Source organism: Nycticebus coucang, chromosome 2 (assembly GCF_027406575.1).
Source record: "Nycticebus coucang isolate mNycCou1 chromosome 2, mNycCou1.pri, whole genome shotgun sequence".
NCBI lineage: Eukaryota > Metazoa > Chordata > Mammalia > Primates > Lorisidae > Nycticebus > Nycticebus coucang.
In genome coordinates this window covers 164,951,481-165,070,710 of record NC_069781.1, presented here as the reverse complement: position 1 = coordinate 165,070,710, position 119,230 = coordinate 164,951,481, and the positions used below count along the sequence as shown (strand labels likewise).

The window sequence follows — 119,230 nt, the reverse complement described above, 5'->3', positions numbered from 1 at the left end:
TTGGGGCACCAGCCACATACACCCAGGCAGGTGGGTTCAAACCTGCTGGACAAAGACAACTGCAACAAAAAAATAGCTGGGCGTTGTGGTGAGCGCCTGTAGTCTCAGCTACTTGAGAGGCTGAGGCAAGAGAATCGCTTAAGCCCAGGAGTTGGATGTTGCTGTGAGCTGTGACACCATGGCACGCTACCCAGGGTGACATAGTAAGACTGTCTCGAAAAAAAAAAAAAAGTCTGGGTGGCACCTGTGGCTCAGTGGGTAGGGCGACCGCATATATTGAGGGTGACAGGTTTGAACCCAGCCCCGGCCAGCTAAAACAGCAGTGGCAACTTGCAACAAAAAAATAGCTGGGCGTTGTGATGGGCGCCTGTAGTTCCCTACTCAGGAGGCTGAGGCAAGAGAATCACTTAAGCCCAAGAGTTGGAGGTTGCTGTGAGCTGTGATGCCGCGGCACTCTACCACAGGCAACAGAGTGAGACTCTGTCTCAAAAAAAAAAAAAAAAAGTCGTCCTTTTCCCAACCTTGGACAGTATTTCAGAAATATCTCTCATGTTTCTAACCTTTTAAGAAATTCCTATGTGGGGAGATCATTCTCATCAAGCAACTCATGACAAATGACAGCAGTGTGGAGATACTTTCACATGTAAAGTTTGTAACATTTAATTGAACCTATTTCTTACATGGAACTTAGTTAACTAGTTCCCAACTGATCATCAGTTTCCTCCACCTTCCCTGCCCTGCCTCCCCTTAGACCCATTCTCCTAGTGGGCATCTTTGAAGAACTAAACACAAGATGACATGTTTAAATATTTGTTTTGGGAAGAATTCGACAATTTAAAACTATGTTCCTTTTTAAGGCACTAATTTAAAGAGTAGGGGTGCCTGGGTGCATCTGTCAGCAGCCTGGGGCATCTGCCCTTGATATGTAAAATACTTTGGTACTATTTTACTGTGAATCAATTTTTGAACTATTATTTGGAACCGTGTCACAAATGCTATCCTGGAACTAAACTTTGGAGTATGTAGAAAACTAAACCCTGTCATCGTGTAAGCATTGTGCACAGAAAATCTATGCATGTTGAGAAGGTATTTCAGAGGTTGCAATTCAGGTTAGGTGCTTTTGTACCCCAAGAGGATGTATTTTCTCTTACATCAGGCCCATAGGTGGTGAGTGAACAGCAAAGCTTTGTGTAAGGACAGCGCTGGAACCCCCAGGGTTCTGGTACAGGACCCACCCCTAACTGGCTGCCTTGCTCTTAACAGTCCTCTATCCAGGTGTAAAAGTCTAAATCCAAGTTGATCAAAATGTGTTGTGGAGTATATTGTCTAAGCAGGTAGTCCAACAGGTTTGGAAGACTCAAAATTAAGCTACATTGAACAGACTCTTTTTCAATTGACACATTATAATTGTACGCATTTATGGGGTATGATTTGATGGTTTGATAATGGTATAACCTTCAAATCGGGATGGTTAACGTATCCATCACCTTATTTATGCATTTATTGTTCTTTTGTGGTCAGAACATTATCAAAACCTCTTGCCTCGTAGCTGTTATATTTTGTAATGTATTTACAATACTTTACTGTCACCAGAGTCAGCCTACTGTGCACTGGACAGCAGAAATTACTCCTCCTGTAACTTTGTACCCACTGAGTACCCTCTCCCCATCCTGTCCAAACCCCATGCCTCCCCAGTCTCTGATAACCACTGCATTAAACAAATGTTTGTCTTGTTTTGTGTTATGGGTGACTGATTAAAGTGTGACTCTTCAGTAGAGCTAAAGTGTGGGGTTTCCTATCCAGCTTTGGACAGATTCCACAGAATACCGTTTGAGAACATTCACACAGAGCTGCAGCATTTCTGAGGCTTGGGGCAAGGTCCATACTTCTATGACCCCTGGAATATGGACTGTGGAGATAGTACCTTATGACCTCACAGATCCTCTCTCTTGCCCCGTCTTCTCTTCTCCCTTACTGTCACTGCTCCAGAGGAGGTCGGCATCTGTAAATTGCTGGGTTTGTCCTAACTGGAGTTTCTGCCCTGCTAGGAGCAGGTTTCTCCTATGATGCCATGGGTAGCACAGTCTTAAGCCCAAAGGGGAGCTCAGCAAACACCTGCTGCTGGAACTGCTAGGACAAAAGGGGAACTTTAGCCCATAGCCCCAGGCCTGACACCTGGCTGTCAGCTAGGAACCACGTGTCAGGGAGATCTGGGTTTGAGTCCTGGCCCCAGCAGGAGTCACTTAACCTCTCTGAATCTCAACATCTTCCCCTGTAAAGTGGTGAGGAGAATCTTGTCTACTTCCTAGGGTGGCCGGGAGCATTGGTTGAGAAGTGTGATTTGCACAGCATCTAGCTTGCAGACAGTGTCCTGAGACATAACCAGTATGGAACTAACTTTGTCATAAGACCTTCGTTCTTCAAAAAGCGTCAGATATTGCCACTTTATAAATGGGGAAGTAGGGTCAGGGAGGGAAATTACTTACCAAGGTCACACAGAAAGTAGAGAGCAGAGTTGAGAATGGGAAGCCAAGTGTCATTGCTGCTGTCCTCTACATAATCTGCATATTTAGCTAGTTTCCAACCAGCAGCCTGGGCAGTGCTAAACACCAGGTCTCAAAGCTGAAGAAATAATTGCTAGTTGAGACTTAGCAAGAAATCTATTTTAGGGCAGACAAGCTTTCAGCACACCATAAATTCCATCACCTGGGCAACTGCCTGATTTCTTGGGCAAGGCAGCTCTCTGCCATCTGCATGTGTGGGCATCTGAATATGTGGGTGAGGTATGTGGCCTCCTGGGCCTCCTCCCTGCCTCTCAGCAACCACAGCCATCTTCCAAGGGGCTGTGGAAATGGTCCGTGACACTCGAGATGCAGATGATAGGTGATAAGGTGGGCCCTGACCCTCCAGGGTTGTGGTATTTTTTTTTAGGAACAACAGATGAGCCAACTGAGGTCTCTAATGGTTTCTCCTTGCTCAAAATAAAAACCGAAAATCTTTGTAGGGCTCATCTCCCCCAGTAATTTGGCCCAAAGCCTTTAGGTGGGCAGAGCGTGGTAGGTGTGTGTGCCTGAGGATGGAGATTGGAGCAGGTCTTTGGAACCTGAGCAGGGTGAAGTGATGTTGCTATGAGTGGGGAGGGGGCACAGCCTGGCATAAACTGTTAGCCCAAGCAGGGTAAAGAGGGTGGGAAGGATACAGGGTGTCTGCACAAATGGGGTGAGAGCAGCAGACCTCTGGGTATCTCTCCTGGTGGAGAGGGTGTCGGCCTAGGGTGGGTGAGCAGCCAAGTATGGGGTGTCAGAATCAGAATGGAATGGCCCAGGGTGGGGCCGTGTGCGGAGGAGGGCATCCATGCAGGGGTGGGGGAGAGTGTAGGGATGGGAGAGTGGTTGCATACAGGCATTGGTCAAATATGTCTGAAGAATAATGGGAACCACGTTTCTCACTGCCAGAGAAGGGAGGTACAAATGATAGAAAACTAGAATGAGCAAGAGGGACTTTACCTAACAATTGCAATCAGTGTAACCTGGCTTATTGTACCCTCAATGAATCCCCAGCAATAAAAAAAAAAAAGAAAGAAAACTAGAATGAACCTTGTGGTGCTGGACTGGAATTGGAGTTATTAGTCTAAACCGATGGTTTTCAATAAATGCACACATAAAAATTTTTAAAAATTAGTTGCAAACGTGTACCCATATGTATGTTAATGTGCATCCATACATGTTAGCTTTCTGTTCTGAGAGGGCCCAAGAGCGGCAATAGCCCAGTAGCAATGAGCACACCTTGTGCCAAGATCTCAGCTTCTAAATCTTCTCCAATTGCGCCGGGCACGGTGGCTCACGCCTGTAATCCTAGCCCTCTGGGAGGCCAAGGCAGGTGCATGAGCTCAGGAGTTCGAGACCAGCTTAAGCAAGAGGAGACTCTGTCTCTACTAAAAACAGAAAAAAAACTAGCCAGGCATTGTGTTGGGCACCTATAGTCCCAGCTGCTCAGGAGGCTGAGGCAAGAGGACTGTTTAAGCCCAGGAGTTTGAGGTTGCTGTGAGCTATGATGATGCCATGGCACTTTACCCAGGGTGACAGAGTGAGACTCTGTCTCAAAAAAAAAATTAAAATAAATATTCTCCAATCGGACCTCTTGGAGAAGAGACTGATTTTAGTGCTGGGAAAAGAAAATCATGAGCGTGGAAGTAAGATTGGACTCAAAGAACAGAAACTCATCAAAAAGACACCAGAGACAAGCAAGGTGGTGTGTGCTGAGAGGTTGGTGGATCACTTGAGCCCAGGAGTTGGGGTTTGGAAGCCACAGTGTATCTGTATCATGATCTATGAATACTCACTGTACTTCAGTTAGGTAACATACAGACAATGCCTCTAAAAAAATTTTAAAAACACACAAGTTGACTGACCAGTTGAGGACAATTTGAGCATCAAAATAAACAAGGATTGTAATGGATTATAATGCATTGAATAAACTAGAAAGTCATGAGTCTATATTGATAAAAACTAAACTAATAAATCGAAAGTTCAGTGAAACAGCATTCCATTCCTCATCAAAATTTCAAATTTACATGATTTATACAATGGGTTATAATCCATTACTATAAGTATTTTATTTTGATGCTCAAATTGTCTCAGGTTTATTCATTACTAAGAGGAAAAGTGTATTACAGTGGAGAAACCTGGTAGACATAAACCTAATCAACTGGTTGAAGTGAACATCATTGATAATGGGAGAAACAGCAATCGTGTGCCTCCTGATAAAGTGCCCTGAGGATGATACAACATTGCTTCTGGGGTAATGCTGCCAAAATGTATAACTAGGATCTAATCACAAAGAAACATCAGACAGGGCAGTGCCTGTGGCTCAAAGGAGTAGGGCACCGGCCCGATATGCTGGAGGTAGTGGGTTCAAACCCAGCCCCGGCCAAAAACTGCAAAAAAAAAGTCTTTCACAATTGTTCAGTGGTGGCTGTGGCTCAAGGAGTGGGGCGCTGGCCCCATGTACCGGAGGTGGTGGGTTCAAACCTGACCCTGGCCAAAAACTGCAAAAAAAAAAAAAAAAGAAAAGAAACATCAGACAAACCTAAATTGAGGAGCATTCATACGAAACCGTGTGACTGGCCAGGCGCAGTGAGCACTCACCCCTGTAATTCTAGCACTTGGGGAGGCCATACTTGAGGTCAAGGAGTTTGAGACCATCAAGAATGAGACCCCTTTCTACTAAAAATAGAAATACTACAAGTGTGGGACACAACTACAACAGGGACCTTACCTAACAAACGTAAACACTGTAACCTAATTGTGGACTCATATTAATCTGAAATTTAAGAAAAAAACAGAAAAACTATCTGGGCATAGTGACACATGCTTGTACTCCCAGCTATTCTGGAGGCTGAGGCAAGAGGATTGCTTGATGCCAAGAGTTTGACATTACAGTGAGCTATGATGACACCATGGCACCATACCCAGGGCAAAGGAGTGAAACTCTGTCTCAAAACAAAACAAAACAAAAAAGGCTAGAGGTGGTGGCTCACACCTGTAATCCTAGCACTCTGAGAGACTAAGGTAGGTGGATTTCCTGAGCTCTGGAGTTTGAGACCAGCCTGAGCAAGAGTAAGACCCCATCTCTACTAAAAATAGAAAAACTAGCCAGATGTGGTGGTACACACCTGTAGTCCCGGCCATTTGGGAGGCTGAGGCAAGAAGATTGCTCAAGCCCAAGAATATGAGGTTGCTGTGAGCTATGATGCTATGGCACTCTACCCAGGTGACAGAGAGTCTGTCGCAAGAGAACAAAACAAAACAAAAAAACTATACAGCTGTAATCTTCCAAAGCATTAAGGTCATGAAAATCAAGGAGACTGAGGAGCTGTTCCAGTCTAAAGGACACTAGAGACAAGACATGACAACAGAGGGGAAACCCATGATTCTTTTCTTTCTTTTTTTTTTTTTTTTTAAGACATAGTCTCACTATGTTGCCCTCTGTAGAGTGTTGTGGCATCACAGCTCACAGCAACCTCAAACTCTTTTGGGCTTAAGCAATTCTGCCTAAGCCTCCCAAGTAGCTGGGACTACAGGTGCCCACCACAACACCTGGCTATTTTTTGGCTGTAGTTGTCATTGCTGTTTGGCAGGCCTGGGCTGGGCTTGAACCCACCACCTCTGGTATATGTGGCTGGTGCTTTAGCTGCTTGAGCTACAGGTGCCAAGCCAGAAACCCATGATTCTTAATGGCATCATTTTGCTGCAAAGACATTGTAGGAACATTTGGCAAAACTTGATTGGGTAGGCACACCTATAACTGGGACTCAAGCATTACAAAAGCAATCAGTGTAACCTAAAACATTTTAACCCCCTTAATTTTTTGAAATAAAAAAGACGTACAAGGGGCAGCACCTGTGGCTCAAAGGGGTAGGGTGTCGGCCCCATATGCCAGAGGTGGTGGGTTCAAACCCAGCCCCAGCCAAAAACTGCAAAAAAAAAAAAAAAAAAGAAAAAAAAAGACATACAGGCTCAGGCATTGTGGCTCACACCTGTAATACTAGCACTATGGGAGGCCAAGGAGGGTGGAATGCGTGAACTCATGAGTTCAAGACCAGCCTGAGCAAGAGTGAGACACCCCCATCTCTCAAAAATAGCGGGGTTTTGTGGCAGGTGCCTGCAGTCCCAGCTACTTGGAAGGTTGAGGCAAGAGGATCACTTGAGCCTAGGAGTTTGAGGTTGCTGTGAGCTATGATGCCATGGCACTCTACCCAGGGTGACAAAGTGAGACTGTCTCCAAAACAAACAAACAAACAAAAAAAAGACATACAAAAAATTTTAACAAAATAAGTTAAAAAAACTTGATGGATATTTGAAGATTAGGTGGTAGTAATGTTTAATAATTTCTTGATTTTGATGTATATTCTGGTGAAGGAGAATTTCCTTTTTTATAGAAAGTACACGTTAAACTAATATATTTGAGAGTGATGAGGTTTTAGATTGGCTCCTTACTCTCAAACAGTTCAAGGGAAAATTCTTTGTATTTCTTTTCTTTTTTTTGAGACAGAGTCTCACTATGTTGCCCTCAGTAGAGTGCCGTGGTGTCACAGCTCACAGCAAACTCAAACTCTTGGGCTTAAGCGGTTCTCTTGCCTCAGCCTCCCAAGTACCTAGGACTACAAGCGCCTGCCACAACACCCGCCTATTCTCTTGTTGCAGTTGTTTAGCTGTTGTTTAGCTGGCCTGGGTCAGGTTCGAGCCCACCACCTTTGATGTATGTGCCTGGCAGCGTAACCACTGTGTTATCGGCGCCGAACCTACTTTTTATTTTCTTTTGGTAACTTTGAGATTGTTTCCAAATAAATACATTTAGTGAAACAATCTTGAAGTCTGCCTGTGGATTCAGGCAAAAGAATCAAAGTGGTGTGACATTCAGGCCTTCATGATGGCTCTAATACCTCTCCAACCCACTGCTTCCCCATCCTCCCTCAATTGTCTGGCCTCCTGGCCTCCACTCTTGCTATGTCTTACCATCATGCTTCCCTTCCCACTCCGATCCCTTATGTAAGGTCTGTTCTTCCTTTGAGGATTAGCTCAGGTACTCAGGGATTGAGCTCCTTGAGCTCCGCAGGCATTTCTGGCTGCTGCAGGGTCCCCCCACTGGGCCAAGGGACCTCTAAGCTTCCATAGGCATATTCTTAGGGTCTCTGAGACCTTTTTCCATTTACAAGGGCTCCATTCATTATTCAAGGTAATGGTGTCACTACTACCCATTTGAAAGAAAGGAGATAAGACTTTGAATTATTCATTTGTACTTTTTGTTTTTGCCCAAATCAGTCCGTATCAGTCCCCTGCTTAATAAGCAAAGTATAGCTCCCATAGCTACTGTCTGCAACCTACTGAAGCTGCTTCCAGCCTACTGTTTCCAGCCCCCTGTCCCCCCTCTCCCCACAATGTCCGAACAAGAACCCAGACTGCTCATCTCTTTCTGAACCCCTCAGGCCTTTCTGTCAGGGCCTTTGCTAGGCTAGAATGCCTTGCCCTGCCTTGCTTACTCAGAACCATGATAATGAGTAAACATTTGCTGAGTGTTTACTTTATCTCAGACACAATTCTAAACCCTTTACAATTTACAGATGAGAAAAATGAGGCTCACAGGGGTTATCATTTTGTCCGAGGTTACCCAGCCAGTGAGTACTGCCTGTGTTCCACAAATGGTCCCTTTTGTGCCTACTACACATCTGGCCCTGAGCCAATCCCAGAGATAAATGAGGCCCTTGGCCTTTGGGAGCTCATGGCCCAGAAGGGCAGTATATGGATGGGTAAACAGTGAGTTATAAAATAGTATAATAGATACTTTGAAGCAAGGGGCTGTGGAAGCCAGGGCAGGAGGACCAGAGCCAATCTGTGGACTGAGGAAAGTGTGTGTTCCTGCATGAGGTGACATCTAGTCTGAACTGTACGGGATATCCAGGAGTTAGCCCTCCTCACTGGGCTGTATTGAGAATTAAATGAGCTATGTATTAAACCTGAGTAGCATGTGACACACAGAATGCACCACATAAGTGCCAGGCATCCCCTCCCCACAGTGTCCTCACAAAGGAACAGTGTTTTATTGATCACGGAGGGAAGGGAAAGAGCAAGTAAAATGATGACTTATGTTTTGATCTTTTGTAATTCAGGACACCCAAGGGTGATGTCTAGTCAGCAGGTGGATTTAAGTGGCTAGAGCTAAGGGGAAAGGTCTGGAGTTACAGAAAAGGGATGAAGGGAGTGCACCCCGGAGGGACACTGACCTTTAGGGACTGGGCCTATATGGGTGACTGAAAAGAGTGACCAGAGAGGTTAGAGGAAAATCACGAGAGCCTGAAGCCATGTATTCCAAGCAAGGAGACTGTTTCCAGAGGGCAGGAGCAGTTGGCAGGATCACATGCTACTGAGCAAACTCTTACTTAGCCTTCAGTACCCAGTTTGGCTCCATGAAGCTTTCCTTGCTCTCTCTAGCCGCAGGCAGCTGTACTGGCCTTGAAGTCCTGTGGATAACTTGTGGCTGCAGATTCCTATGCCCCACCTTATACCTAAGCATTAGATTCTCCAGGGGAGGTCCTGAGAATTTACCCCCAAGTAATTCCTATGCACATTACAATCTGAGAATCCCTACATTCTAGAGAGAAAAACTTCAGGGTAGGATTCTCATTGGCTCAACCTAAATCCCATGCCTGCCCTGAGCCAACTGTTAGGGTAAAAGGTGCTATGATTGGTCTTTCTTGGGTCAGTTGCTCACTCTTCCTGGGTGGGCACCACCTGTCCAGGGAGGGAGTGTTGGAGTAGAAGGAGAGAAGCCCGTAGAACAAGGTGGAGGGCACTATTATTAGGAAGAGTGGGTGGAGGCTGGCAGGCCCCTGTGGTTCCATAATCACTCTCTCCCATCCCTGTTCTTTTGTGAGAGCCTTGCAGCCCCCAGAATATTGTCCAGTGCCTGGCACATGCTTGAGTGATGTATGTTGCCTCCTGGCTAGCTAAGATTCCCTGAGGTTCACATGGCACAGACACCAGTACTGGAATGTAAAGGCACTTCCCACCTTCCCTTGTGGCCATGCTTTCAGCCCTTTTGCCCAGAAAACCTTTGACCTTCCTCTGCCATGGGACCAGAAGGCGAAGGGCAGCCAGGGAGAAGCGAGGCAGTGCTGAGCAGGTGAATCTTCCCCTAAAAGGAGTCAAGGGCCAGCAGGGTTTGGAGGCAGCAAGAACCACAAACTGGGGTTCCACAGATGGCCGGATTCCACTGGACGCTCTGGCTAGAGGCACAGGGTGGACTGGCTTGGGTTGTCCTAGGTCATGGTGACCAAAGGAATGTCAAATTGGAAAATCCCAGCAAGTACTATTTTAGAAACTTGGAGAGCATTTTTCTGGCTGACAGGATAAGATCTTTCAGAAGCAGCAGTTAACTAAAACCCTGAACCACTTCTGTCTGGAATTTGTCCAGTCTCCGGCTACCAGGCCTGTGGGAATGGTGCTGGAGGGGGTCTGGTCAAGGTCTTGCCATGGAGAAGAGTGACATGGACCTGGACTCCTTTCAGATAAAACATGGGTTTTTGTTGTTTATATCTTTGAATCTAATCCTTCAGAGGTAAAGACTATATACTGGTAATTTTCTTTCAAAAGGTTTTTTAGAAGTAGGGAGAATGATTTTAAACTAAGTTATTAGTCATTTTTTTTTTAATTTTTGAGAGAGTCTCACTTTGTTGCCGTTGGTGGTTGGTGGCATGCTGTGGTGTCATATCTCACAACAACCTCAAGGGATCGTCTTGCCTCAGCCTCCTGAGTAGCTGGGACAACAGGCACCCACCACAATGCCTGGCCAGTTTTCAAGATGGGGTCTCAATGTTGCTCAGGCTGGTCTCGAACTCCTGAGCTCAGGCAATCCACCTGCCTTGGCCTCCTTGGAATGCTAGGCTTACAGGTGTGAGCCACTGTGCCCAGCTAAGTTGTTAGTCTTGAAATGTTAAATGTAAAATTTTCTTTTTGTGTTTGGTTCATGCTTGATTTTAATATTGATAATTGCTAATGACACACTTAATCTTCTACTCACCACTCCTATGTATTTCTGTTTGAGGTAGAAGTCTCTTTGGACTCCTGCTAATTGCTGGGTTAATTAAAAGTAGATTAGATTTATTGCTTAATCGAAGTTACAGGAAAAGCCACCCCCTCCCCCACCCCTGCCAGCACTCGCAGGGTTGCAAGGAGAGACGCCTCAGTAAGGACAAAATGAAGTGCGAACCCCTTCTCATCCATCAGGCGCTGTCTCCAGACACAGACCATGCTGGGACCACAGTTTGGGAGGTGTTTCTCTCCTAGTCCTTGACGGAATTTAGGACCTAAACTCCTTGTAGGACCAGTGCCTCCGAAGCGAGGGCTCTCTCTCAGTTCTGATGCTAATGAAGTCACTATGTGGGTGGGAGGGATACAGTGAGGGGTCCTCAGTGTTGGAAGTGGTTTCCCTGGGAGGCCACACCCAAGGGTAACTGAGAGGCTGAAGGACTTGGAAAGAGGCCTCATCTGATCCACATGAACCAAAGTATCCTGAGGAACAGTCCATACCTAAGGATACTAAACTTGAACATGGTCTGAAGAACAGACAGGTACTGATCTGCTGGGAGTGTAGAGAAAAGGGTCAATGCTAAGGAACTTGCCAGTGCCCAAGCACCGCCTTGGGTGAAAAAGACTGCGTTGTTAAGAGACCCTGGGCAAGAGCCCAAGCATCTGTCCTGACTCCCAAGAATGTCCGCATGCAGGAGGTGCCCCTCCTCATCATCTGGCTGTCCTCAGCAGTTCTTCCAGGATAAGATCAGGGTCTGAGATAACTCTGGCAGAGTATATCCTCTGGGCAGCAATTGTGAAAGTAGCATCTGGCATATTCATCAGTTCCTTATGAGTCTGGTTGCCCTGAGTCAGCCCTGGATATGTGACCCTGGGACGGGGGGACTGTCCCAGGGCTGCCTGCTTCTCTATCATTTGTGGCCTTCATTTTGTCTGCAGCATTCACAGATGCCTAGAGGCACAGCTATAGCCAGAGATTCACAATGCATTACGGCTTAACACCAAGGAAGGCACCACAATACCAGGTTTTGTCTACTATATGAGGATTCCCAACAGCACCCTTTGGAAGTCTGGGAACTTCTGTTAAAAACCAGAAGAGAAAAATCTGAGTCTTTCTCTGGAACTAAAAATAAACTTAGGCTAGTGTCCAGGAACAGGAAATAGATTAATGAGTCCTGGATGGGAGCCTCAACTCTTGCTTCTGCTTAGTCCATCCTTGCACTGAAGCTAGAGAGAGCATCCTCCTAGGCTGGCCTCCCTGGGCCAGCTGGTGCCTACACTCTTACATTTGGAACCCATCCTTTTCTGTGGCCCAGGAGGCCCTACAGGGACTGTCCCAAGGCTACCTTTCAGCCTCAAGTCTCCTCTGCCAGTCTCCCTCCCACTGAGTTCTGCACTCGAATCTCTGCAGTGCGCCTTGTTTTTGCTCATCTCTGGGCCTTTGCATACGTTTCCTCTGCCCGAAACACTCTTCCACCAACCTGCATCATCCTTTTGTTTGGCTAACTGGTGTTCATATTTTAGAGCTCAGCTGAAATTCTGACCCACAGATTCAGAACTTAAATCCTTTGGCTGGAAATTCCATACCATCATGGACACCCTCCCTGCACCCAACAATGCTCAGCACATACTATTGAATTTACTGGTTACAATACTTGCTCTCCATGTCCTGCAGGCAGGGACTATGCCTACCTTGTTTACCACTGACTCCTCAGTTTCTTTTCTAAAAATAATTTTTGCTTTTATTTATTTATTTGAGACAGAGTCTCACTCTGTCACCTCTTAGAGTGCTACGGTGTCACAGCTCACAGCAACCTCAAACAATCCTCTTGCCTTAGCCACCTGAGTAGGTGTGACTACACACTACACTTGGCTAGTTTTTCTATTTTTAGTAGAGATGGTCTTACTTGGGGTGGTCTTGAACTCCTGAGCTCAGGCAATCCACCCACCTAGGCCTCCCAGAGTGCTAGGATTACAGGTGTGAGCCACCGCACCAGGCCAGTTTGGAGACTTTTTGCTGTCATTTATAATATTTCAAAGTAGAATCCTGAAAAGCTCATTGAAGGATCCCTTGAGGCCAGGAGTTTGAGACTAGCCTGAGCAACATAGCCAGACCCCATTTCTACAAAAAATTAAAAAATTAGCTTGGCATGGTGGCATGTGTCTGTAGTCCTGACTTTCAGTTAATCTACCCCTATTTTCAGTATGGGACTCATGTGCTGCACTGTGCCTAGGAATCCCTAGCTAAGGGGACCCTCTGTTATTGTCTCCAGAGAACAACACTCCAGTCTAGGCAATGGGCACAGGAAGGGATCCAAGGATCCAGCTGCATCTTTAAAAGACTTTCATTCAGTCTTCTTGGTTTTTTATTCCTGCATTCATCCCCCACTTCTTTATGTTCTTGGTGTTGCCCATTGCTGAGCCTTTTGCTCTGTGACATAACTGAGCTTGCATTTCAGCCTTTCCCACTATCAGGTTGGGGTTTAGCTTTCTTGGAACTGCTAAGCCAGTTACCACTTGCTCATTTGCTTCTCAGTTTCCAACATTTTGTTGCCCTTGTCTCCTTTCCCATTCTTTGTCCCAGTGGTTTAGTGCCCTGAAAAGAAAATAAATCCCAGCCAGGTGCCATGGCTCACATATGTAATCTCAGCACTTTGGGAGGCCAAGGTGGGAGGATTGCTGGAGCCCAGCAGTTTGAGACCAGCCTGGGCAATATAGTGAGAGCTTGTCTCTACAAAAATAGAAAAATTAGCCTTGGGTCATGTCACCCACTTGTAGCCCTAGCTTCTTGGGAGGCTGAGGTGGGAGGATCACTTGAGCTCAGGAGTTCAAGGCTGCAGCGAGCCATGATCATGCCACTGCACTCCATCCTGGGCGATAGAGTGAGACTTTGTTAAACATAAAAGAATTCCTTTAATTGTTATTTCACTGGGCTCTGGGGGAGAGAACAGAGGCCAGAGCCTACATCCAACCATTTAAGCTGTCATCTTTAACTGGTCATCTATCCCCAGTTCCTAGCATATTGCTTATCACATAGTAAGGGCTCAATAAATATCTGTTAAATAGGGCTCAATAAAAATCTGTAGATAAATACCTGTTATCTCTGCAGGTTCTACATCCCTGGTGCTAATAAAAATATTTAGGAAAAATCCCCAAAGAAAAAAATTATAAAAATAATGCATATAAGAAACAATATAGTATAACTATTTACATAGCACTTACATAGTTATTACAAGTAATTTATAATGAGGATGTGCATAGGTTATATGTGAACACCATGACACTTCATATAAGGGACTACTTGGGCACCCTTAGATTTTGGTATCCATGGGGGTCCTGGAATCAATTCTTGAGGATACCAAGGGTTGACTGTATTAATTAGAATCACTGTCCTTCTCGTCTTTAAAAAAAGTTGGAACCTGGGCTCTACTTACCAATTAATTGTGTGACCTTGGACAAAGCACTTCCACTCTGAAGGCTTAGTCTCGTCCATTGTAAAGTAGCAATAATAATACCTTCTTCAACTGTGACTTGCTCAGTGGACTCGGTATTTGTGGTGTGGAAGGGCTCACTATCAAGGCAACAGTTCTTAGAAAGTCAGTGTTTTGCCTAGCTTAAATTAGCCTTCACACTTGAATTGCAAATTGGTCCCTAATTAATGCTCTTCAGGGCAAAATCTGTGTTTAACCTGACTTGATGCCTTGACAGAGTAAACCTTTTCAGCTAAGAGAGGAAACGAACGTTAGTCTCCTAGGGCCTACTGTGTGCTAGCGCCCTTCCTCGACCTGTGGGTCCAGGACGTACGGTGGGGCTGGGTCGCTGCGGCGGGATCTGTACCAACCCTGCCTCCTCACCCCTGCCCCGCTCCGTCCCAGGCTTCACAACTGGTTTGTTGCAGGGCTCCCCCTCTGGGAGCTCAGACACTTACCCAGCTCTAGTCAGTCATACACCGTGCGACCCACTGTTCTCAGCATCGGGTTGGCGCAATCCTTTCTGGTCCTCTCTGAGAAGTATCCCAGCCTACCTGTGGAGGACCTCACTTTATCTCCAAAGGAGAAACGGATGCAGCGCCTTGGGAAAACAAGTCCATGCCTCCTAGGTCCACCTCTATCCTTCCCTCAGCCCCCATTCTTCTCGGTCCCCACCACCCTCTTTCCCAGACGCCGCCCGGCGATTGCCAGTGTCGCAGCGCCCACTTAGCAGCCCCCCACCAGCAGCCCCGGCCGGGCGCCGGGCGCAGGTGAGGGCGGGGTCTGGGCGGGGCCGAGGAGCCAACGCCCCGCCCCACCCCCGCCCCGAGGCCCCCGGCGCGGCCCCGCCACCTCCACCTCTGCCCGCCGCGGAGCGCCGCCGAGCGGCCGGCTGGCGGGTCCTCGCTCCGCCCCCTCCCGGCGCGGCGCGCCGGCTCCCGCCTCCTTCCATCTCCGCCCGCTCCCTCCTCCCTCCCTTTCCGCTGCCGAGGCGGCGGGAGCCGAGCCCGAGCGGACCGAGCCGGGGCTGCAGCCGGGCGGCAGGCGCAGAGGCGCAGCGGCGGCGGCGGGGCGGGCCGCGGGCGGTCAGTCGGGCGGCGGCGGTGGCGATGCAGCGGCCCCGCTGAGCCCGCCCGCCCCTGGCGCCAGGAGCCGGCCGCGCTGGGCGGCCCTGGCTGGGCGGCAGCATGCGGAGCGGCGAAGAGCTGGACGGCTTCGAGGGCGAGGCCTCGAGCACCTCCATGATCTCGGGCGCCAGCAGCCCGTACCAGCCCACCACCGAGCCGGTGAGCCAGCGCCGCGGGCTGGCTGGCCTTCGCTGCGACCCAGACTACCTGCGCGGCGCGCTCGGCCGCCTCAAGGTCGCCCAAGTGGTAGGTGCCAGGCGGGGCCCCAGGTGCGGGAGGGCGGCCTAGCCGCGCGCCTTCCCTCCCCGTCCCCGCCTCGGGGGCGCAGGCCTGGCCGGCCTCTGAGGTGAACCCGCTTCCCGGAGCTAGACCCCCGTTCTTCGCACTCCCTTGCTCTCACGGGGTCCCCAGGCTGTCCTCTAGCCTCCTTTGGGGACCTTCACCCTGGGCTGGGATCTGCCCTCTCCAGCCCGGCAGTCTCAGGTGTGCACCTCCCACTTGAACACCTGCCCTGGGGCCTACCTGTGCAATCCTGGCTTGGCTCTCCAGATTCTGTCTGGTTGCTGAGCTTGGTGGTGCGCAGAGCCAGGCTCTGGCCGTCATGCTGTCCTCTGGGTACTACTGGTCTTAGCACTTGAGGCAGATTTTTGGGGGTCCGCCCAACCTCCACACCATCCTTGTCTATTTCTGCCTCCGGAGAGAGAGAACTGTAGCTTGATTTCTCCCTGGCACCTACCAGTGTGCTGGGCTTATGGTAGCCGCTCAATAAATATTTGTCGAATGGAGGCATGTAGCCCAGGTGCAGTTGGGGGGCCCAGATCTGCCCACAGAGTCTCCCGTTTACACTGCAGAGGTTTGAGTCCTTTTAATTAACCTAGAAGACAGACTCCTCCTGGAATCCACTGCCCCAGCACGGTGGCTGGCAATGCCCAATTGGTACCCAGAGTGAATCACTCTGGGAGGGCAGCCAGTTTTGAATGTAACAGAAACAGAGAAGTTTCTGTTGGACTTGTTCATAGTGGAGTTCATTTCTCAGGGTCCTTAGTTTTAGCTTTCAGGGTGTTCAGGGCAGGGACCTGTCAGCTCTGTCCCTGTTTTGTGGCCTCTCTGGGCAGTTGCTTAACTCTGTTGTGGATAGGGCATACTTCAGTTCAGAAAAACCTGTTTGTTCCCCCCGAATTCCCTGTCACAGGTTGACCTTCCTCTGTGGGCCCAGCGTCAAAACTTTAGACTTCTCAGCTAGAGAAGCCATTTGCACCTAGCTGGAGGGTATCTGCATTTTGTTTCTTGTAGTGCTGGTCCCTCTGTTCTTACTTGATCGAGTAAACATTCCTTGGGAATAATATAATGTGAAACCCTTAAATAAAGGTCTTGGTGTTTGTGAATTGCAGAATCATGGACTGTTTTATCTTGCTCCCTAGTGAAAGACTTGTTCTGCTTATACCAGAGGGTATCTTTGAAGGGGTTTAAGGAAAGACAAATTGATCAGGTTATCTGTCTTTAGAATTTTAAACTGATTTTATCCACTAAACTGGAATATTCTCAGAGATACACTAGTTCTGTAGTTAGGCATTGCTGTTAGCTAAGAGAATGTAGGTGGTGTGGGGAAGTGTGTCATTGCCTTTTAAAAGAGAGAGCTGGCCGGTGTTTGCGTATAGTACAAGATGATCAGAAATGACTGAGAAAAGAGCAGGGCCTGGTCAAACACCTTGGTTTTATTTACCCTGTGGGCTTTTGAAGGAAATAGAACTTGCCACTCTAAGGATCTATTATAGTAAAAGAATTGAAATTCAGTAGTTTGTACAAAGTGTTAGTTTTACCCTGTTGCTGGGATTTTGCCACCTAAGGTCAGGGATGGAAGTCAGCGGTATTTATCATTACCTTTTGGTAAGGTACTATTTTGGGCCCATCCCTTAAAATCTCTCTTAACTGCTGTTTGTTTAATCTCTAGAATTTAAACAATGAGAAATTACATGTGGGTGAGTGAGGGAAAAGGAGCTGCTCGAAGGGTATGGCAACTTGAGATAGTCCTCTGTCTCCGTGGCTTGCTAAAAATTCAGGGTTTTGAGGAGAACCCTTTCTCCCCACCAATTTTCAAGAAATTGGATTATAAATTTAAACTGGGGGAAAAAATCCCAAGCAGTCATTATGAAGATGGTTCTAAGATATGACAAAACTCAGAATCCCATCAAGAAATAAGAGTAAGTTCTAATTATGTCGTTTTGAGAAAAATTAGACCTTTAAAAATTTTAATTTTTTACCAAAAATAGCCGGGCGTTGTGGCGGGCGCCTGTAGTCCCAGCTACTCGGGAGGCTGAGGCAAGAGAATCGCTGAAGCCCAGGAGTTGGAGGTTGCTGTGAGCCGTGTGATAGACTTTTTTGGTGGTATGTGGCCTATTGCAATCTGTAGATCCTTGCTACTCCAGGTTTAGTCCCTTGTCAGCATTGTCATCCATCGCCTGAGAGCTTGTTAAACATGTACCTCACCCCAGACATGAATCATTTGCATTTTAGCAAGGTTCCCTAGCTGATCCAAATGTGCATTAAAGTTTGAGACTTTTAAAATCATTTTGGTGTTAAAAACCTTGCACAGGTGCTAGCAATCAGTTCTCAATAGTCAAGGCTGAGATTTTTCTGTAAAATGAGCATATTATCTCCCTCCAAGGAGTAAGAGAATGAGGTAATGTGTAAAAATTAGCACCTAGTTTATTAGGCATTTAATTAATGTGTTGTAAGTGATAGCTATCATTGTTGCTAATTAGTATTTCCTGTCTCTAAAGAAACTTTGTAAAAATATCACCCAACAATCACGATTATATATTTGAATAAAGATGCTTTACTTCCTTATGACTTATAATAAGTTGAATTGATACTTTAAATGGAATGTTATCTAATAGTAAAACTAATTTGGGCTAGCATGAAAATCACAGTTGTGTAGATTGTATCTTTTCAAATGAAACCCGTACCTATCTCTTATTGGAGAGAATGCCTATAGTGGTTACATCAAACAAATGTGCACTTTTTATAGAAAAAAGAGTTGGTTTAAACAGCTGATTTAAATTACCTTCCTCAGGAGTGTGAATTCTGTGCTAGCTTACTGGTTTTTAGTTCTCAGACATTTAACGAAATAGTTAATATAGGCCTTTTGCTTTTGCTTCTTGTTTTTGTTTTTTTTTTAAGAGAGAGGAGTCTCGCTGTGTTGCCCAGGCTGGAGTATAGTACCCCGATGGTAGCTCTCTGCAGCCTCAAACTCCAGATCCTCCTGATTCAACCTCCCAAAGTGCTGGGATTACAGGTCTGAGCTATGAGGCCCAACCTGATATTCTTTTAGTCAAATTGGTTGAAAGAAGAGCTGTGCTTTGGGGATGAGAGTGGTGGTGAGCATACTATTATATCTATACCATGATATGGGAACAGATCCTGGATTGGACAAGACTTTTCTGTCACCTGGGTAGAGTGCCATGGCATTATCACAGTTCACAGCAACCTCAAACTTGTGGGCTCGAGCAATCCTCTTGCCTCAGTCTCCCAAGTAGCTGGGATTACAGGGGTACACCACTCCACCTGGCTAGTTTTTCTGTTTGTAGCAGAGACAGGGTCTCATTCTTGCTCAGGCTGGTCTTGGACTCCTGAGCTCATTCAGTCCACCCACCTTGGCCTCCCAGAGTGCTAGGATTATAGGTATGAGCCACTGGCCAACATTTTTCTTTTTTAAACAGTCCTAAACTAGAGACAGAAGGACAGAACTTTTCGAAGAATAACAGGCACTATTTAGCGAGTGCTTACTCTAGTGCTGTCATCCCTATTTCATGGATGAAGAAATTGAGGCACAGAGGGTGTGAGTTGTGGTAGAGCTGGGATTTGAACCCAGGCAGTCTAGTTTCAGAGTTGCTTTTTACTGTCTCCTGAACACACACCCATTTGAGTTCCACTTAGTGCGGGAGGAGCCCTTCAGACCGAGGATGTTTCTGTGATCTTTGGGCAGCCTAGTGTCCTTCTGTGTGAGTTTTTGCAGTGCTAAGTCAGTGAACTTACAAGATTTTGATTTCTCACTGAGTCGTGTCCTGTTCTAAGATGTGCAGCTTTGTCCTTTTTGCGAAGGAGCAGATGGGTCTTCTCAAAGGCATTTCAGTTCTAAAAGGACCATTTAGGGGCTCTTCTTGCTTCAGACATCTTTCTTGAGACTTTCCTAATCCCAATTGATCTTTTGACAGTACATTTGTTTAGACTTTTTATAATGAAAGTGGATAATAGGATATGTTTAAATTAAAATTTTAGCTCTGCTGATCTTGACGTCTGAACTTTACCACATCTTCTAGAATATGAGTGGTAATGACTAACTGAGCATTTGGGAATTGTAAGAATTAAGGGGTTAATGTTTGGTAGATGCTTTCTCAAGTAACTCAAAGCATTTCAAGGTTTGGTAATGGCATATCTTTTATTTGATGGGAACCTAGTCAGTTTTCTGTCTTGAGCCTGTCAACACAGTCCTGGAGGATCACTGCTCTCTGGAGGATGTGCCAGGGCAGGGCAGTAAAAAACTGAGTTTTTACTTAAATCTAGTGGGAAAATAAGTGATAGAAACTATACCTAGCATAAAAATAGCCACATTTACAAAGTTGCAATCTTGGTAAAGGACCGGTTGTAGACACAGAGCAAACTTATCAGTCCTAAATCCCCTCAACTGTGTTGGAGGAACTGGTTCAACTGATGTTCAGTTGGGTCTGACTTGGTTTCCTGATTCTTTTTTTTTTTTTCTTCTTCGAGACAGAGCCTCAAGCTGAGGCCCTGGGTTGAGTACTGTGGCATCATAGCTCACAGCAACCTCTAACTCCTGGGCTTAAGTGATTTTCTTGCCTCAGCCTCCCGAGTAGCCGGGACTACAGGTGTCCACCACAATGGCTATTTTTTGGTTGTAGTTGTCATAGTTTGGCAGGCCCAAGCTGGATTCGAACCTGCCAGCTCTGATGTATGTGGCTAGTGCCTTAGTTGCTTGAGCTACAGGCGCCGAGCCAGTTTCCTGATTCTTAAGAGCTGGTCAGATAACTAGGGAAACACAAAATGACCCATGTTGAATCTTGAAGGAGTGTATGTTTTATTTACTACTGAAGACTCCTTTGTCCTCTTGATTCCCACCCATCCCTGATGGCTCCCTGCAGGAGCATCCTGGTGGGTGTAGTGGATTTCACTACTTTGGTTTCTCAGATCCACCATTATGTGGCTGCTTGTAAAACAGTCCCATTATCCCTGAGGAAGATTATTATCTGTAGGAGTTGTCTTCTTGATTAAGGACTTGGAATCAAATAAACTCTAGCAGAAAAGCAAAGTTGTATCTACTCTTAAGTTTTTATGATGCTTAAAAATAGTAAAATTACCATCTAAGACCTCAGAAAAGGATGTTAAGTGTAGAGTACACATCTGTTTTTACAAAACCAGGCAGGCAGTTTAAGACAAGAACACTATAGAGCAATATTCATCATGAACATAGACACAAAAATCTTCAACAAAAAACTCTCAGGAAATAGAATCTTGCAATATGTAAAGGAATAATGCACCAGACCAACGGTGATTTATCCCAGGAACGAAAGGCTGGTGCCCTTTTTGAAAATAGATAGATGTATACCATATTAAAATTTCAAAGGCTGGTGAGGTGGCTCACACCAGTAATTATAGCACTCTGGGAGGCTGAGTTAGGTGGATTGCTTGAGCTCAGGAGTTAGAGATCAGCCTGAGCAAGAGCAAGACTGTATCTCTACTAAAAATAGAAAAACTAGCCATGTGTTGTGGCAGGTTTCTGTAGTCCCAGCTATTGGGACTGAGGGAGCTATTGAGGAGACTGAGGCAAGATGATCACTTGAGCCCAAGAGTTTGAGGTTGCTGTGAGCTATGATGCCACAGCCCTCTCTACTTAGGGTGACAGAGTGAGACTCTGTCTCAAAAAAAGGTGTTTTTTTTTTTTTTCAAAGGAAAACATTTATATCATGATTATATCAGTTGATGGAGGAAAAAAATTGACATTATTCAACACTCTTTTATGATAAATGCTGTCAGCAGAAGTGGAAGAGAACGGAACTTCCTCAACCTGAAAAGGCGTTTAAAAATATCTGTATCTAACATCACACTTGGTGGGAAAAGAATGAACACTTTCCCCTCTAAGATGGAGAACAGCAATGGCATTACTTTCACCATTCATATTCAGCCTTATACTGAAAGTCCAGTGCAAGAGAAATAAATAGAAGGCATAGGGATTAGCGAGGAAGAAAATTCCCTATTTGCACATGGCATGATTTGTCTATGTAGCTAATCCCATGGGAATCTATAGAAAAGCTCCTAGGATTCCAGTGAGTTGGCAAGGTTACAGGTTATGAGGTTTCCACACAAAAAGGCATGTATCTGTGTTGTAGCAATAAAGCACTGGAAATTGAAATAATCAACATCCATTTCAATTAGCTCTGAAAAGAATGAAATACCTAGATACATATTTGTAACAGAATGTATACAGGATGTGCACACTGAAAACTATAAAGCATTGAAGAAAGAAATCCAATATAACCTAGGTAGACAAGCATGCTCTGTTTATGGATTAGAAAACTTAGTTAAAATGCCAGTTCTCCACAAATGATCTCTAGGTTTAACACAACCCCAAAATACCTAGCAAGATTTTTTGTAAATGGAGTAAAAGTGCTTCTATGATTTGTATGGAGGCCAGGCGTGGTGGCTCATGCCTGTAATCCCAGCACTCTGGGAGGCTGATGGGGGTGGGCTGCTTGAGCTCAGGAGTTTGGCACCAGCCTGAGCAAGAGAGAGTGAGACCTCGTCTCTAAAAAAACTAGCCAGTCGTTGTGGTGGGAACCTGTAGTCCCAGCTACTTGGGAGGCTGAGGCAAGAGGATCACTTGAGCCCAAGAGTTGGAGGTTGCTGTGAACTATGATGCCATGGCACTCTACAGAGGGCAACAAAGTAAGACTCTGTCTCAAAAAAATAAAAATAAAACAAAATTTGTATGGAAAGTCAAAGTTAGCCAGGCAAGGGGATGGGGGTGGGTGATGAAAGTGTGCTCTGGGTAGAGAGGACAACATAACATGAAATCACCCTTGTTTGGGAGTGGGGAGAGAGTGTGTGTGTGTTGTGAGGGAGGAAGTGTTTCTGAGAGTATGGAGTTTGATCTTATCAGTCAGGACAATTTTGGCAAGTTGCTTATTCGCTTATGGTCATCAGCAGATCTATTAACTTGTAAGTTGTGGGTAATTTACTCCCTGTGCCAGCCTACCACTCTAGTCAGGGCAATAGAGGGAGACCCTGTCTCTTAAAACTGTGTGTGTGTGGGGCTTTGAGGAAGTGGGTAACTCATAAAGGCAAAACCCTCATGAATGGGATTAATACCCTTATAAAAGAGGTTGAAGGGAGTGTCTTTGCCCCTTCTGCCATATGAGGACATATAGAAAGTGCCATTGATGAGGACTAGGCTCTCCCCAGACACTAAATCTGCTGGCCCCTTAATCTTGTACTTTACAGCCTCTGAACTTTGAGTAATATGTTTCTTAGTTATCCAGTTTAAGGTATTTTGTTGTAGCAGTCCAGACAGATAAATAGTGATAGAAAATATCTCTGGAATGATACAAGTTGAGGAACTGGATGACAGGGAGACATTTTCCACTGTGTAACTCTTAATGCCTTTTGAATTTTATACCACATATAAGTACTTCCTATTCAAAATTACTAAAATGTTAGCTGTTACTAGTTGTACCTTAGTATAGATTAGCCTTAAAAGCTAATATACAGTGGCTCACACCTGGAATCCTAGCACTCTGGGAGGCCAAGGTGGGTGGATTGCCTGAGCTCACAGGTTCAAGACCAGCCTGAGTTAGAGCGAGACCTTGTCTCTAAAAATACCCCTGTGTTGTGGCGGGCACCTGTAAACCCAGCTACGCGGGAGGCTGAGGCAAGAGAATTGCTTGAGCTGGGGAGTTTGAGGTTGCTGTGAGCTATGACTCCATGGTTCCAAGGGGAACAAAGTGAGACTCTGTATGAGAAAAAAAAAAAGAAAAGAAAAGCAAGAACAACCCCCACCCCCAACCAGAGGTTATATAAGACATCCTGTGGTAGCCCAGTGTTTTGCTATTAGAAAAACTGTATCAGTAAACATCCTCATGAGTATAGCTTGGATTCTTCTTTTGAATTATTGTATTTTGTTAAATTTCAAGGAGCACTTTCACTACATCAAAGGGTAGTACCATCACATTTCTGAACATTAAAAAAATAATACATGGGCAGCGCCTGTGGCTCAAGGAGTAGGGCGCGGGTCCCATATGCTGGAGGTGGCGGGTTCAAACCCAGCCCCGGCCAAAAAAAAAAACCCACAAAAAAATAATAATAATACAGACTTGGTCACCATTCTTCCTTACAGCATACTGGAAGGGCTCAGTTTATCACAGATCTCCAGTGTGCTTACCCACAGTATAGACGCCTGGGAGACAGCCAGCTCTGTGAGTCCTTAATAGTTCCTTCTGGGCCACAGGGCTAAATTAATTCTTTCTTGACAGCTCTGGAGGAACTTTATTTTATTTTTTGAGACAGAGTCTTACTCTGTTGCCCAGGCTAGAGTGCCGTGCATGGCCGCAGCCTCGCTCACAGTAACCTCTGACTACTTGGCTCATGTGATCCTCCTAACTCAGCCTCCCAAGTAACTGGCACCAGACACAACACTTGGCTAGGTTTTCTATTTTAGTAGGCTGGTCTTGGAATTCCTGACCTCAAGCAATCCAAGCACCTCAGTCTCCCCGAGTGCTAGGGTAATAAGAATGAGCTTCGTGCCTGGCCTTTGCTTTACTCTTCATAGTATTTAACTGCTGTGCAGAATGTGAGCTCTGTGAGAGCAGAGACTTTGAGTTCAGGTTCCCTGCTATGTCCCCAGTGCCTAAACCAGTACCTGGCACGTAGTAAGGAGCTGGATGAACAGTTGATTATAATACATATGTAATAAATAAAACTTGTGGATTATTACTTAACAGAATTTGTAAGGTCAAGTTTTTAAAAACATGGTATCTGTAAGGGAAAAATAATTATATGTTTATAAATAAATTAATGGATTCTGTTCTAAGTGGAAAATACTGGGGAGAAAGTATGGAATTAAAATGCCATTGTAATTACTTTTTCTTTTTTTAACTTTAAGTTTTAAAAGAGTATCTACTGCTACTAGGAAACAGAAGCTTTTGCTTAGGAGACAGATTTTTGTAAAAGTTGGGGAAACCATAAGAGGCTTTGCCAAGCTTTTTGCTTAGAAAAGTATAAAAGGAAAACCAGGGATTCTGTAATTATTGAAGTTGTCTGCTTTCTGATTAACATGTTCAGATGGAGTCACTCATATCTGTAGGCCAGAATCTTCTGAGAACCTCCGAAAGAGACACTTTACATGATCAGGGAGGAAAAAAAAAAGTCCCAACTGGAATGGAGCTGAAGGCCATAGTGGTTGTTTTTATAAAGCTTTCTGATGAAAATAAAAGAGCAGCAGTTCCATGGGGCCTGAAGAGGGAGGGCAGGGATCTTCAGTGAAGGGTTAGAGAGGGCTCGAAGAAATCCTGGAGTCCAGAAGTTTGTTACTGAAAATTTCAAATAATTAGTTAAATTTGAGAGTTAGATGAATCAATAACCACTTAAAATGTAGTGATTAATCAGATGTAGATTGTTCTGGATGGTCTTTTCATTGCCACTGTGATTTGATGACTGGCCCAGTGGAAGCCTTCATTTTTGTGGTTTCCCGTTTATTCCAGCCCAGCTATGAAAAATAGTTGAAGGCTAAAAGACCTTTGTGCTAATGGGGGAAAAAAACTCCAGGAACAGTGGCTCTTCCAGCAGTAGTTGCTTTTTAGCTTGTCTACTTTCTTTCACTCATTTTCAGGCCAAAACCTATAAATGTGTACATTTGAGATTAAGAGTTGGCTAAACGACTTGAGAGTTCAATCAAACTCAGTAACTAGATGTCAGTAAAAGTTGTAGCATATCCACCCCTTAAAAAAAAATCACTGTGGCTCAGTGAGTAGGGCGCTGGCCCCATATACTGAGGGTGGTGGGTTTGAACCCAGCCCCCACCAAACTGCAACCAAAAAAAAAAAAAAATCCACACTTTATATGTAAATAGAAAGTGCCTAGGCTGAGTACTTAAATATAAATTGGACTCAAGTGGGGCTAAATTTATGTATTTATACATATATAAATGGAACAAAAATCCCTAGCTCCAAGGAGCTCACAGACCTATTGAGGTTGAGGATTTGGGGCAGACAAAACTGGTGGACCACCATAGCTAAGTTCTCTCATACAGGCCTGGGGACAGTGGGCTTGGCAGGGAAGTACTTGTGGCCTTTTGGGAAAGGGGCACATTTGCATGAGATGTTGAGGTGGCCAGTGCCTGGAATAAGATATGTGTCCTATGGTGGAGGAATATCCGAAGGGGCTGGGAGTCAAGCCCAGAAAGGGGTGATAAGAGACGAATTCAGGTGTCATTTACTAAGCAAAGATAGGGAAGGGAAGGGCAGGTGGTTAGATGTTGGAGAGGGCCTGGTTTGTTAGGTTAATGAATTTGGATTTTCAGATGGGGAGCACTTATAATAATCATAAGTATAAAATGCATGCTGGATTTTGAAGCTTTAATAAGAAAATTAAAGATATTGGGAAATATCTCAATTTTTTAATATTGATTACATATTGAAATGATAATATTTTGGATATACTGGGTTAAATAAAATATACTATTCAAATTAATTCCGCCTATTTCTTTTTACTTTGTAGAATATGGCTATTAGAGGCTCAGTGCCTGTGACCCAAGCGGCTAGGTGCCAGCCACATACATCTGAGCTGGCGGGTTCGAATCCAGCCCGGGCCTGCCAAACAACAATGATGGCTGCAACCAAAAAATAGCTGGGCATTGTGCAGGCGCCTGTAGTCCCAGCTACTTGGGAGGTGGAGGCAGGAGAATCACTTGAGCCTAGGAATTGGAGGTTGCTGTGAGCTGTGATGCCACAGCACTCTACCCAAGGTGACAGCTTGAGGTTCTGTCTCAAAAAAAAAAAATATGGCTATTAGAAAGCTTTTAGCTTTGTATGCGGCTCACTTACAAGTATTTCTGTTGGATGTTGCTGGGTTAGAGGGTGTGAGGAATGGCTTTGAGAAAGGTGGGATTATGGCAAGGTCTAGTAAGAGACTGAGCAGATCAGGTGAGAAAAGACGGCCCAATTGGTCTTTTGACAGTTTGGATGGAAAGAAAATGACAAATGGGCAAGAGTTAATAGGTGGCAGTTATATTTTATTGTATTTCTTGTTTTTATTTTGCAATATATTAAACTCATTTCTCAATCAAAATAAATGATATGAAAGCTAACACTTATTATGCATTACTGCGTGCCGGGTTGCTAAATGTTTTATGCTATTAATGTTTCCATTTTACAGGTAAAAAAACAGAGCCTTATTGGGGTCAACAACTCACAGGTAAGTGGGGAGCTGTGCAGTCTCCCTGCAGAGACCACACTTGGAACCCTTGTGTGAGCTGTTGTGTCTGCAGCCATTAGGCAGATTGTGAACATTGTTCCACATCACTCATCTATCCCATCCTATGGTGACTTCATGCACTTCTGTTTTCCTCTCTGCTCGCCCTGCTCTTAGTGGGTCTGCCATCCTCAAAGAGGCCTCTGGCTCCCAGTTCTTTTTTTTGCAGTTTTGGCAAGGGCTGGGTTTGAACTCGCCACCTCCAGCATATGGGGCCAGCGCCCTACTCCTTTGAGCCACAGGCACCTGCCCATTGGCTCCCAGTTCTTACACAATTCATGGGTCACAACTTTTAGAGCCGGGGAAATGGGAGACCCCTCAGCTCTTCTCTGTCCTTGGATTTCAAAAATTGCTGAGCTCAGAGCCAGTAAAAGTCATGAGGACGGTGGAGACCATGTTCCTGGTGTAGGAGGGGAAGAGAGGTGAGAATTGAGACTCGCTTATCTTCCTGTTTGCCAGTGTACTTCCCAGTGTTAGGGATCGGAAGAATCACTGACCTGAGGCTGGCACCCTTTTGGATATTCTTCGTGAGTACTAAATGGTAACTTTTTAAAGATAAAATTATAACTCATATAAAAAAAGAATATTTTATTAATCAGTGAGGGAACTGGTAAGATATACAACCTGTTCAAAGGAAAATCATACATGCATTCCATGAAATGAATTCCAAGTAGATGCAACTCTGGCTTGGAAGGGAATCAGTTGTCTCTCCACCAGACAGAATTCATTTGCATTGCTGTCAGTTATGTATAACTTAAGAGAACTATAAAATAGCTCATGGACAATGAAAGACACAAAATCTGTGGGATCAGATAACTTGGAAAGTTATGTTCTAACAGGCCTGGTTTCCCATTGACAGTACTACATAATTTTTGTCCCTTTCAGAATCTTTCCCACTTTATTATTGGAAGAGGAGGCTGGGTGAGCTGGATTTTTATGCGGCCCACGCATGTTTGACCCTTCTGATTTCATTTGTCCCCTTCTATCTCTTTCCTCTCTTCCTCCAGTCTGCAGGGGGATCCCTGCTTTTCTGGATTGTGGGAGGAGCATCCTTTATGGCCCTCTGCTCTCCTCTAGATTTCCTATTGTTTTTCTCTGGTCATTGTCTTTAGAAAAATAGACCTCAAGAATCTGGCTGTAGAGCTTAGAAACAGACCAGGGTGACTCACCTCCCTGGACGCTACCCTCATGTTGAGTCAAAAGGAAAAATACTGATAGAGATGGAAAAGAAATTCAGATACTTGAGACAATCCAAGATGGCAGCCGAGTAACAGCCTCCCTGCAACAGGGCACGGTGACTCTGGGGAGATAAGACTCCAGGCATCTCTGCCTGGTGGGATCTGCATATAATCATCCATTTGAGGATACAGGGACTTCTGGACCCCAAGAGGAGGACAAAAACAGTGGAAAACTGGCAAGTGGTTTGCGTGTGTCTGATTGACATAATCCCGCCGGCAGCCATAAGTACAAGCAACAGTGAGACTGCAAACCAGAAAGGCCTTACCTGTGAACTGTTTCGGTGTTTTTGGACTTGTCACTTAGTTGAACTGCCTTTGGGGAGAGCTTGAGCAGGAGTGTGGAGAACTTTGGGCATTGTCTAGGGCCCCAGACTGCGACGCTGAGCTGGACATAGCTAATAGTGTTCAGCTGTCGGCCACAGGGAGCCACTGTGAGAGAACTGCCCTGGCAAGCTCTACCCTCAGGGTTGCAGAGCAAGGATCAGGCGGGAGCTAGTAACCTAGTGACGGAGCAGCCTAAAGGCAGGGGCTGAGCTGCCTTACAGGCTTAACCCTGAGGGGCAGAGTGAGACCCGTACTGGCACACTGGAGCCTTGGGCTGTTGCCCTGGGTAGAGTGCCAAGGCATCATAGCTCATAGCAACCTCAAACTCCTGGGTTTGGCGCCGCCTGGACCTCCATAAGAGCTGTGCTGCGACCCGCAACCCGCGCCCGCTAGGCTTCCACGTGCCCTGACCAGGAACTGTGGGAGCCGTGCAACCCTGCGTCCTCCCTCCTATACCCGCCCTGCCTCCACACTGGCCTGCTCATCTGGCCAGGGACTCTGGTAGCCGTGTGCCCTCTGGAGCCCTCCCTGCCTCTGCACAGAGCCCTTCTCCTAGCCAGAGACTGCTGGAGCCTTGGGCTCTCTGTGCCAAAGTCACTGGGTGCCAGGCACTCCCAGAACCGTGTGCACCACCTCCCGCCCTGTTGCTGGATCCAGGTGTGTCACACTCTGGAGCTGCTTCCACAACCAGAACTCTCTGGCTGGGGCAGCTCCAGAGGAACTACACAGGGCCACTCCCTACAAAGATCCAGCAACAATAGAGTGATCCCACTGGGGTCTAATCTTGGAGAAACACCTCCCCAATTCTTAGGATGGCCAGAGGCAACGGTGAAAAACAATCATGAGGCAAAATCAACAGAAAATCTCTGGCAATATGAATAATAAGAGTAGATCAACTCCCCCGAGGATCAATGGGGCAGACACATCACAAGATCCCATGCACAAACAAATAGCTGAGATGTCAGAAATCGAATTCAGAATCTGGATAGCAAATAAGATTGAATTCGAATTCCAAGCAGTAACCCAAAAGATATCTTAAGAATTCAACGAATTCAAAGACCAAATGACCAAAGATTTTGACACATTGAGACAAGAAGTTGCAGCCCTCAAATGTCTGAGAAACATAGTCGAATCCCTCAATAACAGAATGGAGCAAGCAGAAGAAAGGATTTCTGACATTGAAGACGAAGCTTTTGAATGCTCCCGAACTCTCAAAGAGGAAGAGAAATGGAGGGCAAAAACAGATCACTCTCTCAGAGAGCTCTGGGATAATTTGAAGAAAACCATTATTTGTCTTATAGGGATCCCCGAAAGCAATGAAGTGGCTTCACAAGGCACAGAGTCTCTTTTCCATGAGATTATGAAGGAGAACTTTCCAGACATGCCAAGAGATTCTGAAATTCAGATAGCAGACAGTTTCAGAACTTCAGCATGACTCAACCCAAATAAGACATCCCCCAGACACATCATAATCAACTTCACTAAAGTTAATATAATGGAGAAAATTCTGAAAGCAGCCAGATGAAAGAAAACCATCACCTACGAGGGCAAAAATATTAGAATAACTGCAGATCTCTCTGCTGAAACCTTTCAAGCTAGAAGAGGATGGTCATTGACTTTCAATCTCCTAAAACAAAATAACTTTCAACCCAAGATCCTGTACCCAGCTAAACTGAGTTTCATTTATGATGGAGAAATTAAACTTCAATGACATTCACATGTTGAAGAAATTTGCCATAACTAAACCAGCTCTCCAGGATATTCTCAGACCTATCCTCCATAAAGACCAGCATAACCCTCCACCACAAAAGTAAACCCACCCAGAAAATTTTGATCAAATTCCAACTTCCACAATCGCAAAAGGATTAAAAATGTCCGCTGGACTCTCGAAAGGCTTATTAATATTCTCAATTAATGTGAATGGTTTAAATTCTTCTCTAAAGAGGCACAGGTTGGCTGACTGAATACAAAAACTCAAGCCAGATATCTGCTGCATACAAGAATCGCATCTTACATTAAAAGACAAATTTAGACTCGAGGTGAAGGGATGGTCATCTATACTCCAGGCAAATGGAAAGCAGAAAAAAGCAGGCATTGCAATCCTATTCTAGACGCAACAGGCTTTAAACCAACTGAAATAAGGAAGGATAAGGATGGACACTTCATATCTGTTAAAGGTAATACTCAATATGATGAGATTTCAATTATTAATATTTATGCACCCAACCAGAACGCATCTCAATTTATAAGAGAAACTCTAACAGACATGAGCAACTTGATAGCCTCCAGTTCCATAGTAGTTGGAGATTTTAAAACCCCTTTAGCAGTGCTGGATAGATCCTGCAAAAAGAAGCTAAGCAAAGAAATCTTAGATTTAAACTTAACCATTCAACAGCTGGACTTAACAGACATCTACAGAACATTTCATCCCAACAAAACTGAATACACATTCTTCTCATCAGCCCACGGAACATACTCCAAAATCGACCACATCCTAGGCCACAAATCTAACCTCAGGAAATTAAAAAAAAAAAAACAGAAATTATTCCTTGTATCTTCTCAGACCATCATGGAATAAAAGTTGAACTCAGTAACAACAGGAATCTGCATTCCCATACAAAAACATGGAAGCTAAACAACCTTATGCTGAAGGATAGATGGGTTATTGACGAGGTTAAGAAGGAAATCACCAAATTATTGGAACAAAACTACAATCAAGACATGAATTGCCAGAACCTCTGTGATACTGCAAAGCCAGTCCTAAGAGGGAAATTATAGCACTGTAAGCCTTCCTCAAGAAAATGGAAAGAGAAGAAGTTAATAACTTAATGGGACATCTCAAGCAACTGGAGAAGGAAGAACACTCCAACCCCAAACCCAGCAGAAGAAAAGAAATAACCAAAATCATTATTAATTGAATGAAATTGAAATTAAATGAATTAAATTAAATTAAATTGAATGAAATTGAAATTAAATTGAATTAAATTGAAAACAAAAGAATTATACAACAGATCAATAAATCCAAAAGTTGGTTTTTTGAAAAGATCAATAAAATAGATAAACCTTTGGCCAACCTAACCAGAAAAAAAAGGGTAAAATCTCTAATTTCATCAATCAGAAATGGTAATGATGAAATAACAACAGCCCCCTAAGAAATTCAAAAAAATCCTTAATGAATACTACAAGAAACTCTACTCTCAGAAATATGAAAATCTGAAAGAAACAGTCCAATACCTGGAAGTATGCCACCTACCAAGACTTAGCCAGAATGAAGTAGAAATGTTGAACGGGCCTATATCAAGTTGTGAAATAGCATCAACTATACAAAATCTCCCTAAAAAGAAAAGCCCAGGACCAGATGGCTTTACATCAGAATTCTACCAAACATTTAAAGAAGAACTAGTACCTATATTACTAAACCTCTTCCAAAATACAGAAAAAGAAGGAATATTACCCAACTCATTCTACGAAGCAAACATCACCTTGATCCCCAAAGCAGGGAAAGACCCAGCAAGAAAAGAAAATTATAGACCAATATCACTAATGAATATTGATGCTAAAATACTCAATAAGATCCTAACAAACAGAATCCAACAACACATCCAAAAAATTATACACCACGACCAAGTGGGATTTATCCCAGGGTCTCAAGGCTGTTTCAATATACATAAATCTGTAAATGTAATTCAGCACATAAACAAACTAAAAAATAAGGACCATATGATTCTTTCAATTGATGCAGAAAAAGCTTTTGATAATATCCAGCATCCCTTCATGATCAGAACACTTAAGAAAATTGGTATAGAAGGGATATTTCTTTCTTTTTTTTTTTTTCTTTTTGGCCGGGGCTGGGTTTGAACCCGCCACCTCCGGCATATGGGACCGGCGCCCTACTCCTTGAGCCACAGGCGCCACCCAGAAGGGATATTTCTTAAACTAATAGAGGCCATCTACAGCAAACCGACAGCCAATATCATATTGAGTGGAGTCAAATTGAAATCATTTCCACTTAGATCAGGAACCAGGCAAGGTTGCCCATTGTCTCCATTGCTCTTTAACATTGTAATGGAAGTTTTAGCCATTGCAATTAGGGAAGAAAAGGCAATCAAGGGTATCCACATAGGGTCAGAAGAGATCAAACTTTCACTCTTCGCAGATGATATGATCGTATATATGGAAAACTCTAGGGATTCTACTACAAAACCTTTAGAAGTGATCAAGGAATACAGCAATCTCTCAGGCTACAAAATCAACACCCATAAATCTGTAGCCTTTATATATACCAACAATAACCAAGCTGAAAAAACAGTCAAGGATGCCATTCCTTTCACATTAGTGCCAAAGAAGATGAAATACTTAGGAGTATACCTAACAAAGGATGTGAAAGATCTCTACAAAGAGAACTATGAAACTTTAAGAAAAGAAATAGCTGAAGATGTTAACAGATGGAAAAAAAATACCATCTCATGGCTGGGAAGAATCAACATTGTTAAAATGTCCTTACTACCCAAAGCAATATATAATTTTAATACAATTCCTATTAAAGCTCCATTGTCATATTTTAAAGATCTTGAAAAAATAATACTTCGTTTTATATGGAATCAGAAAAAACCTCTAATAGCCAAAACATTACTCAGCAATAAAAACAAAGCAGGAGGAATCACGCTAGCAGACCTGAGACTGTACTATAAATTGATAGTGATCAAAACAGCATGGTACAGGCACAAAAGCAGAGAAGTAGATGTCTGGAACAGCATAGAGAACCAAGAGATGAATCCAGCTACTTACTGTTACGTGATCTTTGACAAGCCAATTAAAAACATTCAGTGGGGAAAAGATTCCCTATTTAACAAATGGTGCTGGGTAAACTGGCTGGCAACCTGTAGAAGATTGAAACTGGACCCACACCTTTCACCATTAACTAAGATAGACTCTCACTGGATAAAAGATTTAAAGTTAAGACATGAAACTGTAAAAATACTTGAAGACAGTATATGGAAAACTCTTGAAGGAATCTGCCTGGGTGAATATTTTATGAGGAGGACTCCCCAGGCAATTGAGGCAGTATCAAAAATACACTACTGGGACCTGATCAAACTAAAAAGCTTCTGTACAGCCAAGAACACTGTCAGTAAAGCAAGCAGACAGCCCTCAGAATGGGAGAAAATATTTGCAGGTTATACCTCCGATAAAGGTCTATAACCAGAATCCGCAGACAACTCAAACGTATTAGCAAGAAAAGAACACGTGACCCCATCTCAGGGTGGGCAAGGGACTTGAAGAGAAACTTCTCTAAAGAAGACAGGCTCATGGCCTACAGACATGAATAAATGCTCATCATCCTTAATTATCATAGAAATGCAAATCAAAACTACTTTGAGATATCACCTAACCCCAGTAAGAGTAGCCCACATAACAAAATCCCAAAACCAGAGATGTTGGCGTGGATGTGGAGAAAAGGGCATCTTACACTGCTGGTGGGAATGCACACTAATACGTTCCTTCTGGAAGGATGTTTGGAGAATACTTAGAGACCTAAAAATAGACCTGCCATTCGATCCTGTAATTCCTTTACTAGGTTTATACACAGAAGATCAAAAATCACAATATAACCAAGACATCTGTACCAGAATGTTTATTGGAGCCCAATTCACAATTGCTAAGTCAAGGAAGAAGCCCAAGTGCCCATCGACCCACGGACTAGCAAATTGTGGTACATGTATACCATGGAATACTATGCAGCCTTAAAGAAAGATGGAGACTTTACCTCTTTCATGTTTACATGGATGGAGCTGGAACATATTCTTCTTAGCAAAGTATCTCAGGAATGGAAGAAAAAGTATCCAATGTACTCAGCCCTACTATGAAGCTAAATTATAGCTTTCACATGAAGGCTATAACCCAACTATAGCACAAGAATATGGGGAAAGGGCCAAGGAAGGGGAAGAAGGGAGATTAGAGTGGACGGAGGGTAATGGGTGGGGCCACACCCATGGTGTATCTTAGAATGAGTACAGGCGAAACTTACTAAAGGCAGAATACAAATGTCTACAAACAATAACTAAGAAAATGCCATGAAGACTACGTTGAACAGTTTGATGAGAATATTTCAGATTGTATATGAAACCAGCACATTCTACCCCTTGATTGCACTAATGTACACAGCTATGATTTAACAATAAAAAAAAAAGAAAAAAAGAAAAATAGACCTCGATCACTTACACATAAAGTCATGTGTATGTGATCACATGACCTTTAGGCCTCAGCCCGTCCTTTATGAGCCTGAGTCAGACCAGAATCATCAGGGGTATCTGCCAACATAGGGCTGGTGTGAGACTGGAAAGTGCTTCGCATGGAGCCTGCCATGGGAAGCACTTGGTGAATGTTAGTTGCTATTAAGGCACTGATGGCCCCTGCCTCATCTGACTAGGTTCTGTTTCACTCACTTTCCTACTCAGGTTCTTTCCTTGAAAATCTGTGAGCCTCAGCCCAGGCAAGTGAATGTACTGGGGCAGGCAGCTGACTTGGGAGCCCTGAGGTTTGGGTTATAATAAAACGCTGGTGTTAGATACAATTTTGCCTTTTAGTTCCTTAATTCCGAGATAGTAAAGTGAGATTGGTATAATTTGCCAGCAAATTAGTCTGTATTTCTTTTAGAGTGTAGCTTTAGAGCTGCAACTGGGACAGCAGGTGGATAGTTCTGCCTGGCTATGTGCATGGTCCTGCAGTGTGTGATGTAGGTGGAAGTGGTGGTGAGTACATCACTCTGGTATGTTGATCAGTAGTGATTAGGTAAGGTAGTCGAGGAGTAGCTGCTCATGCTCCCGCCTGACCTTCACCAGATGCTTTGGAGAAGTTTCAGCTATTGGTCTGGGCTTTGGGGGCCCAGGACCTGCCAAGAAGAGAGAGAGAGAAAGGCAGAGGTCCAGCTTGCATGCGCTCTGGCCAAGCCCTGTGCCTTAGCACTGGACAGTGTCCACTGGGAGGAAGGGTTGCCTATTCCCAGTTCGTCAGCCCAGAGGAGGTGCCATTTTTTTTGGAGACAGAGTCTCACTTTATTGCCCTCGGTAGAGGGCTGTGGCATCACAGCTCACAGCAACCTCCAATTCCTGGGCTTAGGCAATTCTCTTGCCTCAGCCTCCCAAGTAGCTGGGACTACAGGCACCTGCCACAATGCCTGACTGTTCTTTGTTGCAGTTTGGCCGGGGCCTGAACCCGCCACCCTCAGTATATGGGGCTGGTGCCCTACCCACTGAGCCACAGGTGATGCCTGAGGAGGTGCCATTTTAATTCGCTACCTTGCCAAGCTAAGCTCTCATCAAGACCCAGATCTTTTTCTTACTGGCATAAAGATGCTGTATGGAACAGCTTTGTCTTAATTATTTAATTGGGAAGCTTTTTTTTGTTTTGTTAATAGATTGGTTCTCACTGTGTTGTCCACGCTGGAGTGCAGTGGCTATTCACATGCATAATCACAGTGAACTATATCCTCTAATTCCTGGCCTCAAGCGCTCCTCCCACCTCAACCTCCCAAGTTGCTGGGACTTTCAGCTCGTGCCACCATGCCTAGAGGGAAACTTATTTTAGAGACACGGCTTAGGTGTGATATTAAGCTAGATGGGATGTAGATAGTACTACTTATTTTAAAATAAGACTAAATCAAGCAAAAATATAAACTTTAAATATTTTCCAGGTATACTATTTTAAAGAGATTATTTTACGTTAAAAATATGCAGCATGTTTCAGCACTTTGTGTGGCTCTCTGTGAAATGTGTAGGTGATGTATTCAATACCGGATATCTGACTGAGTAAGATAAACAGGGAACCTGCAGACTCATTTCGACAAATGAGGTTGTGGTTCCAGATGAGGCAGCTATAGTAAGAGGCCCAATGAAACAAACCACATCTCACTGTTCAGTAGTTGTATGAAAGCGTAATACAGCATTCAGAATCTGCAATGTGTACCTTTAGGTATTTTCTGTAAATGATGGCATAACCCAAAACAACTCTTAAGGATTGAGGAACAATAAAAGAATGCTTAGCAAAGTTGCAGGCGTTAAATTTTGTGAAATATATATATATAAAATATTTATATATCTGATAGATTATACATGTGAAATGTTCATCACTGATCTGTCAAACCTTTCTGAAACCAACTTGCTGATTGTGGTTGAATTCCAGAGAGCACTTGACTGTCTATTTGGGTGGAGCTTTCTCAGTCTAAGTTAAGGTATCTGGCCAGCCTGTGGATTGGTGCCCTTGGGTCAGGTGTCCACCCCCTTGTGCACTCAAGATCCTGAGCACAGCACCCTATGCAAGGAAAAGCCTGGAGTCACTTCCCTTGGGGATGGGAGGGAGGGAAGCAGCAAGGGGAGAGAAACAGAACAATTAGATGTGGAAGGCATTGGTGAGACACTGACCTTTCCCTGTGAAACCGCCCTTATTCTCTCCATCACAAGTTTTTGCTTCAGCTCTGCCCTTTTCCTTCACACCTCTTCCAACCCCCAGGTCCGCGGCCTTTGTCCCCCACTCAGGAGCCCTCTGCCTTTTCACCTGCATTCACAGGCCTCCTTCCATCCAGCCGCCTTTGCCCCTTGCCTGATTCCTTCCCTCTCTTTATTCGGAGACTCCTGAGGTTACCCCTTCTCTGTGAGAAGCCTTCTCTATTTCTATTCGTCTTTCCCCAGCCACACACCTGGCAGTGTCTTTTGGGAATCTGCTACTGTATGGGGCTTACAAAGCTCCCTTATGTCAAGAAGTTTACATTCAGTTTGTACATAAATTTGTCTGTGATATAATATTAGATTTCTAACTTCAGTACTGTTTTTCAAATAAAAAAAGCATTTTTCTGATTATTTGTGTTCATTTTTTACAAAAAATGAGACTAATGTAGAAAGATGAAGTAAAAGGTAAAAAGTAAAAGGTGTTTTCATCAGCTAGAGAGGTTTTCCATGAACAATTAGGCCAATTTTGTTCTAGACTTTGTTCCTGTGCACATTCTTATAAAAATGGGATATTACACGTGCTGTTTTGTAACTTGCTTTTGCATAAGACATAGAATGGGTTTGGGGGTTATAGACTGACATTTTTGCTTTTAAGGACTTTTTATGGAAGTATTTATACAGTGCACATACAGAAAAGCGCACAAAGCATAAGTTTACAGCTAATGCCTGAACCTTGTGCTTCATCCTCTCTGGTTGTACTCGTCGGCTAGATTCTCTCTTTTTTGGTTGCCATTTTGAAATTCTTTCTTCACTTTATCTTTGTTTTGTTTCATGAGTGGCAAAACTGATGACTTTATTCTCTATTTTGAATCTGGAAGAAATAACTAAAGCTAACATAGAAGTCCTCGTAGGTTTTTCTTTTTTTTTTTGGCTGGGGCTGGGTTTGAACCTGCCACCTCCGGCATATGGGACCGGCGCCCTACTCCTTGAGCCACAGGCGCCGCCCTCCTCGTATGTTTTTCAATAAACATATAAAATCTAATAAGGGAAAGCACACCATTTTCTGTCCGAGAGCATAAAATTGGCAAATGTTTGTGCTCTAGAGGTTTGGGTACCTGCCAAGGATGCTGGTGGTCTCCACATGCTCCATTTTTAAAAATTGACTTTTTTTTTTTGGTTTTTGGCCGGGGCTGGGTTTGAACCTACCACTTCCGGCATATGCGACCGGCGCCCTACCTACCCCTTGAGCCACAGGCGCCGCCCAAAAATTGACCTTTTTTGTGTATAGTTCTCTGAGCTTTAACATATATGTGCGTTCGTATAGCCGCTACTATAATGAGGATACACAACAGTTTCATCAACCCCCAGAACTTCCTCTTCTCGTCCCCTTTCGAGCCACATCCAATTCTTGGCAACCCCTCATCTGTTTCTCATCACTATGGTTTTGTCTTTTCCACAGTGTCATAGGAATGGAATCATGTAGTGCATATGTACTTTTAAGACTATCTTTTACTCAATGCAATGTGTCAGAGATTCAGTCTTGTATTTCATTAGTAGCTCCTTCCTTTTTATTGCTGAATGGTTTTCCATTGTAGGTAGGTACCCCGGTTTCTTTACTACTTCACTTACTGTAGGATGTTTGGATTGTTTGCAGTTTTTGGTGAGTATGAATGGAGCTCCTATGAATACTCATATCCAGTTTTTGTGTGAACATAGGTTGTTATTTCACTGGGGTTAATCCCTGGGAATGAAATTGTTGGGTCACAGAGTTAAGTGTATGTTTAACTGCACAAGTGTCCAGAGGGCTGTAAGGATTTGCCTTCTCACCAACAGTACATCATTAGAGTTCCACTGGCTCTGCCTCCTGGAACTTGCTTTTCTTTCTTTCTTTTTTTAAAGCCATTTTAACATTGTAATAGATGTGTAGCAGCATCTCATAATGGCTTTAATTTGCATTTCCCTAGTGGTGCCAAGCATCTTGTGCTTTTTTTTTTTTTATTGTTGGGGATTCATTGAGGGTACAATAAACCAGGTTGCACTGATTGCAATTGTTAGGTAAAGTCCCTCTTGCAATCATGTCTTGCCCTCATAAAGTGTAACACACACCAAGGCCCAACCCACCTCCCTCCTTCCCTCTTTCTGTCCCCCCCCCCATAACTATAATTGTCATTAATTGTCCTCATATCAAAATTGAGTACATAGGATTCATGCTTCTCCATTCTTGTGATGCTTTACTAAGAATAATGTCTTCCACATCCATCCAGGTTAATACGAAGGATGTAAAGTCTCCATTTTTTTTTAATGGCTGAATAGTATTCCATGGTATACATATACCACAGCTTGTTAATCCATTCCTGGGTTGGTGGGCATTTAGGCTGTTTCCACATTTTGGCGACTGTAAATTGAGCTGCAATAAACAGTCTAGTACAAGTGTCCTTATGATAAAAGGATTTCTTTCCTTCTGGGTAGATGCCCAGTAATGGGATTGCAGGATCAAATGGGAGGTCTAGCTTGAGGGCTTTGAGGTTTCTCCATACTTCCTTCCAGAAAGGTTGTACTAGTTTGCAGTCCCACCAGCAGTGTAAAAGTGTTCCCTTCTCTCCACATCCGTGCCAGCATCTGCAGTTTTGAGATTTTGTGATGTGGGCCATTCTCACTGGGGTTAGATGATATCTCAGGGTTGTTTTGATTTGCATTTCTCTAATATATAGAGATGATGAACATTTTTTCATGTGTTTGTTAGCCATTCGTCTGTCGTCTTTAGAGAAAGTTCTATTCATGTCTCTTGCCCATTGATGTAAGGGATTGTTGGCTTTTTTCATGTGGATTAATTTGAGTTCTCTATAGATCCTAGTTATTAAGCTTTTGTCTGATTGAAAATATGCAAATATCCTTTCCCATTGTGTGGGTTGTCTCTTTGCTTTGGTTATTGTCTCCTTAGCTGTACAGAAGCTTTTCAGTTTAATGAAGTCCCATTTGTTTATTTTTGTTGTTGTTGCAATTGCTATGGCAGTCTTCTTCATGAAGTCTTTCCCCAGGCCAATATCTTCCAGTGTTTTTCCTAGGCTTTCTTTGAGGATTTTTATTGTTTCATGCCTTAAATTTAAGTCCTTTATCCATCTTGAATCAATTTTTGTGAGTGGGGAAAGGTGTGGGTCCAGTTTCAGTCTTTTACATGTAGACATCCAGTTCTCCCAACACCATTTATTGAATAGGGAGTCTTTCCCCCAAGGTATGTTCTTGTTTGGTTTATCAAAGATTAGGTGGTTGTAAAATGTTAGTTTCATTTCTTGGTTTTCAATTTGATTCCAAATGTCTATGTCTCTGTTTTTGTGCCAGTACTATGCTGTCTTTTTTTTTTTTTTTTGTGGTTTTTGGCCAGGGCTAGGTTTGAACCTGCCACCTTCGGCATATAGGACTGGCGCCCTACTCCTTGAGCCACAGGCACCACCTAGTACCATGCTGTCTTGAGCACTATGGCTTTGTGGTACAGACTAAAATCTGGTATGCTGATGCCCCCAGCTTTATTTTTGTTACAGAGAACTGCCTTAGCTATACGGGGTTTTTTCCGGTTCCATACAAAACGCAGAATCATTTTTTCCAAATCTTGAAAGTACGATGTTGGTATTTTGATACGAATGGCATTGAATAGGTAGATTGCTTTGGGAAGTATAGACATTTTAACAATGTTGATTCTTCCCATCCATGAGCATGGTATGTTCTTCCATTTGTTAATATCCTCTGCTATTTCCTTTCTGAGGATTTCATAGTTTTCTTTATAGAGGTCCTTCACCTCCTTCATTAGGCATATTCCTAGGTATTTCATTTTCTTTGAGATTATGGTGAAGGGAGTTGTGTCCTTAATTAGCTTCTCATCTTGACTATTATTGGTGTACACAAAGGCTACTGACTTGTGGACATTGATTTTATATCCTGAAACATTACTGTATTTTTTGATGACTTCTAGGAGTCTTGTGGTTGAGTCTTTGGGGTTCTCTAAGTGTAAGATCATGTCATCAGCAAAGAGGGAGAGTTTGACCTCCTCTGCTCCCATTTGGATTCCCTTTATTTCCTTGTCTTGCCTAATTGTATTGGCTAGAACTTCCAGCACTATGTTGAATAGTAAAGGTGACAGAGGACAACCTTGTCTGGTTCCAGTTCTAAGAGGAAAAGCTTTCAGTTTTACTCCATTCAGTAAAATATTGGCTGTGGGTTTGTCATAGATAGCTTCAATCAGTTTTAGAAATGTGCCACCTATGCCTATACTCTTCAGTGTTCTAATTAGAAAAGGATGCTGGATTTTATCAAATGCTTTTTCTGCATCTATTGAGAGGATCATGTGATCTTTATTTTTGCCTCTGTTAATATGGTGGATAACGTTTATAGACTTCCATATGTTGAACCAGCCTTGCATCCCTGGGATGAAGCCTACTTGATCATGATGAATGACTTTTTTGATGATAAGCTGTAATCTATTGGCTAGGATTTTGTTGAGAATTTTTGCGTCTATATTCATGAATGAGATTGGTCTGAAATTCTCCTTTTTGTTTGGGTCTTTTCCTGGTTTTGGTATCAGGGTGATGTTTGCTTCATAGAATGTGTTGGGGAAGATTCCTTCTTCCTCAATTTTTTGGAATAATTTCTGCAGTACAGGAATAAGCTCTTCCTTGAAGGTTTGATAGAATTCTGGAGTGAAGCCATCTGGACCAGGGCATTTTTTGGTTGGAAGATTTTTTATTGTTTCTTTGATCTCAGTGCTTGAAATTGGTCTTTTCAGGAGCTCTATTTCTTCCTGGCTGAGTCTAGGGAGAGGGTGTGATTCCAAATATTGATCCATTTCTTTCACATTGTCAAATTTCTGGGCGTAGAGTTTCTGGTAGTATTCAGAGATTATCTCTTGTATCTCTGTGGGATCAGTTGTTATTTCCCCTTTATCATTTCTGATTGAGGTTACTAGAGATTTTACTTTTCTATTCCTCGTTAGTCTGGCCAATGGTTTATCTATTTTATTTATTTTTTCAAAAAACCAACTCCTTGTTTCATTAATTTTCTGAATGATTCTTTTGTTTTCAATTTCATTGATCTCTGATTTGATTTTGGATATTTCTTTTCTTCTACTGAGTTTAGGCTTAGATTGTTCTTCTTTTTCCAATTCCATAAGATCTCTTGTGAGATTGTTGATGTGCTCTCTTTCTGTTTTTCGAATGTAGGCATCTAAAGCGATGAATTTTCCTCTCAAAACTGCTTTTGCAGTATCCCACAGGTTTTGGTAGCTTGTGTCTTCATTGTTGTTATGCTCAAGGAAGTTAATGATTTCCTGTTTTATTTCTTCCCGCACCCATCTGTTATTCAACAGAAGATTGTTTAATTTCCATGCCTTTGGGTGGGGTCGAGCATTTTTGTTAGAGTTGAGTTCCACCTTTAGTGCCTTATGGTCTGAGAAGATACAAGGTAAAATTTCAATTCTTTTGATTCTGTTGATATTTGTTTTGTGTCCCAGGATATGATCAATTTTGGAGAATGTTCCATGGGGTGATGAGAAGAATGTATATTCTTTATCTTTGGGATGGAGTGTTCTATATGCGTCTATCAAGCACAGTTGTTCTAGGGTTTCCTTTAAATCTCTTATATCCTTGTTTAATTTCTGTTTAGAGGATCTGTCCAGCTCTGTAAGAGGAGTGTTAAGGTCCCCTGTTATTATGGTATTATCAGATATCATATTGCTCAGACTGAGTAAGGTCTGTTTCAAGAATCTGGGAGCATTTAAATTGGGTGCATAGATATTTAGAATTGAAACATCTTCTTGTTGTATTTTTCCCTTGACCAATATAAAGTGACCATCTTTGTCTTTTTTGACTTTAGTTGCTTTAAATCCACATGTATCTGAAAATAAGATTGCAACTCCTCTTTTCTTCTGAATTCCATTTGCCTGAAAAATTGTCTTCCAACCCTTGACTCGGAGCTTTAATTTGTCTTTTGAAGCCAGGTGTGTTTCTTGCAGACAGCAAAATCCATTTGCTTGTGTTTTTTAATCCAGTCAACCAATGTATGTCTCTTCAGTGGGGAATTCAAGCCATTAACATTTATTGAGATAATTGATAAGTGTGGTAGTATTCTATTCGTCTTATTTTGTGAGAGTCCATTGCTTACTTTTATCTTTTGCATCAGTGTGGAGGTTAGGTTCTGTCCTTTAATTTATGAGTTCTTACTTTGCTGCTGATCCATTGTGGTGGTCAGTGTGCAGAACAGGTTGAAGTATTTCCTGTAGAGCTGGTCTTGTTGTGGCGAATTTCCTCAATGTTTGTATATCCGTAAATGATTTGATTTCTCCGTCAATTTTGAAGCTTAGCTTAGCAGGGTACAGAATTCTGGGCTGGAAATTGTTCTGTTTAAGTCGATTAAAGGTAGATGACCATTGTCTTCTTGCTTGGAAAGTTTCATTAGAGAAGTCTGCGGTCACTCTGATGGATTTGCCCCTATAGGTCAACTTGTGCTTACTCCTGGCAGCTTGCAGAATCTTTTCTTTTGTCTTGACTTTGGACAGGTTCATCACAATGTGTCTTGGAGAAGCTCGGTTAGAGTTGAGGCGACCTGGGGTCCGATATCCCTCTGAGAGCAGTGTGTCAGAATCTTTGGTGATATTTGGGAAATTTTCTTTTATAATATTCTCTAGTATGGCTTCCATTCCTCTGGGGCATTCTTCTTCCCCTTCTGGAATTCCTCTAACTCGTATGTTGGAACGTTTCATAAAGTCCCATAATTCTGACAGTGAACGTTCTGCTTTCTCTCTCTTCTTTTCTGCCTCTTTTACTATCTGTTTTATCTCAAAAACTTTGTCTTCCACCTCTGAAATTCTTTCTTCTGCATGGTCTAACCTGTTTCTGATACTTTCCATTGCATCTTTAAGTTCCCTGATTGACTGTTTCATTTCCTTCAGCTCTGCTATATCCTTTTTATATTCTTCGTATCGTTCATCTCTTATTTGATTCTGTTTTTGAATTTCCTTTTGGTTATTTTCCACTTTATTAGCAGTTTTCTTCATTGTTTCCATCATTTCTTTCATTGTTTTCAACATGTGTATTCTAAATTCCCTTTCTGTCATTCCTGACATTTCTGTATAGGTGGAATCCTCTGCAGTAGCTACCTCATGGTCCCTTGGCGGGGTTGTTCTGGACTGGTTCTTCATGTTGCCTGGAGTTTTCTGCTGATTCTTCCTCATGAGTGATTTCCTTTATCTGTTTCCTTGCCCTAATTTTCCTTTCACTTCCTCTTGTCTTTAAGTTCTCGTGCCTGTGGACTAAGGGTTACAGGACCAGAAGGGTGAGAAGGTTGAAGAGCAAAAAAGGGATGAAAGAAAGGAGGACCGAGTGATAAGAAAAAAAAAAAGAAAAATAGAGAAAGGAGAGGGGGTGGGTAAAAGGAATATTGACAAAAAGAAGAGAGGCACAGAAAGAGGGAGACAGAGCAATATAGGTGTACAGTAGGGTACTTTGGTACAACCTTAAAAAAAAAAAAAACCACCTTCTGGGGGTGCCCAGTTGGGTGGTTCCCTTGAGGTCAGCAGCTCTTTGCTAACCTGATCAGACACAGTACCCCACCTCCACCAAGTAGAGAGGAAAGACAAAAATGCTATAAATCAAACCAAAACAAGCAAACAGAAAACTTTACGGGATAAAATTGGCTGGAAAAACCAAATAATAGCGGTAGAAACACTAACAAAAATGAAGTTCTAATTATTGAAATAGGCAGCAATGGGAAATTATAATTAAACTAGAAAAATTGAGAAAGAAAAAGGATCTGTATGGAAAAGGTTGAACTTAAAAAACAAAACAACAATGAACAACATCAAAATAAACAAAAAAAACAACCAAACCAAAAAAAAAAAAAAACACAACCAAAAACAAAGCAGTATGTATATGTTATTGAATATTGTCTGGGCAACATGTGGTCTTCTGGGGTATGAGATGTTAATCACAGTTCTGATACGACTAGAGGCTGCTAGTTTCTCAAACCCCAGCAGGTAGACACCCTAAATCTCTCTTCAGCCCACTTAAAAGGCACTTTGCGCTTGTTCACTTGCTGAGCAGAAGCTTTCCCAGGGAAGTGCTTGTTGCTGGAATCACTGCTGAAGTGGATATCCACTTACCCTGTGTGCCAAAACTGGTCTCCCTCTGCCCCCAGGGTTAGGGCTGCAAGGCGGCTCAGACTCCGCCCTTAGGCTACTTGGTCCTGGGTTACCAGCTCCCACCCAATTCCAGCTCTGCAACCCTGAGGGCGGAGCTTGCCGGGGCAGATCGCTCACAATGGCTGCGGGTGACCCAGAGCCAAACACCATGAGCTCCGTCTGGCTCAGCGGCTCAGACTGGGGCCCTAGACAAAGGCCAAAGTTCTCCACACTCCCCCTCAGGCTCTCCCCAAGGCAGTTCAGCTGAGTGCCAAGTCCAAAGACACCAAAACAGTTCACAGGTAAGGCCTTTCTGGTTTGCAGTCTCGCTGCTACTGAACTTACAGTTGTGGGCGGGTTTAGACAGATTGAACACACGCGACCACTTGCCGGTTTTCCACTGTTTTAGTCCTCCTCTTGGGGTCCAGAAGTCTCTCGCTGACTCCCTGTATCCTCTCAGGGGTGATGATAGGCAGATCCCACCAGGCAGAGATGCCTGGAGTCCTATCTCCCCAGACTCACGGTGCCCAGATGCAAGGAAGCTGTTACTCAGCCGCCATCTTGCTCCGCCTCCTGCATCTTGTGCTTTTTTGCCGCCTGTGTGTTCTCTTGGGCGAAGTATCTTCAAATCATCTTAGGGGGTAGTTTGTTTCCTTACTGTTGAATTTTGAGAGTTCTGTATATATTTTAGATAAAGACCTTTGCCAGATATGTGACTCACAAATATTTGTAACTCAGTCTGGTCATTTGTTTTGCAAACAAAAGTTTTTAATTTTGGTGAAATTCGGTTCATCAATTTTTTTCTTATAGATTCTGCTTCTAGTGTCACACCTAAGAACTATTCTCAGGTTGTAAAGATTTTCTCCCATGTGTTCTTCTAAGATTTTGTTATTTTTTATTTCACATTTATATCTATGATCCCTCTTGAGTTAATTTTTATTTTTTTTTAAGACAGAGTCTTGCTATGTTGCCCCAGCTGACCTCGAACTCCTGGGTCCAGGTGGTCCTTCTGCCTTAGCTTCCCGAGTAACTGGACTACAGGTGTGTGCCACCATGCCCAGTTTTGGAGTTAATTTTTATACCTAGTGAAAAATTTATTTTTCAAGGACCCAATAAGGAAGGAATAGTAGGTAAAAAATTGAGATCAAATTCATCTGAGTATATTCACCTATTGATGTGCAGTTGTTCCAGCGCTGTTAGTGGGAAAGATTTGCCTTTCTCCATTGAGTTGTCCTTTTCCCCTTTGTCAAAAATCAATTGGCCATTTCCTGCTGTTCAGAAGGTAAAAAAAAAAAAAAAAAAGTCAATTGGCTGTAGTTTCTTATGTCTGTTTCTGGGCTGTTAATCTATTTCATTAATCTGCGTGTCTATCTTTTCATTAATAGCACACTACCATTTTAGTTCCTTTAACTTTGCTTGATTCCTTTAGAATCAGCTCATCTGTATCTACTAAAATTGTCCCTGGGATTCATCTAGATTTATAGAATTTGTGGAAATTTGATATTTTAACTATATTAAGTTTTCTAATCCATGAACAGAGTATGTCTGTCTGTTTATTTAGGTTATTTTGATACCTTTTTTCAGTGTTCTATAGTTTTCAGTGTGCAGGTCTTTTACATTCTTTGTAAGATTTATATCTTAAGTATTTCATTATTTTCAGAGCTATTATAACTTATATATATATCTAGACAACTATTTTAAATTGCACACAAACTTTATGGATACCCTGTATAGGTATATTTTACTTTATTTAATAAATTTTATTTAATAAATTTTTTGGTTTCTGATGATTTATTGCTTATTGATTTTTTTTTTACGTGTTGACCTTGTATCCGGCAGCCTTGCTAACTCACTTATTAGTTCTGGGAGCTTTTTTATAAATTCTCATGGGATTATCTACCTAGACAATCATGCTGTCTACTATATATATATATATATTTTTTTTTTTTTTGTCTTTCCAGTGTATATACCTTCTTTTTTTTTGTACTAAGATTTTCAGTACCATGTTGAATATGAGTGGTAAGAGGCGATGTCATCACCTTATTCCTCCAGTTGGGGGAAAGCATTCCTTTCCCTACTCAATATGATGTTAGATATAGATTTTTTTTTTATAAATGTCCTTTTTCTGGTTAAGAAAATTCTCTTCCAGGTTTACTGACAGCGTTTATTATTAAAGAGTGCTGAGTTTTGTCAGATGTTTTTTCTGCATCAATTGATAAATGTTGTGTTTCTTTTCCTTAACGTGTACATCTATTGATTTTTTGAAAACCATACCAGCCTTTTTGGTAGGATATATCACAATTTGGTGTGGTGCATGATTCCTTTTACATACTGCTGAATTCAAATTCCTGGTATTTTGTTGAGAACTTTTGTGTCCGTGTTCATGAGTGTTATTGGTTTGTAGTATTCTTTTCTTGATCTGTCCTTGGTTTTGTTATTGAGGTAGTGCTGCCTTCATCCTATGAGCTGGAAAGTGTTTCCTCTTCTGTTTTCTGGAAGACATTTTATAAGATTAGCATCTTTTTTTTCACTTTATCACTCTCGGTAGAGTGCTGTGGCATCACAGCTCACAGCAACTTCCAACTCCTGGGCTTAGGTGATTCTCTTGCCTCAGCCTCCCGAGCAGCCGGGACTACAGGTGCCTGCCACAATGCCCGGCTATTTTTTTGTTGCAGTTTGGCCTGCGCCGGGTTTGAACCCGCCACCCTCTGTCTATGGGGCTGGCACCCTACTCACTGAGCCACAGGCACTGCCCTCAGCTCTTTCTTATTTCTTGTTTGGGGACTACTTTGATCTTTTTCTAGTTTCGTAATGTAGAAGTTTAGATTGTTGATTTGAGAGCCTTGTTCCTTTCTAATATAAGCATTCAGTGTTCTAAATTTCCCTCTAAACACTGATCTAGTTGCATCTCATACATTTTAATAAGTTGCATTTTCATTTTCATTCACTGCAAAGCGTTTTTTTCTAGTTTCTGTTGAAACTTTCTCTCTGACCCATTGATTATCACATGTATGTTGTTTCATTGCCAAGCGTTGGGAGAATTTCTAATCATCTGTTGTTCTACATTAGTTTCATTATGGTTAGAGGACATACTTTGTGTGCTTTCAATTCTTTTAAGTTATTGACGTTTGCTTTATGATCCAAGATACGGTCTATGTGGGTGATGTTCCTTGTATTCTTAGGAAGCCTGGACAGTATAAGCTCCTATTGATAGGCAAAGTGTTCCGGAAATGTCAGGGTCATTTGATCGAAGGTGTCGTTTTAGCACTTCTCTATCGTTTATAACATTGTGGTAACGTATACGTAACATAAAAGTTACCATCTTTTTAAGTGTATAGTTAGTAGGGTTAGGTATATTCATATCATTGTGCTACCAATCTGTACAAAATTTTCATCTCCTAAAACTAAAGCACTATATACCCATTAAACAATTCCCCATTTACCCTTCCACTTATGCAGCTCCCTGGCAGCCACCATTTTACTTTGTGAGTTTTAGAACACTAAGTACTTCATATAAGGGGAATCATGTTTTGGGTATCTTTTTGTTACAGTCTTACATTGTAATGTCTTAAGGTTTCATCCGTGTTGTAGCATGTGTCAGAATTTCCTTTTTAAGGCTCAGTAATATTCCCTTATAGACCACATTTTGTTTACCTGTTCATCTGTCGATGCATACAGGGTGTCCATAAAGTTTGTGTGCGGTTTAAAATAGTCGTGTGGTTTAAATTGCACACAAACTTCATGGACACTTCATTTGCGTTCACCTTGTGGCTACTGTGAATAATGGTGCTGTGAAACTAAGTGTGCATGTATCTCAGGAAGACTCTGCTTTTATTTCCTTTGCATGTATACTTAGAAATGGAATAGTAGATCAGATGGTAATTATCTTTTAAATTTTTGGAGTAACCACCAAACAGTATGGTAACCACCATACTGTTTTCTATAACGGCTGCACTATTGCTATGTTCCCAGCAACATTGCACAGGAGTTTCAGTTTCTCTACATTTTTACCAACACTTATTTTCTGTTTTTTTGATAGTAGCTATCTTACTGAACGTGAACTGATATTGTGTGGTTTTGATTTGCATTTTCCTAATGATAAGTGATGTTGAATATTTCTCTTCACGTTCCAGTTGGCTATTTGTATGTCATCTTTGTAGAAATAAATGTCTATTCAAGTTCTTTGTTCATTTTTGTTTTTCATTAGAAATAGGGTCTCACTGTGTTGCTCAGGCTGGATTCAAACTCCTGGACTCAAGCACTCCTCTCAAGTAGCTGGGACTACAGGCTCTGTTCTTAGTTGTATACGTATTTAGGGTTGTTACATATAATCAGTGAATTGGACTTTTTAATATTATGTAACATTCCTTTTTATCCTTGATAATTTTCTATGCTTTGAAGTCTCTTTTGTCTGATATTAATATGGTCATACCAACTTTCCCTGATTGGTGTGTGTTTGGTATATCTTTTTCCATCATTTTTCTTCTAACCTACCTATATCATTATAGTTGAAGTAGGTTTCTTTTTTCTTTTTTTTTAGAGACAGAGTCTCACTAGGTTGCCCTCGGTAGAGTGCTGTGGCATCACAGCTCACAGCAACCTCCAGTTCTTGGGCTTAGGCGATTCTCTTGCCTCAGCCTCCCAAGTAGCTGGGACTACAGGCGGCAGCCACAACACCCGGCTATGAAGTAGGTTTCTTATAAGCATTGTATATTTGGGTCTTATTTTTTAATCCTCTGACAATCTCCATTTTTAATTAGTATATATATTAGTATATGTTTAGACCATTTATGTTTAGTGTTATTATTAATATGTTTGGATTTAAATCTACCATTTTATTTTTTATTTCCTGCTTGTTCCTTCTGTTTTGTTCTTCTCTTTTCCCTTTCTCTTTTCTTTTGGATTTGTTGAATATTTGTTAGTATTCCCAGAATTGATCTGTTGAGTTTTGACTGTTTTAAGTGTTAACTGTAGGAATTGCATTGTACATAATTTGAGAGTTTATAGTTTACTACTATTTTTTGGGGGGAGGCCCCAGGAATACTATGTTGAGAATATAATTAATATTTTATTACTTAAGATAAAATATGGAAACCTTGTTACTACCTAGGTTCTTTTTACCCTTCTACATTGTTTTAGTTGTCAAATACATTGATATCCCAACAGACAATGTTAAAAGTTTGCTTTTGACCATCATGCATGTTTTAAAAACTTCAGAGGATTTATATTTTATATTTACCCAGGTTTTTACCGTTTCTATTGTTCTTCATTCACTACCAACGTTCCAGGTTTCCCTCTGATATCATTTCCATTATATTTGAAGAACTTTATAGCATTTCATTTAGAGAAGGTTTGTTGGCTATGAGTTCTCTTAGTTTTCCGTTATCTGAGAATGTTTTTGTTTTACATTTATTCCTGAAGGATATTCTGATTGGATATTGAATTCTGGATTGTTAGTTTGTTTCTTAGCACTTTAAAAATGTTATTTCACCTCTTTCTGGCCTCCATGGTTCCTAATAATATATCTGCATCATTGTTCAAATCATTGTTTCTGTAGATGAAATGCATCATTTTTCTCTGGCTGCTTTCAGAGTTCTCTTAGTTTTTAGAAGTTTGATTATGTTTCATCTGGGCATAAATTTCTTAGTTTGCTGTGCTTCTTTAATCTTTAAATTGATGTCTTTTACCAAATAAGGGAAGTTGTCAGCCACTATGTCCTCAAGCCCTTCTTCTGTTTCTTGCTCTTTCTACTTTCCTTTTGTGACCCTAATCACACAAATAGTAGACCTTGTTGTATTGTCCCATAGGTCCCCGAGGCTCTGTTTATTTTTTTCTCTTTGTTGTTCAGATTTTGTAATTTCCATTAATCATCTTCAAGTTCACTGATTCTTTTTCTGTTAGCAACATTCTGCTATTGAGCCCTTCCATTTTTATTTTGGATATTGTGTTTTATAGTTTAATATTTCCATTTGCAGCTTCTTTATATTTTCTGTTTCTTTATTGAGACTTTTCATTTTGAGAACATGCATCATGCATTTTACTGTAGCTGCTTTATAATCTGATAATCCCATCAAACTGTCATCTTGGCATGGGCATCTTTGATTACCTTTTTGCATGTGAACTGAAACTTACTATGAAGAATGTTGTTTTTTTTATATATAAATTAAACTTTATTTCTTCATTTTCATTTAAAGCTTGATTTTATAAAGTACAGACCAAAAAATTTTAAGAGTTCTGTATCATGGTAAATTAAACAGTAGAAATATCCATTGCTTCATAGGTTCAATTTTCATAAAATAGATGAAAATGTATTCAATATGGGAACTATACAATAAAATAAATGACAAAAGGACCTAATAAACAAGTATCTCATTACTTATGGATTATTACTTACTTTTAGGATTTAAACAAAGATTCTGAATATTCGTTCTTCTTTTGTTGCATTTTATATATTTAAATTTCTCCCTACATATGTTGAATCAAGTTACTTGACCAAAATGTCTGATTTAGGAAAGCACTTAGCTTTACAGCAAGTTTTCCCATCTACAGTTATTGCCTTTAAAGAAATTAACATTACAATGTTAATTTGAAATTACCATTACAAAAATTTGCTGGTTCCCTCTAAACACTGTGCAATAAACTCACCATGTCAATCCTATGGTTAAGTCAGACAGGTACCCCCCAAATGGGACAATTACACATAGTTCGGTAAAGTATAACGCTGGTTTTCCTCTTCTCACAATTAACTAATGAAATAAAACATTCAACTATGGTTGATTTGGTTTCAGGAAAACCACATTTAAAAATTACATACTACATGTTTTGCCTCATCTCATCCTTCAGTCCCTGACAGGAATTATGTGGGCTGCCATGCTGTTTACTTTGTGGAATGTAGTGGTAAGTGAACGAAGGTGGACTTCCTCAGAATTGGTAATGAACTGGTAATGAGCCCAGACTTCCCGTTTTTCAGGTACAACCAAGTCTTTGTCTGTATATCAGTAGATCAAATGAACAAGAAACTTCCAATAGTGGCAGAAATGTCCCTGTAGCTGTGTTCTGTCTGAGCACTGAACGGAATTCATCCTGGAGAGCTTTCTGAGGCTTTTCTCTGGGTGCGCTATCATCTTTTGTAGTCTTGTCACATTCAATATCAAACTGCCATCTTTCAAGGACCTCACCACTTTAGATATTTGAGATAACTACACCCAGTTTTTGAATACTTGTACAACCAGTCTTTTGGTGGTTCCACCGCATTGTTTACGTATTTTTTGAGCTCAAGATCAGTAGTTACTCAGCAAGGTGAGTTCATATTTCTGCACTCGTGTAAAGGTTTCAAATGGATATATGCCACGCTGGTATAAAATGCTGTTGATGCCAAATGAGAACTCGGCCACGATTTCGGCGCTCCCTTGCAAGGTGATACCCTGCTCCCGGGACAGATGCAGCGTCATGGCCAGGCCCACGGATGAACAAGAATGTTGATTTTTATTTTGTTTTCTTTTAGAAGGCAGTTAGTCTGGTTGGATTCAGATAGCAAGTTTGACCAGTATTCCGTGGGTTGAAAATTCAACGTCACTTAATATTTCAAAGCCTTTGCAGTGCTCTTTGGATCTTTCCTTCATACATGCCGCCCAGTGGCCAGTCTGGGACCTGGGTGGTGACCTGTCACCATAGTTCAGTTCTTTAAGTAAGTCTTTACTATTCTGTTTAGGGTCATTCCACACCTGGACAGCTGGTGGTGAGCCCAGGAGTTTATAAACTTTATAGGTTTGGGCTCGGCGCTTGTAGCTCAGTGGTGAGGGCGCCAGCCACACACACTGGGGCTGCCAAACAACAATGACGACTATAACCAAAAAATAGCCGGGCGTTGTGGTGGGTGCCTGTAGTGTCAGCTACTTGGGAGCCTGAGGCAAGAGAATCACTTAAGCCCAAGAGTTTGAGCTTGTTGTGAGCTGTGGTGCCCCGGCACTCTACCAAGGGTAACATAGTGAGACTTCTCAAAAAAAAAAAAAAAATTATGGGTTTGATTTTTTTGGTTTATAAGCAAACTTTATGGCCTTGTTTTCTCCCTTTATCTTCCTCTTTCTGTTTCTTTTTTTCTTTCTCTCTTTCTCTTTCTTCCTTTCTCTTCTCTTTCTCCTTCTCCTTGGTACTTTCTGATACTTAAAATTCTCCCTTTCAGATCTGTGTCCTAAAAGCTAGCACTTTAGTTACCCTACTTTGTTGTACATTCGCCATAGCTGTGTCCCTGTTCTGGGCCTCGTGATGGAAGGAAAGGGAACAAAATCAGTGGAAGGGGTTCACATGCCCTCTTGGAATTCTGGTTCCTCTGAGTTGACTCTCTGAGAGTTTGGGGTGTCTTTAAGGCTGCTGTGGATGTGTCCTCCTCTGCTCTGTCAGGATTGCCTGGAGTCTGGAATATAAGAGAGAATGAAAGAAAAATGTTTAAAAAAGAAAATAAAAACTAGGATCGTTCCCAACATCTATGAGTGTTAGGAATCCCCTTGCCCGTTGCTTTAGCCTGAACTAGGGGTATTGTCCTGGATTCCCTCTGTCTACACTTGATTCCCTTTTCTGGGTTGGAGGCAGCTTGTGAATCTAAGTAGTATTAGAGGAAAAATAGGAACCTGACCCTTGGTTCAGTGGCACTTTGAATTCTGATCGTTTTCCCCATCTGCCTACTCCTGGTTATTTTTCAGAGTTCTGGAAGCTGCTCTATGCATCGTTACCAGGTTTGATAGCAGCACCCAGTGAGAGAGACAGGCTGGATTGCACCTACTTCATTAACTGGAACCGTAATTCCAAAATTGTGATATTTGGAAGCTTTCTAATTTGGTTTTTGGTGTCTGTTTTTATTGTCTTTTAGCCAAATAGGCCTATTGGCTTTACAGGCTGCTTGGGCCCTGGTTTGCTTAGACTAGAGATGATTCACAGTGCTGTGGTGTTTTGGTTTTTTGTTTGTCTCATTTTTGGAGTGAGGAAATGTTTTAAATATCACGCTGGGATATTCCTGGCAAGTGCAAAGAATCATATAAAAGGATCCATTTTAATAAAGTTTGGGCTTAATATCTTTCATGTTAATGAACAGATTTCTGTCTGTGGATGTGAAACCAAAGCACTCTAAAAAGATTTGTGACCACGCAGCTTACCCACCTCCCCACCAAAAATGAAAAGAATCTTTTACTTTGCTCTTAACTGCATTTAGCTTTAGCATGATTGATGTCACCTAAAATTACCAAGTCTATCCTCATGTAGCTACTTTTCTTAGATCTGTTCTCCTGTTTTCTATATTCCTATAGCTGAATCTTTGAACCATAAATTTATGCTAGAAGAGGCCACTTATAGTACCAATCCAGCTGATGTTAGGATAATTTTGAAGCTTATCATCTTACAACTTAACGATCTCAACTCTGTTATCTACAAATATTGCAGGTGATTAACTACCTTTGTATGTTTTCTCCCCAGTACAGTAGAACCTCCATAGTTGACCACCTCCCTACATTGACCATCTGCTTAAATTGACCTAATTTTTGTGGACTGGAGATGCTATACACATACGTATCAGTACAGTAGGCCTAGTTGGAACTTATGTCGGTCACCTCTGTATGTTGACCAGTTTGTTACAGTCCTTTGGGTGTTCGACTTACAGAGGGTCTACTGTAATTTCTAGAATCTAAAGTGGTCCTTCACCTGAGCCTGTATTCTAGGCTGACACAGAACATTAATTATCACCCTTTGGGTAGCATCCAGTTACCTGTGGAAGTGGCTTAATGATTATTTATTAGACGCATGTTCATTCCCAGCGGGTGGTTGGTCATTGCCCAGCTGTTTTACTGAGTATCTGTTCAGGGACGGTGGAGCAGGGAAACAGCAATACGTGATTCTTGAGACAAGCGGTTAGCTGGTAGAAACTCAGGAACAGCTCTCCTGGGGGCACTTCCGCACTTCGCACAGTGAGCAGGACAGGGAAGAGCTGACCAGGGCCACGGGGCAGCATGTGATATGTGTTTTGAGGAGGAGGCGGGAAGCCTGCAGAGGGAGAGCCTGACCATGGAGAGATCAGGACAAATTTCCCAGAGGAGCTTACACTTACCTCTTTATCTGGTTGTTTTAAAATTATCACACAAGTAATACACCAATTTATTTCACTTTAAGGGGGAAAAAAATCAGAAAATATCAGTAAGTTAAAAGAAGAAAATAAATTTCCTGGAATCTAATAAGATAAGCACCGTTCACCTTGTATGTAACACTTTGTCCACGTGTATATTTATTTACTCTCTATGTGTATGTGCACGTATGTAACATATAAATTGCTTTGTAATGTAGTTGTTTTACGCATGCCTCTTTTTATCAGTAGGCTTTACGACATTCTCCATTTTTCTTTTAAATTTCCATATTATAAATTTCATGTTTTATGGCATACAGTTCTGTGCATTTTAACAAATGTTTAGTCCTATGTCCACCACCATAATTAAGGTACAGAATGGTTTCATCACACTTACCCCACCCCCTCCAAATTGTCTGTTGCTGTTCTTTTCTTGTCAACCCCTCCCTCTACATCAGCTGACCCCTGCCCCTTCCTATAGTTTTGCCTTTCCCAGAATGTCACATAAATAGAATCATACTGTACGTAGTAACCTCCCTGACTTTTTTTTTTTAAGAGATGGAGTTTCTGTCACCTGGCTAGAGTGCAATGGCACTATCATAGCTCACTGCAACCTTGAACTCCTGGGTCAAGTGATCCTTCTGCCTTAGCCTCCCAAATTGCTGGGATTATAGGCATGAGCCAACTCACCCCACTGTATGTAGCCTTTTGAGTCTTTTTCTTCATTTCACATAATGCACTTGAGATTCATTTTTGTTCTGTATATCAATAGTTTGTTCCTTTTTAGTACTGAGTAGTATTCCATTTTGTAGATGTACCATTGTTTGTCCATTTGCCGACTGAGGGACATTTGGATTGTCTGCATGTTTTGGTGATTTTGACTAGAGTTGCTGTAAACATTTGCATACAGCTAGTTTGTATGATCATAATTTTTATTTCTCTGGGGCAGATACCTAGGAATGAGATTGCCAGACTATGTGATAACTGTATGTTTAACTTTTTTTAATTAAAAATTTTTTTTGCAGACAAGGTCCTATTGCATGGACACCAGTAAGATAGAAGCTGCTTGTCTCACTTGCAGTAGAGCTAAAGTTGATTGGTGGGTGCCTGATCCATATTTGAAATTCCTCATCAACCTAGTGGCTTTAACAGCCACTGATAATCATGGTGTGGGTCAGCCATTGTCATGAGGGTGGGAGATGTTGCCCACTCCAGGGGCACTTGACAGTATCTGGAGACGTTTTTGGTCGTCAGCCCTTGAGATTGGGAGAGTATTGCCACCTAATGCCTAGAGGCCAGGGTGCTGCTAAACATCATACAATGTACAAGACAGCCCCCCACAACAAAGAAGTATCTGGCCTAAAATATCAGTAGTGCTGAGTTTGAGAAATGTGTTCTGGGGTCCACTGTGGTATCAGGATTTTGAAAAGAATCTCAGATGAACCAAATACAAGAACCACTGACATAGATCAAGGGCTGTAGGAAATCAGAGAGAGATGAAACTGGTTTGGGCTGAGGAAAAACCCATAGAAAGCTTTAGTGGAAGAAGGATGACTTGAATGGGAATTAGAATAACTTTGATTAAATAAACAGAAAAAAAATTTTGTTTTGAGTCCATCAAAGTTAACAACCTCTCGTTTTCAGATGGATTGAAAACCTAGGCCTAAACCATTTGAAAATGATGATTTTCTAATTCTGTCATTCCTACATTTATTAGCTGGGATTCTGTAAGGCACTCCTCATCATCCATTTGATTATCCTGAAATAGTTGGTTTAGGAAAGTCAAGGCAAATGCTTGATCCTTTTCCTTTATTTTATTTACAGATGAAATCAAGCTCTGTTGCCTAGGCTGGATCTCAGTGGCGTGATCATATTGCACTGTAGCCTTGAACTCCTGGGCTCAAGCAATCCTCCCACCTCAGCCCCCAGAGTAGCTGGGACTACAGGCAAACATCATCATGGACAGCTAATTTTAAAGGTTTTTGTAGAGATAGGGTCTTGCTTTGTTACCCAGGCTGGTCTTGAACTACTGGTGTCAAGCAGTCTTCCCACCTTGACCTCCCCAAGTACTGGGATTACAGGCACGAACCATTGTGCCTGACCCTTTTTCCTTCATTAATTTTCCTAATAACAAGCTGATGTTTTAACGACCTCCAAAGGTGAACAATGGGTTCTTTATTCCCTCTTCATAATGTCAATACAAACCCTTAGATTTTATGTATTTAATATATTTCAATATTTTGTGGTCATTTAAAAAGACTTTACTTTGAAATAATTTCAAAGTCAAAGGTTGCAAGAGTAGTACAAAAATAATACATGCTTTCACCTGGAATCTTCAAATGTTAATTTTTTTTTTTTTTGAGACAGTCTCACTGTGGCCCAGGCTAGAGTGCCAGGGCATCGTCCTACCTCACAGCAACCTCAAACTTATGGGCTCAAGCGATCTTCTTGCCTTAGCCTCCCAAGTAGCTGGGATCATAGGTGTATGACACAATGCCTGGCTGATTTTTCTATTTTTGGTAGAGACAGGGTCTCGCTATTGATCAGACTGGTCTTAAACTCTCAAGATCAAGCTATCCTCCCAGAGTGCTGGGATTACAGGCATAAGCCACTGTGCCCGGTCCAAATGTTAACTTTTTACCACATCAACTTTAGCCTTTCTCTCTCTCCCCCCTTCCTCTCTCTCTGTTTATATATGCTTATGTGTATGTATATTTATATAATATTTTAAGTCTTTTGAGAATACATTGCAGACTTTTTGTGCTTTTTTATCCCCCAAAAGTCAGTGTCCTGAAGACAAAACCACTTTCTTACATAAGCACGGTATAAAGGTCAAAGTCAGGAAATTAACACTGATTCGATATTGTTAGCCAATTTATAGACCTTACTCATTTTCCTCTCCTTGTCTCAGAACTTTTCTTTTTAGTAAAAGAAAATCTTGGATCATGTGTTGCCTTTAGTTGTCATTTCTCTTTAATCTCCTTGAGTCTGGAATAGTACTTCAGCCTTTGTCTTTCATGCCATTGACAGTTTAGAAGAATACAGGCCCATTATTTCGTAAAATGTCCCTCAGTTTGGGTTTGTCTGACATTTTCTCCTGTTTTAATTCTAGTTGTTTTGTGATATTGTCTGGAATGCCATAGAACTGAGGATGGATTCTTTTCAGGGCCTCATATCAGAGGCAAATGATGTACATTTGTTTCATTACTGATCTTAATTTGGGTAAAGTGATGCCTGGAGCCTTCTCTACTGTTCACTTACATTTTTTCCAAGTATTTTTTTTTTTTGGTTGGGGAAGTACTTTTAGAATGTGTAAATATCGTTTAACTTCTCAAACTGTCATTCATTTGTTTTAATATGTCCATTCTTGCTTGAATCTAGTATTATTATGATGGTGCCAAATGGCAATTTTATAAATTCACTATTTCTTCTGTATTAGTTGGATTTTGGCTGTAAGGAAGAGTTTTCCCTTCTCCCTTCTTTATTTATATTTGTGTGGACTCATGGGTTTGGATTTTAATAATAGTCATTATTTATTTTGATGCTCAAATTGTCCTAAATTTGGCCAGTGGGAGTTTCCCTAACCTGGCTCCAATGTCCTTTAGACATTTCCCTTCATTTTCTTAGCACAAGGGTTCCAGGCTCATCACAGACTCTCCTAACCCAGCCCTGGAATTCTCTAAAGAGCCCTGGTTTCTTTAAGAGAAAATGGGTAGTAGTTAGACTAAATTTGGATGTCACTTTACACATGTATCTATCTTCTCTACCACACTAGAATTCACCATTTCAATGAGAAAACCTTGATCCTTTCATGGGGAATATTATTTATCATGTAGATTTCCTGCCTCACACCTGAATTAGCCATTTCACTAAGAATCTTTGTTCCTTTTAGTAGGAAACTATATTAAGAACCTCAGTCTGGGCACCAGGGGTGCTCATTGTTATAGAGTTATCATTTTTTTGAGGTCTTTCTACTCATACGGCTATTTTTTTTTTTTTTTTTTTTTGAGATAGAGCCTCAAGCTGTCACCCTGGGTAGAGTGCCATGGCATCACAGCTCACAGCAACCTCTAACTCCTGGGCTCAAGCGATTCTCCTGCCTCCACCTTCCAAGCAGCTGGGACTACAGGCACCCGCCACAATGCCCGGCTATTTTTTGGTTGCAGCCATCATTGTTGTTTGGTGGGCCAGGCTGGATTCAAACCCGCCAGCTCAGGTGTATGTGGGTGGTGCCTTAGCTGCTTGAGCCACAGGTGCCATGCCTTACAGCTATTTTTTTTAAAAAAGAAAAAGGAAGTCCATCTTAGTATTTTCAATTCAAACTTGTACTTCAATCTTTGATTTTTATACTTCTATCTTTTATCCTTGTGCTTAAATTTTTTATTCCTAGGAATTAAAAATAGAATTACCATGTGGTCTAGCAATTCTACTCCTGGGTATATACCCAAAGAATTATAAGCGAGTACTTGAACAGTATTTATACATCAGTGTTCATAGAATCATTATTCACAATAACCAAAAGGTGGAAGCAGCCTGGGCAACCATTGGTAAATGAATGGGTAAACAAATGCAGCATATACGATACATGCAGTGGAATATTACTCAGCCTTCAAAAGGAAGGAAATGCGGATACGTGCTACAAGTACACGTTCTCCTGTCAGACTGGACTTGGTGAAGATGGGGACTGGCTCTGAGAGGTCCATTTTACTTTCATATAATGACAATGGCTACCATTTATTTACCCCTCACTGAGCAACCCTATAAAGGTTGATACATGATATATGAATGAAGGTTATTGTCCCTTAATTCATCTTATGGATGAATAAATAGAAAAAAAATCCATTTTACAATTTTTAAATAGAAGTAAATGTGCGCAGAATGATAGGGCTGATGAGGGTCAAAGCTGAGCTCAAACCTCAGGACTGTGAGACTCCAGAGCCTCAGCATTTTAACCACCTTGGTAAGTGGCTATGCTCATGGCTGGCGATGCCTTTAGCTGAGTCAGGGGAGGGGACTGTTTGCACTACTTGGGGGCATTAAGGGTAGAGATGCTCGTTTTTTAGAGGGAGGGGATGAGCACTTTCGTGGCCAGGTCTGGGGCTTAGATTGAAGTTTAGACTAGAGAGGAGGATTAGAGGGTAGGAGTCTAGAGCAGGGAATCTGTTGGGTAATTGTGTGTGTCTGATGAGAAGGCAGCAGAGGCGAAGCTCTGGAGCACCTGCCATTCGGGAGTGGCAGGATGTGGAGGGAGCCCAGGAAGCTGAGGGTGAGTGGAGGGTGATCAGTAGTGGCCTGGTGCGGTAGAGGGTTCTGTGGCCTGGGTTTGAAAACCAGCTCTGCTGTTTATGGAAGTTTGTGATTTGGGGTGGCTTGCTCGACGTTTTCTTTATCAGTTAGATGGGGATTAAAATCCATGCTCCTCTTGGGGTGATGAAAATGTTCTGAAATTGCAAAATAGCGATGGTTGTACAACTTTGGATATGTTAAAAGCCATTGAATTGTACACTTAAAGGATAAATTTTATGGGGTGTGAATTAGGACTCATTTAAAAACCCACCAGCCAGCCATCCTCCTAACACAATAGAGTGAAGATTAATAAATTACAGGAGAGACTGCATATATAAGCGCCCGGTGCTGTATCTGACCCACAGTCGAAGGGCTCAGCAGAGACTCTGTTAGGAGGGCCGCTGTGCCACACATCCTAGGGGCTGCTGTTCTCATTGTCTCTGAGATACCATCTAGAGATAGCACGCTGAACGCTGGTCCCTGCATCTGTGGGATAGGCGTGCAGGCCCCCGGAGCCATGGGTTTGGGCACTTGCCTTCTCCTCTGCTGCTAACACTCAGCTCGCTGCTTCCCCTTCCAACAGCAGCCAGTCCGGGGACCCTCTCACAGCTGGATGGTGCAGACTCAGCGGACTTCCTTCTGGCCTTGTAGGATACACAGTTCACTATTTTGGTCTAAATTCATCTTCAGCAAAAAAATGCTCCTAGCCTGCTGGTTTCTCATTCAACGAGAAGAGTGGTGTCCTTGTTCCCATTTGGTTAAGGTGGTTTGTCAGAGGTTAGGTTGGGGAGGTACCCAGGAACTAAAGCAGGAAGAGGAAGGAAAGGGCGGGAGGTTTTACTTTTGAAGCCCATGGGGATATGATGCTGCTTTCTGGGGTGTCAGCCTCATCCGTGCAGCTAGGAACCATGAGAAAGGAAGAGGGATCAGAAGACCCCAGGCCAGCAGTGTAGTTACACATCTTCAGAAGTGTATGGGTTGCAGGCAGTCTCTTCCTGTGTCCTCTCCACGTGCATTGTTTTTGCTTCGCTGCTAATTTAAACAGTCTGAAAATACAGCTTTTGGGGCAGGGTGGCATTTGCAGTAAAATTCTGTGGGTTATTTTTCTGGCAAGAAAGATGCTGACCAATCTGTGGTTCTCTGAAATCATGTGCAATTATATCATCAACCACATAATAAGGTTTTCTAGATTTTCTTTTAAAAATAAAAACATGTTTTGCACTTTATTGGATAACACTGTGTGCTCGAAGTAGCTGAATATCCCCAAATAAGCCTATTTAATTTGCCTGACACCGCGATATACTGTGGCCACCACGATATACTGTAGTTGACAAGTAACCTGCGGGTTTAATGAATGCTAGAGCACACTGTAAGCATAAAAATGTATGTTAAAGATGAGAGTCTTGGCCCCACCCACCCCCAATTGAAGTTAAATACAATCTCCAAAGCTCACTCTTAATTTATTTGGCTTTAGGATTCCAAAATAACATTATTTACACAGTAGAACTCAGCATGAAACATCTGTCAGGGACACTATTTGAGTAGGCCAAACCAAGCTTCCTGGGACATTAACAACCTGAACCTTTCTGTCCTCCATGGAAACAGGACCTTCAGGGTGTGAAGAGATCCAAGTGTGACTGGCCCAGGTCAGCGGGCTGCTTGGGGGGCACAGACCTAGGGCACCTCTGATGCTCTCCTGGCCTGTCTACCCACGTCTGTTTTCTTTCTTCCCTTTGCCCTTGGCAGCCCCTCCGTTTCTTCTCAACAATAAAGAACTTACTTGCCTCTGCCCATTGGCTGCTTTGCTCAGCTAATTGCTGCTGACTAATTAGTCCTCTCTGCCAGCCTAGGTGGCTTTAGCTCCTGAGGGCTCTCTGCCTTTCCAGAGCAGGTAATTTTTTTTTAATTCTTTGTGCCCTCAAATCCTAGCTTGGGCACTGTTTATTTAGCTGGTGGAAAAACAATGAAACCAAAGATCACAGGCAGAGACTTTGGTTGCAGTTAAATAATTTACACCCGCAATAAGCTCCTTTGTTTTAGAACCAAAAAATATTTGCTCATTGCTCTATTGTCTCAAGGGAGAGAAGGGTGATATTTTAAATTTATCTTCCTCTTGGGATGGCCTCCCTTGGCCTCACCTTTCTCCCCTCTCAAGGGAAGAAATCATGGATTACCTTTCTTAGTCAAATTAAGGCATTACTATAGCTAGATCCCTTTGAGAGTGAGGAATCATGTTGAATGTTTCGTCAGATACCCTTTCAGCACTGGCTACCCCCAAGTTTTGTGCTGTTTCCTGGAAGAGAGATCATACAGTGACGCTTTTCTCATGGTCAAAGGTGGGTAGAGTTGGGAGAAGGTGTAACTACTTCTTGCCTGGGTCTGTGGCAAGGGAGGGAGGTCTCCAGAAAATCTCACACTGGCAAGAAAATCCTTCACAAATTCAGAGGAGGTGAGGAAGAGCCCTTTTAGATGCTGGAGGGTAGAGAGCCACAAATATTTGGCGACCAGCCCTGCCTAGTCCTACAAAGCACATTTAGAACAATGGGTCAGCATTAGTACAAATAAAAATGCCACCTTTGTCAAATGATATCTCAAACAGATGTCCAACTAAAAATCAAAGAAAAATACTTTGATGTTAGAGTCTGTTGGTGTTCTGTGTTCAGATCCCAAACCGGGGCAGTCAGAGAAGCATGTGACCACGCGTCTCACTTAACCTTTTGTCCATCTTCTTCCTCAGGCCTAACACTCACCTTCCTTATTCCCCACGGTGTATCCTTAAAAGCAATGCTCACGTATTCCTAGGTGATGTCATGGATTGCTCTTTTGGATGGAAAAACAGTGAGAATAAGTAGTTTTTGACTGCTCAAGCTACCGACAAGATGACATCTGGACTTAAAAAAAAAAAATTCCCTTTTGTGAAACCAGGCTATACCTGTGCTGTCTGTGCACCGATGTTTTATAAGTTTTTATTTATTGAAAGCCTAGAATTCATTTTATAAACTCAGTTTTGATTATTTATCATTGCTTGTGATGCTATGATAAAACATGGGAACGTGATCTTAGATACATTTTCAGAAGGGGGGTCTGGTATCACGTGAGCCTGTCTGGTAATGTGGTTCATTTACAGGTGACCTTGGCTCCTGTTTTGTGCACTGCTAGGAAGCCTGTGGGCTGATATCACGTGGGATCCTACAAACTCATGTCATGGACACCTTCAAATGGATAGTCATTTTAACATCTGGTGTTTATTGTTTTTATTTTTATTTTTTGAGATGGGTCTTGCTGTGTTGCCCAGGCTGACCTCCAACTCTTGTGTTCAAGCAGTCTACCAGCCTCAACCTCCTAAGTAACTGGGTGTGTGCTACTGTGCCTAGCATATCTGGTGGTTTTGGAGGCCCATTCTGTAGTTCAGAATTAAAAAAAAATTTTTTTTAAGCCTGTTATTTTTGCATGTACATATGTTTAAATTGATCTTCATTAGGTCCTGTGATAAACTGGTGATCAAGGAAGATTAGAGTTTTATCTAATCTTTAAAGATTTTAGAGACTGTTCCTTCTTGGGGGTGGGGAGCTCATTGCCATGACATTAGCGAGAATGAGGCCAGCCATTTTATTGTGTGACCCTCCCTCAATTCCTGTGACCAGGAAATAGGTTTGCATACTATCAGGGAGACTTTGGAGATGATAAACTCTTGTGATAAAGAAATGGGATCAACATAGATGTACAGAGTGGCTTTCATTTTCCATTAAAGTTTTTAATTTCATTTTAAAATATTCATGAATGGTTTCAAAACAAATAAGGATTGGTTCTTAGAGGTCACTAACATTTAGCTCATAATAAACCTGATTATTTCAAGTGTTCATATATGGAACATTTAAGTTTTTTTCTGATTAAAAACACACGTCTGTGACTTAGGCTATCTCAAAGAAACAAACGTACACATCTAACACTCATTGTAGACATTTTTGAAAATTAAAGAAGCTTAAATAAAAATAAACCTATCCATATTCCTGCCATATAGATGGACCCACTATTAATATTGTAATATTTTACTGTAGGCCGGATACAGTAGCTCACCCCTATAATCCCAGAACTTTGTGAGACTGAGGAGCAAGGATTGGTTGAGCCCAGGAGTTTGAGGCTCCAGTGAGCTACGATGGTGCCTCTGCATTCTAGCCTGGGTGATAAGTGAGACCCTGTCATTTAAAAAAAAAAAAAAAATATTTCTAAAAAAATTTTATTATAGATTCTTCCTGAATTTGTAATATGTACATGTGATATATTTACCCATATGTATAGTTATATCCAATGTATATATATACATGTATTATATGCATATATTATAAATATATAAGTACATATGTATTTATGTGATATATATTGTAAATATATAAGTGCACACATATGTCTTATATATTCAAGCATAATGAGTATTTAAAACAAAAAAAGGGAAAATCACCCTGATTCCCCTGCTACCCACCCAATCTTAATCCACAGAGGACTGATTTTTTTTTTTTTAACTCCTTCAGTATTGGAATTGTATTTGTAAACCCAATATGGTTACATTGTTTGTGCTTCAGCCAAAATGGGGCCTTTTTTTTTTTTTTTTTTTGGAGAGTTTGGCCGGGGCTGGGTTTGAACCCACCACCTCCGGTATATGGGGCCGGTGCCCTACTCCTTGGACCACAGGCGCCCTGCCCAGTGTTCTGCTGTCTATTCTTACCCTAAGCATCCCCCAGATGTCTTTCCCTGCCAGTGCATAGTCCCCTCCATTTCTCTGCCTCATGATCCTTACTGTGTACAGAATCTGATGATTAAATTCACGAACTCATCCTAGAAAAAGCTGTACATATCTCATTGCTGAATATCACTATGGTGACCTTCAAAGTACTCCCCTGGGGAAGCTGTGCACTGATGCCAGTGCCTCGGGTACCCTTCAATGGCATTTTGGAACTCTTTTTCTGGAATGGCCATTGGGACTCGCCTTAATGTCCTGACTGTCATCAAAAATGTGTTCCTTTCAATATTTCCTTTATCTTTGAGTTAAGAAAAAAGCCAGTAGAGTAGGTGAGAAGGAGGGTATTCCAATACAGTTATTTGTTTACTGGTTAAAAATTCCCTCACAGACAGTGCCATGCAAGTTGGTGCATTGTCGTGATACCAGAGCCATGAGTTATTGGAGAAAAGTTCAGGTCATTTTTGCCTAACTTTTTTACACAGCCTTTTCAGCATTTGCAAATAGTAAACTTGGTTAACTGTTTGTCCAGTTCGCACAAATTCATAATGAACAATCCTTCTGATATCCAAAAAAGGTTAGCAGCATCATTTGGACTCTTGATTTGGACTGATAGAACTTTTTGGTGGTGGAGAATTGTCTGAGTTCCCATTGTACACCTTGACACTTTGTTTCAAGGTCATCATATTTGTACACCTATGTTTCATCACCAGTAATAACAGCCCAAAACATTGTCTGGCTTGCCTCTCCAAAGGGTCTTAGCAAACTTCCACTCTTGGGCGGTGCCTGTGGCTCAGTGAGTAGGGCACTGGCTCCATATACTGAGGGTGTCAGGTTGGAACCTGGCCCCAGCCAAACTGCAACAAAAAAATAGCTGGGCGTTGTGGGACGCAGCTGTAGTCCCAGCTACTCGGGAGGCTGAGGGAAGAGAATTGCCTAAGCCCAGGAGTTGGAGGTTGCTGTGAGCTGTGACACCACAGCACTCTACCGAGGGCAATAAAGTGAAACTCTGTCTCTACACACAAACACACAAAAAAACTTCAGTTCTCCTTTGCCTTTGTTCATTGGTGCGCTCTTTTGGGACCCTTTTTGTACGCACCAGTCTTAGTTTTCCTAACTGTTTCTATTGCTGTTTACTTGGTCTGCTATGCTTCTCACAGTCAGCCAATGATTTTAACGCACAATTCGATGAATTTTTGCAGGGTTTTCATCAGTTCTGCTCATTACTCACCTTCCTGACCTCTCTTCATCAGTGACACTTTCTCCCCTCTCAGGAAAACATTTAATCCATTTGTTCACTGCTTTTTCTTTGTGGCATTATCCTCATAAACTTAGACTAACATGTCCTTGATTTCACTTCCAATTTTGCCAAGTTTAACAGGAAATTTAATGTTTGCTCTAATTCAAGCTCTGACATTCTTATGACAGCACCCCAAAACATGCAGTAACAATAATCAGCAAGACACGGCCTCACACCTCAGCATGAACGCAGTTGTGAGACACCCGTTTACCAAGGTTATGAAACTTACCAGGCTGTTTGTACAGTGCTGCCATAGCGGCAAGTTCAGGAACTTCATTGTCAGATTTTCATATACGTGCCCTGTAGTTTATTGAACCATGGCTCTCCTACTGGACACTTCTGTTTTGCCCAGGCTGCTCTTGAACTCCTGGGCCCACGCGATCCTCCTATGTCAGCCTCCCACGTAGCTGGGACTGCAGTTGTGTGCTGTTGTACCCAGCCCAGACACTTTTTAATGTGACACACAGTGTAGCAGTGAACGTGATTTGTACAGTTATTCTCAGGAGACATGTTTGTAGAATTTCTGGGTCAAAACGTAGGCACGTTTCCAGTTGTGACAAGGCCTGAGAGATCACTCTTCACTACATCCTCCGTTAGTCTGTTCCCTCATGCTAAGCATGGGAGATAGACTTGTTACCCATTCTCTTGCCAGTATGGGATATCATTTTTATGAATCTGGTAGATGAAAGTGGTATCTTCATTTGCATTTCTTTTGTTGGAAGTGAAATTGAGCATCTGTTCCTCTGTGGTTTGTTCTCCCCACCCCCACCCCGCCCCTGCCCCAAGTCTGGAACCGTGCAGGCTGCTGTAGCAGGGAAGGAAGCCTGGTAGAGGGTAGGAGCTTTTGTAGTCCCTAAAAGCTCCTGCCAGAGGTCACAGAATGTCGCCCACTCACATTTCATAGCCCAAAGCCTGCTGCCAGTTTTGAGGGCCTGGAGACACATGATTTTGGAGGCCCACTTTAAGAAAAAAAGGTATACAATGAAAAATACAAAACCAGGTACAATAGTGAATATTTAAAATACGAAACACGCTGAATTACAAGTTTAAAGAATATTTCCTCCCGTTTCTGTTTCGGCCTTCACTGGGATAGATCCTGTCCATTTTGTTTGAACTTCAGTATCATCTGTGGATCTGAATAAGTCTACCAAATCAACCTGAAATGCAGGTGTACAAAAGAACAGTTCAGATTTTAGATCTCCACGACATTGGATCGAGCAGCGTTCAAGCAGTCAGTCCGCTCTCATGCGACACACACTGATTTATTGATGAGTACGTGTAGGAGTATTGCTGGAACATTTGTTTCTTCAGGCTATGAGTTGGAAGCAATTTTGTGTGCCATTTTATTTGGGACTGTCAGACTTTGTGAGCTTGAAATTTGTCAGATACTCCAAGATGTGATCCGATACACTGGACTACACAAAACTGTGACCTTCTTCACGCTTGTATTTGCCGCTTATGGAATCAATAATATGATAGGTTTGGCCTGCAAACTCTGGAATTCTGATAAATTTTGTTTTGTGTGATTCCCACCAAAAAGGAAGAAAACGTACAGTGCATTTCTAGTTCTGTACAGTACCTTGCGGAGTGTGTTCCTGGTGAGGCACAACTTGCGTTTACGCGATTCTCCACTTAGAAGTTTATGCATTTGAAGATCTGAAGACTTTCCCGAAGACAAGCTTCTGGTTCCATATGTTCCAAACCCGGTTTTCGTCTATTACCCACATACCTCTGGCTGGGTGTTGTAGGACACGTTTATCTTGTGAATTCTGGGACCTGGTCCTATTGCCAGGTCAGTCTGGGCAGTGGGTGCGGGAACATACGTGGAAGCCGTTGCTGCACAGGGAGGGCTACAGGACCACCCAACCATACTGGAGGTGATGGCTAAGCCCAGCTGTAATGTATGCCTCACTCAACTTCCAATTCACTGAATCCCACAAATGTCCATTGCTATTCCATCATCACCTGGCACCAAGGGCTGCGACAGAGAGGAAGGCGATGTGGAAGGAGAGGGGTGTTACAATAACCGACTAATCGGTCAGTCCTCTCTCCTGGGCCCCCTTCGTGCTTTTTGGTATGACCAGGGTTCTGGGAAACCCCCAGTTGTAGAAATCTGACAGCATTTTAATATTAATTTCCTTATCAACTATGAATATGTTTATCCTCCAGTCATTTGACAGGTACTACATGGAAAGGGCTCTTTCCAAGGGCACCCCCAATCTCCTGATTTGCGTCTTCTTCGACGTCTCTGTACTGTTTTTACAGGTGACATTTGTCACTTCTAAGTTTTAAGTTGAATTAGTTTTGACTCTTTGCCTGCCTTGAAGTTGTTGGCTTCCAGTGTAACTTTGAGTCTTTATTTTTTAATTTTTTCTTGTTGGTCAGTAGTAGTTTTTACTTCAGTAGGGATTATTAGATTTCACTGTGCTGGAGGAAATTTTGACATATTGCTATGCCAGAAGGTCAGACAAAAAAAATGTACTGCTTACAGTGGCAGAAACCATTTTCAGTGCCTGTGAATAAGGGATTAATTAATTTATGGTACTGTGTCAGTAAGTGTATCTACATAGGAATACTATGTAGTTATTAAAAATAACACATTTCTATTTGTGTGAAAATGCCTATAGATTATACTATTTCTAGAAAATAGTATAGAAATAGTAGGCTAGAAAACAAAGTGTATAACCACGTGGTATTACAGTTTAAAAACTACATATGGATCAATTATAACATCTTATTTCCTTGTATATAGTGTATTATCATTTAGAGAGCCCTTTTACATACATTTTTGTTTTGATTTGATACATGATTTACTCTTTGGTTGTGCAAAGAAGGCAGGTATTATTTTCTGGAACTAATAGGGGAATAGTATAGTGACGTTGTAAGACCTAGAAAGACTGGGGATCAAATCTTGGCCAATAAATCCAGGCCTGCCACTTGCTGTCTAGTATATATGTCATGGGACCTTTATTTCCTTTTTCTGTAAAATGGGGCCAATATCTACCTCTTAGTTGTGTTGGGGGACTCAGTGGTATGGAATGAGAAGTGCCCGTGTAGGGCTTGATTTGTAGGTATCTATAACCAGTGAGTAATGGATCATTTATATTAATTAGGTTTTTAGCAATAAGATGTTTTTCCTCCTGTAATGTATTATTTAATGCTGTATAACTACCCCAGAACTTAGTGACTTAAAATAGCAAACCATTATTATCTTTCAGTTTCTGTGAAATTTCAGCATGGCTTTGGTCAAGCTGTCCCCTGGGGATGTGTCATCTTCTTTGGGAGTTGGGAAACCCACATCCAAGATGACTCATTCATATGGCGGTAGGCAGGCGGCGTTAGTTTTTTGGTACTTGGACCTCTTCATAGGGCTTCTTGTGTGTCCTCCTGACATGGCACTGGTTTTCCCCAGAGCGAATGATCTGAGAGAGAGAGAATACCTGTGTGTGTGAGTGTGCAAGGCAGAAATCACAGTACTTCTGACCTAGCCTGTGACATCACACACCTGTGAGATCGGTTCTGCAAGGATCACAGGTCAGCTTTAATCATTGTGTGTCACAACATGAGAGTCCTAGGGAGGGATGTTGGGGACCATCTCGGAGACCGGCTGCCACTCTCAGTAACTGGCAGAGTGAAATTTAAATCTAGGTCTCCTGGCTCTCTTCTATCACTGATGGAGTTAGAGTGCCCCAGGCTTCGCCCGTAGTCGTCCTCTTTTCTGTCTATATTCACCCAATTACATCTTAATTCCAGAACTTTCTTCTGGACTCGTGACCTATATATCCAGTAACCAACTCAATTTTGAAGCTAAATAGGCATTTCAGCCTTAGCATATCTAAAACTGAGCTCCTGACAACCCCACCCAAACCCTGTCCTCCCGTGGGCCTTCCCATCTTGGTGCCATTCTTGTAGATGCTCCAGCCAAAACTGTAGTGTCCTGCTCCTCTCCCCTCCGGTCATCTAGCTGCAAATCTGTGGGCTCTACCTTCAGAATACACCCAGAATTCAGCCTGTCCCACCACCTGTGCCGCCTCCACCCTGATCCATGCCACTACCACCTCTCACCAGGAGGTTGCAGGAACCTCTCTTCTCTCTCCACCCTGTCCTGACAGTAGTCTCTTCTCCACATAGTAGCTGGTGGCCCTTTTAAAACCCAGATGAGAAGATACTACTCTCTAGTATATCCATGGCCCTCAGGATGGCCAGAGATCTCACTGCACCGGGGGGCTCCATGGGTCTGGCCTCCCCTCCTGAGAGTCTCCTCAGTGCCCCCTGCCCTGTCCCAGAGCCCTCACTCTCTGCCTCGAATGCTCTTCCTCCGGCAGCCATGCCCTGCTTCCAGGAACTCCTTCTCACATAGCACCTTCTCAGGAAAGCCTGGCAGAGCCATTCTGTCTAGACTTTCAAACACCCTTGCCCCAGTTCCACTGTTCTCCTTCTCTGCTTCAGTTTTTCTCCTTTGTTCTTATCACTGTCTAATTTACTCTTATTTTTTATTTCATTTTAGAAAACTTCTCTTTTATTAGATTGTGAACTAAAGAGCAGAGATTTCCTTTTTGCCTATTTTGTTCACTACTACAACAAATGGCCTATTAGATTGGCATAATTCTTGAAGCCATATTTATTTTAATATTTAAGAATGTGGAGGGTGGCACCTGTGGCTCAGGGAGTAGGGCGCCGGTCCCATATGCCAGAGGTGGCGGGTTCAAACCCAGCCCCGGCCAAAAAACCACAAAAAAAAAAATAAATAAATAAAATAAAATAAAAAAAAGAATATTTAAGAATGTAGGTGTTACCTTCCCACACAAATATGGTTGAAGTTAGCATACCAGAGACATTTGTAACTCATCAGTACAGTGTGTTATTTCTTGCCCAAGATTACGAGATCCGATTATAGGGGTGAAAAACAAAAAGAAAGTTTAGGACATTCCCTTATGTGAACTATTTCTTTTGTGAATTGATTGCAAGTTAGGCATGCAATTCAAATGCAAGATTAGAGTCTGTGGTTCTGTAGGGAATTAAAAGGAGAGCTATTAGGAAAAGTGCAAAGTGCATGTTTAAAGACCCACACATTTTGTTTTATTGACAAATAAAACTTGTATATATTTACTACATACAACATGATCTTTTGAAATGTGAATACCATGTAGAATGGCTCAAGGAGTGCTTATCAACATATGTATTAGCTCACATACTTACCTTTTTGGGTGATAAAAACATTTAAAATCTACAATCTCGGCTATTTTCGAAATATAATACATTGTTATTAACTAGTCACTGTGTTGAATAACATTGTTATTAACTAGTCATATTGTACAATAGATCTCTTGACCTTGTTCTTCCTGTCTGAAATTTTTGTATCCGTTGACCACCAAACCCCACATCTTTAATGAGCTGACTTAGAATAAATATGTAAAAGGACCACATATTGTTAAGATGTACCGAACTGTAGGTATAGGCTTGTTGAGTCCCCATTTGCTGGCTGTGTGCAAGTTTCTGTGCTTCGTGTCTTGGGAGTTGCAAGGGATGGACTGGCCCCACCCCCAAAAGCTCAAGAGGCAGAGAAATGCCATCACAGATGAGCAAGCTTTCCTGGAGAGGATGGAATAAAATAATGTCTGGCAGGGAGAAACAGAGAAAGAAGGCATGGGGAGGAGGTGGCAGTGTTGAGGGGAACACTGAACTGCATGAACAGGACTTCAGTAGGCAGAGAAGGACCCAGAACAGCCTGCGCTCTGGGTGGTTCCTTCTTGGAGATCGTGTCAAAAAGCAGATCCCCATTCTGTAGTTCAAGGAGAGGAAGCAGATTCTGCATTTTTAACAAGGTTCTTGGGATGCTGATGTCTCTGGTTCTTAAGGAGTCACAGAGCTGCCTGCTGTGCTCCCCTGACTGCAGGCAGGGCCACCTGGGGGCTGCAACACTGACTGGACACGTGGGGGCTGGAGGACCCTGGGTGAATGCAGCGATGACCAGGGACCCAAGACTGATCTGGCTTTAGGTGCTTAAGACCACCTGACCTTTCCTTCATCACAAAGCTGTTAACTCGGCCTTTGGGCCATGTCTCTCTCCTGCAGTCTCCCTCTAAAAATTCACTTGGTAATTTCCATCCATACTTGTTTGACTTGATGATCTCCAAACTCTTGGGGCACATTGCTAGAATGTTACTTTGGTCTTTCATGATGGAATTGATGCTGTTACTGGTGGATTATTTTTTATAAGCTGCCAGTCTGTCATCTTGTGATCAAGTCTAGTGATATACTTTTAAAAATCATGTGAATATTAAATGGGCCTCCTGTTTTTATGAACTTATTATGGGAGAAGGGGAGATCGTTAATCATTCTTTAAAGCCATCTGGGTCCCGGTTAAGCTGCTTGATCTCAGCATGAGCCACCAGGGTAGTTGTAGATGCCATTGAATGGACACCATCAAGATTACATCCCCCCCCCCCCCCCCGTAAGGATCGAAGCAGGTTGGATTTCTTTCTTTCTCTCTCTCTCTCTCTTTTTCTTTCTTTCCTTTTTGAGACAGATTCTCAAGTTGTCACCCTGGGTAGAGTACCGTGGCATCACACCTCACAGCAACCTCAAAGTCCTGCACTTAAGTGATTAAGTCCTGCTTCAGCCTCCCAGGTAGCTGTGACTATAGGCGCCTGCTACAGCACCCTGCTATTTTTTTTGTTGTTGCAATTATCATTGTTGCTCTAGCTGGCCCGGGCCAGGTTCAAACCCACCTGCCGCGTTGTGTGTGGCCGGTGCCCTACCCACTGAGCCACTGGTGCCGCCACGCAGGTCGGATTTCTGACAGTTGTATTGCCGTCCGCAGAGGAAAACTCTGTGGCTGCGTATTGTTATTTTTCAGTTTTGTTTAAGCACGGCAGGCACATATGTCTGCAGATGTGAACTAAATGTACACGTTCATGTGTTTCCGATTCTCTTCCTAGATTTTGGCCCTGATTGCGTTCATCTGCATAGAGACCATCATGGAGTGCTCCCCGTGTGAAGGCCTCTACTTTTTTGAGTTTGTAAGCTGCAGTGCACTTGTGGTGACTGGAGTCTTGCTGATTATGTTCAGTCTCAACCTCCACATGAGGATCCCCCAGATCAACTGGAACTTGACAGTGAGTACAAGTCACGACTCTGTGACTGTAAAAGCATCGCATGCTGGCTGGCTCTGAGGAAAAACTGGAATCTCTCCCTGGAGTGTCTGATTCTAGTTCATTTTGATATTTACATATTCCTTTATAACTCAACTATGAGATTTTAAATTTCTGTACTGGGTTGCATAAAACTACAAAGTAAATTTAATATTAACTAATGATAGAAACATCATAACAAAATTATTTTGGCCTTTTTAAAGATGTCACTTCAATTTTGTGATCCTCTGAGAAGACTGGTGACGTTGGTATTTGCAGAATATGGGGAAGGAAAACACAATGAAGACATTTACATGTTTTTCAGACCGGACACAAGCCATTTGCAAAAATATTGATTCTGAAAGAATTGAAAATATGAATGAAAATGCCCATAATTAGCAAAGCCTAGGAGTATTGTTCAAAGCAACTGGGAGGATCTGGAGGGTTTGGTGGTTTGACTAGAAAGTCGCAAGTGAAAGTGTGTTCATTTATCCTTGTGGTTTGGATTGTTAGGCTTGTTCGGATACCCTTGGGATTCACCATGGGACACCTCAGGGGTGGCAAGTCCCCGACCTCCTTTGCTGGACTACATGACTTGTTGTTTTTTTTTTTTTTTTTGTAGAGACAGAGTTTCACTTTATGGCCCTTGGTAGGGTGCCATGGTGTCACACAGCTCACAGCAACCTCCAACTCCTGGGCTTAAGCGATTCTCTTGCCTCAGCCTCCCGAGTAGCTGGGACTACAGGCGCCCGCCACAACGCCCAGCTATTTTTTGGTTGCAATTTGGCCGGGGCCGGGTTTGAACCCGCCACCCTCGGCATATGGGGCCGGCGCCCTACCGACTGAGTCACAGGCGCCGCCCACATGACTTGTCTTTACTTAGCTGAATGAGAAAGGAGTTTTAATAGTGTTTGATCTTCTTGGTATTTCTTTGCAAATAAGCATGTGCAGGAGTTCAAAGGGACTCAGTCAGGGAGACACACCAGCACAGTCAGTACCGAGACACGCTGCAACATGAATGAACCTTAGAACCATTGTGCTAAATGACAGAAGCCAGGCGCAGAAGACCACACAGTCTGTAGTTCTATTTATATGAAATGTCCAGAATAGGCACGTCAATAGAGGCAGGCAGCAGATTGGTGGTTGCCAAGTGCTGGGGGAGGAGTGCGGAATAACTGCTAATGAGTGTGAGGGGTTTTTTTGGAGTGCTGAAAAAATGTTCTAAAATTACATTGTGATTAAATTGTACATTTTAATCGGTGTACTTTATAGTATGTGAGTTATATCTCAATAAAGCTGTTTAAAAATACATGATACAACCCACCCAATAACCATTTATAATTCTTGGGTATTTGTAATTCTTCTAGACTTTTTTTTACATATGCATGTCACGTTGTGTGGGCAGAGAAAAAGGACGTATTTAAAAGTCATTCTTTTTGTTTTAATTTATCAAGAGTATCTTCCATGTTAAATAATCAGCTTGCATCATTATGTTTAATCACCGCATAGTGTTCCATTATGGAAATACCATTTTATTTAACAAATCCCTTATGTATTTATTTACTTATTTATTTCTTGAGACAGAATCTTATTTGTTGCCCTTGGTAGGGTGCCATGGTGTCATAGCTTACGGCAACCTCAAACTTCTGGGCTTAAGCGATTCTCTTGCCTCAGCCTTCCAAGTAGCTGGGACTACAGGCACCTGCCACAATGCCCAGCTATTTTTAGAGACAAGGTCTTGCTCTGGCTCAGGCTGGTCTCAAATTGTGAGCTCAGGCAATTCACCTGCCTTGGCCTTCCAGAGTGCTGGGATTACAGGCATGAACCACTGCGCCCGGCCACAAATTCCTTGTTTAACATTTTATTTGTTTCTGCTTTTTTTTGCTCTTTTAAATAATGTCCAAAAGAACATCCTTTATGCTTAGACATTTTTGCCCTGATATATTTAAGATGAATTTCTGAGTGTGGAATTTATAGGTAAATGAGATGAACCTCTTTGAAACTTTTGATACCTATTGGAAAATGATTTTCCAGAAAGTTGTGTCCTTTAAGCCCTACTTGCTGGCTTTCTCACGCTTTCAAACACACACACTTACCATAGGTGTACAGTCTCTGCCAGTCTCACAAATGAATGGCAGTATGTGATTGACAATTTAATTTCCATTTCTTTGGTTATAAGTAAATTTGGACATTTATTTCTTGCTTACTGGCTACTTATAGTTCTTTTTTTTTTTTTAAGACAGACTCACTCAAGTTGCCCTGGGTAGAGCTGTGGCATCAGAGCTCACAGCAACCTCAAATTCTTGGGTTTGAGCAATCCTTTTGCTTCAGACTCCTGAGTAATTGGGACTGCAGGCGCTCACAACACCTGGCTAGTTTTTCTATTTTTAGCAGAGACAGGGTCTTGCTCTTGCTCAGGCTGGTGTTGAACTCAAGCAATCCACGTGCCTTGGCTATACTTCTTTTCAAATTGCATTATCTATGGCCTTACCTCACTTTGTTACTTTTTCTGATGAGCAAATGTTGTTTGTAAATTAAGGATATTGATCATTTTATCAAATAGTTATTTATGGTTTAATATTTGTCAAGATTTTATTTGATGTTTTCTGCCTTTGGTGTAATGCTTAGAAAGTTCTTCCTGACTAGGGTAATTTAAACACACGCAGTACTTTTGTGCTTTTGCTTTTTTTAAGAGACAGAGTCTCACTTTGTCACCCTCAGTAGAGTGATGTGGCATCACAGCTCACAGCAACCTCCAACTCCTGGGCTTAGGCGATTCTCTTGCCTCAGCCTCCTGAGTAGCTGGGACTACAGGCGTCTGCCACAACGCCCGGCTATTTTTTTGTTATTGTTGCAGTTTTGGCCGGGGCTGGGTTCGAACCCTCCACTCGCGATATATGAAGCCAGCACCCTACCCACTGAGCCACAGGTGCCGCCCTATGCTTTTGCTTTTGATAACGTAATTTTTATCCTCTTTGCTTTATTTTGGTTTAAACCATTAGGAATACAAATTTTAAAAAATGATTTGTTTAATCAATTGCCTTAGAACCATCCTTTGTGTCCTCACTACCTTTCTTTTTAAAATATAGCAGTGTTTTGTTTTTTTTGTTTGTTTTGTTTTTTTGAGACAGAGTCTCAAGCTGTCGCCCTGGATAGAGTACTATGGCATCACTGCTTACGGCAACCTCAAACTCTTGGGCTTAAGCGATTCTCTTGCCTCAGCCTCCTGAGTAGTTGGGACTACAGGCGCCTGCCATAACACCTGGCTATTTTTTGGTTGTAGTTGTCATTGTTGTTTGGCAGGCCCATGCTGGATTCGAATCCACCAGTTCCGGTGTATGTGGCTGGCACCTTAGCCACTTGAGCTACAGGCCCCGAGCCAAGCACTGTTTTTTAAGTAACACTATACCATTGTCATGCCCAACAGAATGAGCTACTTTTTAATGTTATTTAATATCCAGTTCATGTTCAGATTACTCCCATGTCTCAAAAGTCTTTTTACATTTGTTTTGTGCAAATCTTCATCCAAACATGGTCCCCCACTGCTTCATGTTTTGTTTTGGTTTTTTTTTCTTTAATTTCATTTTTATTCTACTGATTTCTTAGAAAAACTGGGCCATTTATCCTGGAAAACATCTCACAGTGTGGAGTTGGCTCCATATACCCGCGTGTGGTGTTTACTTGTTCCTCTGTCCCTGTCTTTTCTGTGACCCAGTCCTTGGCTCTAGGACTTCAACAGAAGCTTCTCTGAGAATGGAAATGTTTTCTGGTCTGCCCTCACCTAGGCAGTAGCCACTTAGCATTCAAAACGTGGCTAGTGTGATTAAATAATGGAATTTTAAAATTTTATATCATTTAACTTTAAATAGCCACATGTGGGCTAATGTTTGCTCTATTGGATAGCTTAGTTCTAGAAGGTCAGTTATATACAGGTTCAATTTTTAGGCAAGCGCCTCAGCATATAAATATAAGTCATTAGAGGTGGCACAGCAGGGTGAATGTCATTAACAATAACTTAATTGTATATATCAAAATAACAAAAAATGGAATTCGAATGTTTGGGACAAGAAAAGGTAAGGGCTTGAGGTGATGACAACTGCAGTTACCCTGATTTGATCATTGCACATTGTATGCTTATGTGAGATATCACATATAGGTCAAATATGTACGCCCATTATATATCTAAAATAATTAAACATTTAAAAAGTAAAAATAATTCAGTGAGATCGGAGGAGGCAGACATGTTATACTCTTGTTAGTAGTTGCTGCTTCCCCCGTTTAATCTGGTCCTTTAACCTCAGATCTTGCTGGGAGATGCGTCTTTAAATATCCTTTTTGAATTTTTTATCACTGTGCTCCCTGGTGATACCGATCTCTTCAGTGATGATTCTGTCTATTTATTATTGTTAATTATCATTACCAACCTAAACCACTGACACTGTTACCTTTAAATTTTTGCCCGTTTATTTTCTAGCCCTTTACCACGTCTGTATTTTTGTATAGTCATGGTTCCTGTAGATACTGTTTTGTTTGATGTTTGACCTCAGCATCCTACCCATAAAATATTTTTTCCCCATTTTGGAACAGTCTTTGCTTGGGGGGGTATGTTTTCTATTCTTTTGACTCCTGTGTGCATCTTACCCAGAGCTGAGCATAACTAAATGCTTCCTGGTTTGAATTTGTGAAAAATTTGCCCTGGCTGTGCAGGTCCCAGCTGAAACCTGTGCTGGTGTAGATATTTCTGAATAGAGCTTTCCCTGCGCCCACGTGGTAGCCATGAGCAGACACAGGTTGGGTTTGTGCTGCATGGTCAGCTCCATTATGTGAACATTGTTGTGTTGCATCTTTAAAAAAAAGAAATCTGTGGGTGGCACCTGTGGCTCAGTGGGTAGGGCACTGGCCCCATATACCGAGGGTAGCGGGTTCGAACCCGACCCCAGCCAAACTGCAACAAAAAAAGAAAGAAAGAAAAAAAGAAATCTGGCTTAGCGCTTAAGAAGAGTGGTTATAGCACCAGCCACATACACCGAGGCTGGCGTGTACAAGCCCGGCCTGGACCTGCTAAATAATGACAATTGCAACAAAAAAATAGCCAGGCATTGTGGCGGGCGCCTGTAGTCCCAGCTACTTGGGAGGCTGAGGCAAGAGAATCACTTAAGCTGAAGAGTTTGAGGTTGCTGTGAGCTGTGACACCATAGCATTCTACCGAGGGTGACACAGTAAGACTCTATCTCAAAAAAAAAAAAAAAGAAAAGAAAAAGAATTCTAAATTGAAGCCAGCCAGCCAAGGGGGCCCACCAGGTGTTAATAGTGTAGTTAACCTGGCACCCAAGCAATTTGGGCTTTTTCCTGAATTTTCTTTCCCTATGGAGATTATAGAGGCACTCTGGTATGACTCAGGGTATTTGGGGATCTTAATGACAAGGTAATAATAATGACAGAGGTAACAATAAGTGTGTAGGGGACCCTAATTTTGGGCCAGGCACCGTGCTTGGCTCTTCATATGCATGGTTCCATTTAAATCCTAATTCTGGGATGAAGAGATTACTCTTCCCCCATAAGACACAGAGAAATAAAGTAGCTTGTCCATCTAAAGTCATAAGGTTGGGTAGGCCCCTAGTCAGCTGTGTGGCCTCTAATCACTGCTGTGTTCCTTTTTGCAAGTAGACAAGAGTTAAATCTTTGAAACACTGGATATATAAACTGATTTGCTTTGCATGAAGCTTAGAAAATCCTCCAGGATGTAGTGCCAGAGAAGTTTGAGAAAGTGTGAGGTCTGGCTGAGTGTGTTCTCTATGTGTGAAACCATTTCAGATGTCACACGTGAGTGTGAGGAATGCTGGAGGGATTTTACTAGTTTTATTTGGATTCTTGGGGGGCTTTATCCTTATTACCAAGATGATTTGACCTTTTTTTCTTTTTAAGAGACAGTATCTTACTCCGTTGCCCAGGTTAGAGTACACTACAGCCTTGATCTCCTGGGCTCAAATGATCCACTTGCCTCAGTCCCCCATGTAGCTGGGACTACAAGGCCATATTACCATGCCAAACTAATTTAAAAATTTTTTGTTTTTGTAGAGACGAGGAATCTCTGTATTGCCCAGCCTGTCTCCTGGCCTCAACTGACACCCCTCCTGCCTTTGTCTCCCAAAGTGCTGGGATTATAGGCATGAGCGCCCAGCCTGAATAAGAGTGAGATCCCATCTCTACTAAAAACAGAAAAATTAGCTGGGCATTGTGGTGGGTGCCTATAGTTCCAGCTACTTGGGAGGCTGAGGCAAAGGGATCACTTAAGCCCAAGAGTTTGAGGTTGCTGTGAGCTATGATGCCACAGCACTCTACCCAGGGTGATGGAGTGAGACTCTGTCTCAAAACAAAACAAAATGAAAAACCCACTAGATTCTAAAAATAATTAGCAGTTTGCATTGCTATGTAAGTCAAGAAATGGTAACATACTTGGTTAAGATATAGATTTTGTTTGCTGTGGTGGTTTATTAAATAGCGTCATGAACTGCTAATCATCTTTCTCCTTTGTGTGACCAATACCCCTGTGTCATTGAGACAGAGCGGTGGCACCCCCAGGGAAGTTGGGTATTGTGGTTCTCATTTTGGAAGTTCCTCAGCTGCTTTCAGAGCAAAGGATAGGATGGTTCTGTTCACGCAGTTTTATTTCATCTTTCTCTTTAGGATTTGGTCAACACTGGACTCAGCACTTTCTTTTTCTTTATTGCTTCCATCGTACTGGCTGCTTTAAACCACAAAACAGGAGCAGAAATTGCTGCCGTGGTAAGAGAACTCAAGTGATTAAAATGCACGCTGGTCACACAACCCCGTGGCTTGCTGTCTGTCCCTGGTGGGTACCTTGCTCATTCTCCTCCTCCAGCTCTGCTAATGATGGCATCACTAGGCCAGTAGGGGTCCCAGTTCCTCATTGCTGCAGTTCTCAAAGTGTTCCCTAAACAGCAGCCTCAGCATCGCCCAGGAACTTGCTAGAAATTCATTTCTTGTGGCTTGGCGCCTGTAGCACAGTGGCTAGGGTGCCAGCCACATACACTGCAGCTGGCAGGTTCGAGCCCAGCTCTGGCCTGCCAAACAACAACTACAACCAAAAAATAGCCGGGTGTTGTGGCGGGCACCTGTAATCCAGCAACTTAAGAGGCTAAGGCAAGTGAATCGCTTAAGCCCAAGAGTTTGAGGTTGCTGTGAGCTGTGACACACTACCGCATTCTACCGAGGGTGACATAGTAAGACTCTGTCTCCAAGAAAAAAAAAAAAGAAATGCATTTCTTAGGCCTCACCTCAGAACTACTGAATAAGAAATGTATTTTCAGTAGCCGGGTGTTGTGGCGGGCGCCTGTAGTCCCAGCTACTCGGGAGGCTGAGGCAAGCGAATCGCCTAAGCCCAGGAGTTGGAGGTTGCTGTGAGGTGTGTGACGCCACGGCACTCTACCGAGGACAATAAAGTGAGACTCTGTCTCTACAAAAAAAAAAAAAATCAGAAAAAAATGTATTTTCTTAAGTCCTCTGGGTGATTCAGACACACACTCAAGTTTGAGAACCCTTGTTATAGTCTAACAGAGTTCTGGATGTCTGTGAATGATACTGCTTTTGAAAGCCTCATGGGGGGCAGTCGGGGGTCCTTGAAGAAGAAGAAAAATAATCGTGACACCATTTAGCAGTCACAAGATGTTTCTACTTTTTAAGGTGAGATGCCATGGGCCTTGGGGACAAGGTAATGTGAGACTTTCCCTCTCTATGCTCTGTATTTTTATTTTTTTCTTAATTAGAGATGGAGTCTCCCTATGTTGCTCAGGCTGGATTTGAACTCCTGGGCTTAAGAGATCCTCCTGCTTTAGTCTTCTGAGTAGCTGGGACTAGAGCACATGCCAGAGCATTTAGTAGCATCGTTCTTGATTTTCAAAAAAACATGTATCACTTTTATAATTAGGGGAGATTAAAAGGTTTATGAAGATGTTAAACTAGCTGCTCTCCCAGGTGTCAGTAGCTTCATCAGTCCTTATCAGATTATTCAAACCCTGCTGCTTTTCACTCTGGAGCTGCCCTGGTAAGAGGCAGGTGGTTTGAAATGTCCATCCATGGCCTGATCTGGACTCACATGTGAGACCCTCATTTTGTCTACATCATATTTTATCTGCATCGTATTTTCTTACCTGAGACCAGAGGCCATGAAGGTGCTATAAAAAGAGGTACTTCTGTGATCTCTTTAAAAATTGGTCCAAAATACTTCAAAGGAAACCCGAGGCTGTCTTTAGGTCAGGCAGGATTTTCTGTGGGTCAGCTGTGGTGTGACAGCCACACCTCCAGCAGGGATGGGTGATAGGGCAGAGCTGGAAGAAGCTGTGGTTTATGTCACTGAGAAGGCCATGTAGGGCCAGGTCTTGTGCCTGAGGACTAGCTGTGCTTGTGTGTTTTAGATATTCGGCTTCCTGGCCACTGCAGCCTATGCGGTGAACACATTCCTGGCAGTGCAGAAATGGAGAGTCAGCATCCGCCAGCAGAGCACCAATGACTACATCCGAGCCCGCACGGAGTCCAGAGACGTGGACAGCCGCCCTGAGATCCAGCGCCTGGACACATGAAGCCCTGCCAGGGTCCTCCTCCCTCCTGTCCCTGCACCCGTCTCTCAGTCAAGTTTTCTTTCCCTCATCACATCAGACATTCATGTGATTCAGCTGAATTTTGTCCTCTTTGATAAAAGTTCATTTTGAGAAAGGGTTTCCAGAGTGGCCTAGGGGGTGGGTCCGTGGTGGGCTGGGGAGGCCAACATTCCCCAGCATTTGGTTGCCTTGGGAGCAACTGGCCACACTGACTACCCAGCTCCAATTTAGGTCCAGTTGTCCCAGAGCTCAGGTGTCTGACTCTGAGCCACCCTGTCATATGTATTTGTGATGAGACTTTGGATTTCATGGGGCTGCTAAGAGGGGGCAACTGTCAAGGAATGAAGGTCAGGGCTGGAGCGGTCGGTCAGCAGCTGGTCTAGGGCAGCCTTGCCGCATGCTGTAGGTCAGTGTTGGGCTTGGCTGCCAGAATCCACCCTCCCCTCATCTTCTGTGCCTGGGGCCTCCAGGCAGTCCGCAGCAGCCCAAAGACCATATGTGATTCTAAGGGCCTTGGCGATGGATGTATCAGTGGAGCCCTTTCTTTGCTGGGCCAGGACTTCATGGGGGAAGGGAAAGGTGGTGTCCTGTGGGGATGGCCCCGCAGGACTGCTGACTGGGGTTAAGGGGAGGTGACCTTTTGTTTCCTACCCTGCTGAGAAATCATTTCATTCTTCCTCAAATGAACCACCTTCCTGAATCCCAGATTTTTCCGCAGGAAAATGAGGACCATCTTGTTTTCCAGCTTCCTGCCTACCCTAAATCTTTTGAGGCTGAGTTGCAGATTTTCTATAATTTTACCTTCTCAGGTAAAAGCCATGAAGGAAACATGTCCATTCCACCAGTCAAAGCACTTGCCCTTTTGCTGGCCGCATGGACCGTGGTGGGAGGTGTGCGTTTGTCTGTGTTAGGAACCAGCACACGCATACATACCTCTGTTTTAGGGATGTGTACTCATTTTCTCAATGCTGAGAGTTCTCAAGTGATTCTGAATAGATTTGTCCAAGATTTGAAAATACTTGAATTTGTACCAGGACACGTCCCTTCAGAAGGCACTAATTGTCTTTTTGGGTGCCTCAGAGTCATAAACGTGATCATCAGTTTTGGAAGTTGTCGGGGCCGGGGGGTGGCGGGGGGGAGAGGGATCCTAGTTCCTTAAGATTTTTGATTTATTCTTGATAAAGTGAAGATTTTTGTTGTGGTGAATGAGTTAAATGAGCCCCTCTGATGCTATAGGCTTTTTTTAAAATTAGAGATTAATTATATCTTTTATGGAAAAGTTGTTTTGTCAGGTTTTTCACTCTCTGAACTGTTTTTAATGTTTACAAACTCACTCTAGCTCTAATATTTGTGCTTAGTCCTCACCAAGGAAAAAACACTGTTGGTGGCAAGATTGTGCAGTAATGTGGTGAGTCCCCAGGATTAATGTTTACAACTGTAGCAGTGCTCTGTGTAATACCTAACTCAGAGGGGTAGGGGATAGGATGTGTGAGAACGGCCCCCTGTGCCTCTGAGGCATTGCATTCTTCAGAAAAGAGCAGCATTTGATGTCAGTGTTGGTCAGGCACCACTGCTAGACTGGGGATGCTACAGTAACTGGTGCTGTGCTGTCTCTGAAGGGTTGGGGTTCTGGGTTAGCGCCCTAAACAGAACATCCAGTGTAATCCGAGTTCTGCTACAGTTCCCGCCCATGGCAGTGGCCCAGGCTGAGTGGTCAAGCGTCGTGTGTGCACTGGGGTACCTCCCCCCTTTTCTCACAGTGAGGGCAGCTAGGCCTGGTCTGGGCGTGCTGCCAATGGGTCTGATAGAGCCCTCTCCCATGTATGTTGTAAGTCAGTCTAAGTCATGCTTCACAGACTTTGATCCGAGTCCGTGGAGTGATTTGGGGGGAGATTATGACATCTGGATTTTATCTGTTCCTTTACATATTTATTTTGCATCTGTTGAGTGCATATGCATAGTCAAAATTGGGCTTATCTCCCCGAGGGCCACAAAGACTCAGCCTTGCATTAAAAGGGCACACTTGGAAGGACCACCCTTTGCCGTAGTAGAAATCTGGGAATCGTGTTACTTGGCCTCAATAAAAGGCTGCCTTTGAAGTGAGATTGAAAACAAGAATACCATTCAGGCAGGATTGCTGCCCAAGTTTTCCGGAGTCACTTCAATAAACCTGGTTTATTATCTGGTGAAAAGGAGACAGGTGATTGGCCTCCCAAGGGTGTGTTTTCAGCTGCAAGAAAAAGTTCTGAAGCCCATAGATGTGGCAAATGTTGAAAGATGATAAAACACAATGACATATTACGCCACAGAGTAACTTAGGAGTTCATACAGACCTTGGTGATAGACTCTTTGGAATTATTTATATCCCTGTAACTATTTAATATCTTTTGTGCCATGAGGCTCCCTCATGGTTTTTGTAAGCATGTCTCCTTGTATTAAACTAGCTCCCACTGGAACCAGAAATGTCTATGGACACTTCCCAATTGGTATAATGCACAGTCACACATCCCACTACATCACAGCCTGGTGAGGAAAGGTTCTGAAGGGAACAGGTTTATCTGTGGTGAATGTAAAGACACCTATATCTTTTGTTATGTCGCTTAGGGGCCTTCAAATGACCTCTTTGCAAATTGAAGGAAGCATTTTTGCATTTAATAGTTCCATTGTCAGTTTGGTTTGGGACATTTGAAGGCTGAAGCAACCTTTGTTTTGCGCAGTTTTCTCGTGGGATGGTACTGGTTTTCAGTGGGAGCAAAACTTGAAGAGAACTGCAGTTGCTGTGTACATCTGGATTTGTTCCTGGAGACTGTGCAGTTGAAACCCTCAAGCATTTGGTGGAACCTCTGGTGGTTTTTGATGGATGCAAACACTGACGTCCTCAGAGAAAGTTTATTTTGGCACTGATTTGGTTGACTTGGATTTTTTTTTTTCTTTCCCTTCTGATACTCTTTGGTTCTCTCTTCATGCTGCTGAAGGCACAGAGGGAAATACCTTTTCCCTCTAATACAGGGCAATTACAGTCAGGAAAGCCTAAAGATACATGGCCCCACATAAAGCCAGGAAAGGGCAGCTGTAGAGAAGTTTGATTTAAAGAAAACATCCATTCAAGGGAGATGCTTTTTGTCTACAGAAAAAGGACGAACATGGTGGCCTGTACAGCCCCCGTACACGCATTGTCCTTGCCCTTGAGCAGAGGAGCCCACGTAGGCAGAGCCTGGTCCGTTGCTGAGGGCTCAGCCCTGGGAAGCCGATGGCACCATAGTCCTTGGGGCCCTAGTCCTGTCTCTTGGCAGGAAAGCTCATGTCTGCAGGCAGGCAGAAGTGTGTCTGACCGCCACCTTGGGTGCTTCTGGCCAGAGCTTTATGCCTCAGTCGACACATTCCTACTCTTCAAGTTCGCAGATTCACCTGCCTTTCTATGAAGCTTTCCTAAGGAGTCACACCTGGCTTAAGCCACAGGCAGTCTCTGGGGAGACCAGGCACTAACTCTCTGTCTGCATGTGTATGTGAATCCGTGCTAGCAATGAATGAGCCTTGAATAACCCTCGTGTGTGTCATGTCCTGTGTGTGGCCTAAGCTTACTTTTTCTCAAGGACTTGCACGTGCTGTTTGGGAAGACACCCCACACCCATGGGCTCTAAGAGGTAGACTAAGGTCTAATCTCCGTGCAAGATTTTCTGCCGGTTGGTCTTAGAACCTGTCCTAGGAGACGAGTAGAGCATGGAGACACATAGCCTGTTTGGTGATTCTGGAAGGCAGTGATGATTTAAGTGGGCCTGTTGTGCCATCTGTGTTCAAAACAAAGCAGTCGTGAAGTCAGTGTGCCATCACTGGATTGTCATCTTCTCCAGATCTTGTTTATAGAGAAGTAATGACATTAGACAGGTAGCAAAGATAGGAAAACACTTCCTAGGCCAAAAGCTGCTGGTTGATTCTCTTGAGCAGAATGAAAAGTTGCTTTCTGCCCCAGGGGCTGCTGTTTATGAAGTCTCCAGGCACCTTTTTGGTTCCTATTGAAGTTGCCGAATCCCAGGTTTCTCTCTTGCCCAGTTCTGTCTTATTTTATTAACACCTGCATCCAGCAGGGTGATGGCATGGTAGGCTGGTGAGGTCTTAGCAGGAGAGGCCTGGGAAGTGGGAGGAGGCAGCGGCCTGGCACACCCAGCTGCTGTCTGCTGTCCACCCGTTGATGACATTAGTTGTGTTTACAAACTCAGGCTATCTTGGAAAAGCATACTATTTGGCTAGCTACTTTCCTGACCTCTTGTCTTTGGAAAAGTGAGGTCTTGTGTTCCAGAATCAGCTTGAGGGCAAGAGCAGAATGCCAGGGGCCTGTCTTCCTTGGTGCTGTGGGTGAGCTTTTTGCATCTAGTTTGTGAACTTGTGGGTCCAGTCAGGTGACCAAATCTGGCTTGGGTTCTATTTCAGACAGGACATAGACCTAACACTTCCACCCTTTAGCTTTACAAACTTTCCCAACTCTTTATAAGATTTTTTGTTTCTTCTCTCCTCAGCAGATATTAAAATCATAAGATTTTTATGAATAAATTCAGTATGTCTGGTTGAGAAAGTAATTTGAAATATTTGACCTTTTATTTTATTTAGAAACCGTCTCAGAAATAAAATTCCTTTAGTATCTATTAGATCTAGAAGAATTTTCTTCTGCAAGTGAATGTTCTGTTTAACTTTTCTTTGTGCCAGTAAGTAGCATTTGTACACTCACTGGCTTGAAACAGAGGAGTAGGCCCTATTATATTTTCCCTTCTTTTGTCTGGAATATAATCTTTTTCCATTTGGATATCATTTCTCAATCGTGGAGATTTTGTTTTCCCTTCTAGTTTTTCTTATTCCATAAACACGACAGGAAAAAAAAAAAAAGTACTCATAAGCCCACTGAGTTTGAAGGACTGGCAACTCACCTACCATAAAATTTAGATGGGTCCTTGAATAGTGTGTTTAGTTCATAGGGTTGGTTTGTTGTCTGTATTTTTCGTGCTGAGACTTTAATTCAGGTGACTCTAGAGTAGCAGGTTTTCTTTGGGATGCATAATACACAAAGGCCAGAGAACCTGCACTGAGGGGGTTAATGCTGCTTAGACTCCAAGCTGTCCGAACTTCTGTGGTTCTAATTTAGGAGTAAGATACCTTAATCAGCTTTGTTGATGGGATTTAGGGTGAGGCCCAAAGTTTCTTTTCATAATTGTGCCTGAAAGGAGAGATGGTATGAAACAAGATTCTGGTAATGGTTTTGTCTGGGAGTCACTAACAGTCTGAAACTATCCCATCTGAGTCATCTTTGGATGACACTGCTGACACCCCTAAGGACTCCCTTTTTATCAGGAAATGAGGATGGTGGAGGGAGACCTGGAGACCTGGTGCCTGGGGCAGGGCTGGACTTAACTGATGGCCTCTTCCCTCTATGGGCCCTGCTTTGCTTGCTTGCTTTTTTCCAGAATCGATTTTGCAAGTTTCAGGATCCTGGTCCCCTCTCTGCAGAAGTGAGAAAGCAAACACTCAGAACCCACTGGCCCAGGGCTGACTGAGAGTGCGGGGGAGAGCAGGAGGCCTGGAACAGCCCCCTGGACTGGCCTAGCCCAGAGGGGCACCTCTTCCCAACTCTCACTCTATAACCTATGTAAGAATGAGTTTTCAAATCTTGCCTCATGATGAAATTGACCTCTTTGGATAAAATCAGTGCTTTTCTTAGCTTGATTTTTTTTTTTTTTTTTGACATGGTTCCTCTATAGAGAATGCTAAGGAATGAAACTATTTGTATATGTTGAAATTTGTAGGGGTTCAGGAACCCATGGCAGAAACACTAAACTATTTATTTACAAGTATGACAGTATTTTTTTTTTTTTTTCAAAATAGGCAAATCTGTCTTTTTGTATATTTTAAGACAAATAATCACTTCACCTTTGGTGCCTTCCATGTGTCACATAAGCACTCTTGTCAATCATGGAATTGGAAAAAGACGTACATTTAGTTAAACCAAATAACACTATTTTTGTAGCATGAATTTAGAGTATGTCCTTTTAATATTGTTTTCAACCATGTTGGTTTCGAGGTTTTGGCCATTTTCTCTTTAAACTTCGTATGTATTTAAAAAAGAAAAAACAAAATGATCCCTACTCGCCCTTTTTCTTCTCTGCTTTCTCCCTGCCATCTTGTTTCTGTTTATGTAAATGGTCTGATAGTAAATTTCTGTAAATAATTATGAGTCAGTGTAACTGCATTTGGCATTTTTTAATCACTTGTTCAGTTTGGAGGGCCGCTGCTCACCTCCAACAGTAAGAGGAAAGTGATTCCGTATTTTAAAAAAGAAAATCATCAATGCTCTGACTTCCCCTTCTTTGGGTCTGAAATGGCAAAAATCCCATGTCTGGCTCTTTTACTGGTTTTAGCCTGGTAAACACAAGGGTGTTCTCCGGCCCAGGCTCTTCTTCCAGTATCTACTCTCCCGGGAGGCCCTCAGCAGTCTCTAGGGCCCTCACCTTCCACTCAGATTTCGGATTGGTTCAAGGACACTCTGGGCAGGCTCGGTGGCCCTTTCCAGGTTTCGAGCCTGAACAAACTAGAGTCTTTGCTGTGAGAAGCCTGATGAAAACAAGATACAGGGACAGCCTCCAGCAGCTTTCCCACGCCTGCAGGATACAGTTATGTATGTCTGGTCAAGAAAAATCTTGAGTAAACTAGCTGAGCCATTGCGAAATAAAGGTATGGATTTGTCAAGACATAAAATGGTAGCTGTTTTTGGTCCTTCTGAAGGGTCACAATATGTAATTATTTGATAATAAAGGAAATCAAGTTAGATGGCTAAGTCATAACTTTCCAATATGATGACTCCTTGGTACTTTCCCTAGTGGCACTTTTGGGGGGCAGTGTTAATAACTATTACACTATGCTTGTTAAAAGTCTGTTTCTTTTAAAGATACAGCTGTGGGGCATTCTGAGGTGACACCCATTTGGCAAATTGGTTCATGCTGTCATGGGTCATGGCTCCCATTCTGGCAGCTTCTCAAATTGACATGGATGCCCTGGGGTGGGCACCTCAGCTCCGAGTGGCTCTCAGGCTTGATTCTGTACATCTGAGTGGTTAGGGGTTCCCAGAGCCTTTGGTCCTGTTGACTTGGCCCTGACAGCAAAGCCTCACGCTGCCCTCAACGTTCCCCTTTTCTGTCTTTTGAAGGATCAATTTTTCATGGTACTCATCTTGATTGTTTTCATAGTGTTCAAATCTGTATTTTTGTATGTAGAGGGAAATAATTTTCTCAGCACTAATCGCTAATAAATATTGTATTAAATTGTCATGAAGGAATTCTTGTTTAATAAATGGACACATAAAAATGTTACTGTCTCTTTCTTCACTCTTACTTGCCTCCTCTGTCCCTTAAAGGCCGTGGATCTGGTCCCTCAAACAGGCCTGCTCTGCGGAGGTTCAGCAGAACTGCAATCCTAGGACTGCACAAGGCCTCTGTGATATCGCTGGGGCTGGGAAGGTGGAGCACGGATCCCATGTTCCTTTCTGCTTCAGCACATTCCACCTGAGAGTGTCCTGTGTAAAATCTGGCATGGAATGTCTGGCCTCTTCCCGTCAGCGAGGACATGAATGCTGACCCAGGGTCTCCCCCCTCTCCCCCGCCAGGCTGCAGCGCTGAGGTCCCTCATGCAGCCAGTTTCCTAAACCCTAAGAGCCTCAGGTTCTGGCTTCCTAAGGCTGCTGTGGGACAGACATTATCCTCTAAGTGAGAGGGCCCTGGGCTACCTGTCTAACCTTTCTTTCAGTTTCCTTGCCTGTAAAACAGGATTGTGTAAGGAGCAGGCAGATAAGAGGATCAAATGCTGGTCAGACACTCACCCCAGTGCCCAACAGGGAGAAGCGCGCATGCCCTGTCTGTGTCACGTTGTCACTTACCAGTTTGTGTTGCAGCATAACAGGATCCTTGACAGTATGGAAGATTTTTTGAAACACACACACATCATTCTGGTTTAATCTGTTATGGCTTTTTTAAGGGTAGGAGATTCATATGCAAGAGAACAAGGTTACAAATGCCCAAAACATGGGTCCAGAACTCTGGCTCATTCAAGAGGGCTAGGGTCACAAAAAATGCCATTTGTTAAGAAGCTGCTTTAGTATAAAAAAAGTACAAAAAGCTACAAAAACTCAGATACACAGTGTAAGTCCTTGGGTGAACACAGAAGGGTTGTCTCATGAGGGGGCCAGGAGACCTGCTCTGGTTTCTAGAAGTGCATCATCCTGAGGGGTCCCGGGACACTCTTACCTGGTGGCCGGCCCTCAGGAAGAGAGAGGGTTTGGCTGGGCCCGCCCAGCTACCTGTAATGCTGTCACTGTTCGTCATTCTGTGGGACCCTCTGTCTTTTGGAATGGGGAAGCTAGACCCAGAATGGTCATCTGAATCGAAGAAGACATGGTTTCCAAGGGTGTGAGGTGTCAGTTGTGGGTGCTGAGACCCACTCTCCTAGATAAGGCAAAGGTCAGTTTTCTCCTTGCTTCAAGAATGAAGAGGGAACTGGTGCTCCTTAAAACAAAGGCTTCGTGGAAGGGTCCTTATTGACAAAGTGGCTGCAGGAGCACCATGTGCAGACAAAGACCACAGGGGCCTGGTGGGGCAGCCCTGTGGTGGTTTCTATCTGTATTTGTTCCTGTTAGGGAAACACAGATGCCCCCCACACCCCGACTTTGCAGCATGAACTGCTCACTGTAGCAGGTGCTAATAAGGCCCTGTCAGCTTTGTCTCCTTGTGCTTGTTTTTGGCAGAGGTCAAAGGGCTTAAGGTCTAGGGGACAGAAAAGGGGAGAAGGGGTGGAATACTCAAGGTGCCCGCAGGTGCAGAGTGGTTACCAGTGCTAAGCCAAGGGTCAGTCAGTACAATGGGCTCAGGTGTAACCTTGAGGCTGCAGGCAGGTCCCCTGAATCAGCAGCTCTTGGCTGCTCCAGAAGCCACAGCCTCCGTTCCAAAAACACTGTGTTCCCAGCCAGCCCTGTGAGGAAGTTGCAGGGTGGAGGCGCCATGTGGCTTGGGTTGCCAGGCTGCGGTCAGGCTTCAATCCGAGTCTGAGTCTGAACTTTCTTCTGAAAGGAAAGCAGAGGATGCGTGGCAGGAGTTGTGGGCAATGGTAGCTGGGAATGGTTTCTGGGGAAGCACAGCCAGGTTACAGGCTGTAGCCTGGGCCCAGGCTGACTCCACCATTACCTGGTGTGAGGTTTGGCCCCAGGCCTGGGACCCTCCACAGGCAGCTGCTGTCACTTCCAGGGTATGTAGGAGGGGGGGTTCCATCCCCAACTGCCACCCAGATGCCCTATCCCCTGGGGTCCCAGGGCCTCCCAACTCTCCCTGGGTCATTCTCATGTGGGGTTGTCAGGGTTGTACCCCCTGCACCCTAACCCATCAGTTCAGCTGACAAGGCAAGGACAGCTGTTTTCTTGTTCCCTAAACTAAAATACGCTGGAAAATTAGCAAGCCTCTTTTTAGCCATTTTATAATTCTCTTCCCCTAATCCTCTTTTTATATTGTGATCAGAATCAATTTTACATGTGAAGAGCCTGTGAGGCGTGACTTGAGGGTTCCTGAAATCCCAATACTGAAGACGGCTCTGTAGAGCCTTCTAGGACTCCCCACCCTAGAAAGGGGAAGCACGCCTGTCACCGACTCCAGCCCCATGCTGGCTGCCATGTGCTGATGCTCATCACCTCCCTGGCCAGGCCCCATCTGTCACAACCTTGGTCAGCTCAGGGTGGGCTGGGGGCAGTGAGGGGTCCCCAGGTGCTTGAAGGGCCTCCCCAAGGCCTGACTCTCTCCTTCCCACTGTGCCTGGGCTGCACTCATTAAGATTTTTTGGATTTTTCTATATTCAATTCTAAAGTATAAGCTGGGAATAATTATACAGTAAACATATATATGAAATTCTCCAAACATTGAAAAAACAAATGTGTCGCCATTGACTTATTCACTGTGTTGGTTATCCTGGAAGCAAGCTGCTGGGAGCAGGTCACAAGGGCCTAAAGAAAATGGGATCTGCTGCATGGGGGCTTGGCAGCACTTGTGTTTAGCAGAGGGACCACCTCCGGGGTTCAGGAATCTCCATGGCCCCCGCAGTCACTGCAGGGGGACATGTACTTGTTCCTGAGCATCTCACCTGGACAGACCACCTGTTCTTTATGTTGTTGTCTTCCTTCCTCTACGTGCCCTTCTGACTGCACCCTCCTATACAGCCACCGAGACTCAGCTCTAGGGTTCCCTCTGCAAGCCTGTGTCCTGTCCTCCCTCAACCTGCTTCATCCTTCTCCTGGCTCCCGTTCGGCTGTCATCCATCTGAAGGCCTCCCTTGGCATGGCACACATTCTGCTGTGCCCCTTGCCACGCCTTCTGGCTGGCCACGCCCACCTGGGCATCCCTCCCACCCAGCAGAAGGCAGCCTCAGCAGGTGTCTGGGCCAACAGATGCTGACACAGGGCCCTGGAGGGACGTCTGGTGCTGAGCCAAACATCTGCTTACTCAGTCACAGGAGTCCACTGTGGTCTCAGGGCTGCTGGCCAACAGCACCATCCGCTTCTCTGATAAAAGTCTTCCTGGGGATGGGGAGGGGGTGGGGCAAGGAAACAGCCAATGGGCTGCAGGGCCTCAGAGCCCCTTCATCTGGGTTGGTGCCCGCCTTTGTGTAATGGCGCTGCCACTCTCTCTGCTCCTCCTGCCCCTCTGGGCCAAGACCTCCTCTGGTGGCCTCCTGGGGCTGTGAGCTCCAAGCCAGCTGTATGCTCCCTGACATACCTTTGCAGACCCCCTGCCACATGCCCTGTCCTGTGCTAGGCAAAGTCACCCCAAGGATGTGACAGTTGCTATGGTTGTGTTGTCACAAACAGAAAAACCAGCCTTCCGACTTCCAGTTTTTTTTTTTTTTAAATCAGGTAACGTGCAAGCTGGCCTTGCTGAGCTGGAAAAGGCTGTCTTGAGAGGCCAGAATATCCACTGCACTTTTTTTTTTTTTTTTTGAGACAGAGTCTCACTTGATCATCCTTGGTAGAGTGCGGTGGCATCACAGCTCACAGCAACCTCAAACTCTTAGGTTCAAGTAATCCTCTTGCCTCAGCCTCCCAAGTAGCTGGGACTACACCCGCACTCTACAATGCTCAACTATTTTTAGAGATGGGGTCTTGCTCTGGCTCAGGCTGGTCTCGAACCTGTGAGCTCAGGCAATCCACTTGCCTGAACTTCCCAAGTGCTATGTACTTTCTTTTTTCTTTTTTTTTTTTTTGAGACAAGAGTCTTACTGTGTCGCCCTTATTAGAGTGCTATGGCATCACAGTTCACAGCAACCTCCAACTCCTGGGCTCAAGTGGTTCTCTTGCCTCAGCCTCCCAAGTAGCTGGGACCACAGGCTCCTGCCACAACGCCTGGCTATTTTTTGTTGCAGTTGTCATTGCTGTTTATTCGGCCCAGAGGGGTTCGAACCCTCCAGTCTCAGTATATGTGGCTGGTGCTGTAACCACTGAGCTACAGACGCTGAGCCATGTGTACTTTCTTTTAAGATAAAATAAAAACCTGAACTTGCCTGGGTGCTGCGATAAGGGCAAGTGCCTGGGTCCCTGGCCCTTAGGTCTGGGCAGGTAAGGCAGCAGGGGAAGGTGGAATGGGGCAGGTGGCCACTCTAGAACCCAGGTGGACAGGTGCTCTGACAGTGACTGGCTGCCTGGGGGCTTGCCCAGAAACCCAGGCACGCTCTCAGCTTGCCCTTTCTAGAAAGGCAGAGGCCCTGGAGCCCTGTGCTCCCCGAGGGGACTGGCTTTGTGACCACAGCCACATGAAGGGATGTGAGAACTGGGCTGTGAAAATACTTCCTGTCCATGGGGAAAGAGAAGATGCTCCTACCCCAGCCTCACACGAGCCAGCATCCCCAAGGGAGGGCAAGCCACTGCAGAAATACTTCTAGGGCATCCACTCACCTTCTGCCTTGTGCGCTGTGGTCTCGTCTGCAGAGTCCCCTTGTTTGAGGAATTTGGCTACATCATTAAAGATCAGGTAAAAGTTAATTGCAAACACGATGGTGGCAAAGAAGCCAAACACCTGTGGGACACAGCAGACAGGGTGGATGGGATGAGGCACAAGGACCAAGTCTCCAACCCAGCAGCCACTGGGATATTGCAGCCCCCACTCCATGGACTGTTGAGCCCTGCCAGGGCAAGCAGCCCAGAGTGGCAGGCTCAGACCCCTCCGAGCGGGAGAACGGGCAGCCCTTCGGAGATCAGGGTAGAGTAAAGCTCTAAAAAGAAGCAGTAGGAATAGCTGGACCTGCACAAGATCCCACAGGGAAAGAATGTGCCCCAGTTTCCACCCGACGATGTCCAGAGGAGCATCTGCAGCTTCAGAAAGGGTGGGGTGAACCTGAGGGGCCACTTCTAGGCACCCCCTCCCAGGGATGGGGGGTTGCTCACTCCAGCTGCTTTGGAAGCCCCATCTGAATATTTGGCGACTGCGGTGATGGAGATGGCGAAGTAGATAAGGGCAGCAGTGACACAGCGCAGGAAGTCCTGGAGAGAGAGGGGCACAGTGTGGGGGGAGGACCTGGACCCCACCACAACCAGAGGGCTACCACCCTGTTCTGCCCCCTTCCTGGGTGCCTCCAGGGTGCCACCAGCAGCTGACACTGCTCTGTGGCTTGGGCCACTTGGCGGGGAGGTAGAAGTTGGAAAACCTTTCACCTGCTCCCTTCCAGCTCTCTAATGGGGAGACCTGGTCCTAGGCCTCGCCAGCCACACTTGTGGCTGATCCATTTACGGATCACGGTTTCTGAGTATCCATCCCTAAAATTGGGGCACAAAGGGTGAAGCCCTGCTAGGGCGGGTGGAAGGTTGCTGATAGCCTTTGCCGCCCTTTCTCCATGACACAATTCACTGAGCAAAGTCCCCTGGTGGGGCTCTGGACTCCCAGGCAAGAAAGCAAGGCCCAGGTTGCCTGATGGAGGGCTCTGGGAAAACCCTGCAAGTCCTCAGCTAACCTGCCCGCCTGGTGGAAATGGCTCGAATTCCTGCGGCGGAGGCGCATTCCTGGGGGCGCCGCTGGGAGCTCCAGCGCCACCTGGTGGCCAGGAGCCCATCTCGAGGTTCCCTGCCTCGCACACGTGCTCTGGAAGCGCCACACCCTCCCTAGGTCCCAGAAGGCTGAGAGGTGTGGCTTTTGCCGGCCTGGCTCCAACAAACTGCACCCTGCCTCTCCCGTGCCGGGAAGGGGTCAGGGGCGCGTGCCGCCTCTGGAGCCTTATCGGCCGCTCTGGGGTGCAGCTAACCCCTCCAGAGGGGACAGGGCCTCACCATCATGGGCCAGCACAGGCCCTGCCACTTGTCGTTCAGCTGCATGGCATCAGCAAAGAGGAAGTACAGGGCCAGCAGGAACTCCAGGAGAGGTGCCGTAAGGAAGGCGGATGCTGAGGATGCCACATAGCAGATAAAGGTGATGAAGGACAGAATCTGAGGGGAAGGAGGTTAGGGGAGAAGTCAAAGCCTTTTCGTGACCTTGGGTCACTGCACCTCTGAGCCAAACTCTGCCATCTGCACCCACAGTCCAACAGCTGGGAAGTGGCACAGCCAAGATTTGCACCCAGGCCCACGTGCTGCCCCCAGTCCTGTGGGTACGATCCTGAGTCCTGACATCACCCCAGCGCCCTACCAGGACTCAATGAAGAAGCTCCAGCCTGCCTGGAGGCTCGTTGCCCCCGCCCCCAGGACTCACCCACTCTGCACACTACAGGGGCAAGTCAAAGCTAAACAGGAACCAGTTTCGAAAAGTAACACCCAACCAAAGATGTGTGCTTTTCACTAAATGTAAACTTTCTCTTAAAAACAAAAATCTTGGGCTCGCGCTTGTGGCTCAAGCGGCTAAGGCGCCAGCCACATACACCTGAGCTGGTGGGTTCGAATGCAGGCCCGGCAAACAACAATGACAGCTACAACCAAAAAATAGCTGGGAGTTGTGGTGGGCACCTGTGGTCCCAGCTACTTGGGAGGCTGAGGCAGGAGACTCGCTTGAGCCCGCGAGTTGGAGGTTGCTGTGAACTGTGATGCCACAGCACTCTACTCAGGGTGACAGCTTGAGGCCCTGTCTCAAAGGAAAAAAAAAATTAAAAAAAAACTCTTGAACTTGAGTTAATGATATGCATGCTAAAGTGTTTAGAGTTGAAATACACTGATCTCCGCTCAGCACCTATAGCTCAAGCGGCTAAGGCACCAGCCACATATACCAGAGCTAGCAGGTTCAAATCCAGCCCAGGTCTGCCAAACAACAATGACAACTACAACCGAAAAAGAGTGGGGCATATGGCGGGTGCCTGTAGTCCCACCTACTTGGGAGGCTGAGGCAAGAAAATTGGTTACGCCCAGGAGTTGGAGGTTGCTGTGAGTTGTGATGCCACAGCACTCTACCCAGGGCAACAGCTTGAGACTCTGTCTCAAAAAAAAAAAAAAAAAAAAAAACTTGGGTGGCACCTGTGGCTCAAGGAGTAGGGCGCTGGCCCCATATGTCGTGGGTAGTCGGTTCAATCCCAGCCCCGGCCAAAAACCGCAAAAAAAAAAAAAAAAAAGAAAACCAGAAAGAAAAAAGAAATATACTGATCTCTGCAATTTACTTCGTGTCAAAAAATAAAATGGGGCTGGCTGTGGTGGTTCACTTCTGTAATCCCAGCGCTTTGAGAGGCTGAGGCCAGAGGATCCCTTGAGGCTAGGAGTTTGAGACCAGCCTTAGCAAAAGCAAGATTGTGTCTCTATTAAAAATAGAAAAATTAACCAAATTAGTTGGGCATGGTGATGCACACCTGTGGTTACAGCTACTCAGGAGGCTGAGGCAGAAGGATTGCTCCAGCCCAAGAATTTGGGGTTGCAGTGAGCAATGATGACAATACTGCATTCTAGCATGGGCAACAGAGTAAGACCCTGTCTCGAAATAAATAAATACATACAAATATAAATAAGTAAAATAGACTGAGGGACAGATAAAGCAAATGTTAGCAAAATGTTAACATACAGTCTAAGAGTGTTAATGGTACAAAGCTTTCGACTTTTTTATGCATTTGCAAATTTTCATAATAAGAAAAAACTATTCGGGCGGCGCCTGTGGCTCAGCGGGTAGGGCGCCGGTCCCATATGCCGGAGGTGGCGGGTTCAAACCCAGACCCGGCCAAATTAAAAAAAAAAAAAAAAAAAAAAGAAAAAACTATTCAGCAGAGAACACGATGGTAGATACCAGGGGCTGTGCTGCATCATTCATGCATCCTTTGTGAAAAGGGGGCCCATCTACACTTGCTACAGAATCGAACTTCTCTGCAGCCTCGCTCACAACTCTAGGTGGAAACAGCTGATGCCAGTCAGTCCCGCAGCCCAGGTGTGTGCCGGGCAGACCAAGATGGCAGGATGCTGGGCTCCTCTGTGCCCAGTAATCACCGTGGCTCATGGGCATCTCCTCTGATCCTCACAACCGTCCCTGCACCAGGTGCCATACTGACAGATGAAAAGACCCCAGGGCACGCAGTTGGTAAGAAGGTGCCAGAATTTGAACCTGGGGTTGGCTGACTTCTAGTTAAGAGTTCTTAAGCAACCTGGGCCTGTGGGTGCTTGGGGAGGTCATCTCTCCTGGTTTCTGTCACTGTGGCTGTGTTGGAACACATCTATGGCTGAGTATCTCATTGTGGGTGTTGGTGGGGGCATGAGGACACCCAGATGTCCCACAGGAAGCACTGCGGGTATTTCAGGCAAATGAGCTGCAGGGATTCAAGGGCACCCTTTTCTGCCCTGCACATGGCCCTGGCAGCAGCTGAGCCCACCTTGGACAGATAGGAAACTAAGGTGTAGAAGAGGAGCTTGCTAGGCTGCCAGGGCCTTCCAAGAAACCAAGGCCATGGGCCTAACAGGCCCTGTCCGCAGCTCCTGCTGAACTTCCTGTGCCAAAAGCTGTTCTGTGTTCCTCCCCTTCCTGTCTTCCATCTCCCCCCACAATCCCCCAGCTTAACTCTGGGGGATCCCCCTTTCGATTCCTGTTTGCTCATTCCTGATTCCTGAGGCTCACTTCCTCCCTAATCCAGCCATGGCAACATCCATACTTGCTTGGGCCTGGGGGTGGGAGGGAAGTGACCAGTGAGGCATTTAGTACCAGCAGTGGCTCCTATGGACCCTGAGTGCCCACCACACACCTTTCCTTCTCCACCTAGCCCTAGATTCCTGACACCCAGCTAGGCCAAGGGCTGTTCTCTGAGTGGTCCTGGGTAGGGGAGGGATTGGGGGGCTAGGTGGATTCAGGCTTCTTCCCCCAAAGCATCTCCTTGTGGTCTCCGGGTGGGGCTGAGGGGGGAGGCCAGCCAGGGAATGTGGGCTCTGAGTCCAGCCCCTGGGGGTCTTACTTGGGAGTTGAGCAGGTGCTGGGCTGGTGACCTCTGGCCTGACAACACAAGAGGTTGTAGGAACAACTGCTGCTATCAGCCCTGGGGCCAAGAGAGAGAGACTGTGGGAGAGAATCTTCCTTCCTCCACCCTCCATCTAGTTCTCACTCGGTCTGTCGCCTGAGCCACCTGTCAAATCCCCTAAGTGCTGGGCACCTCAGTTCTCTCACTTGCCAAGGGGAGTAGGGACAGGCACCCCCCAACTGGTCCGATCTAAGCAACAAGTGGCCGCCGGATGTCCTGCTCCCTCGTCTCACCACCTCTCTGCCCGGCCTCTCCCTCTCTCCCGCATCCCTGGAGGCTCAGGCCAGTCCCCACCCCACAAGCGGACTGTACGGACACCAGTTGCGCGAGTTTTCAGAGGATCAGGAGAACAAAGGCGGCCGGTGGGGGAGAGCAGGAAGGAGGAAGGAGCTCAGCGGGGCGGGGCGGCTTCACCCCGGCGAGGGAGGGAGGAGGGCGGTGAAGTCACCCCGCGCGGGCTACCAGCGCCCCTAACTCCGAGTACCGGCCTCACCCATTCCCGGGGGCTCCCTTCACTCTACACGGCCCCCCCGCCCCGGACTCCTTCCCCAGAAGCGTCGCAGCCTCCGCCCCGCAGCTCTAGGAGCGCCCGGGCCCAGCTCGTGCGGAGAAAAGCAGACCCTCCCCCGCGACCCGGGTTCCCGGACGGCGCAGCAAGCTGATTCTTCCCGTGCCCAGCCTGGGGGCGGCGACAGGGTTGGCTGAGCGGGGCCAGATGTCGAGGCGCAGCTGTCGCGCGGGCCCAGAGAGGGCGGCGGTGCCTGAGGTCACACAGCGCCCTGTTGGGGCCACTCGCTCCCTGCATCCTGAAACTCCCACCTTTGGACTCTACGGGTTAAAAAACCGGGGAAAACTTGGGTTCGGGACCCGCCCGCCTCCAACTCGCTCTCTGAAACTTGGTGACGCTGCCCAACCTCGCGGGGCTCTTAAGAGGACTCTGCCGAGAAGGCTCCAGGATGGGGCTTCAGAGCGCGACATCCGTCTCCGGGCCCCCTGGCGCCGCGAGGCAGCCCCCACGGTCCCGCGCACTCACCGACTCCGCCAGCAGGAGGCGGCCTTTGAGCGAGCAGAGGAAGGCGCGCGCCGGCAGCAGGGCGCGGAGTCCGGGGACTGCCGGGCCCGGCCGGGAGCCGCCGGCGGGCTCCGGGTCCGGGTCCGGGTCCGGGTCGGGGTCGGGCTCTGGGGGCCACATGGCGGCGGCGGCAGGACCGAGGCTCGACATCACTTTCTCTCACCCGCGCCCAGGAGGGAAGCGGAAACGCAGACTGTGCGGAAGGAGAAAAGGCGAGACGATTTGGGAGCAGGGGCGCATCCCCCGCCGCCCCGCCCCCGCCCCGCCCCTGCCCGGCCCCTTGCCCCCGCTCCCCCTCTCCTCGTTCCCTCCTCGGACCCCGGGGGTGCTCCGGCCTGAGACAGGCCGGACAATGGGCAGGATTCTCCCGGTGCTGGCCAGAGGCCTCCTCCTCATCCTTGTCCTGGCCCCTGGAAATCTTATTACCGCCCCTGACCACCGGGTCAGGACTCCCACTTATCAATCCCTGGCCAGAAGGGTTGTCTACACTCGCAGTCTCGGGTCTAACTTCTTGCCTGCGCGTCTGAGATCCAGAAACCTAGGCGTCAAAACAGCAAAGCCCCTGCCTCATTCTTCCATGGCTTTGATCGCGTTGTCTGCGGTTAGCTCCCCCACTCCATCCCCTCTCTCTCAGCTCTCTGAGGTTTCTTTCCTACTGCTTCCCTGGCCACCCTTGGGGTTCTTGGCTAGCCCATCCTCCTCCAGGGCCTCTTTGTTGGGTGGCCCAGGCTTTTGTTCTACACCCTGCCTACCCCAGTCCATCCCAGGAGGACTTTCAGACGTCCACTGGAGCCAGTCCCTTCTCCCCCACCAAGTGCACTGCCATCCATTCTCCCATCACCAAGGCCAACCCATCTTCACCTAAAGCTTTCTCTTACCTCTGTCCACTTCTCACAACCTAAGTTACCATCAGATCCCAAACCACTCTGGTCCCTCTCTGAACTGTTGTGAGAGTTCAACTCTTGAGAGCCCTCTACAGTTTCCTCCCTTGGCAGCCAGAGGGATGCTTAAATCATAAATCACGGCACTTCTATTCCTACCCCCAAAACAAAAAGCACAAAAAGAACAAAACCTTGGGAGCTTCCCATCTTGCTCAGGGTCTTGGGATAGAAGTGAAATAGGGTGTATAATTCCTTGCTGTGATTTCCTCCCTTACCTCTCTCTCCAATCTCCTTACAATTCCTTGAACAATGTGTTCCCTTCTGCCACAGGGCCTTTGCATGCGCTGTTCCCACTACGTGCTATGTTCTTTTGCTACCTTCTTAACTTTCAGCGGTTATAATTCAGCGCCACTTCCTCAGGGAAGCCTTTCCTGACATTTATTTATTCAGTCAATAGTGCTAGCAGTCCAGGATACAAGGAAGCCCCAGCTTTGGGTGGGTGGTCTGGGGCAAACACTAAACATGTCTAGAGAATCCTGTATAAGATGATTCCTGGTGATAGATGTGAACTGGTTCAGAGGATGGCCAGCCAGGCAGCGTCAAAGAGGACTGAGTCAAAGGGTGGGGGGAGGATAGGAGGAATGGGAAGGGCCAAATGGTGGAGGACCAGACCCTGGTACTTGGATTTTACTCTATTCCCTGGCTGGAGGCCAGGTGGGAATTCTAAAAGATCTTGTTCTGATCTATGTTATTAAAAACATGGCTCTGAACTGCAACTTGGTAAGAAGAAAACAATGCAGTTTTTAAAATGGGCTACAGATTTAAACAGACAACTCACCAAGGGAGATACAGGAATGAATGTTCACAAAGCACAACAAAAGGTGCCCAACATCCTTAGACATCTCGGAATGCAAATTAAAACCACAACGAGGTACTACTACATACCCATTACAATGACATAAAAAGCACACTCCCAGGTGCTGGTGAGGATATAGAGCAACGGGAACTTGCATGTAAGGCAGCCGTTCTCAACCTGTCGGTCTCGACCCACCGGAACTGTATTAAAGGACGGCGGCATTAGGAAGGTTGAGAACCACTGATTAAGGGGTCTTCAAAAACTTTGTGGAAAAATGGAATTAAGGCTCAGCGCCAGCCACATACACCAGAGGTGATGGGTTCGAATCCAGCCTGGGCCTGCCAAACAACAATGACAACTGCAACAACAACAACAAAAAATGGCCAGGCATTGTGGCAGGTGCCTGTAGTCCCAGCTACTTGGGAGGCTGAGGCAAGAGAATTGCTTAAACCCAGGAGTTGGAGGTTGCTGTGATCTGTGATGTCACGGCACTCTACCCAGGCCGACAGCTTGAGGCTCTGTCTCAAAAAAAAAAAAAGAAAGAAAAAGAAAAAGAAAAATGGAATTAAAAGGTAAAAATAAAAAGTATAGGGGCGGTGTCTGTGGCTCAAAGGAGTAAGGCACTGGCCCCATATGCCGGAGGTGGCGGGTTCAAACCCAGCCCCACCCAGAAACTGCAAAAAAATAAAATAAAATAAAAAGTATAAACCTTATTTCTTTCTTTTTTTTTTTTTTTTTGAGACAGTCTCACTTTGTTGCCCATGGTAGAGTGCCATGGTGTCATAGCTCACAGCAACCTCAAACTCTTGGGCTCAAGCGATTCTTTTGCCTCAGTCACCTGAGTAGCTGAGACTACAGGTGCTCACCACAACACCTGGTTAATTTTAGAGATGAGATCTTGCAATGGCTCAGGATGGCCTCAAACCTGAGTTTGAGGCAATCCACCCGTCTCAGCCTCCTAAGTCCTAGGATTAAAGGGTGAACCACCATGCCCAGCCCTCTTTTTTTTGAGACAGTCTCACTTTGTTGCCCTCGATAGAGTACGATGGTGTCATAGCTCACAGCAACCTCAAACTCTTGGGCTCAAATGAGCATCTTGCCTCAGTTTTTCATGTTTAGTAGACCACTGTTGCTTAGGCTGGTCTCAAACTGGTGAGCTCAAGCAATCCATCCACCTCAGCCTCCCAGAATTCTAGGATTATAAGCATGAGCCACTGCACCCAGCCAATAAACCTTATTTCTTGGCCAGGCGCAGTGGCTCACATCTGTAATCCTAGCACTCTGGGAGGCTGAGGCTGGTGGCCTAAGCTCAGGAGTTCAAGACTAGCCTGAGCAAGAGTCAGACCCTGTCTCCAAAAAAAAAAAAAAAAAAAAGGCGGGTGTTGTGGTGGGTGCCTATAGTCCCAACTACTTGGGAGGTGGAGGCAAGAGAATTGCTTGAGCCCAAGAGTTTGAGGTTGCTGTGAACTGTGATGTCATAGTACTCTACTGAGGACAACAAAGTGAGACTCAATCTCAAAAATAAAGAAAACTGATTTCTTATCATAAGCTCCAGGAAGGTCAATATGCTTTTGTAAGCAATGATACCAGCCTTTTAATCCATCTCTAAGGAACTGAGGGTCCTGGGAATTTAACCATATCAATGTAGTCTTTTTTAGTGTATTAACTGAAGAAAAATGGATGCTGTCTACAGATTTTGGGGTGAGAGCCAAATCAGGACTGTCCAGTGGGTGGCTGCTTAATGATTTCCAATTGAAACTGTCACAAAATTGCACTTGTTTGGTGAGAGGAGTGAGTAAGAGCATTGTCCTAGTGGAGAAGGACTCTGGTGAGGTTTTCTGGGTGTTTTCTGCTAAAGGTTTGGCCAACTTTCTCAAAACACTCTCATAATAAGCCGATGTTATCATTTATTGGCCCTTTAGAAAGTCAACACTCAGAATGATTTGAACATTCCAGAAAACTTTTGCCTTGGGACCTTCATTCTTTGAGTTCATTTTTGCTTTACGTAACTCCTTCAACCTCTTGATACCTATAGCTTTTTTTGTTTTGTTTTTAAGAGACGAAGTCTCACTTTATTTGCCCTTGGTAGAGTGTGTGGCATCACAGCTCACAGCAACCTCCAACTCCTGGGCTTAGGCTATTCTCTTGCCTCAGTCCCAGCCTCAGCTGGGACTACAGGTGCCCGCCAGAACACCCGGCTATTTTTTTGTTGTTTTTGCAATTGTCATTGTTGTTTAGGTGGCCCGGGCAGGGCTTGAACCCACCACCCTTGGTATACGGGGCTGGCACCCTATGCACTGAGCCACAGGCTCCACCCAATAGCTATAGCTTTGATTGTGTTTTGTCTTCAGGATTGTATTGATAAAGCTATGTTTCATCTACTGTTACAGTTCTTCCAATAAACCCTTTAGGATCTTGACCTCCCTTTTTTTTTTTAAACAGTCTCACTCTCACCCTGGGTAGAGTGCGTGGCATCATAGCTCACAGCAACCTCAAACTCTTGGGGTCAAGTGATCCTCTTGCCTCAGCCTCCCGAGTAGTGGGGACCACAGGCACTCACACAATGCCCAATGAGTTTTTTCGATTTTTAGTAGAGATGGGGTCTTGTTCTTGCTCAGGCTGGTCTTAAACGCCTGAGCTCAAGCAATCTGCCCGCCTCAGCCTCCCAGAGTGCTAGCATTAGAGGCGTGAGCCACCGCACCCAGCTTGATTTCACTTTTTAAAAATTTCCATTGAAAGCTCTGCTATTCTGTCTGCAGCTGATCTGTATGCGAGTGTCTTGGCAGCTGAGTGGAAAGTTTACTCAACTTTAATTTTTCAGTCAGAACTGTATAAGCTGAACCACTTGAGATATCTGGGATGTTGGCTGTTGTTTGTGCTGTTAATCATTCAGGCTCTTCAATTAGGGCATGACAAAGATGAATTTTTTTCCTTGCAAATTGATGTGAATGGTCTGCCACTGTAGGCTTCATCTTCCACATCCTCATCCCTTCTTAAAGTGATGTATTCATTTGTAAACTGCTGATTACTTTACGGCGTAAACTTTTCCAAAAAATCAGTGATTTCACCATTCTTCCACCCACACTTTACCAGGAATTTGATGTTTATTCTTGCTTTAATTTTAGCAGAATTAAGGTTGCTGTGATAAAGGTTCTTTTCAAGCTGATGTCTTAACATTCCTTTATTTATTTATTTTTTTGCAGTTTTTGGCTGGGGCTGGGTTTGAACCCGCCACTTCCGGCATATGGGGCTGGCGCCCTACCCCTTTGAGCCACAGGCGCTGCCCAATGTCTTATCATTCTTAATAGCTCAAACTAGATCTTGTGTAGACATGTTTTAAGTGGATAGTACAAGTTTCTTTTGGTGCAAAATTTTTTGAAATCCATGCATAGATTTTTGCATGTTGACATGCACTTACGAACTTTTTGAAGTTCAGATGGGCCTGATTTGGTTCCTTCTGACTTCTTTTTGCTTACTAATCTTAAAAAAATCTGTAATCAGGAGGCTGAGGCAAGAGAATCGCCTGAGCCCAGGAGTTGAAGGTTGCTATGAGCTGTGTGACGCCATGGCACTCGGCGTCAAAGTGAGACTCTGTCTCTAAACAAAAAAAAAAAGAAAAAAACAAACTGTAAAGACCACCCATCATTCTTCAGTTGACCATAAAAAAGACTGCATTGATATGATTAAATTCCCAGGACCTTCATTTATTTGGGGACAGACTAAATGGCTGTAGGGGGACATGGTGGCTCTATAATCCTAGCACTTTCAAAGGCTGAGGCAAGAGGATTGCTTGAGCTCAGGAGTTGGAGATCAGCCTGAGCAAGAGCAAGATCTCATCTCTACAAAAAATACAAAAATTGAAAAACAAAATACAAAAATTGGCCCAGCAGAATGGTGCACACCTTTAGTCCCCAGCTACTTGGAAGGCTAAGGCAGGAGAATTGCTTGAGCCCAAGAGCTGGAAGTTACAGTGAGCTGGCCTAGGTGATACAGCAAGACTGTGTCTCACAAGAAAAGAAAAAAATATGTCTTTACTGAGTCTCAGTTTGTCACCCTCGGTAGAGTGCCATGGCATCACAGCAACCTCCAGCTCTTGGCTTAGCTGTTTCTCTTGCCTCAGCTTCCTGAATAGCTGGGACTACAGGCGCCCGCCACAACGCCTGGCTATTTTTTGTTGCAGTTTGGCTGGGGCTGGGTTTGAACCTGCCACCCTTGGTATATGGGGCTGGTGCCCTACCCACTGAGCAACAAGCACTGCCCAATAAATTCATTTTTAATTTTTAACTTTTAATTCCATTTTCCATGAACTTTTTTGAAGTCCCCTGATACATATATATTTGAACATAGGCATTTTTAATATCTTCTCTCACACCTTACTTACCTTTTCATTCTCTTAATGGTATTTACTGATGAATAGATGTTCCTAATTTTAATGTGTCAATTTCTTTTCTTTTCTTTCTTTCTTTTGAGACAGAGTTTCACTATGTCATCCTTGGTAGAGTGCTATGGCATCATACCTCACAGCAACCTCCAACTCTTGGGCTTAAGTGATTCTCTTACCTCAGCCTCTCAAGTAGCTGGGACTACAGGTGCCCGCCACAATGCCCTGCTATTTTTTCATTGTAGTTGTTTAGCTGCCTGGGCTGGGTTTGAACCCGCCACCCTTGGTGTATGTGGCTGGCCCATAATCACTGTGCTACCGGTACTGAACCAATGTGTCAATTTCTAAATTTCTTTTTCTTTTATGGTTAGTATTTTTTGTGTTTTGTTTAATAAATCTTTGCCTACCCCAAGGTTATGAGGATATTCTGTTGTTGTGCCCAAGTCATAAGGATCCTCCACATAAATCACCTGGAGACCAAGTCCGGTGCAAAAGCAAGAGGTTGTTTATTTACAAGCTCGAGCCTGGGCTCCCTGGTCCTGGTGCAGCAGGAGAGCAGAGAAGCCCGGATCTCGAAAAGGAGGGAGGTTTTTAAGGGTACAGAAAGAAAAAAAGGGAGGGGTTCAGGTGTGAGCTGCTGGGGCGAGTTGATGGGGGGTCTAGGGGACTGAGCACTTGTCCTTGGCTGTCTGGGAGAGTGTTGCTATCGCTTGGAGCAGACGTTGTGTAAGGGCGTGGATCATGGGGCAAGGACGGGGGGCGGGGGAGGGAGCAGGTTGCCTAACGCCTTTGGTATGCAGCTGCAAAATGAAGACTGAGGGACAAGATGAAGTTAGTTTTAACAAAATGGAGTTAACTTGGTCCTTACATTCCCCTTTTCTTGTGCCTAGAAGGTACAATCATGGGTCTTCAGTGCGTTTTGTGAGCCCTAGCTCTGTGCCATTGCTGGTGCGTTCAGTGCTGAGGGGGGTATACTGTGCCTGTAAGACCATTAATTGAACAGTATTAATTCTAGCTCGGATGAAAGCCAGTAATTTATTAATTATGCAGGGGCCGAAAGTTAATAGTAGTAATAGGATTACAAGTGGGCCCGCTATGGTTGAAATAAAAGTTGTGAGCCAGGGTGACTTGCTGAACAAAGATTCATACCAGCTCAGAGACTGTTCCTGCTCGAGTTTTCTTTTGCAGAGACCTTCTCTCACTAACTCCATGGACTGTTTGATTACTCCTGAGTGGTCAGTATAAAAACCGCATTCTTCTAGGGCTACACATAATCCACCTTGCTGAAGGAACAATAAGTCTAGTCCCCGCCTATTTTGGAGTACTACTTCAGAGAGGGAAGTTAGGGACTCTTGAAGGTGGGAAATGGAGTTTTCTATTCTTTCTATGTCTAAGTCTATTGCAGCATGCAGAGCTCCGTAGTTTTTGTCTTGTAGAACTAAGGAGGAGATTCCTGTGCCTGCTCCCGCTATACTTAGTCCCATGAGCATCGCTAGATTTATTGCTGTGACTGGTTCTCTCTTGGTTCTTGTAAGTGTGCCTGCAGCTGACTCGTATGCCTGATATAAGTCTTCTTCTGAGTGATAGATTAGCTTGGGGATGAGCTGCACTAAGACACAAAAGCCCCGGGTTAAATCAAAGACTGCCCCATGTAGACACGGGGTGAGTCCACCAGGAATTGTTGGTGGGAATTATATATCCAGTCCTATTCCAGGTCAGAGTTTGATTACATAGATGTTGGTATTGGGGGGGTGTCTGACCTATACAGGTTCATTGTCCTATAATGGACTGCAGGGTGATTTGGGGCTTAGACTGTTGCCAGCGGCAGTCGCTAGCCTGGGAGCTGATCTTAGGTTTGCTTATTAGGGCAATTCCCTCATAGTATGGGGGTCTGGCTTCTACACATAACCAACAGGACTTAGTAAGGTCTGGTCTGGAAGTATTTGAGACTTGGTATATAGCAATGACCAATTTCCAAAGTGGATCAGGATCTGTAGTAGGCACAGGTGTGGGGTTTAGAATCAGACTTTGGGTACTGAATGCTTGGTCTGGGGAGTCAGGGGAGTCACGGAGCTTAGGGGTGACTACAGGGGGAGGCTTAAGCACTGTATTAGGGCCCACTACAGCAGGCTTATTATTAACAGGGGTGTATAAGATTTTGAGTTAGAAAACATTACCCGGGTCTGCACCGTGCGCGTTGTACAGTCTCACACCCCACCATTTGCCGAGTTCCCAATCTAGCATTCGCTTTCCTTTCTCCGTAAAGGTGATACTAACTGTGTCAGGTTTGGGGCCTCCTGCACAGGAGTGCCCTCTCCAAACACCCTTCCTCTTTACTTGGATCAAGTCTCCTTGTCTCGGGGGGTTCCACCATAATTGCCCAGTGGAAACATAGTTCCATGAGTTACAGAAATATGAACTTGCTCCTCTACACTTATTAGGAAGGTGACCGGGGCAGACATAAAAGTACTTGGTTAGGGTATTTCCAGACCAATATGACTGCCACCTGGAGGGGCAGGGTCTAATCCCTACCAGATTATGTAGGTTGACTAAGAGCTCCGGGAACCAAGTACTTTTAGGGTGAACTCCAGAGGTCTGGTTGAGCACCGTGCCTGTGCTGGCATCAGTGACTAGCCACGTTATCTTAATAGGGCGATGAGGGTTAGTGGTGAGGGGTATAATCAGCACAGCAGAGTAAGTCAGTAAGTGGTACACATACAGTGGCATCAGGGATCCTGGCATTTCTGCAGTTTGAGCTTCAGTGGGTTATCAGGGTCCCGTAGGAGTTTCCACTAGGGGGTGGAGTCTTCTTTGATGGCAAACGGGTCGGCTAGGCAAACGTGCGTGTGATGTATCCAGGAGGTGATGCCGTCAACCTTGAGTGTGGTGGGAGTAACGAGGACCACGGTGTATGGGCCCTTCCACCAGGGCTCCCGCGTTTCTTGTCGGTGACGTTTCACACACTCCCAATCTCCAGTCTGGAAAGCGTGTGGTTCAGGGACAGGTCCTGAGCTATAGAGGGCTATAAGTTTCTCCCAGTCAGCTCATTGTGTCTTTTGATAGAAATGTAAAGTTACTGCATAATCTTTCCAAGCTTTAAGATCTGGGCCCTTTGAAGTGAGGGTATTGTAATGCAACTTAGGGACTATAGGGGGTTGCCTTCCAAAGAGAATTTCATAGGGAGTTTTTCCTATAAGGTAGGGTGAGTTTCACACCCTGTACAGGGCGAAGGGGAGGAGAGACATCCAGTCACTGCCAGTCTCCGTGATTAATTTACTCAGGGTCTGTTTTAGGGTGCGGTTCATCCGCTCTACCTGCCCTAAACTTTGGGGTCGATAGGCACAATGCAATTTCCAATTAGTCCCCAAGGCTTCTGCTAGACTCTGCACTACCTGAGAAGTAAAGGCTGGGCTGTTATCCGATCCTATCTGATTAGGGATTCCAAACCTCGGCATTATATCTTCCAGTATTTTCTTTGCTACTACCTGCGCAGTCTCATTTCTGGTCAGAAATGCTTCTACCCATCCTGAGAATGTATCTACGAAAACAAAGAGCTATTTGTACCCATATTTACCTGGCTTAACTTCAGTAAAGTCCACTTCCCAGTACGTACCTGGCTCCGTCCCACGCACTCTGGACCCTGGATTGTGGGAGCTAGATACACTGTTAGTCACAATACATACTTTGCATGAAGCTATGACTTCGTCAATTTTAGTATTCTGGTTTTGAATTTTGATTTTGGCATGGCACAGTAAGTCTTTCATTGGATTCTATGGAAGATTTCCTGTCCCAGTTTTGCTGGCACAAGTGCTTTGCCATCACAGGTGACGTACCATCCCTTGTACTTCTCGGGGGAGTGGGCTTGTGAGATCTGTTTTATCCATTTTAGGTCCTCTGGAGTATACCCCGGGGATTGTGGAAGTGTTGGGGGTCCAGGGTCTGGCAATGTAGTAACAGGAAGCTCTTGGATAGCCGAAGTGGCTATAGTCCTGGCAACCTGGTCGGCCCGCTGGTTGCCTCTGGCTACAGGGGAGTTGCCCCGCTGATGGCCAGGGCAATGAATGATGGCTAGTTTCTGGGGAAGCCATAAGGCTTTTAGGAGGTCGAGCATTTCATTTTTATTTTTGATGGTTTTTCCCTCCGCCGTAAGGAGTCCTCTCTCCTGGTAAATTGCCCCGTGTACGTGGGCAGTGGTGAAGGCATATTGGCTATCGGTATAGATGTTAAGTTTTAGGCCTTTCCCCAGGGTCATGGCTTGTGTTAGAGCTATGAGCTCAGTCTTTTGAGCTGACGTCCCAGCTGGGAGGGGCTCTGCCCATACAGTCCTGGTCTCAGACACCACTGCTGCTCCCGCATACCTGCATCCATCTGTATGAAGCTGCTCCCATCTGTGTACCAGATGGCCAACGCGTCAGGGAGGGGCTGGTCCGAAAGTTCCTTGGCGTACGCTGTGAACCTGTCAACACAGTCATGGAGAGGGGCATCTAGGTCTGGATTTGGCAGTAGGGGGCCCAGATTGAGAGAGGTCTTTGGTAGGAACCGGATTCATGGGGGGTTCAGCAGAAGGCCCTGGTAGTGGGCGAGTCAGGCATTGCTAATCCACCGATCCGGTGGCTGTTTGAGGACTCCCTCAATGGCGTGAGGGGTCATGATCAACAGTTCTTATCCTAAAGTTAATTTATCTGCATCTTTAACTAGCAACGCAGTAGCTGCGACGATGCATAGGCATCGGGGCCAGCCTGCCGCTACAGGGTCTAGTTTCTTTGACAGGTAGGTGATGGGCCGGGTCCAGTGACCAAGCGATTGAGCAAGCACCCCTTTTGCTATGCCTTTGTGCTCATCTACATACAGATAAAAGGGCTTGGTAATATCTGGGAGTCCTAGGACCGGGGCCGAGAGCAAAGCTCGTTTCAGGGCCTGGAAGGCTCTTTCTTGTTCTGCGCTCCACTGGAAGGGCAGGCTGTCCTGGGTGGCTTCATAGAGGGGCTTTGCTATCTCCGTGAACCCCGGAATCCACAGATGGCAGAACCCGGCTGACCCAAGGAACTCCCACACTCCTCGCTGTGTGGTGGTGGTGGTGGGGATTTTCAGAACTGTTTCTTTTCTTGCCTGGGACAGCCACCGCTGCCCATCTTTAAGGATGTACCCCAGATAACTCACAGTTTGTTGACAAATATGAGCCTTCTTGGCAGAGCCCTGGTACCCCAGAGCTCCTAGTGCAGTCAGCAAGTCCTGGGTGCCTTGGTGGCATTCTGCTTCTGTCTCGGCTGCGATCAGAGTGTCATCTACATACTGTAAAAGAGTCAGGTGAGGGTCCTGCTGCTGGCACTCACTCAGGTCCTTGTGTAGGGCTTCATCGAAGATGCTGGGGGAGTTCTTAAACCCTTGCAGCAGCCGGGTCCAGGTAAGTTGACCATGGATCCCTTGCTCTTCATCGTTCTACTCAAAGGCGAACATTGCCTGGCTCTGGGGGGCTAGCAGGAGGCTGAAGAAGGCATCTTTTAAGTCGAGAACAGTGTACCATACTCGATCAGGGGTGAGAGCACTCAATAGTGTATAAGGGTTTGGGACGGTGGGGTGGATGTCTAGTACCCACTTGTTGACCTCTCTTAGCTCCTGGACTGGTCTATAGTCATTGGTCAGTGGCTTTTTTACAGGCAACAGGGGAGTGTTCCATGCAGATTGACAGGGCACTAGTATCCCACTCTTAAAAAGCCTCCGAATGTGAGGCGTGATGCCCCACAGGGCCTCTTGAGACATGGGATACTGCTGTACTCATACGGGTTCAGCCATAGGCTTGAGCTCTATGATGACTGGTGGTTGGTGGGCAGCTAGCCCCACTCCTCCAGTCTCAGCCCAGGCAAGTGGGTAGGTTTTCAGCCATACAGTGACATCTGTCAGTTGATGGCCCTGAGGCTGCTGCTGGTACAGTCTGTACTCATCTTCAAGTTGTAGGGTGAGTATTTGTATAGGACTCCCATACTGTCTGTGACAAGGGGTTCTTCGTCTTTGAAAATGATATGAGCCCCTACCTTAGTTAGGGTCTCACCTGAGAAGAGGGTAGGGGCAGTCTGGGATAACCATGAACACGTGGGATACCGGGCCCATGCCTAAGTCCACAGTTCTTCGGGTAGTCCATGAATATTTTTTGATGCCCTTGGCCCCCTGGACCCATGATTTCCTGGCATCCATAGGGCCATGGTCCTATGTCAGGACTGAATGCTGGGCTCCAGTATCAACAGGAAATTAATTGGGGTCCCCTCCACTCTGAGAGTTACCTGGGGTTTGGGGAGGGGAGGCGAACCCTGACCCCCCTACCCTTCGAGTCCACTCAGTCCTAAGACTGGCACTGGGGGGGGGGGCATGAAGGTCTGGGAGGTGGTTTCTTGAGGCACTCCGGGGCCCAGTGTCCATGTTCCTTACAATAGGCGCTCTGGTCTTTCTGGAGGCGGAGCCTTTCCCCGCCTGGGGAGCCCTCCTTACCTCCTGCCACCAGTTGGTGCAGCCACCTGTTTCTTTCGTCTGAGTTCACAGCCGTGGAGGCCAGGAGGATCCTGGCTAATTCCTGGGTCTGTCTTTTAGCCACCTTTGTTTGCTTTTGTTCAGGAGTCTCACAGTTGTTGTAGACTCTTTCAGCAACTTCTAGGAGGTCCTGCAAAGACTTCTCGCCCAGTCTATCTATTCTCTGCAGCTTGTGCTTAATGTCTGGAGCTGACTGATTAACAAAGACCATGACAACTGCTCTATTCCTCTCAGCTTCAGGGTCTAGGGGTGTGTGCATGTGGAATGCCTCCATAATTCTTTCTAAGAAAGCTGCTGGGGATTCTGTCTTTTCCTGCTGTACCTTACCTACCTTGGCCAAATTAGTCGGCTTTCTAGTGGTTTTACGGAGACCCCTCATTAGAGTCTGGCAGTAGACTTGGAGTCTTACCCACAGAATGGGAGAAACATTTTCAAATCATATATCAGATAAGGCTATACTACCTAGAATATAGGAAAACTTCTTATAGCTCAACAACAAAAAAGGCCAACAACCCAAGTGAAAAATAGGCAAAGGACTTGAACAGACCTTTCTCCAGAGAATTTCTACAACTGGCCAATGATCGCTTGAAAAGATGCTCAACATTATTAGCAATTAGGGAAATGCAAATCAAAAACATGAAATACCACTTCAGACCCACTACATGTTTTTTAACTTTTTTTATAAAAGAGGAAAATAGGGCAGCGCCTGTGGCTCAAAGGAGCGCTGGCCCCATATACCGGAGGTGGTGGGTTCAAACCCGGTGCCAGTCAAAAACTGCAAAAAAAAAAAAAAAAAAAGAGGAAAATAATAAATATTGGAGAGGACATGGAAAATTTGGAACCCTCATACATTGCTATGTGAAATATAAATTGGTGCAGCCACTGTGAAAAACATTTTGGCAGTTCCTCCAAAAACTAAACATAGAATTACCATGTTGACCCAGCAATTTTACTCCTGGGTATACATCCAAAAGAACTGAAAACTGGTGTTGAAACAAAAACTTGTACACTAAAGTTCACAGCAGCTAAAAGATGGAAACAACCTAAATGTCCATCAACAGATGAATAGATAAACAAAATATGATATATAGCCATACAACAGAATATCATTCAGCCATAAAAACAGTGAAATCATGGAAATGTTTTGAAACCAGATAGAAGTGCTTATTGTACAACACCGTGAATGTACTAAGGGTCACTGAATTGTTCACTTTCAAATGACTAATTTTATGTGAATTTCACCCTAGCAAAGAAACTTTTAAATTATTCTCCTTAAAGACAAAAGCAGTAAGGTGATTATTTCATCGATACATAATACAACATGGATGAAACATGAAAATATGGTCAGTGAAAGACGCTAGACACAAAAGGCCACTCATTATGACTCTAGAGTCTAGACAAAAAGCATATTAGTGGTTTCCAGGAGCTGGGGAAAGGAGGGAATAATTCCTTACTGGGTATGAAGTTTCCTTTTAGGGTGATGAAAATATTCTGGAACTAGATAGTGGTGAATGTACTTTGTGAATGCACTAAATATCTCTCGTGGTAAATTTTATGTTTATTTTACCATAATTTTAAAAAAGTTTATGTTGTACCTAAGAGATAACTTTTACTTTCTTCTCTTTGCCATTTTTGTAACTATGGAGATGAGTTAATTAGGCTTTCTTACTGAAGGCCAGCAGGTGTCAGATTATCTTAAGTAGCCATGATTAAGTTGGTAGGTGCTTTGTTATTTCAAGTAATAATGATTAAGCAATATGAGATATAGATATAATTTTTTTTTTTTAAGAGACAGAGTCTCACTTTATTGCCCTCAGTAGAGTGCTGTGGTGTCTCAGCTCACAGCAACCTCCAATTCCTGGGCTTAGGCGATTCTCTTATCTTAGCGTCCGGAGTAGCTGGGACTATAGGCACCTGCCACAACGCCTGGCTATTTTTTTGTTGCAGTTTGGCCAGGGCCGGGTTCAAACCCACCACCCTCAGTATATGGGGCTGGCACCCTACCCAGTGAGCCACAGGCGCCTCCCATCATTTTTTTAAAATTTCAGATTAATATGAGGTTACAAATGTTTAGGTTACATTGTTTTCATTTTTAAAGTAAAGTTCAAGAAATGTGGTTTTTATTAGTGCTTGATTTGGAGCCACTATATAAGGCTCTGAGGCTTTTCACCTGTGCAGACTTCCCAAGGCAGAGACTTCCTAACGTGGACTCCTATGGGTGGAATGGACTTCCTAACGTGGGGGGAAGCTTCTTACACTAGCTTGCCTGCCCCCACTAGCTGAAAAAAGAGCATGTTACAGCTACTTTCATTCATTTCTTTTTCTTTCTTTCTTCTTTTTTTTTTTTTTTTTTTTTGAGACAGAGTCTCATTTTGTTGCCCTTGATAGAGTGCTATAACATCATAGCTCACAGCAACCTCAAACTTTTGGGCTTAAGTAATTCTTTTGCCTCAGCCTCCCAAGTAGCTGGACTACAGGTGCCCACCACAACACTGGCTATTTTTTTTTCTTTTTTGCAGGTTGCTGTAAGCTGTGTGACGCCACTACACTATGCCGAGGGCGATAAAGTGAGACTTAATCTCTACAAAAAAAAAATTCCTTCTCATCCTGTGCTATGAGTTCCCACCCTAATACATTCCCCTTAGAATTATTTTTCTCTACTCCTTTTTTTTGAGACAACGTCTCACTCTGTTGCTTAGGCTAGAGCGCAGCAGTGCAATCAATCATAGCTCACTACAACTCAAACTCCTGTGCTCAAGTGATCTTCCTGCCTCAGCCTCCTAAGTAGCTAGGATTATATGTAGCACCACTATGTCTGGCTAATTTTCCACAGGGTCTTGCTCTTGCTTAGGTGGTCTCAAACTCCTGGCCTCAAATAATTCTCCTGCTTCAGCATCCCAAAGTGCTAGGATTACAGGCATGAGCTACCATGTCTAGGCCCTCTACTACTTTTTTGTTTTTTTTTTTAGAGAGAGAGTCTCAAGCTGTAACCTGGGAACAGTGCAGTAGTGTCATAGCTCACAGCAACTTGGGCTCAAGTGATCCTCTTTCCTCAGTTTTTCTATTTTTAGTAGAGACAGGATCTCGCTTTTGCTCAGGCTGGTCTTGAACTCGTGAGCTCAAGCAATCTATCCACCTTTGCCTCCCAGAATGCTAGGATTACAGGCATGAGCCATTGCACCTGGCGCCCCTCTATGACTTTTAAAAAAAATTATCAAGAAAGCTGGACATGGTGGCTCTTGCCTATAATCATAGCATTATGAAAGGATCACTCAAGGACAGGAGTTTGAGACCAGCCTGGGCAACAGAGCAAGACCGTGTCTCTACAAAATGAAATGTAAGGGCGGCACCTGTGGCTCAAGGAGTAGGGCGCCGTTCCCATATGCCAGAGGTGGCGAGTTCAAACCCAGCCCTGGCCAAAAAAAAAAAAAAAATGAAATGTAAAAAATTATCCAGGCATAGTGGCACATGCAAGTAGTCCCAGGTACTCAGGGAGATTGAGGCAGGAAGGTCACTCAAAACTAGGAGTTCAAGGTTGCAGTGAATTATAATCATGCCACTGCACTTCAGCCTGGTCAACCGAGCAATACTGTGTCTCAAGAAAAAATTATGATTAAAAGAAAAATAAAATCACCAAGACGATTATATATATATATATATATATTTTTTTTTTTTTTTTAGACAGAGTCTCACTATGGTGGCATCACAGCTCACAGCAACCTCAAACTCTTGGGCTTCAGCAATTCTCCTGCCTCAGCCTCCCTAGTAGCTGGGACTACAGGCGCCCACCACAACACCAGTTATTTTTTCTATTTAGCAGGCCCAGGCTGGGTTTGAACCCACCAGCCCCAGTGCACGTGGCCCACGCCCTAACCACTGAGCTACAGGTGCCAAGCCAAGAAGATATGTATTAAAATAAAGACGTAAATACTCTCAGAGAAATATGAAGGCTGAAAGAGGATATGATTGCAATGTTTGTGATCATGAAGATTTGAGCAAAGCAAACAAACATTTATAAAATTCTAAAATTTTCAGTAAACTTTGTCTTACTGAGTTCCAAGTGGTTCACTTTAGAATTAAAATGATCTCAGGGTAACTTTAGGGCAGAGGCTGTGCCATGTATGTTCAATTTCTCCTCATCCCATGCCCATATCCACTCCCCCTCTGGAGTAGGCGGATCTCTTTGAAATGCTTCAATGGATTCTCTTGCCCTCTGGCTTCCTGTTGGGTAAGGCTCGCCTCATAATTAAAAAGAATTTCTTTCGCATTATATTTTTGATTTTGACTTTTTAAAGAAAGTGTTTGTCAGTGGTAGCCTTGGAGTCAGTTCCTGCAAAAGAATAATGTCTTATTTGTCTTCCCACTTGGTTGCCAGTTCCCTCAGAACTTTGGAGCTATTAATACTTTTCCATTGTTTCATAATATCCAGGATGGCCTTTGATGGATGGTTTTGTTCTATTGTCCATATCATCTTCACGTTGTTTCTTTGTCCCTGGAAGTTTTTGGCATTTTCTCTTTATCTTTAGAATTCTGGTATTTCACCAAGAAATGTATAGGTAAATCTCCTTTTCCAGTAAACTTGTTCTATACTTGATGGAGCCTTTTTATTTGAAGATTTTAGCTTTCCTTTAGTGGAGGGACTTTTTTTTTTTTCCGTTGTTTACTTTCTTCCTTCAATTTCTCTGTTCTTCCCTCCTGGGATCCCTTTGAGATGGCTGTTACATAAATCTTCCTGGATTTTTCCTCCATGTATTTCTTTTGTTCTTTAAAAAGTCTCTGATAAAATCAGGTGTACCTGCCCAAATAAACTTGTCCTGCCCAGGCAGGGTCAGGTTCATGGCCGGCCCAGGAAGGGTCAGACTAATGTCCCTCCCAGGAGATAGGAATACCACCAATCCTGGCTGCCCTAACCGTTTAAAACCCTGTCTGCCATAGCCCACGTGTGGATTTCTCCCTGGTCAGGAATCTCACTTCACTTGCAATCTCACCCCACCTGATGGAATAAAAGCCACTTTATTTGCACGAATTTGATCTCCGTTTTCTTTTTGTCTCACGTGTCAGAATGATTTTATTGTTGGGTCTGGAACCTTTCAGTCTCCCTGCCTTTTTGCTTTATTTTCTGGGAGATTTATTTTTTAGATCACAAATTGGGGTCTTAAACTATGTTTGTTCTATTATTCAACCCTTCTGTTAAATTTTTTCCCCCAAGAACTCTTATTTATACTCTTTTAAGGACATACTATTCATATTTATTCTGAGTATACTAATTGGGATTTTTTTTTTTAGAATTTGCATTTCCACCAGATGTTTAGGTGATACGCCTCATACCCAGGCCATTCCCTGTTCCTAGTGTAGTTTTTCTCTGAAGGAGTATCTGCCTACAGCCTAGTCCCTGTTTATTCCTACCTGGAGTCCTTTTCTTCTCATGACAGACATTGCCCCAAGTCTACTTAGCCCCGCTTAGCCCCTACTTTGTGCCTTGGTATACCCTGGTGTGGAGACCCGGCCTTGAGGCGGCAGGGCCTCCCACAGCCTCAGCAGCATTCAGAGAATGAACCCCCAACGACTTCTCCTTTCCCAAAACAACCATATCCCTCCTTTCTTCACTAACCTCTGCTAGAAGTCATGTAGCTCTTTCTTTGTCTAGTTAATCTTTAGGAACTATGCAGGAATCCTTGTGATCTTTCCCTTTTTACTATTTAACATATGTTAATGAAGTTAAATAGAAACCATTAATAGGATGATCTGTTTTTGATAAAGTTGTTTGCATTTTCCAATCATCTTGTAAGACCCCAAGTATGTCTTTTCTCTATGCTACTTCCCTGTAAACAACCCTGCTGAGATACTATAAAATAAAGCTGATTTTGGGCGGCACCTGTGGCTCAAGGAGTAGGGCGCCGGTCCCATATGCTGGAGGTGGCGAGTTCAAACTCAGCCCTGGCCAAAAAAGTCACCAAAAAAAAAAAATAAATAAAATAAAGCTGATTTTGTGTTTTGGTGCTGGCTGCAGCCATCAGCTGAGTCGGACCTGCCATCCATCCTTTATCTCTTGTGTCTTATGTTATATTTTCCTCAATCCCCACCCCTTCCATTCTGGTCCGTTCCCCTTCTCTGAGCAGCTTGCGGAACCTCTGGGATTCTTTCTCTGTCTGGAAATGAAAAAAACTTTGCCTGCTATAGAGTATCACCCACGATGTGTTGAAAGGAGTGATCAAAGGATTTTAGGAAGGCCCGCCCCTTTCCATTGGATTCTGAGCACGGTTATATATAGCTTACATTTTTATGTGACAATTAACCTGCAACAAAATGCACAGATCTTAAGTATAAAGTTGAGTGTTTTTTTTTTTTTTTTTGTTTTTGTTTGTTTTTTTGTAGAGACAGAGTCTCACTGTACCACCCTCGGTAGAGTGCCGTGGCGTCACACGGCTCACAGCAACCTCCAGCTCTTGGGCTTACGCGATTCTCTTGCCTCAGCCTCCGGAGCAGCTGGGACTACAGGCGCCCGCCACAACGCCCGGCTATTTTTTGTTGCAGTTTGGCTGGGGCTGGGTTTGAACCTGCCACCCTCGGCATATGGGGCCGGCGCCCTACTCACTGAGCCACAGGCGCCGCCCTAAAGTTGAGTGTTTTGACACATTATATTTGCTCGTACAACCAGCTCCTCCCGTGAAGAAAAATGTTTCTAATATTTCCAAAGTTCCCTTATATCAATCCCCAACCTCCACCTTCTAAGACAAACACTGTTTTAATTTCTTTCATTACTTTTTTTGTTGTTGTTGTTCTTGAACTTCGTAGAAATGGAATAACATTAGTGTCTGGCTTCTTTCACTCACTACAATGTGAGGTTCATCTGCGCTGTTGTATCTGTGGTGTGTTCTTATTGCTGGGCACAGCCTGTCTTCTTCTGAACATTTAGCTCTTTCTAGTATTTTGCTTATTCTGAATGTTCTAGTGTTATCACTGCTTTCGGCTAAATACCTAGGAGA

General features: G+C 44.2%; 2 protein-coding genes and 1 pseudogene across 3 annotated transcripts; 1 reads left to right on the top strand and 2 right to left on the bottom strand.

Annotated features, from left to right (window-relative positions):
- Positions 1–15,051: 15,051 nt before the first annotated feature.
- Positions 15,052–82,148, top strand: CMTM4 (CKLF like MARVEL transmembrane domain containing 4). Its single transcript, XM_053603398.1, has 4 exons — positions 15,052–15,429; positions 73,259–73,435; positions 80,138–80,236; positions 81,886–82,148. The coding sequence occupies exons 1-4, from the start codon at positions 15,244–15,246 to the stop codon at positions 82,048–82,050; spliced, it is 627 nt and encodes a 208-aa protein (XP_053459373.1). The 5' UTR covers positions 15,052–15,243; the 3' UTR covers positions 82,051–82,148.
- Positions 51,731–52,342, bottom strand: LOC128594525 (mitotic spindle assembly checkpoint protein MAD2A-like; annotated as a pseudogene).
- Positions 82,149–89,671: 7,523 nt separating the features above from the next.
- Positions 89,672–100,500, bottom strand: CMTM3 (CKLF like MARVEL transmembrane domain containing 3). 2 transcript variants are annotated; one of them, XM_053603421.1, is made up of 6 exons: positions 100,483–100,500; positions 99,566–99,797; positions 95,396–95,551; positions 94,520–94,615; positions 94,031–94,151; positions 89,675–91,162 (listed from the first exon to the last, which is right to left on the bottom strand). In XM_053603421.1, exons 2-6 carry the CDS (start codon positions 99,752–99,754, stop codon positions 91,134–91,136), a joined length of 591 nt encoding a protein of 196 aa, XP_053459396.1. In that variant the 5' UTR covers positions 99,755–99,797; positions 100,483–100,500; the 3' UTR covers positions 89,675–91,133. The 2 variants fall into 2 exon arrangements, with proteins under 2 accessions (XP_053459406.1, XP_053459396.1); XM_053603431.1 differs by lacking the exon at positions 100,483–100,500 and having other exon boundaries at positions 89,672–91,159; positions 99,566–100,279.
- Between the last annotated feature and the right edge of the window lie 18,730 nt (positions 100,501–119,230).

Bases quoted from the DNA above. Each gene is read 5' to 3' on its own strand.
- CMTM4 (XM_053603398.1), top strand. From the start codon at position 15,244: ATGCGGAGCGGCGAAGAGCTGGACGGCTTCGAGGGCGAGGCCTCGAGC. The intron at 15,430-73,258 runs GTAGGTGCCAGG...TTCTCTTCCTAG, and splicing joins GCCTCAAGGTCGCCCAAGTG to ATTTTGGCCCTGATTGCGTT. The intron at 80,237-81,885 runs GTAAGAGAACTC...TGTGTGTTTTAG, and splicing joins GAGCAGAAATTGCTGCCGTG to ATATTCGGCTTCCTGGCCAC.
- CMTM3 (XM_053603421.1), bottom strand. From the start codon at position 99,754: ATGTCGAGCCTCGGTCCTGCCGCCGCCGCCATGTGGCCCCCAGAGCCC. The intron at 95,552-99,565 runs GTGAGTGCGCGG...CCTTCCCCTCAG, and splicing joins GCCTCCTGCTGGCGGAGTCG to ATTCTGTCCTTCATCACCTT. The intron at 94,616-95,395 runs GTGAGGCCCTGT...CTCTCTCTCCAG, and splicing joins GCCTGTGCTGGCCCATGATG to GACTTCCTGCGCTGTGTCAC.